General features: G+C 40.4%; 2 pseudogenes; both read right to left on the reverse strand.

Moving 5' to 3' along the window:
• Positions 1-24,132: 24,132 nt before the first annotated feature.
• On the reverse strand, positions 24,133-31,991 carry LOC136863496 (uncharacterized; annotated as a pseudogene).
• Positions 31,992-33,797: 1,806 nt separating this feature from the next.
• On the reverse strand, positions 33,798-94,832 carry LOC136863497 (piggyBac transposable element-derived protein 1-like; annotated as a pseudogene).
• Between the last annotated feature and the right edge of the window lie 49,347 nt (positions 94,833-144,179).

Genomic DNA, 144,179 nt, shown 5'->3' on the forward strand with positions numbered 1-144,179 from the left:
GCTCGTATATTACGGCAATTATATCCGATATCATGAGGCGAGTACATGTTTCCTCCTGACAAAGTTTTTGCGTGTGTTAATTTATTGTATATTAAGTTGGCTTCAAATGCTTAAATCAGACGTTTTTAGTACAGTAGACGTCAGAAACATAACTGTAGTTGAGAGTAAGCTAATTTTGGGCCATGATAGCCTTAAGATATGAAAACAGGAGGGTGCGGCGTCTCTCCCTGATATTTGGCCTTCGGGCTGAGCAGCGGTCGCTGTGCAGGCCAGAGCCATTTCAAGGGTGTTAAGTGCCGTGGGGTTTTATATAACACAGTGAAGAATCCATTGCACATGCACATTTATAGTAAATCGAAATTAAAATATGATTTTAATGTTGTAAATTATCAGATAGATTTTTTCCATTGAATGATTATATTATGTGGATATAATTGTCTTGTAGTACGTTCTAGTGTTCGGTTATATTAAAGTTGAAGAAATTGGCTTAAATTTGATTTTGTCATTAATTATTTTACTCGCGGCATCTCTCCCGAGCAAAGTCGGCATCTATACCGGGATCCAGGGAGAGACGCCGCAGATGCAACAATTCTTTTGTTCACTCCTTTCTCCCATTTACTTTCAATTGCCAATATTTTGTTCATCCCTGATCAAATGTACATGTTTTCAAATTATGCTCGATGAATTTGCAACAATTTTTAAAGTAAATATACCGAGATATAACAAAAGACATAAAAAGTGCGGCAACTCTCCCGGAATTACCCTAACCTATTTGGCATCGATCGTACCAAGGTTTCCGTAGTTTTCTGTGATATGTTATTCCATTCGGTGAGTAAGGCTTCTTTCAGGTCAGCTTTGTTTGATATTGCATGCTTTCTCATGTTTTGCTTCAAATAGTACCACAAATTCTCGATGGGGATGATGTCGGGGAATTGTGGTGGAGTTTCCATCCAACGCGGTGTATTATATAACAGCCTTGGCTTCGTGTTCAGGGCTGTGTGTTTGGGGTCGTTATCTTGCGTAAACGTATACTTTGCTGAGAGTCCCATTTTTTGTACACTTGATGGAAGATGTGCCTTGAGGATGTTAATGTAGGCCTATGCTTTGTGATCCATAGTCCCTTCAATAAAGGCTATATCACCTACACTATTCGCACTCAAACAACCCCACACCATCAGTGAACCACCTCCATGTTTCACAGTAGCTGTCAGGTTCTTCTCTTCAAGTTCAGAATTCGCCTTCCTCCACACAGTCACTCGTCTGTCTGATCTGAAGAGGGTAAATTTACTCTCGTCAGTAAAAACGACTGTCTTACAATCCTCATAGCTGTCATTTCTGTGCTCTTTAGCGTACGCAAGTCTCTTCTTTATGTTAGCCTTACTGATGTACGGCTTTCTAAGGGCTCTTCTGCCCGCATATCCTCTTTCGCGTAGCACATTTCGGATGATTTCAGATGACACTTGCACTCCTACATCTTGTTGTAACGCAGTTGCTATCTTCGGCGCACTTAGCTGAGGATTTTGGGCCACTTTACGCACAAGTTGCCGTTTGTCTTGTACTGATAACTTTGAGGGACGGCCACTTCTTTGTATATTTTCTATTGTCTTTGTTCGTTTGTACCTGTACACAATATTTTTAACAGTTGTAACAGCTCTTCCCATAATTTCACTTATGCCCTTGAAAGATTTACCTTCCTGAAATAGTCGCACTACAATCCTCCTTTCTTCCACGGTTGTTTCTTTCATTTTCCTTCTTTTGCTAGCTGAACACGGAAACAGTGCTGGATATTACCTTCCGTCGTGTCAGCACGGTCACAATGAGCCAGATGCAGCAGACAGCACGATATCACGATGATATTGTGTACTAGACCAATACTTGTCTATGACGCACGTCGTTGTATTACTGGTCCTTTTGCAAACAGTGTGAATCTCCTTGGCTCTATATTCAACCTACTGATGTATTTCACTGTCTTACATATCTGCGTACGTGTAATTCCATTATATGCACCATTATTTGTACCATACAATTCCGTTCATACCACGGCTGTGGGCAGACCAATAATTTTTGAGCCACTGTATTTGAGTACCTTCAAGTGTCACCGGACTGACCCAAGCTCGACGAACCTGCCACCTTCGACTCAGAAAGCTAGGGTCTAAACCGGCGTTGATAATATTTTTTCTACTATACCCCAAAATCTCGCCAACGTTTTCAGGCTTAAAAACTCGCTCATTCGCTTCGTACGAGAGAGGACATTTTCGGGCGTTGGGCAGAATTATACCAAAGTGCTGGTCATTTACACCCAAAATAGCGAAATATACGTGCCCTCCTTTTAAACGTACAGTATGTTGTTAGAAGACTTAATATGAACAGTAAATTGATTTTGTATTACTTAACTGCACCTGAACACCGTCCTCTTTTATCACGCATTTAGTCCTGTATTTATGCTTTTTGGGCTTCCTTTTTTATTGGAGAAAAGCATCGCACTTATACTGTAGTATCTGAGAATGTTTGCACGTAAGAATTTTAAACCTTATCTAAATCTTATCTATATCCACGTAGTTTTAAAAGTCCCTTATTTACATTGATGAGTACAGCGGAGGGAGCTTTTTGCCAAACAGCTGCGATTTCAACATGCTACTCTCGCTACGGTGATTCTATAGTAGACGGTGTATCACTTACTAAATCTATGTTCATTGCGCCTCGAAAGGTACTGTTATATGACAATGTTGAGGGGAGAAATACTGACCCGCAGCACATGTATTACTTAGAATGAAATTTCGTAATAATTAATCATGTTTTCGATTTTTACGTCCCGCTAACTACGTTTACGGCTTTCGGAGACACCGAGGTACTCGAATTTCGTCCCGCAGAAAATTGTTACGTGCCAGTAAATTTACCAACACTGGGCTGACGTATTTGAAAATCCCCAAAGGCCACCGGACTGAGCCAGGATAGAACCTGTCAAGTTGGGCTCAGAAGGCCAGTGCTCTACCGTCTGTGCTACTCGGCCCGACGAAGGATAAATCGTTGATATAGTTCATGCAATACTAAAAAATTAAACGACAGAACCTTTCTGGTCAGAGTTGTAAGCTGAAATATTATAACATAGTGGTTTTTATAGGTGCAACGACGATACATTGAATGGCGGTTCCTTTGAACTGTAGGAAAGTTATTAAAAAATTATCTTAACATATCACGAGGTACACCGACTTGGTTAACTGATCTGGCATTACATTCATGAACATGATAATGAACACCACTTCTGAGTTTCATGTTTTTGGTTTGCTCATGTGTTTTTTTTTTTAGAATTGCATTTTAAATATTATATTATGTATGTATGTAAATAACCACAACAGTCATAAACGACAAATTATTAGAAGGAGCCAGGATGAGTGGCTCAGGCGGTTGAGGCGCTGGCCTTCTGACCCCAACTTGGCAGGTTCGATCCTGGCTCAGTCCGGTGGTATTTGAAGGTGCTTAAATACGCCAGCCTCGTGTCGGTACATTTACTGGCACGTAAAAGAATTCCTGCGGGACTAAATTCCAGCACCTCGGCTTCTCCGAAAACCGTAAAAGTAGTTATTCGGACGTTAAGCCAATAACATTATTATTATTATCAATCAATCAATCAATCAATCAATCAATCAATCAATCAATCAATCAATCAATCAATCAATCAATCAATCAATCAATCAATCAATCAATCAACACTGATTTCAATATAGGGCAATCACTCAGGTAGCAGATTCCCTATTACTTGTTTACCTAAACTTTTCTTAAATAATTTCAAAGGATCTTGAAATTTATCGAAACCTCACTTGGTAAATTATTCCAATCTCAAACTCCTTCTCCTGTAAACGAATATTTGACCGATTTGTCCTCTTGAATTCAAACTTTATCTTCATATTGTGATCTTTCCAGATTTCAAAAACACCAGTCAGATTTATTTGTCTACTAATGTCATTCCACGCCACCTCTCCACTGACGGCACCGAACATACCGCTTAGTCGAGCAACTCGTACCCACGTATTCCCTTTTTGGTGATGCTGCTCTCTTGTCGGAAATCACACAGAATACATCGAACTGCTTTTATTTGAATTATTTCCAGTTAGTTCATTGAAATCTTCGACCATACTGGTCTCAATGAAACGCAATCTTCTTCTTCTCCTTATCCTTTTCTGGCCATTCTCCCAATTACCTGAAGAAAAAGAAAATGACTTGAATGCGTAAAGTGTGTGAAAACTGTGGGTCCAGGAACGTATTTCAAAATTTGAATGCCGCCCTCCCCTCACCTCATTTTAACTAATTTATTTACAAATTCGAGGTTTTATTGTAAAATCCATCAACAGTTTCGATGCCATGGAAACTTGGTCATGTTTTCATGGTGACTGGTAGTTGTAGTCGTGGTAATCTGTGTCAGACTAAGCGAGTTGGTCATGAGGTTGGGGTCGTGCAGTATAAGCTTCTATTTGGGTGATAGTGGGTTTGAACTTTACGATCGGCAGCCCTGAAGATGGCTTTCCGTGGTATCCCATTTTCAAATCAGGTAAATTCTGGGGCTGTACCTTAATTACGGACTATACACCCCTAGCCCTTTCCTCTCCCATCGTTGCCACGAGACGGTCGGTGCGATGTAAAGCAAATAAAAAATTCTTGGTCGGGTGTATAGCCACGTGATTATCTGCCCCATTTAAACAGGAATTATTGAAGAAGGCTACCAGATTGAGAAAAAAAACTTCAAGAGGAATCGCACAGGAAGTTCGCGGGGGCGAAGGCAGGTTGTAGACTCCCTAGGCCCCGGATTCCCTAATATCACCAAGACGGAATAAAACAAAATATGACTGCCTACAATATCGAAAGTCCCTACAATTGATCAAAAAAAACTGCTTGTTCTTACTTGAGGTGTGCATTGTCTCTAGATGGTATTCCTGCTGTAATAGTACAGAAACTAACCCCCAACGATTGGTACAACAGTTAGTTCAACCAAAAGGAAGGAAAAGGGGAACCCATGAACATATAACAGACGAGGACTATATAACAGATAATAATAATGAACATGGTTTTACGTTCCGCTACTTCTACAGTTTTCGGAGACGCCGGACGTATTTGAGCACCTTCAAATACCACCGGGATGAACAGGGATCGGACCTGCCAACGTGAGCTCAGGAGGCCACTCTTCTACCACCTGAGCTACACATACTAGTCTTTATTTTTAACTTTTGTATGGGACATACTTGTAACGAAGAGCAAAAGAGCGAACTGAATCAAAGGCAACATTCATTGAAATGGCGGATGACTTTTAATGCCGGGAGTGTCCAAGGACAGGTTCGGCTCGCCAGATGCAGGTCTTTTTATCTGACTCGCGTAGGCGGCCTACGCGTCGTGATGATGATGAAATGATGATGAAGACGACACATACACCCAGCCCCCGTGCCAGCGAAATTAACAAATTAAGGTTAAAATTTCCGACCCTGCCGGGAATCGAGCCCGGTACCCCTGTGACCAAAGGCCAGCAGACTAACCATTTAGCCATGGGGCCGGACGCAACAATCATTTATGACGCCTTAATCAGTATTGTGTAATTAATTGCAACATTCAATAGATGACGAATATTAGCAATACTATATTACAGTTAGCCTGCGGACGGTACAAAATTTATCTTCCATTCAAAACCCAGTCTCCTTTGTGTGCGTGACAGTATGGAAGAGCTTAAGTATGGGTGTAGCCAAGTAATGACTAGGGACAAGAATTGAATGAACATACATATGTCTTCTCCACAGTCAGAAAGTATGCTCACATGGTAAGTGAGTTAATTACTAAATTTCCAACCATTTATACAAGATTTTATGTTGCATTTAATGCATATTTCGCCTGTTATTTTAATAAATATAATATTGCAATACTGTGTAAAATTGTGCTGCATTTTTGGTAGTTTTACGTGTGTACTTTATAGATATATTTTATGTTCAAATTTGAATTACAGTACGATATTTCCGATTAATATGTTCCGTCTGGTTAATCCTAAAACTTGGTGACACTGATTAGCTCACGAAATATTGGTGAGTCACCGACTAATCTGGTCGTAGCTGTTTCCTCACGGTATGAAGGTCGCTGTTAAGTAGTTCTCGGACTTGAGTTCAAGTGTGATGGTTATTATAAGTTTACGTAATATTACGTTTCGTTTTTGGTATATTTTAAGATGTATAAACAATGTAACCTACTAATTTACTGAAAGGAAAACATTTCAAAATATTCAAATGTTAATCGATTTAGAAATTCAGTTCCTAAAATATCTCTGCAGATGTACAATTTTTCTCGAGTTGACAGTTGTATATGGTGAAGGCATTGTATATATGACTCATGACAACAGCAACAATGAGCAACAGAGCTAAGTTATAGTGGTATCAACGCGAGTTCGAAGCAGATTTGTTAACTACAGACGGTACAGTTTTGTATTGCGGAGTACGTGAGGAAACAGCTAGTTGTGACAAGCGCTTTCCAGTGCTTCAACAGTTGAATACTAATGAAAACAAACATAAGCAACAAAGATCAAGGTAAATCGTCGAAAGTGTCCCTGTATAAAAATTGTTCGGTGTATTTTCAAAAAGTAACTTTCACAGTTTTGCTTTGGATTGTGGAACCCCACCTTTCCGAAATTTCATTGAGTTGTATACAAAGTGTACAGTGCCGGTCCAATCCACTCTTCATAAAAAATTATGTCAGGCAGTGTTACGATGTTAAAATTGAAACTATTAAAGAAGAGATCGGAAATCATTTTGTGTGGGGTGTCAATCGACGAAGCACAAGATAAGGAAGGACGGTTTATTGCGAATTTTGTAATTGGATCTCTCCGTAAAAATGAGCCAACCACCCCATTTCTCCTTGCTAAAGAACAACTTGAGTTACAAGTGGCTCTTCGGAATCCAAGTTTTGTTTTTTTGCAGAAACTTGTTATGGCCAGACGGTATTCAGTACGAACGTGTATTAGTCTTTGTGACCGACGTTGCGAACTTCAAGCTGGCAATTCTCTTAAAGTTATATTTCCAAATATGACAAATTTGATTTTCCTTGCCCATGGGTTATATCGGGTTTCAGAAACAATTCGTGCAAATTTCCTGCTTGTAGATAAGCTGATATCTTGTGCAAAGGAAGTATTTGTCAAGGCGCCCTATAGAAAACAAGTGTTTAAAGCAGCAGCGGCAACGAATAATACACTTCTTCCAGAACCAGTTTTAACGCACTGGGGAAACAAGTGTTTAAAGCAGCAGCGGCCACGAATAATTCACTTCTTCCAGAACCAGTTTTAACGCACTAGGGAAACAAGTGTTTAAAGCAGCAGCGGCAACGAATAATACACTTCTTCCAGAACCAGTTTTAACGCACTGGGGAAACAAGTGTTTAAAGCAGCAGCGGCAACGAGTAATACACTTCTTCCAGAACCAGTTTTAACGCACTGGGGAAACAAGTGTTTAAAGCAGCAGCGGCAACGAATAATACACGTCTTCCAGAACCAGTTTTAACGCACTGGGGAACATGCTTATGTGTAGCTCTATATTACATCGAACATTTGGAAACAGTTACGAATGTAGTGATTACATTTAATCCAAATTATTCATACATATCTACACATTTCACTTATCTTCCTTCCACTATTACTTCATTGGAAACCAAACGCATTGCATTGTGCAGTCATTAACGAACTGCGAAATTACTGTCTCTAAATTAAATTCGATACCTGGAAATGTTGGCAATGTAGCGAAGGAAAATGCGCATAGTGTTCTTGCAGAAAACACAGGATATAATGAAATGTATGAGATTGAAGAAATCTTAGCCGGGGCACGTTCAGAGCTACCTAGTGAATTACTACTAAAAGCAGTTCAATTTGCTGTTTTGTTTACTTTTGAGGCAGAGAAAAGTTTTCCCGCTCTAAGGATATCTTAACAAGCGATAGGAGGCGCTAACTATGGAGAACTTAAAGCATTTTGTGGTCGGAAATAGCAACGGAAAAGTTGTTGAGAATATGGAGTACAAAAAAATATGAGTAGCATTATTTATTGGGATTTTTCATTTTTTAAGGATATATCCTAATTCATCAATATTGAAGAAATTGTGACAAGTTAAATAATTAATATCGTTTCCAAAATATGTTTATTCACGGAGAGATTACATAAAATTGCCTTAAATTGTTATTTTATGTCAATATGATGCTTGTGTGTAAAGGTAAATGAACCCTTAATATATTATACTCGTCGCCATAAGACCAATCTGTGTCGGTGCGACGTAAAGCCCCTAGCAAAAAAAAAAAAAATACATTATACTGTACGAGTGCGTAAATACGTCACACAAACGTATATTCCTACAGTGCGGTAAGGTATATTTTCGTTTACATATGAGCATTGGGAAATGAACACGACAAAAATTGTTCTGTTGGATGGGATATCCATATGTCGCTGGGAGGCATGACCAGTCTTACGGAAAATGATGGCCAGGAAGTGCATTGTCATATACGCAGTATTGCTCGCACAGTGACGATATGGATGTTTTGAAAGGTGCTACTCCTAGGGCTGGACGCTGCAATAGAATTTTTCTGGCCCAGTGAGGAGAGCAATGGCTCTCTTCAAATTGCCTTAAGCGCTTCATTTTGATCCCACCACAACATTTGGTGCTGTTAATGTTGACGTATGGCCTCCGGAGAGGTTTGGTACAGGTTTTTCGGTTTGACGCCTATAGGTGACCTGTACGTCTGTTAGGATGGGGCCCTACCCTTGATGAATTCTAATGTTGCTGAGACACACACACCCAGTCCCCGAACCGAAGAAATTAACTAATTAAAATTAAAAACCCCGACCCGGCCGGGAATCAACCAATGAAATTAAAAAGCACCAACTCAGCCGGGAATAGAGACTGGGGCTCCTTGTACCAAAGGTACTACCTAGCTATTTAGCCATGGAGACGGGCAAACTCGTGTCCTTGTTCTGAGGTCGTGCAGCTCTTTTGAGTAACACCCCCATTGGAGGCTACATGCACCATTCTAACCGCATGCCAGGCCTACTGTCATTCTTAAATTACTAGCAGTACCACGAATCGAAAGCCTTCGAGGACGGCAGTTAATTGCGGCGACGGACATATTTGATGGTACATATTGAGGATGCAACCAGCCTCCAGGATGAAGACTTAACAGACAGTCTTACAGTTGAACTGTCCAAGGTAAACTTTCTACGTTACCTATGAAGACCTATGTGTGCAAAATATACCGAAATAAGTTCAATTCTTATCCCGGCAGAGAAATAGCTGATATTCTTAATAACAAATATCCGCTGATGTCCTAAAATTGGAATTTATTTTCTAAGAGAGAAGTAGCATTCATTTTCTAATAGCTTCTATTTGCGATTAGGCGAGAAATAAATAAGTGTCAGATTCAGTTGATAAGAAAAGAAACACTGATGATTAGGAGGTCTGTAACTCTATTCGAGACGCGGGTGTTATAAGATTAAACCGAAATAAATGATTCATTCTCTCAGATCATTGTGTTGACCATTTGTAGATAATAATCTTAACACTAAAATAATATATGAAGCATATGTGTGAGTCTCCGGGACACAAAGTTTAAATTTTCAACTATGTACATGTCTACTTCAATTATGCTGAATCCGTCCGGCGCCATGGCTAAATGGCTAGCGTGCTGGCCTTTGGTCACAGGGGCCCCGGGTTCGATTCCCGGCAGGGACGGAAATTTGAACCTAAATTGGTTAATTTCGCTGGCACGGGGGCTGGGTGTATGTGTCGTCTTCATCATGATTTCATCATCATCATCATCATCATCATCACCACGCGCAGGTCGCCTACGGGAGTCAAATCAAAAGACCTGCATCTGGCGAGCCGAACATGTCCTCGGACACTCCCGGCACTAAAAGCCATACGCCATTTCATTTCATGCCGAATCCAATCATATATACGGTACTCGGCTTTTTTATATCGCGGATTAACTTTTGAAAAATAGGAACGAATGAAATACGATTTCTCATTCTTGATCCTCTCTGACAAAATAATGCCCTTTTATTAAAGGTATATTAATACGGTACTTCTCAAAAAATTTAATTTATAGAAGAAAAACGAAGAAATGGAATTATCTCGTATTCTTAATTACAAAATAATGTCAACTGATGTCCTAAAATTGAAATTTATTATCTAAGAGTGAAGTAGCATTAATTTTGCAATAACTGCTGTTTACTATTACGCCAGAAATAAACTGATGGAGTCAACGAATCCTTCCAAACTTAAAATGAAGAAATGTGTGTGCGGAGGTTCGTGACAATGGCGCTTATTTAAAGAGAAGTATCTCATATTTTACAGCCTCTGTACCTGTTGGTCAATTGCTCGTGAATGTCTGTAGCACCGCTGAATAGAGTTTAACGTCCCTCACTTCCACGCGAGCGTCTCTGGTTCGAGACAATAATAATAATAATAATAATAATAATAATAATAATAATAATAATAATAATAATAATAATAATAATAATAATGTTATTGCTTCTTAAGTCTCGCTCACTAATTTTTGACGGTTTTCTGGAGACCCCGAGGTGCCTAAATTTTGTCCCGTGCCAAAAATCTACTGGCACGAGACTAATCGATGACTTTCTTTTAAAACCTCGTATTTCGAAATGTTCTTCGTACCCGTTATATTCCTTAAGACTGGTCACACCTCCCGGTCATATATTTGTATGCAGTCCGTCAGAATAATTTTCGCTGTGTTCATTTTCCTTTGCCAATGTCTAAAGGAAAATGGACCTTACCGTACCGTATTGTAGGGATGTTGATTGCACGGAGAATTTACACACTCCTACAGTATAATGTATTTAAGGTTCATTTTCCTTTACAGATTGGCAGAGGAAAATGACCATAACGAAAATTATTCTTTTGGACTGCATATAAATATGGGACTGGGAGGCGTGACCAGACTTAAGGAATATAATGGATAGGAAGACTATTCGGGCTTACGAGGTTTTTAAAGAAAGCCATCGTAATGTATTTGAGCACCTTCAAATTTTACCGGATTGAGCCAAGATCGAACCTGTCAAGTTGGGGACTGACGACTAGCGCCTCATACGTCTGAGCCACTCAGCCCGGCTCGAGGCACGACAGCGCATCTTTTTTTTATTTTTCCTCTTCTTATCCGTTTCTCTTTTTATTTTATCATATATCTGTCTTTTCTTTATACATGCGGCCGTATTGTTAGGAAAAGCTCAGATAGAATACGAACTGTGTAATAACAAACGCGTTTACTATCGCCCTAGCCAGATTGTGGTTCTGAAACATAAACAGTTTCTCTCTCTCTCTCTCTCTCTCTCTCTCTCTCCACTTGTTATCGCAACTGCGGCAGTGGATATAAAACAACAGAAAAGGCAAAGATTTTACAAGCCACGTGTAGCATGGCAGTAAAGAGACTTAGGCCTATGATACAGTTTGTATTTAATCTGCACATTTCCTTGTCCACATCCCGAAAGGGAATAGTAGATAAACGATAATAGAAGAAAGGGAAAAGGGAAAGGTAGATTGGGGCACTGACGTTCCTCGAACCTACTGCACCCACGATCAAGTCACATATTATGTTGACCATTTGATCAGCAGTATTATAATAACTCATACCCAAATTGCCAAGAAATATACAGGTTCTTGAATTTAAGGGGTAATTTTCCCTTTAAATAAATTCCAGCGGCACAAACCCTTGGATTGTATATGTATATCGACGGCCTACTTTAAAAACCTTATATGTCCCAACGCTCTTCCTACCCATTGTACTCCTTAAGACTGGTCACGCCTACCAACCACACATTTATATGCAGGCCATCAGAATAATTTTCGTAGTGTTCATTTTCCTGTGCTAATGTGTAAAGGAAGCTAGACCTTACCATACCGTATTGTGGAGATTTTGTATGCAAGCAAATTTGATCCCTCCTACAGTATAATATATTTAAGGTTCATTTTCCTTTACACGCAACCATAGGAAAATGAACACAAGGAACATTGTTCTGATGGGCTGTATATCCATATGTGGCTGGGAGGCGTGACAAGTCTTAAGGAATATAATTGTTAGGAAGAGCATTGGGACACACGAGGTTTTAGAAGTAAGCCATCGATATGAACAATCCAGGAGTAGTAAATGGAGAGAATGCAAGCCCCACATACGCGGAAGTGCCCCTGTCCCCACGATAATTATAAACTTTCACCGAATTCTGGAGTTCCTTTACGTTAAAATATGTCCTGTGCAAGTTATTACAGTTATTAATTAATGACAAGATTAAAAAACCTAAATGCAATACTCAGTCGAAGAGTTCGCCTCAGTTGTATACTATGCTGAAAACATAAAATCTAATACCTTAGATCTTGAAAAGGGGGCGGGGTGAGTATGATATGAAAATTAGCCTTTTCAGGACTAATAATAATTTCGTATGGCTATTTCTAGCCGAGTGCAGCCCTTGTAAGGCAGACCCTCCGATGAGGGTGGGCGGCATCTGCCATTTGTAGGTAACTGCGTGTTATTGTGGTGGAGAATAGTGTTATGTGTGGTGTGTGAGTTGCAGGGATGTTGGGGACGGCACAAACACCCAGCCCCCGGGCCACTGGAATTAACCAATTAAGGTTAAAATCCCCGACCCGGCCGGGAATCGAACCCGGGACCCTCTGAACCGAAGGCCAGTACGCTGACCATTCAGCCAACGAGACGGACTTTTCAGGACTAAAAGGATACAACCTAAGAGTACCAATGTGAGGTGTGAAATCGAATTAAGGTGTGGTCAAGCTAATAGCATAAGCTCACTGATGCTATCAACGATCTTCTGTGAGGAAGAAGTGATCTCTCGGGCAACAGTATCTTTGTATTGCTCAGACTCACATTGTTGTACGAGAGTGAAAGCTTGGTCGGCTCAGTTTATTCCGTTCGTCAGTTGGAGGTAAGAGATATGAAAGTAGCGGAAATTATATCTGGTACAATCAGATGGGAACACTTGCGGGAAGGGTATCTGGAAAGAGGAAGTAAAGGATAATTTAGAAATGAACTCTTAGATGATGTTGTGCATATGAAACGTCTTCGTTGGTGGGATCATGTGAGGCGAATGGTGGGAGATATTGTGTTTAGTAGAACAAAGGATTCGGCCTTGGAGTGTAACGGAAACGGAGGGAGACCATAGTGACAATGATTTAATTACAAGATATATGGGACGAAGTGTGTTGGCAGTGCAACGGGTGAGTACAGAATGGTTCACATCAGCCCGCAGACCACGACGAGATGGGTCTAGGCGCACTACCCAGACACCCCCCCCCCCCCCCCCCCCCCGCCGAGAAGATTGACACTTCATCCGAATGGCATTGCAGGGCAGATCTGCGTCTTCCTCGGCTCTGGCGCAACAGTGGAACAGTGTAACGCATCGTACACATCACGAGTGACAGTCCGTCGCCGTTTATTACAATCTGGGTTACCAGCTCGTCGTCCAATTCTCCGCCTACTTTTGACTAACGTGCATAAACATTTTAGTCTACAATTGTGTATGGAACAACGTCACTGGGGACAGGAATGACAGCAGATAGTGTTTTCGGACGAATCCACGTTCCGTTTGTTTGAAAATGATGGTCGAATTTTTTCGCCGCAGACAGGGGGAGAAGCAACATTTTGAATGCATTCACACAAGACATACAGCGCCAACTCCCGGACTGATGGTGTGGGGTGCTATTGGGTACAACCACAAATCACAGTTGTTGCATTTCCAGGGCACTGTGACTAGTTTGACGTACGTAAATGGCATCCTGCGTCCCGTAGACGTACCCTTTCTGCACGACACGGCAGACGCCTTATTTCAGCAGGACAATGCGCAACCACATGTCCCTACACGTGCCTTCTTGTTTTCACAGGATGTTACACTGTTGCCCTGGCCCGCCTGATCACAGGACTTGTCTCCAATCGAAAGTGTGTGGGATATGGTGAAACAACGGATGTAGCGCTGTGACCAATGCCAACCACCAAAGATGAACTGTGGAACCAGGTGAATGCAGCATGGCTTGCTATACCCCATGACGCCATTCGCGCCTTATACGCGTCTATCGCATCACGCATGGAACAATTTATGAGTGCCCATGGAGGACCCAGTGCCTACTACGCAACAGAACACATGCTGAACCTAGGTGACTGAAATGCTAATCGCTTCTGCAGAATATGCTGATTACCATGTCCTGTGAATATGAACTTCCTATCTCTAGTCTTTCAAGGTGTTCTGTTTTTTATGAACGTGAGTGTGTTTATTTTAGTATTTGATTCAAAAGTTTATGTTATGGGTAAAGGAATGCGTGGAAATTCTATTGCGTTGAAGTGTAATTTAAAGGATGGATTAAAATGATGACGTGTCATGGTCGAAATTTTGTTAACGCCAATGTGGACTTAATTATATGATTTGTTTGTTATGAACCTACCATAAACAAATGATTAATTATACCTATGGTTGGCAGTCACGCCGTGTGAGGTGAGGAGTATGGTCACCTAGGGTTGCTGTTGAACTAGTTTGGATTAATAGATGTCAGAAATAGTGAAGCTAGACTTGCATGCCAACTCATAAATTGTAATAATCCGGACTATAATAATCATGATAATTTTTTAAATTAGAAATAATTATTTCCTAAATAAAAAACGCGGAACCCTAATGGTAACTTCGGTAGTGTAGCCAGTAATGTTCGGGTTTTCTCTTTAAGGTCAACTAGGTTTTTGTATGTATCGTTTTAAGGGTTTTTATTTATGGGAAATTGTTTTATATATCTTATGATAGTGATTTTGTTATGTTAGATCAACGTTGATATGTAAGTGTAAGTAATCCAACCGCGATGGTCATAGTGTGTTAGATTTTTGATAGGTTAGCGACAAGATGACAACAAGCTTAGTTATTCAAATCTAGCCAACGGTCAAACCAGCAGCGCTATAACAACATGCTTTGTTACTGGTCAACTATTCCGTTTCGTTGTTTGAGTATGTTTAAGTGATTTGAGATTTCAGTTGTTCGATTTTGTTAAAGAGTAATGTTTAATTAACAGTAAATAATGGATTAATGAATTAAAATGATGTTGAAATTCTGTTCAGTTGCCCATGAGAACAACTTCATTAGTAGTGTTCAAGCAAGGCAAGTGGCCTTAGAACTTTGTGGTGTTCTGTGAATAATAATTGTCGTAATTAATAAATGAATTTGCTAACAAGGGTTGAGGTAAAATCCTAAACATTACAATCATGATAAAGAATTAATTGGGATGGTCATGTTATAAAGATGGTTAGATTAAATGAATTTTGATTAAGGATTTTTGAATTAATCCAAGAAATGAAAATAATATGAGAATTCAGTTGAAGAGGTCCTATGCTTAGTATAAATGTTAATGTGATGATTGTAAAGGATGTCAATGGTTTACGAACAAGTTTTGGTTAACAATATAATAAAATTTGTTGTAACCTGTTGTGTGCTTCGGAAGTTTATATCTTTATGTTTTGTAATTTGATCTAAATCAATATAATTAAAGATTTGTTCAATTTCACCTAATTTGCTTTAATTCAATTTTCATGATATTTTCCCACTTTTATACTAGTTTTATTCCATTAAGCTCAATTATTACAGTTTTGTTCTAGTGATAAATAAATGTTCGATTAAATAGTCTCAGTCTCTTTTATTCTCTAGAGTAGTCCTTAGATAGAATCCTTATGTACTCGATCAAGGTGTGGCGAACGATGCACCCTTCTGGAGGAAGAGAATTTAGGTGAGTTTTCCAGCGAAGCCGGGAACCTCAAGAGATCATCACCCATGCTGATTATGGTAAGAATGGTATAGTACCACTTATCAGTACTTCAGCACAAGTGTCGCAGCAGGCACCCAAGAATAGCCTGTGTTCTCTCTTCGAAAATTTGCGCCGCCTTTGTTGCGCAATGCTCTTCAGTTCGGACATGTGTAACTTATCTTTTGTATACCTCTCACATATATATATATGCATATATATATATATATATATATATATATATATATATATATATATATATATACATTTATGTATGTACTAGCTGTTACCAGCGTCATCGCTCGCGAAGATTTCGTAATTTGATAAAAATTAATTGTTCCTTGATACTGCACTAAGACATTAGCTGAAAATCCCTAAAGTACGTATAAAATCTCACCGAAAAATTGCATTCTATTTCTCCCAGAACCTCTTTGTAAACGTCGTTTGTGGTATTGCCCTTTGGGGCTAAGATGACCAGCTACTTATAGAGCAAACTCTGGAACATGCGATATGGAACTCTACGTGTGAGAAACAGTCCTACCGGGCGGGTTGGCCGTGCGCGTAGAGGCGCTCGGCTGTGAGCTTGCATCCGGAAGACAGTAGGTTCGAATCCCACTATCGGCAGCCCTGAAGATGGTTTTCCGTGTTTTCCCATTTTCACACCAGGCAAATGCTGGGGCTGTACCTTAATTAAGGACACGGCCGCTTCCTTCTAACTCCTAGGCCTTTCCTATCCCATCGTCGCAATAAGACCTATCTGTGTCGGTGCGACCTAAAGCCCGTAGAAGAAAAAGAAACAGTCCTCTCTCAAGTCGAAAAAGAGGTATAACTTTATTTTCAAAGGAAACTTCAAATACCAGTTTTCACGTCTGTAACGTCGCCAGTTTTTGAGATATAAGTATTCTCATAAAAATAATTCAACTACTTCTTCGGTCCTTTCCGCCCCCTACACCCGTATGTGGACTTCCCAAAAACAAAAAGTACGTGTTTCATTATTTTGAAGGGGATTCCAAACACCAGTTTTCACGTTTCAAATTATTCAGTTCGATTATCGGTCCTTCCTTCCCCCTATTTACAGTAAGTGAATTTTCCGAGAATTTTCCGATAAACGAAAAAAATACGTGTTTCTTTATTTATAAAGGAGATTCCAAATACCATTTTTACGCCTTTAAACTATTCAGGTTTTAAGATATAGGCCTAGATATACCCATTTTAAAATTTCGCACCCGCTCTTCACCCCGTTAGAGAGGGCATATAAAAAATCCTCTTTAGAGAACACCTACGCTGTAATATAAATGTATCCCCAAAATTTCTTTTCTTTATAATCAGTAGTTTAGGCTTCGCGATGATGAATCAATCAGTCAATCTGTCGGTCTTAAGGGAATCACCGAACCAGTTTGTAAACCAGTTTATAAATGTCTTCATTCAATCTGGCGGTTCTAGAAAGGTAATTGAATTTCAGTACTCTTGAAAAGTTCACTTTTCTAATTATTCACCAATAAGCTAAATAAATGATTGGAGTATTCTTAATTACTGGCGCTACTGCCTTACTACATATATTTATTAACGTATTATGACATTCTGATTTTTCCTAACATCTATACCTTGTGATTATTTCAAGAATAACATTGATCCAAAGTATTTATAATAAGCACGTGCTTGGGTAACTTTTATTGGTTAGTCAGGGTATGTTACTTTATATACATTATATAAAGATGTATACTGAAGACTATTGTACAAAGACTCGTACTTACAGAAAATTCCATGTTATTTCAATTGTATCCTAACTAACAACGATTTTCACCGGCTGAAGGCTATGACGGCATGAAGAAGAACAGATGTGCTTGGCTGAATGAACATAGAGAGCCGTACCCTAAACGCCTCATTTATACATTCAATCATATATTCAACGTGGACAGTAGTCTGATGGTTCAAATGTAGTAAATTGGAGACGAGACCGGAAGTCAGATGGAGTGACAAGTAGGAGAGGGACTTGCCGGTAATTTTCCACCAGCAGCTTGATGTTACAATTTCTTAAGCAAGCGAGTACCAGTACGCACGTGTAAGGGAGTATCACACCACCAATTGAATCTAGCCAATGAGAAGCTGCAGGCGTGCCAGATTTGAAGGTAGGAATGCCCGTAACAAAGACTCCAGGATGACCAACCTCGTTGTCACAGTGCTGTGGTCGCCAAAATTTGGGAGTTATATCCGTTATTAGCAGCTATCCTACAGATCAGGGTGAGATAGAAATCTGAGATAAAATAAAATTATGGAATACAATTGGATATTTGGACTGAGTATGAGAGCGCTTTTGTTTATTAAATAATTCATACACAGAGCCGTTGATCAGGGCTAGGCCACTGATAAGTTACCTTTTCATACACGAGGGGATTCCCCTGAGCTAACGGACCTGGTGTTGGATATACTGTATAAGCTCGCCGCAAGGTGAAGCATTCTCCTCTTTCTTGTGCAGTATTCCGTGTGCGTGGTGAGAGTTGTACGTGACACGCGAGTCAGTTACCACGTGGACAGATAGACTTTGTTTAGTCAGGCAGGCCAGAAACAGAGTACTTTTGCAAAAGTGAAACCGTGTCTTATTTAAAATTAACTGCATTCCTTTGCCAAGTGCAGGATGGCATTATTTACGTTCATTAACTGTGTAAACGAGTAACTATACATTTGCAACTTGATAATAAAAGCCCGGGGGACGCTTAAGATTATTATCATCGATCGGGTCGCGGATGCGAGGAAAACTGTACGAGTGCGTTCCGTATAATATTGTGCCGCTACCAAGGATGAGCGTGGAACCTTAGGATATTTTATATCTTAAAATGTACGATGTGCTAATATTATTAATTCATACTACGGTTACGTTCCATATATAACCTGTGTTGGTTCGATAGTGTGCACCAAGCACGCTTAGTGGTGGAGAGGAATTAACTTACTACATATTTTGCAGATCTACTGCGTGTGCTACAAGTGTTGATGATGGAGTAAGGAGACAGGACGCAGCGGAGATGTGAACCGCTCGTTGGCGTCGTGTGAGCTGCTGAAGTTAAGTGCTATGCTGTCATTTTAAATGCATGATTCATGATATGCGTTAAATGCTAGTGAGGAATAGGTTATTGATTGTAAATGTAATTTTCAGCCAGTTGGCATTTGCTCATTTTTTATTTAATTTAATTTAAATATGGACAGGGTTGGACTGCATGCTTTGCTTTGATTTTTTTGTACATAGTTAGATGGTTGGGATCCAAGAGAACTGTGGGTTCATTTTTGTATACTTTTCTGTGTGTTTGTGTGTATTGCTATGTATTTATTCCTGTGTTCTACATGTGAACATCAAATAAGTTGGGAGCAATACGCTTGCTGCGTTGACATTAATTTCTTTTCATAATTACAGTAGATATATTCAGTCAAAATGTTTTATCTGCATGAGTGTTTTCAGTGTCTACAAAATGGCATGTGTTGCATGCACGCCGTTGATTTAAGGCAGAGTCATTGAAAGAGATTGGAGGCTTGTTCGGGGAAATGTTGCGCAGGGAGTCGAACCGCGGATATTTATTGAAATGCTCGTGCGGAGTGCACGATTGAAAATGTTGACATTTATATGAGAGGCCAGAGTGAGCCCAGTATTTGAAAAGGGATTGATATTTGTTGGAATGCGAAAGGAAACCTTGAATGATATATTAGGTAGTGAGAATATTATGTGTACTTGAGAAAGATGTTATTCTCCCCGTAGTGTGTGTTTATATGAGCCCAGGAGAGGCTAATAAATGGTGAGCTACCTAACGATCAGTGCAATCAGCGTAGATAAATATTAGCCCTGTGCGATGTGAAAGGTCGCTTCCGTAGTAAGACTAGCCCCCAAACAGCAAACTAAGTCTAGTGAGTTGATTTGTGAGTTGACATTTACAGCTGTTAACCAAGCATCAGGCGTGAGAAGGAGAGGCGACACTGGGCGATGTGTTAGGCTCATTTGCAGCTGGATGATACGGGAATGTAGCCCGTTGCATTCTTATTGTGTATTGTGATATTATACCATTGTTTTATTTTCAGGAGTGTTTATTTATGTTGGGTGTTGTAATTTTCTTTGTCTTGGTGCTTACATTGGGGATACAGTCCGTATGCTGTTTGACGATTGTTGGTTTTTCTAGTTCTGCCTAGATCTTGGTCGTGAGCCGGGACTCACATGTAGAATCAATGTTTTTGGATGGGATATACTTTGACAACCATGTACCAATTTATAGTATTTGATTTTCATAACCGTATTCACGGATGTACATATAAAATAGTTGGATTTTACTAGTATTTGGTCGCACAAGAACCTCGTTTATTCGGATTAAGTAGGACCGGAACTGATTCGGATTATCGAAAATCCGGATAACCCAAAAAACACTTAAAACAAATACAGTACATGTTATATAATCTATTAACATAAGTTGTTCAGTAATACCATTTTTCAGTTGTATAAAAAATATCAGAACACTTTTTGTACATTTATGACTATTTTGTGCAATGAAATAAAGTGTGAGTTTTGTTTTACATTTAAAGAGCGTTGAGCGCAGCGCGATCAAGAAGACGTTTTACCAACGTCAGTTTCAGTCATGGATTCAAAATAGGCCATCACTTTGTCCAGCTGCATTGTTGCCTCTCCATGTGCCATTGTTTCTTCTGATGGATCGCTGGTTTCATTTTCGAATTCACCATCATTGAATTAATAGTGCGTTGCATTCAGGACAGCGTGGGTTCGAATCCCACCTCGGCCGTCCTGGGAATGGTTTTCCATGGTTTCCCAATCTCAATTCCAGGCGAACGCAGGGACGGTAACATTTATAGACCGTGTCCGAGTTTCTTCCAATTCCTGTCGTTAACTATCCTTGACGGTAAAGACATTCAAGAAGAGTCGATGCCGTAAAAGAAATACTGTACAAGTAAAAACAAATCTTTATTATTTTCGATCCGGATAAACCGGAGATCCGGATTAATGAGGGCCGGATAAACGATTTTCTTGTGTATATCATAAATTCATATTACGTATATTCAAACGGGATAGGCCACTCGACATCACACTTAAGTGATGCAGGTACACACTCGCATAAATTCGTAAACTTAGTGTCGTGTCTCCATGTAAACCGAGAACTTTGATTTTGTATATTTTGATTTCGGACGATACCCTAATTTATATTTAACTATGTAATTTATTTTGGAACTGTATCCGAGTTTGTATTTGAGTCAGTAATTTATGTTTCGTTTGATTATTTTTATTATGTGCGATCATATTTTGGAGCCAATTTGAGGCCAATTCAATTTGATTTATTTCTTTATGTTAGTATGGATCGGTTATTTTTCTGGGTATGAATCCATCATACCCATTAAATGTATTTTTCATTTGATAAACCTCCACAAATCCTGTCATTATACTCAGTTTTAAGTGAAAACTTCTAGCTAGTTGCTTTACGTCGCACCGACACAGACAGGTCTTATGGCGACGATGGGGCAGGGTAGGGCTAGGAGTGAGAAGGAAGCGGCCGTGGCCTTAATTAAGGTACAGCCCCAGCATTTGCCTGGTGTGAAAATGGGAAACCACGGAAAACCATTTTCAGGGCTGCCGACAGTGGGGTTCGAACCCATTATCTCCCGAATACTTGATATTGGCCGCACTTAAGCGACTGCAGCTATCGAGCTCGGTTGTGAGAACTTCAGCTTTACTTCTACCCTCGGCAGCCTAACCCACTCTCTACCCACTTGAGCCTAGTCGAAAGTTTCAGACAGGAAATGGAGTGATCGTCCTAGGTGGTCCTTACGCCTATGGTGCGGTACAGTAACTTTTGGCGCCGCAACTAAGGGCTCGATAACACTTTGGTGTGCATTCGTATCCCGTTGGATGTATTTCTGATGTTGCCAAACGTGTTTGGGGTGTTTTCTTCTCTGGGTAGCCCAAGGTTGGAATTTACAATAGTGAATGTGGTTTGGCAAGCCATTCCGAAGGCTAGCTTGTTAGGGTTGATGTTAGGATGTTGGTTCGAAGGCTAAGAGAGACTACAGTTGGTACCCAGACGTTATCCACTTTTATTTAAGGATAGATAGGTCATTTCGAACCATGGCGCACTTAAGAATCTGGTAACCGGACGTTTAGACAACTTCAGTCTAATAGTCCTATATTCGTTACTACAGGTGACAGTAGGCGGACATGAAAGGGCAAGGTTTCGTCGGAAATCGTGTATTTAGTAAGCTCAGTAAAATCTAAATACATAACGTTGGGAATATCGGCATCAATGATGTAAGATTTTAAACATGATTAGGATGAATGAAAAAATACATAGCCGATAAGCAAGGCCCTCTCCAGATGTAGGATAATTCGTTAAGTCAAAGAGGCCGTAGTTATCCAAGTGGACACGATGGAAGAACTTATAGGTAAAAGTATATAAAGTATAATTGACCCAGGAGACCATATTACAGATGGGATGAGAAGGCGAGAGGGGGCGAAGAGAGAGAGGAAACTACCGTCATATTTATGACCAACGCAACGATGAGTAACACAAATATATTGAGGGGCTAAGAGATAAAAGACAGGAGGAAGACAGATAGAAGGAGGCAATTCAAGGAGATAATGTAGAATAATGTCATGGAGAAGGAAGTGGAGCATATAGAGAATATCGTCTGAGACAACAAGACTTAGGATTGAACTCCAATGCAGCTAATTACGACGGCGCAAGGGCGAACAAAAAAATGTAATGAACATCGGAAGGAGATTTGATCCAGGAGGAGCATAATGACGGATGGATTGTAGTGACAGTTGACAGTTGGATTATACGACCGGAAGACTTGACAGAAGACGATGTACCGCAGAATTCCAAACCCATTAAACGTTTACCGGTTATTTATACCAGGATTGGCAATTTACGCATCAAAACATTGGTTGATACAGGCGCTACGGTCAGTGTGGTGTCGCAAGTTTCAATTAATGAATTAAAGTCACAAGCTCAGATACGCATTATTCCAATTTCAAGACTAAAAGTAAGAGGAATCGTGCTAGACGTAACAGCTGTATGTAAAGAGCAGGATTTACTGGATGTGAAGATTGAGAAATTAGTAATGACGCATCCTTGCATAATTCTTCAGAGGATGGAATTTAATTTGATACTTGGAGAAGGCTTTCTGGGGGAATACAAATCCAAAATTCAAAGGAGCAACTAATATTGGGCCAAACTGAAGAAAAATTTGGAGATGAGAGAATATAGACAGCTATAGCAATGGTAGGGAGGGAAGAATTTCCCGATTTTCCAACCAATTCCACTTTTCTCTACATGATTAAACTGCTCTCCATTAAGGTAACACCACGCACCAACAAGCAAATCGTCAGGCGCTATTAATATCTTCAAAGCAATCACAGTTCTATTGCGATTCGTGTCATGATTTTTCAAGCGCTAATATTCCTTGGAACACCGTAGGAAATTCTACAATGAAAGCATTCTCAGAGAAATAGTGTGTTCATCGTATACCTTCATAATATACCATTACGTAAGATATATCTTGATCCAGTACCAATGAGCCCTTCAGAAATCACCTGGCTTGTATTATTTATAATGGGGCCTGGGACTCAAAAATTATTTCGTATTTTCGTTTAATTCTTTTTTCATGATGTATGTCCTCTAATCGTTCCATCGTTGGTCGTCGGGATTTTCTTGATAAATTTACGCTCATTTTTCCGACAATCAAGTTCACTATATATATCCGCCAAGTGAATCTGTAGTTTCATCAACTAAATTCCAAGTATTAGAGTCACTAACAGGTTATCATCGCGAATTCAACTTGAGGCTTTCCTCTCCTTTTTGGTGTTTCTGGTAACAGAAGCACTTCCTTTATACATTTGGTTGGAGTTTTACTTGTACCTTCTGTGTCGCCTCTTCCTGATGAACTTCGACTAGCTTCTTCACTCACAGCATGTTGTGAGTTTGAAATGTTCAGGTTTTCATCAGAAAGGACGCTTTGGGATCTGGTGTGATTTTAGTAACTTCCTGTTCCCCTTTCTGTTTTTCATTTTGATAACATTCCCATAGTCGATATAGAAGAAAGAAATATTCTCCATGAGCATTTTTGTCACATTCCGTATAGTCTCATATTTATTCTCTCTACTCCGACTACTCGAGCAAATGTGTTGTATGGAAGAGGCTGGATTTCTAACTTTCTGCTATTGCCGCTGTTGCTGCTAATGATATTGCGGTTAGAAACATTCCTGTACAAGCACTTTGAGAAATCATTAATATTGGGGTTGCAGGGGTACAAACCGTTAACTCTGAAACCATGTTTAATAGTGTTTTCAAGGTCCATTTATTCAGGCATTTCGTTCAAGATTGGTACAAAGTCCTCTTTAGATATAGCCTTTCCACCGTTGTTTGTTTGCCAAGTGAATGCAGTATTCTTCCATTCACTTTTGAGAGGTCTGAAGGCAGCAACATCAGCAAGCTGTAATATTCGTGTAGAATTGGGATACAAAGATGTCAATGCAATTTTTAGTTCCTTTTACAGCTCGCTCAAGTAGTACGTTAAATGAGTTTTATGCCCATCAACAAGTCCAATTACTGGCCATTGGATGCTATTTTCTTGGAGGTATGGATGAAAAACGTTAGCTATGAATTCAAAGAAAACGTCAGATTTCATCCATCCATTGTCGCTTATCCCGATGCCCCATTTTTCAGGAACTTTGCTGATGACTTTGGTAAGAATTCTCTGATAAAGGTAAATTATCAATGGAGGTCACACCTTTCCACCTTTTGACAATGTGCACTTACCAGTGAGAGTAGCCTTGGCCGGACATTTCTCTACTTCGTAGACATTTTTACAGCCCGTGGGTGCAAGTACAATATCTTTCCTAGGGCATGGAACAAAATTAGTTTCATCGCAGTTAAAAACACGACTCGGATATGACAGTACATCAAATACATTTTCCTCCTTAATGAGGTCTTCTTTGGATGTGAGACTTTCCTAACTCGCTAACTTTTGAAACATATATATATAAAACTGCATTTAACTTGAAAAATCTGAATATCTGCATTTAAAATGGAAATTATGAAAATTAGCATTCATTAAATAAAATACACACTCGTCGGACCTTGTACTCACACTTACTTGTTACCTGCTTACTTACACATACGTTATTTGAAGGGCGCCAGCTGCCACTCAGTGCAGCAATAATAGAATGAGACTCTTGACTATATCTAGGGTGTGGGGTAATAAGCTTACTTTTGACAACATACCATATAAGTTCTCGGAAAAGGAGATTGGCGTTCGGTTTCCCCATTAATTTTGAGGTTAAGATATTTTACTGTAAATGAAATAAAACTATGAATTCGTTTGATAGAACAATATATATTCTTTAAATAATATATCAAAAAATAGTGAGTCTTGTTGCGATAAAACAGATGAGAATATGAAATTATGACATTGCAACTGAAAGAAACTAGGCATGAATTTGAATTCTTCTTGACCGGACATTTAACAATTTAAACGAAATATTTCCCTCACTGATTCACTTGACTGTACCTTCAACACTTTTAGTGTAATTACGACGTATTCCTTTGATCTGGTGTTTACTGTAGATGTGTCACGCCTAACTTGGCGATACATCCTTGTGACTGCTTCTTCTCCATATCATCTGACTTCTTTGTAAGTCAATATGGTATTACCTCTTGGTAGGTCCAGGGTTGCCCTCTCTGACTTCATGGTAAGCCCTTGCGTCCGTGTCTTCCACTAAGTGACGGACCAACCATTTGGCCTCACTCTCTCAATGACCAATAATTAATGGCTCACTAAGTCTTCACCATCTCTCGTTCACACTCGTTGACTGACCAACTAAGGCCTCTTGATCTAGTAGACTTCTTCACTGTACTGCATCCGTATAACTAATGACTGACGCTACAATATGCACCCACCTTTTATAGACGTTGGTTGACACAGCTACGTAATCTCCAGAAATAACAATGACATACTCCCACCTACGCGAAAGATATTACAGACAGTGGTGAAATAGCCCGGGGCGGCCGACTCCGTGAGCGCATTGCTAAATAAATACGATGACGTAGCCATGGAGTGGCGATGACTTGTCAGAATCGCCAACAATATTGCACAATGCACCAACGTCACATCCACTCTCCGATATATACAACAATTCTCACTGTACAGGTATTGAGTGTTATTCTACACATACGTATATATGCATACATCTAAGAACAATCTTGCAAGCAACAGGCATTGCAAAATTGAATTAAATAAGACTGATAATTACAATAATAGTAACAATATCACAGATAACATAATAATAATACTTACATAATAATAATAATGATGATAATAATAACAATAATAATAATAAAATACAGATAAAATCATACAATAATAAAAATACAGATATCATCTTGTAACGGGATTTGAACCGTTACAATTCGCCTCCCTCATAAATAAATCGAAGAACAAAGAATCGATTGATTTATGAACAAAATTATATATATAACACTGACACATATAAACACTTTAAATGAGTATACAACAATAATTTTCTTTTTCAACATCCATACATTTTATAAAATATCAAAGGTATGAGAATTTTTCTTGCACATTGTCATCGCAGATAACTGTCCATTGTCCCATTCTCATACAATACACAAGAGCATAGCCCTTAATTTAACACACAAAGATAATTTTCAATCAATATACAGCATTCTTCTCCTTTTTTCAACATATCAAAATATTTTGTGAAAATTCACTTATATGAGAACTTTTCTCGCATATTGTTATCGCAGTAACTGTCCAATGTCCTGTTCTCAGTTTTGTCACAGAGAACATGAAAATGTAGCACTTATTCTTCCAATACACCAATACGACACTTGGTTCACACACAAATTCATACATGTTAGTTTTATTTTGCCAGTTTCTCACAAAATTAATCATATTATTACCTCAACAAATCTCACGTGAAGTACTTATTTAAATTCCTAATGTTATATGTACCGACAATATTCCCTTACTGATCTTTTAAAGAATATGCACTTTTCCCGATACGGTTCACAATAGTGAAATATCCCTGATACAAAAGAATAGAACTTCAACATATTTCCCGCCTCTGCAGATGATGAAATGGAACTCTGAGTAGCACTCTGTCACTCAAACTGAATCAATATTTCCCTCATTGACTTACATATCTCAATAAATCACATCCTTCTTGGTAACAACAATTGAAGTATCAATACCGTGGCTGCAGGATGGTTCAATTATTCCGTAATCCAGCATAATGTTTATTTGTTCTTAGACTTCACTAGCATTTTTAAGTTGAATGGGGTACTTACCTCCCACAAATGATGAATGGTCATCTACTACAAATTTATGTTCATATACGTGTTCTTCCTCACTTAACCACTAAATACATCTCGATGCTTACCTAACATCGAACACAATTACTCCTCCTGTAATTCACTCAAATTACCTCACGTCACTGCCTCATACCGACTATCCCTCGGATACTGGTCGTACAGGCACGTAACACACCCAACAAAACATTTCCTCTCACTAGGAACAGCTTCACTTACCTCTCATATATTTCAAAGAACACACGTCACCAACACACTTACCTCAGACCATCATAATTAACACGTACTTCTTTGGTAGTTTTTTCATAGAACAAACACACACTACCTAAATTAAAGTCTATTCTACTTCCATGATTTGTAACCAAGTTAGCTCCTAAAACAACTGAATACACAAGCTTTGGTACAACAAGGCATGCTGAAACTTACAATTATCTTCTATTGACTGGTACCGCTATCTTATTTACTCACTGTGATTTACCCAACGGCTGTTATAAAATAGTACCTTCTTCACATCACAATTTCCATCGTCGGAGTTATCACCCCATTACTTACATCACATTCCCAGTATTACAAGTAATTACATCACTTTAACAGATCACTTCTTACATCTACCTTACTTCTACCATTAATTACTTCATTACCTACGACTACGGCACTACTTAAATATCTCACTTAACATTACTTAGGTCACAATCACACTATACTTAAATCTACTTTCACTATATAACTACTTATACTAAATACCTGTTCATCTACTACCTTCAGCCTGTCCACTTAACTTACCCGATTCCCTGTGAATCTGAAATACTCGGGCTCGACAACGACACCTGGATAACATTCATATTAAGACTATCATAGTCTCTCTGATAACTCAAATCCGTACGCCTCCCATCTTCCGTTTCTCTCTGATTACTCCTCTGACCTTCTCTCTCATAACTCAAATACATACGCCTCCCATCTTCCGATTCTCTCTGATTACTCTTCTGACCTTCTCTCTCATAACTCAAATACATACGCCTCCCATCTTCCGATTCTCTCCGATTACTCTTCTGACCTTCTCTCTCATAACGCAAATACATACGCCTCCCATCTTCCAATTCTCTCTGGTTACTCCTCTGACCCCTCTCACCATTGACACAACGATTAATCCTCTGCTCATCATGATCACCCCGTCTCCTCTGATACACGGCTAACATTTTTCCCTCTCTCTCTACTATACTACTTTCCCCAGCTATCATGCGCTCTCTCTCTCGCGCGCGCCCTTCCACACATTCCTTCCAAAGCCTGTCAATGAAATTTTCTCTAAATTCTCCCAAATTAGACATATTATCCCAGTACACTCGAAACCATATTTTACTTCCACCGATAAAAACATTAGACAAAATCTCCAACACATATTCCCATTCAATAACATTATTCCTCAACTTACTTGCAAATCTTTTCTCGACTACTTTTACAAATTCTGTAGTACTGAACTGTTTTCCAGAAAACTTGGTTAAATCACGATCCCTACTGAACAAACCACTCGCTACTATCATTTCTCCCGCCGTCTCACCTCTACCTTCCTGCCGTATCACTTCCTGGCAGTTTACAACTTCCTCTTCTTCTTCTTTTTCTTTTTCTGCTTCTTCCGCTGCTCTCTCAGAATTCTCTTCCACTATTCTCACTTCTTCCTTCAATTCTTCCTCTCTTTCTCTTACCTGCTGTGATAGCGTTTCCTGTTCGTTCCGTAGTTCAGTGACCTCCACAAGTTTGCTTTCGACTTGCTCATTTCTACTAATATGTTCCCCCATCTCTTCCCCAACTGCATTGCAAATCCTGTCCAATCTCTTCTCGACTACCTCATGAATTCCTTCCCGATTACTAGAACTTTTATCACTTAATTCTACGATATTCTCTGTACATATTTCTTTGACTTGCTCGGTCTGAATATGAATATTGCTCCGATTCAACTTCATTTCACCTTCTCTAAGGTCAACACACTCTTTGTTTAACTTATTTTCTAACTTGCATATTTGACTAGTTACCTCTACTATCTTAGTATCTATTTTAGAATTTAGTGATTCTCTTAACCCATCTATTTTATCATTAATCGCAATGTTACCATTAATCAATTCTTCGATTTTACTACTTAAAGAGTTAATCTGTGTATTACAATTTTCATTATTAGTACTAATTAATTTTTTCATCTCTCCCTTACTATTTTCGTTACTACTAATTATTTGTTGCACTCGTTTATTACTATTTTCGCTACTAATATCAATCTTTTCCTCCATTCTTTTCTGACTATTTTCACTACTAGTATCAATCTTTTCATCCATTCTACTACTTATCTGTTTGCTTAGATTTTCGCTAAACTCGGTCATTTTGGCCATCCACAAATTCAAAAGCTCTTGGTTCATTCCCCCCGCGATTTCCTTTTGAGTTTCAGTGTGCTTCTCTATTTCTGCACTTTCCTGAATTAACTCAGAAGCGTCCATCGTATTCACCTGTTCCCTACTCTGAATTTCACCTTGGATGTCCGCAGAAACAATGACCTCGTCGTCACATGACTTGTTATTGTCTTCCTTGTCCATCTTTGGTTCACTATTGATACTACGCGATCTCAAATTAATTTCCCTCTTCAAATCCCTTGACATATCCCCAAAATACAAATATATATCATAAACTTACACTCCTGACATTTACCGATAATGATTCCGTTGGCTTAAATTGTGCATACTCCTCCCAGAATGAACCTATGATATGCTGTCATTCAGAACAAATTCTGAATTTCTTCGTGCACCACGTTGCGGAGCCAAACTGAGACTTTCCTAACTCGCTGACTAACTTGTGAAACATATATATAAAACTGCATTTAACTTGAAAAATCTGAATATCTGCATTTAAAATGGAAATTATGAAAATTAGCATTCATTAAATAAAATACACACTCGTCGGACCTTGTACTCACACTTACTTGTTACCTGCTTACTTACACATACGTTATTTGAAGGGCGCCAGCTGCCACTCAGTGCAGCAATAATAGAATGAGACTCTTGACTATCTCTAGGGTGTGGGGTAATAAGCTTACTTTTGACAACATACCATATACGTTCTGGGAAAAGGAGATTGGCGTTCGGTTTCCCCATTAATTTTTAGGTTAAGATATTTTACTTTCATTGAAATAAAACTATGAATTCGTTTGATAGAACAATATATATTCTTTAAATAATATATCAAAAAATAGTGAGTCTTGTTGCGATAAAACAGATGAGAATATGAAATTATGTCATTGCAACTGAAAGAAACTAGGCACGAATTTGAATTCTTCTTGACCGGACATTTAACAATTTATACGAAATATTTCCCTCACTGATTCACTTGACTGTACCTTCAACACTTTTAGTGTAATTACGACGTATTCCTTTGATCTGGTGTTTACTGTAGATGTGTCACGCCTAACTTGGTGATACATCCTTGTGACTGCTTCTTCTCCATATCATCTGACTTCTTTGTAAGTCAATATGGTATTACCTCTTGGTAGGTCCAGGGTTGCCCTCGCTGACTTCATGGTAAGCCCTTGCGTCCGTGTCTTCCACTTAGTGACGGACCAACCATTTGGCCTCACTCTCTCAATGACCAATAATTAATGGCTCACTAAGTCTTCACCATCTCTCGTTCACACTCGTTGACTGACCAACTAAGGCCTCTTGATCTAGTAGACTTCTTCACTGTACTGCATCCGTATAACTAATGACTGACGCTACAATATGCACCCACCTTTTATAGACGTTGGTTGACACAGCTACGTAATCTCCAGAAATAACAATGACATACTCCCACCTACGCGAAAGATATTACAGACAGTGGTGAAATAGCCCGGGGCGGCCGACTCCGTGAGCGCATTGCTAAATAAATACGATGACGTAGCCATGGAGTGGCGATGACTTGGCAGAATCGCCAACAATATTGCACAATGCACCAACGTCACATCCAATCTCCGATATATACAACAATTCTCACTGTACAGGTATTGAGTGTTATTCTACACATACGTATATATGCATACATCTAAGTACAATCTTGCAAGCAACAGGCATTGCAAAATTGAATTAAATAAGACTGATAATTACAATAATAGTAACAATATCATAGATAACATAATAATAATACTTACATAATAATAATAATGATGATAATAATAACAATGATAATAATAACAATAATAATAATAATAAAATACAGATAAAATCATACAATAATAAAAATACAGATATCATCTTGTAACGGGATTTGAACCGTTACAGATGTAAACCACCCTCTCAGGTCGTGTTCACTTACACAAGTACTTGCAGCAGTTACACCCTCGGGTGTTCTTTCAGAAACTTGCGGTTGCCTCTTTAGAATGGCAGAATACCATTTGTTACCAGGCGTGTCATCTTTAAAAGGATTAGGACGTTTATTCTTATGAAGGAGTTCTCGCGCGCTTGCTTCAATATCTTGTTTTCGCCGTGGGAATCCCTTACGCGCACATTCAAAGATCCAACTGAAAAGATAATTAAGAATATTGTCAGAAATAATTAATTGGCTTGTAAATTGTCAACGAGTCAAGCTATGGGGGTACCAGTATTCACCGAATAAGGGTGCTTTCCTCCTCTTTGCTCAATATAGGCGCTTACCCATGGGATGTTTTGGTATATTCATTACTCTACCGAAATTGCAATGTTGATCTGGGATCCCGTACATTCGGGACGCTTCTTTGAATGAGATGCCTTTCGTAACTTCTTGGAGTGGTTTCTGAAGGCTTTCTTCATTGTATGAATCTTTTCGCCTAGGACCCACATTTCGTTCAGTTTACTTCTATAATGAAGAAAGAGATGCAGAAAAATATAAAAATGAATGCCAATTATTGGTTAATAATTTTCCAGTTATCATCTGAAAATGCTGTTTTACAGATAGATTTATTTCCCATTCTTATCAAGATTAAAATGAATTTCACTTCGAAAGTGAATCAATGCAAAATGCCAGTTGTTGGCACCTGGTGCCAATTATTAGAATTACAGGTTTTGCAAAATCCAGTTATTGGCACAGATTAAAGTTCTACACTTTTGAGGATAAAATGTTTGAATTTATTCCACTGTATTTCATAACCATGGTACCATAATTTTGAAATAGGTAATGTCCACACAATTAAAACACTTAATATATGGCAGTATTTCTTAACTTATCTCTTAGAAAATCATTTCTTGTACAGGGAACACAACAATTAACTTGATATCAGCTTCCTGCCAAACCAGTTCCAGAAGGTGTTGAAACAAATAAAGCGTTGCAGCGAAAACCAATCTCTTCATTTGTTTTTAAAATAGCAGTAACCAACTTAACAATTTCCTTACTACACAATGTTTCTTAGGAGGGTGCCATTTACTGGAGGAATGCCAATAATAGGGTCGTTTACCCTCTATTCATTTTATAACCAACGTTGGAGCCCTTTCATTAACCATTCCGCTAATTATCTCATAATTATATAGTCATATGCATTCCTTTGCATTCTACTGGTGTGTATACTGTATATCGAGGCTCACAAATCCCACGATTACTGACCTTACCAGCTATAATTTCTGTGATATATATATATATGTACTGTATTTCTCGACGAAGACTACCTTCATAAAAGTGAGAATTGTACAACAACACGTGGGTGTCCTTTCTTGTGAGACCTGAAATCGACCAAGATCGTCTTTATGAAGGCCTGTCCCTGCTTGCACGAGGTAAGCGAATCCCTAGTGTCCACCCCATCCTGCCATAAAACTGTCTGTTTTATTTGCTGCTGCTAGGTCAGACTTTAAAGCTGTTCTTCCTCACACCTGTTCGACATTCATTTATCCTTGCTAACACGAGTTTATTTCCTCAGCTGAACGTGGAGAAATACTTAAGAATTCTTCCTACACAAACTGATACACTTTGTAATGTCACATGATTAAACAATCTCCAGACGTTAGAGATTGGGTAACACGGCTTTTGTTCAACGAGGATTCTGAACCAAACGAACCGAATGAATATCGCCAGCCGATTTTAAAAATGAACGAAATATATGTTGAATTCTTAACTCATAAACTGTTCATAGAGAAGACTTACCTGATGCTTTCTTTATCTCCGCGATTTTCCGGCACGGACAAATCACATCCCAGCGCCACGAACAAATTCAAATGAGTAGACGATGACTTCCTATTAATTAGGACTGACCAATTTATAAGAGACTTATAACCGCAACGGTTATTTGTGCAGTGTAAATAATAATTTATAAATATTTCTTTCCTGGTCAGCGCGGATTTTGCACGTGTCCTTTAAGGGTTTATCGTATGTGTGTTTTGCTTTTTATATTTTGACAACAGTGATTTTCGTTGTTGTGCCACAAGCGACCAAGTCTAAAGAGAGCCGGCTCAGCGGTTACTGTCATTGGCCGCTACGTCGCTGGTGATCTCGAACGTTGTGGAAAGTACATTAAATTTTGAACCGAGACCCTTCTGTCTCCAAAGGCTCCCCCGGGCTTCTGTTTCCCGACGTATCACGAAGAGTCGCCCATGTACCCACATAAGGCAGGCGAGACTGACGGTGCGGTATAGTTGAGCTCATTCAGTGAGTTGAGTGCAGTCAGTCTGAGTGCGGGTGTGTGTCGCTGTGGGCAGTCACAACCTGAAGTTCAGGAGGCAGTCTGTAGAGTGCTCTGTCCGTGGAACTGAGTGTTCTTGCCTTCTGTGTCTCTGTCGCTGTGTTATGTCTCTTTAGCTGGCTGCAGTGAGCGAGCGTCGTGTCTCTTGAGCAGCGTGGAGGAGAATTCTGCTTCTCGGCATGGGAGAGTGAACGAAGTTCTCCTGGAGTACGGACGACGTACGTCTTACCGAATTGTGAGACAGTCGTGTGTGGGCTGTGAGCTGAAGAATGTGATAGCGGCAACAAGAGTAGCTGTGTGACTGAGTGATACTGTAACTGTTAGTGAACAAAGACCTAAGTGTGAATGAACACTTAGGACACAGAGAGAGCGCGAACTGCGTTATTTGTGAATTCTGTATTGTATCGTGTAAGTTGTGGTGCTGGTATGCCTGTGTGTTAGTTTGTAATATTAAGTAGTTAGATAATACATTTTAGAAGTTAAGTGCAACAAGTAGTGTATTCATTAATGTACCCCGCCAACAAGTAACAATATTTTTATTTGACTCTTGCTTATAGCGATGGCAGCAGAAATTCGTGCTTCAACATAAACAAGTTTCCTGGACATGGGGAGTTTTGGAAATGAAGCTCACAACAATAATTTATCAGGTGGGAATCTCTGCAGTCGCTCTGCGTGGTCTGAGTTTACAATTTTTGTCACATTCAAATGACGATGGGAGTGAAGTAGTACTGTATTCGTGCAAATATTCGACCAATAGCTTTTGACAGATCTTGGATATTCACGAATCCTTGATACCAAAGGAGTAACGTTTGCAATTAAACTGCGATTTAAGACGTAGTCGGTCCTCCTTTCGAAGCATTTCAAGGGATACTTCGGCCACAGACCTCTTCTAAAATGACATAATATTAGTAATAATGTTATTGGCTTAACGTCCCACTAACTACCTATTTACGTTTTTAGGTGACGCCGGGGTGCCGGAATTTATTCCCACTGCAATTCTTTTACGTACCAGTAAATCTACCGACACGAGGCTGACCTATTTGAGGACATTCAAATACCACCGGACTGAGCCAGGATGGAATCTGCCAAGTTGGGTTCAGAAGGCTAGCGCCTCAACCGTCTGAGCCACTCAGCCCAGCACATAACTTTAGTTGTCCCAGTGTTCTCCAGATGAAAATTACCCGCTAGAGGGTAGGTCATTATACTAATTCCAATTGTCTTGATAAACTTTATCACGGCCTGAGTTTTTTATATGCCTGTGCAAAAATAATAATGACTGCGTGTTTGTAGTGGAGACACAATGGATTTGTCGAAATGCTATTTCATGTACGATAGTTTACTTGTGCGTCCAACTGGGCTGGTTAGCTTAGGGTGTTGCAGCACGGTCAGTTATGGTCGCTATTTCGGTACTCGGGAGACAGGTGGTTTCGAATACCCCGTCGTGGTCGGCCATCCTCGGAATTGTTTTCCGTCTTTCCCGTTTCAACTCCTGCTAAATGACGGATGGTACTTTTCTCAAGGCCACGTCCATTTTCTTCCCATTCCTAGCCCGTAATCACTTCTGTACCTATAGAAAACAGCGGTTCATGCTGTTCACCCTCAGAGGTGTAGCAGGAAAAGCAGCTACAGAACTGGCGAGGCGAAGATATCCTCGGACACTGCCGGTAATAAAGTCACACATCAAAAAATTTAAAGTTAAGTAGGCCTACCTGTGGACCGCCACCCTCACTTAGTTTTACGACAAGATGCCCTTCCCGGCGCCAATTGCACAAAATGGCGGCTATACACAGCTTCTTATGAGACGGCCTAGAGGCGCTTGCGCGAAATGGCGGCTGCTCTTTTGAGACGGCCTAGGGGCGCTTGCGCAAGATGGCGGCAGCTCTTATGAGCGGCCTAGGGGCGATAGCGCAAGATGGCGGCTACACACGGCCTCTTATGGAGAAAGATGCCGGCCATGGGCGCTTGATGGCGGCTGCTTTTATGAGAAGGCCTAGGGGCGATTGCTCAAGATGGCGGCTATACATAAGCCCTTATAGAAAAGGATTCCGGCCACGGCGATTGCACAATATGGCGGCTATACATAGGTTCTTATGGAGAAAGTTGACGGCCATGGGGCGATTGCGCAAGAAGGCGGCTATGCACGGCTTCTTATAGAGAAAGATGCCGGGCATGGGCGATTGCACAAGATGGCGGCTACACATATGCTCTTATGGAGAAAGATGACGGCCGTGGGCGCTTGCGCAAGGTGGTGGCTGTACATAGACTCTTAAGGAGAAGGATGTCGGCCATGGGCGACTGCATAAGATGGCGGCTATACATGGGCTCTTATGGAGATAATTGACGGCCATGGGCGCTTGCGCAAGATGGCGGCTATACATAGGCTCTTATCAAGAGGCTTAGGGGCGCTGACGTAAGATAGCGGCTGCTCTTATGAGGCAGCCTAGGGGTGCTTGCGCAAGATGACATCTATACATGAGCTTTTATAGAGAAAGATGCCGACTATGGGCGATTTCGCATGATGGTGGCTATACATAGGCTCTTATAGAGAAAGATGATGGCTATGGACGATTGCACGAGATGGAGGCTCTACATGGGCTCTTATGAGAACGCCTTGTGCTACAAGAAATACATTGGTTACATTTAAGCTGCTTGCAGTCGAACAAATTATCGGATAAACATGTAACTTGAAATTTCGTGTCAGAAATATACTATTTGAATCTGTTGACGTGGCTTATAAGCATGTAGCTCACGCGGAAAGTGAAATTAAACAGAACGCCTAGTGCTATAAGAAATACATTGGTTACATTTAAGCACCTAGCAGTCGAACAAATTATCGGATACACATGTAACTTGAAATTTCGGTTCAGATGTATACTTTTTGAATCTGTTGGCATGGGTTATAAGCATGTAGCTCATGCGGAAAGTGAAATGAAACATTTCGCGTTGCGCTATAAGAAATACATTGCTTATATTTAAGCCCCTAACAGTCGAACAAAGTATCGTATAAACATGTAAAATGGAATATCGGTTCGGAAACATATTATTTCAATCTGTTGGTATAGGTTATAAGCTTGTACCTCATACTGGAGCGAAATTAAACAGAACAGATCCTAGCAGTCGAACAAAGTATCGGGTAAACATGTAACTTGACATTTCGGTTCGGAAGTATACTATTTGAATCTGTTGGCATGGGTTATAAGCGTGTAGCTCTTGCAGGAAGTGAAATAAACAGCTTGCGCAGCACTATAAGAAATACATTGCTTACATTTAAGACACAGCCGCCCTCTTCTTCCTCCTCTTTATTCGTACAGCAAAAGGGTAAAAGGGCACGGGACACAACCGCTCTCCTCCTCATCCGTATAGCAAAAGGCAACTCTCGGCTGTACATAGACTCTTATAGACTCCTCCTCCTCCGACGGGACGTAAGAGAGCAGAGAAAACATGTTGACTATTGAACAGAAAACTTATAACACAATAGTTACTGTGCTATATGTTTTTATTTGACAAGACAAGTTACAATTAGCACACACTAGAATTGATTGTAGAACAAGACGAAACATGTTTACGATTAGTGATTACAACAGAAAAACCTAATAACGCAAAAGATTATGAGATTTGAAATCTGCATTATAAGGTTAATCTCTCTGTTGATACAAACGCACTTCTATGCAATCAGCGCGCACACATAGAATTGCAAATATTATATATCTCTATCCGTCGTACTTTTTCTTAATCACTGCAGATAAAATGATTTTACTACTTAGCAGGGGATACTATGGAAAATCTTTGGCCTAAGGAGGTGGATTTTTGCGGGATTCGAACACATGCAACAGAAAAAATAATGAATAGATTTCGAACTCTGATTTTGTTACAATAGAAAAGCATGTATTCAAACCCTGTTCTATTATCGCACACACCATATAGAAAGAAGATATTATAGGATTCGAACTTAGATCCCAGGTGGGAGAGGAATTGATATACTTCCTCTTAAATCAATGATCACTACTACTATGCAGAAAAAATAACGCAAGACAATACTAGTTTCTGCAACTATATCTTCTGTCGATATTCATATTAGAATTTTAAAACATCTAAACAGCCTATACTTACTATCTTATTGTAATCCCGGGAATCGAACACGTGATTACTTAATTGTGCAACGATAACGCTGAAATCATTGACAGAAGGGCAACTCCAAGTAAGCGGAACGATAGAAATAGAGGATAGATGTACTTCCTTATAAAAGCTATAAGCTACTAGGAATCGAAACCCCAGCCACATAGTAGGACGGTATCTACATTTACAACAGATGTTTAGAACACACAATGTTTAAAATAGATCTACGAAATACAGAATTAAACGTTATATTTCTCTTAAAACAATAATCATTAATACCATGATTAACATTACAGTTTGAACCGACTATCTGACGATATGGAGGCTAACACGTCACCAACCTTACAGTCCAAAGTTGATTACAGCTAAGATACAACTATTATTTGCCTGGTGTGAAAATGAGAAACTACGGAAACGCAACTTCAGAGTGCGGTTCGAACCTGCCAGCTCCAAGCTGATAGCTGCATGCAGTAGCATGTGAATAAACGGTAAAACAATAATCACTGCATACTATTACTCTGCATCGTAAAACTACACACGCATACACAAGATGCATCCGGTTATCCAAGGCGTTGACGTGTAAATTATTAACTCTGCACGGTAGAAACGGACACACTTATCTGAGATTAACAATACCTACATACTGAAAGGGAAAAGAACAGATCTGCATTTAGTACACAGTACATTCAAGGTAAATATATGCATGCAGCGAGCTGACCGGCTCGCGAATGGAAATAAGCGTTAAATTACTAATGACACAGCAATGTGTGTCGACTGCATGTCGTGGCTTACAGAGGAGTATTGTACCGAGTTAAGATTACGTAGATTCTAAAGTGCCCGCCAGCAGATACATAATGGGGCAACAGTGAATTTAACCCCCGTCAAAATGGCAGCAGTGAGGTTAGCGGTATTGTGTTGTTAAAAATTCTACGCCCACGTGGTTAAAGATGACAGCTGTCATCTTGACAGGTGTCAAAAAAGCAGGTGGATTTTAAACTCGGCGCCACTACGTGCATATGGTGGCAGCAATGATGTTTAGGGCCGTGAAGATGTCGGCAGTGAGGTTAGTGATGCTCTATTGTCCTTAAAAGTGAGGTAGTCCGTTAAGTTGACAGCTGACAAAAAAGCACGTGGCTCTGTTTACAAACAAGAGGACGTGGCCGTGACGTCACGGTCACGTGGCATACTGCGTCAGCACACGAAATTCAAAATCCATGCCCATGCCGTTAGAACTTGTCAAAAAGCATGCAGATTTTAAATTTCGTGCACAGAAAAATGAACACTACGAAAATTATTTTGATGGACTGCATATTAATGTGTGGTTGGTAGGCGTGACCATTCTTAACGAATATAATGGGTAGGAAGAGCGTTGGGACATACGAGGTCTTAGAAGTAAGTCGTCGAAGTGTAGGCTATACAATATAAATGTAGCCTACATAGTGTCCATGATACTTAAGTCTATATGGTTTGACACCGTGGTTAGGTGGTTCGAGTCCCTTTGGTCGGAAAATGTCACCATCATAATGTTGGCTGGGAGCGTAGGAGAGGTGGTGGTAGACAATTTCTAACCACTAGATTGCGAGCCAAAGGCCTGGATTCAATTCCAAACCTCTCCGCGGTGTTCAGATGGAGTGAGGACATACGACGCTGTTGATAGTGATTCGTCCGTCTGATGGTGACATTAAGTCTTGAGCAGACCCCTTGATGATATTCGACAGGAGTAGCGCATGGGCCGGCACCTGGTTTCATCCTCTCCCTTCCTGCTATCAGATATCAAATTATCAGTTTCATACCATTAACTCCTCTGTTGAAGTTGACGTCAGGAAGAGCATCCGGTCGTAAAACTCTCAACGAAGGTACATCTCAGATCATACCAGATCCCGCAGAGGAATGGGGCAACGATTGGATACACAAATATATATATATCATTACATATAATAATCTTAAGTGATTTAGTACTTGCTAGTTAAATTCATATAGAAAAGCTTGGAATTAATCGCGGATTCATAAAGTTAACATAACCTACATATAATTCACCTCATAATTAAATAGAAATGCAAATGGAATTGTTTTGTATTTTGTTTTACAAATGTGTAACAATGTACATGTTACAATATAACAGATGAATGAGTGAAAAATAAATATAAAATGTGTATAAGTTTATTATAGTCATGTCCCGAGTAGTTGGCTCAGGACTGTAGTCAGATTTTCAATATACTGCTGGTTATAATATCAAATACTGCGAAAAATCTACCTTTAAATGGATCGTATTTTATGGAGCCATGTCGTGTTACCGGATATCTTGGTATCCTCCAGGTTACATTTCACTCACATATTTGGAATTTGTTATTATTCTGAAAACTAACAACACAGGTTAAAGCCATATTTTTGTGGACTGCGGGTCATTATAACCCGACAGAAGAGAAACAAATCACTGAAGGAGTTGAGTATTTCATTTGTTTGCTGTGACATAAATTTGTAGACTATGATTATCATTGTTCCGTTTAACATGCCAATGGTAGCATGTTTTGAATGTTCGCTCCAATCTACTCTATAACAAATTATTGAATTTCGAAAACATTTATTTCGTATTAATCATTCCATATGACAAACGGCGCGCATGTTTCAATGCGGAATGTTTCATACATGTTGCACCAAACAAAAAATGAATGTTTTTAAAGCTTGCTTATGGACGAAAGCAGTTGATACGTAAATCAGTTTTGGCTCGTATACTATAGGCTAGTTAAGAACTATACAAATGTATTTATAATATTTTCCCCCTTTTGTTGTTGTTTTGGTAATTACTCAATAGACTGGTTTGATGCAGCTCTCCATGCCAGCCTATCATTTGCTAACCTTTCCATTTGTACGTAACTACTATATCCTATATCTACTCCAATATGTTTATTATGTTTATACCTTGGTCTACCCTTAACGCCTACACTTCCCTCAGAAACTAAGTAAACAAATCCTGGCAGTCCTAAGATGTATCCTATCATCCGAGCTCCTCCTGTGAAATTTCGCCAAATCCCTCTCCTCTAACCAATTCACTTCACTATCTCGTCATTCGTGATTCGATCTCAGACACACAGGTTGCCCGTGGGTTTCAAATAGAAAGACCGGCACCAGGCGAACTGAGTAGGTCCTCTAACACTCTTGGCACTAAAACCCATACGACAAATAACCTTCCGCATTCTTCCGTAAAACTACATTTTAAAAGATTCTATTCTCTTTCTTTCTGAGCTATTTATCCAGGTTTCAGTTCCATACAATGCTACGCTCCAGATGAATTTCTTCAAGAAACCCTTTCTAATTCCTATAACTTTTACTTTAAATTGTCCAGATTCCATCTTCTTGCATTCCTCTATTCAATTTCTTCATATTAAGTCGGCATTTAATGGCCACCAAGTTGTGGTCAGACCAACGTCTGCTTATGCAATTTAACACCTGATTTCTGAATCTGTGACCAATCGTAATGCAATCTATTTGATACTTTCCAGTATCTCCAAGTCGAGTCTACGTATGCAGCCGTCCCTTGTGGTATTTGAAACAAGTATTATCAAGGACTAAGTTAACTGGTGCAGAATTTTTTCACCCGACTTCCTCTTTATTCCCTTTGTCCCTGCCCAAATTCCTGCTACATTACCTCCTCCTTGGCCTACCACTGTATTCCAGTCGCTCATCGCAGTTAGATTTTAATCTCCTTTTATATATTGTGTTAAATCTTACATATTTTCATATTTTCTTCCGATTTCTTAATCATCTGCTGGACTAATAGGCATGCAGACCAACAATAGTGTGGTGGGTATTAACTTGGTGTCCATCTGGACAACAATAATCCGTTCACTATGCTTCATACATTTTCTTATTCATCAATCAAACAACTCCCGACTTTCTCTGTTTGAATTTGTATTGATAATTCTGTCGTCGCCTGACCAAAAATCCTGCTCTTACTGGCATCGTACTTCACTTATACCAACTATATCTAATTTTAGTCTATCCATTTCCTTTTTCAGATTCTCTAACCTTCCACAACGATTAAAAATTCTAACATTCTACGCTCCCACTCTCAGAATATCAGAACTAATCTTCCTGACGATTGCTACCTCTCGTGTAGTCCACACCCAGAGATCTGAATGTGGAACTATTACACCTCCGGTGTATTTTACCCGGGAGGAAGCAATCATCAGAACATCATTCATTCATACAGAGAGAGAGCTGCATGTCCTCGCGAGTTAGTTACGGCTGTAGTTTTCCATTGCTTTCAGCTGTGTAGTAATGTCAACATCACTAACTTGTAAGTCGAATCAGTCAATCATCCGGACGGTTTCCCTTGCAGCTTCCGAATTTCAGCTACCTCCCTTTCGCTGAACCAATCATCTCTAGTCTGACACCCATCCGATACGTTGCACCATCGTCCTGGCTATTTGTTTTACTGGGACGCACAAGCTTCCTCACCGCAGTGGGATAATTCGATTCACATGGGAGATTTCTTCCCGTACAAACTACAATTTCTCCAAGTAACGCGTAACATTACCATTGAATAGGAAATTCAAAGACCTTGTTTTCCAAATACGTGCAGATAGCTGTAGAGTGTTTGATATCCAAAACTAACGAAGAATAATTATTACCTATTGTAAGCCTCCGTAGTGTAGCGATTAGCGCTGTTAGCTGCTGGTCCTGGTACTGCCAGAGATTTAAGAATGGCTGGAGTGCTGGTATCTGGTTTAAATGGTACATGTTGCTCACATCCATTGCATATTAATAAATAATAATGCCATTGTTTTTATGTGCACACTAACTACAGTACTTTTACGGTTTTCGGAGACACCGAGGTATCGCAATTTTGTCCCGCAGTAAATCTAATGACAAGAGGCTGACGTATTTGAGTAGCTTCAAATACCAACGGACTGAATCAGGATCAAACCTGCCAAGTTGAGTTCAGAAGGCCAGCGCCTAAACCGTCTGAGCCACTCAGCCCGGCATCTCTATTAGAGGTGTGCTCGAGAAGAGGAGTGTCACCTCGGGACGAGTGCACGAGTTTATTTTATTTTGCTGTTATGTACTGAATTTTGATGTGTGATTGGGAATTATTTGTAATATTTTATGCATGCTCTCTAACCGTATTATAATATTCCGTCAGTAAGGGGCCGATGACCTTAGATATTAGGCCCGTTTAAACAACGAGCATAATCGTCATCATCATCCATATTCCGTCATACTCTTGTCTCTTCCCCATATTTATGGGTAGTGACAAATTTTCTTACCATTTGTAGTTCTTCAATTATTGCAATCAGAATTTTTGAGTGAAGCCAGCCTGTTTTAACTCTCTCTCTCTCTCTCTCTCTCTCTCTCTCTCTCTCTCTCTCTCACACACACACACACACACACACACACACACACACACACACACACACAAACACAAACAGACACAGACACAGACACACACACCCTCCGCGTATTAAAAGACCGATGCAATATGAGGTTTCAACTAGAGACCGCTTGGGAATTTAAACTACCAGAATGAGGCGATAATCTCTATTCACATTCAATATACTAAATAATAGGTTTCCTCTATATGCCTCTAATATTTAAAACCGAATACCTTCGCTTCTTTTAGTGCGAATGAGTGAAGTATAAGGGGGCAATGTTATGCATCGAGTCACGAAGTGCCATTTATGAGTTTTTTCTATTCTAATGCCTCCTTCTAGCCTAAACTTTGAATTATCACATACAATTAATTAATCCTTTTACAGTTAGTCCTATGTCTCAAATAGCGCTTCGGACCAAACGCTAATTTTGGTATTATAGGACCTAAGTACCATACAGCATCAAGTGGCTATGGACAACGTTCCTGTTTCATAATTTGTATCAACCGATCAAGCCAAATTAACATGTTTCATAGTCACTTGATGCGTACTGTTGATGTGCGAGTTCAGATTTCGCTCCTCGTATTGTATATTGCTTTTTATTGTTATTTGGTTATTGTAGACCAAATTTAAATCGTTGTTATTCTGGTGTGTATCAACAGCGTACCTCAGTGGAAAGTGCTGCAAATGTACAAAAACTGTTTTTACTAGGAAATACACTGTTTGTGTAAAACAAATATTCTTGCACATCTTTTAGCGAAACTTTATTATCTGAAGAAGTAAAATCCATTTATCTTATAAACGTCCAAATATCTACAAGGTATCTAAGATAATGGAGGAATTGAAGAAGGGAGGAACGCGATGCCAGTTCAAGAAATTGAAGATGTTGTGCAGCACATCAAGAATTTTCAGAAATGTAAATCTCACTGCAGGAGAGAGAGAGAGAGGAAAAATCGCAAAAATCTGGCACCTGATACTGCATATTTTTCCATGTATGAATTATGCAAAGAGGAATATTCATATTCTGTTTCACTTGCGACTTGTAAAAAAATAATCTTAACCAAATTTATTTAAAAAGTAAAGTATGAACAAAGATACGAGCAATACGTGCGGCACTCTGGGGATTCGTATCAAGAATTCCAAAAGCGACAGTGAAGAACAGATTTATGTAAAGTAGAATAATGTTAATCTCTCAGAATCAGAATGTTTTCGGGTTCTTATAACTGCTGACATACAAGCAGCCAAAGATGATGATAATGAATTACAAGTGCTTACTTTTGGTCTGTATAAAAGTAGTTTACTACCACGAATTACAATAAATGTAGTTCTGTACAAGTTACAGCTGTGGCTCTATAACTTAGGAATCGTAACGGCAAAATGGTGAAGGATATTGCTACTTGTCTCTTGAAGGTGAGGCATTTAGAGAAGTCCAAGAAGAGGGGTGCTGCTTATACAAGCATCTGATGAGTAATGTACATCTATTGACAGAAATTATCCTGTGGTCTGAATCCAGTGTAGGGCAGAACCGTAACATTAATTTGTTCCTATTATTGGAAACAGTTCTGGAACAGCATCCTTCGATTGTACGGATTACTCAGCAATTCCTAATACCAAGTCACAGCTTCCTTCCAAAAGACAGTGATTTTAGTGATATTTGGTGTTTGCTGAAATTTTATCGGCACATGTATACTTCTGATGACTACATTCCACACATAGTACGCTGTAGGAAAAAGAATCCTCTCAAGGTTAAGAGAATGTACGGTGTAATGAATTCCAGGAAAAATGATCAGCAACAGGAACATAAATGCAATGAATGTGAAAGTAAGTTGGCTTCAGGTGACATAATTTGAGGTGAAAATATGTCAAACCCAACAGTACATTCTTCAGAACGGGCTTTGATACAAACAGCATAGACTTGAACATCTGGAAACCTAGACCCGGTCGTCATTCGTAAATTAAAAATGCTTCCATGCTTCCTATTTGGTCACACGGTAAGCCTGCAGAACAAGTTGTAACGCCTCCAGTCGCTCATGAAGGTTAGACCAAATGACGTGAAACATTTTTGGAAGAATCGCAAGTGTCCATCAGGAGACGGGTTTGACTGTGTGGCTATTGACTTTCATAGTGTAAACTGAAAAGATTTATCAGACCACTACGAATTCTTGTCAGTCAAACTTCATACATATGCTTTTGGTTTGCATTTGCAATAGGATATGTCTTTTCCATTTGCTCAAATCCTTAAAACTAGAGGGCTGAGCGGCAGGCTTAATTTAATAAGAAGTGAGTGACTTAAAACCGTGCAGAAGTATTTTAGTTGTTCTTCTTGGTATAACAATGAAAACTCACTAAATCGATATTAATGAATACATAAAACTAAATCATGTTCGAAGAAACAATTAAGTATTATGAAAACATTTGCGATTTTGAATGTATTTTCTTTTCTTTGCAGATCGCTTTACATCGCACCGACACAGATAAGTCTTATAGTGACGATGGGATAGAAAAAGGCTAGGAGCGGGAAGGAAAACCAACTTGAGGGTTGCCCATATTGGGGTTCGAAATTGTAACCCCCTTTTACAGAGGAGCGCACATAATATAAGGTACATATAAAACAAGTAATGAAGTAATAATCAAAAAATAACAAACCTGAAGGAACAACGTCAGCGCATGATACACCAAGAAAAACATTTAAAAATTTCAACAACATACACATGGCTACGCAGGGTTACCAACATGACAACTAGAGAAAGAATGTATGGGAAGCAGCCCGGGAAACCCTACAGACGACGAGATCTTACGTGACGTTGTAGGGAAAGAAACGTGAGAGCATTAACCCTTTAGTCTGGTTTACTCACAATAAAGAATTATAACAAGGTATAAAACACCAATTAAATAGATAATATTATCAATTAAGAACGAGGTTAAATTGAATCACGTAGTACCAATCAGTGGTTCTTCAGAAAACCAAATGGCAACACAATATTACGACTACATTTAAGAAGGTGAGTATAACTTCGATAATGAAATTTACAAGGAAAATTTAACAAGAAATATGACATAATTACAACCATCATATAAGGCAAATAGAAAAGAGTTAACAAGCAAAGTATCAACGGAAATCTGAATTTAGCGCAGAGGCCTTTAGAGGTGCAATACACATAAGCGAGGAACACATAGCTCAACAGGTGTACACACAATTGACGCTGCATTACTGGAGGCAACCCGAATGGAAAAATTAAAATTTACATTTACACAAAAGGTTAATAAAAGGAGTTGCCTCCAAAACAAAGGATATACCTATCTGACGAACTAATGCATTACAAAACCAGAACGGTGAAAACCAGGGTCTAAGGTAAACTCCGAACAAATGAATTTACATATTAATTTAACATTTGACAAAAGAAGACATGCTTACCCCTGGATGACTGGAGCCGCTGAGCGGACCACCTTACAAGGTGCGTCCGATCGTTAAGATGTACGAAAACCAAAGACGCGGAACAGAGCCCCGCTACTACCGAGTAGCCAAAGGCCGGAAATTGAGAAACACTCAAACAGGCAATCAGGGAAGCTACCTATGATTCGACCCGAAGTTTTACCAATACAAATTAATGTTATTTTCGCCAATACCATTACAGCACCATATATGGTAATGTGGGAAACATATTCTAGAGGATTTCGATTGCGAAACTCAGTGATATCGTGATCGAAGCCTCCACGTGGCAACTACAGGTTGATACAAAAATGGGTTACAACATGTACACTACTGGAGATCTCCAATATCAAAATCAATGTGTCTTTTTCTTTTAACACTCCTTTGTTAAATAGATAAATACAATTGTCTCTTCTGTGGGTCCTGAAAATTCTTTAAATCCACAAAATTTCACAACAAATAAAACACATAAAAAATACATAAATGAACAGCAACAAATAAACCCAAATATTTATTGAATTCTTCAAAAATGTTTTAGAGTTCCCTAGTTTCCTTCCACGTTATTGATTTCTCATCACCGGCGACATCCTCCACCGCCGAATTTCGAGCTCTGCTTGATAATAAATTTTTAAAACACTTTACATTAAATGGCGGTTTTAACTTGAGGTCTGAATTTTGTGAGAAAACACTTATACCAACACATATCACCCACATCTTGATGCGACTTTTAGTAAGAGCATCTTGGAAGCAGAATTTCCTAAGCTCGACCACAGATATTGCTGTCCATAGGATTTCTGACATCGGCCGCCTGCCAACACGGTTTCCCTTTTCAGTCCCACCAGGGTCTCCAATAAAGCTTCATTTTGCTCACTTGAATAGTGAACTTACAGTGAACATGTTGTAAAACATGGCGCAGTACTGGGCAACTGCCACCACCAGGAATTCTGCGACACTGCACTACTAGGTTGGATGAAAACAGGTCAGGAATTCATAGTGCCCCTTCAAACCGGCACGACATGTTCCCTGTCTTGATAAGGTTATCGTGATCACTGGAACAGAGATCAATCCGCAGCAGAAAAGGAAGCAATGCAGGAAAAGCCATAGCCTCGGCTATGCAGAAGAGTCTTTTGAGAAACGTAGACTGAAGGGTGCTTTTTTGTTTTTTTTTACGACTATTACTACATAACAGGAACTGTTAATATTCCGTGCGAGGAGGATAACCTCGCTCCAAATATTTTTGGGAACTCCAAGCCCCCCAGGGCAAGCATGTATAAAAATTTACCAAACATAACAGACTAAACGAAATTAGGAAATTTTATCGGAGTTTACCTTAATAACGGAAATTTTACAAGGGATTCCTGGTTATGACATGAATGAAAATCTTAACCTAATTGACATACCAAAATATACCTAACATGATCTCAAACGACCATTCTTATTACAACTAAAATCTTAAATAACCTCCAACTTGCCTACTTGCATTTCCTTTCTTATTTCTTTATGATTAATTATTCATTTAACAACTTCAATTTTTAAGTACTTTTAATTTTTATTTTATTAATTTAGACACAACACACTAAATTTAGTCCCACTTTAAATTAATAGGTATTTCTAGGCACAGTTGATTATATTCCTGCACCCCGCTACTTCAATTAGCGTTAAATTCCTCCTAGCCTTTTGTGTTTATCTGTACATTTTTTAAACTCTCATCGTTCCAAGTTGACAAGAGTTACAAATGACAAAACAAATTCCTCTGACGTCACTAGTCAATTTCAACAGCTACCTTATGTCGCCTCAGACCAGCTACCCTTTCCCATCCTTCCACTGTCCCCAGTCCCCTCACCCTCTAGCGCAAACCTTGACCAAAGTACCGCTAGTATCCTCAAGAATTTCGTCTCGTAACATCCCAAAGCACTACACGTCTGTCATATAAACGCGCAAAGTATATTAGCAGCAACCGAATGGACGACAAAGGGCTAGGAGGAATTTAACGTTAATTGAAGTAGCGGGGTGCAGGAATATAATCAACTGTGCCTAGAAAAGCGCAAAGTATATTAGCAGCAACCGAATGGACGAGATAGTAGAAATATTCACTCCACCTGTTTTCCATGTCCTGCTAGTGTCTGAGTCACGGTTAACAGAAAATAGCCAGTCTTCATTGTGTCATCTTGAAGGCTACTCGCTTCTGAGAAATGACCGCACTCACAAACGGGGTGGAGGAATATGTGGCTATTTCCTAACCAGCCTCAAACCTACGTTGTTAGGTCATTCACCAGGCAGGCATGAGAGGAAACCAGAATACATGTTGGTAGAAATAACAACGAACGGGATTAAAGCCCTTCTAGTAGTAGTTTACAAACCTCCGAATACAAGAAAATTAGAAGATTTTGAATCTGTCTTAACTAAACTACTGCCAGACTACCTTCACACAATAATTATGGGAGACTTCAGTACGGACTTAACTGATGCAACTTCTTCCGAATCCACATGACTCAAAACATTATTTCAAGCCTATAATATGGCAATCTTACCTCTCTCTCCAACTCACCATACATCTCATTCGCACACACTATTAGATCTTATAGTTACCAGCAACACAGACAGAGTTATCAATGTACGTCAAACCTCTGTACCTGGTATATCTGCACACGATGCAATATACATCTCGTATAACCTCCGTCCACCGAAACCCTCCCAGAAATGTATCACCTATCAACAATTGAAATGTATAAATAAAGATAGACTCTTAGAGGACGCAGGCAAAATACCCTGGCATGACACAACGAACTATAACAATCTGGACGACAAAGTTGACTTTTTTAATAGCAAAGTAACGGAACTATTTGACAAGCATGCCCCAAAGCGGCGAGCGACAATATCGAAAGGACCCTCCCCGTGGTTGAACGACGAATTAGACAACTAATTAAACAAGGAGACTGCGCTCACAGACAGTACCTCTACCGTACAAAACTTTGACGAATATAGGAAGTTACGAAATAAGACAACACAACAAATACGAAATGCTAAACTGCGAAACGCTTACAGTTTAATAACGCCTGACGGTAGAACAGCGAAGGCATTTTGGAAATCTATTAATAAGCTTGGACTTACGAAGAACAAGAACAGAGCAGAAATTATAGTACCTCTCTAGACTCTTAACGAGTACTTTCTGCTAATTGCTCCGCAGTACGACCTGACGACAAACAGAGACTTATGAATTATTACGGTACACAACCTACCCCTGACAGAGAGAAATTCTATTTCAGTCACGTGACGCCCCTCCAAGTGAGAAAAGCAGTCCTCATAATGAGCACGAAAGCAAAAGGAATTGATGACATTTGGACTGACATGGTCAAACTAATTCTTGATTGTATATTACCAACCCTAACTCATATAATCAATTTCTCTCTTCTATACTACATATATCCAACTCTCTGGAAGAAGGCTATTGTACTACCTCTTCCGATAAGTCAAACGCCTTCGAACGAGGGAGACTATCGTCCAATCTGTATTTTTCAGCTTTATCTAAAATCTTAGACTATGTAGTCCATACCCAAATGTCTGAGTACCTTCGAACGCACAATCACCTTAATCCTCTCCAGTCAGGTTGCCGACAAGCACATAGTACAACTACAGCCTTAATTAAAGTGAGTGAAGATGTTAGACAAGCAATAGACAGAGGACGATTCACAGTTCTGGTACTACTAGATTACAGTAAAGCTTTCGACAGCGTAGATATTGACATTTTACTCGTAAAACTGAAAGCTCTACATTTTCTTCAGAGTACGATTGCTTGGATGCATTCTTATCTTCACGGACGTCAACAATGCGTGAAAGGTAATAATGAAATCGTTTCCTCGTGGCGCCACGTGAACAGAGGAGTTCCTCAAGGCTCTGTACTTGGTCCTGTTCTTTTCGCACTCTTTGTGAATGATATATCATCGAATTTAAGACACTGCAAATACCATATGTACGGATGTCTGCGAAACATTTTCGCACATTTGGGAAACAACCGAAGTGTTTGACACAGATGGCACTTGGGCTCGGGGATAACTTTGCATAATTGGAAGAGGTACAGCTTGAGTTACAACAGAAGGTTGAGATAAAGATACAGTTGAATTGACAGTTCGCATAGGAATGATAGAATTACCAACTTGTGTAAAAGAACCATCACTGGCATTATTCACGGGCAGGGAAGCACTTGTAAATATAACAGGGGAAGTTTGTAGGGGAAAATTATCACAAGTTACCACATTACTAATTTGCGAAGCAGTAGATACCGAGATAGTGTCACTGCCACAAGTTTCAGATGGAGCAGACACATTAACTACAGAACTGGAGCCAGACGACGCGTTGCCTTCTAGCAAGCCTACTATTTTATCGAAAATACCGGAAAACTTTGATAACAACAGCTCACATTCCTGTCGCTCGTTTATAGATAAATTAAGAGTTAACAGGTCGCGAATCCTGTCCACATAATGCTGCACTTGGGCTTTCACACGTATTAACTGAGCATTAGACGGTTTAGAGGAACAACAGGACAAAAGGATAGCTTCGAATTCAGTAAATTTATCTTTAACAAGGGTCAAAGATGCACACACATCGTCTGTTGATAGGTTGGGTACGGCTATTGTAACGTTAAGCGATTGCTTAAACAAGCTCGCGTCAGCCCTAACCCTTCCTGTCGAATTCAATTTACGAATACGAAGTTCGTAAACTAATTCCTCCTTCCTCAAATGGAACGGAACAGGGACCACACGAGACATGTTAACAAGAAATTACGTTACGAGATAATGCCAGGTTATTTTTTTTTGGTTGGACAAGGATTATTGCTCTCGCATCTTTCTTCTACAACCACGCCTCAGCTAACAGATGTCACCCCCTTTTACAGAAGATCGCACATAATATAAGTTACATATAAAACAAGTAATGAAGTAATGATCCAAAAAATAACAAACCTGAAGGAACAACGTCAGCCGGTGGTACACCAGGATTTTTTTAAAAATTTCAACAACATACACATGGCTATGTAAGGTTACCAACATGACAACTAGAGAAAGGATGTATAGGAAGCAGGCCGGGAAACCCTACAGACGACGAGATCTTTCGTGACGTTTTAGGGAAAGAAACGTGAGAGCATTAACCCTTTAGTCTGGTTTACTCACAATAAAGAATTTTAACAAGGTATAAAACACCAATTAAAAGGATAATATTATCAATAAAGAACAAGGTTAAATCGAACCACGAGGTGACTATCAGTGGTTCTTCAGAAAACCAAATGGCAACACAATATTGCGATTACATTTAAGAAGGTGAGCATAACTTCGATAATGAAATTTACAAGAAAAATTTAACAGGAAATATGACATAATTACAACCATCATATAAGGCAAATAGAAAATAGTTAACAAGGAAAGTAAGAACGGAAATCTGAATTTAGCCCAGAGGCCTTTAGAGGTGCAATACACATCAGCGAGGAACACATAGCTCAACAGGTGTACACTCAATTGACGCTGCATTACTGGAGGCAACCCGAATGGAAAAATTAAAATTTACATTTACACAAAAGATTAATAAAAGGAGTTGCCTCCAAAACAACGGATATACATGTCTGACGAACTAATGCATTACAAAACCAGAACCGTGAAAACCAGGGTCTAAGGTAAACTCCGAACAAACGAATTTACATTTAAATTTAAAATTTGACAAAAGAAAGCATGCTTACCCCTGGATGACTGGAGCCGCTGAGCGGACCACCTTACAAGGTGCGTCCGATCGTTAAGATGTACGAAAACCAAAGACGCGGAACAGAGCCCCGCTACTACCGAGTAAATATAATTGTGTCTTCTGTGAGTCCTGAAAATTCTTTAAATCCACAAAATTTCACAACAAATAAAACACATAAAAATTTACAGCAACCAAAATAAGATATATATTTATTGAATTCTTCAAAATGTTATAAAGTTCCTTAGTTTCCATCCACGTTATTGATTTCTCACCACCGGCGACAGAAATCGATATCTCCAGAATGCAAGCTTACAGCTACGTGACCCAAACTCCGCAGCCACTCGCTCGGTGAATATGTCTCAAAATTAATTATTTCCATTTAGTTATTTCGTGCATAGCACGGTCCAAAGTCCATCCTCACATCATTAGCACATGTTCAGTCACTGATAGTAAATGCTGCTCACCAGTAAATTTGATTATTTTACGCTGTGTAAAGTACAATTCTTGACTATCTCCTGTATGATCTCAAAAGCTATTCTTCCTCCTTTCCAACTGCCCAAGGTATAAGCCAAAATACTGAATATTAAAATATATGTATATATTCTGTTCCTCTGCACAATGGCTACCACCGAAGAGTTCAATTTTGAAGTAACCAGGTTGGGATACTCAAACGCTGGAGCTTTGAACCCAGGTCGGCGAGTTAAATCCTTCATCATTACGTTGGTACTTCAGGGTGCTTAGGTACATCAACCTCGTGTCGGTAGATATACTGAAACCGGAACGTAAATATAACTCCTGATGTATGACGTTCCGAACTCAGCTTCAAGGAAAACTCTAAAAGTAGTTATTGTGACGGGGAAACAATAACATTATTATTATTATTATTATTATTATTATTATTATTATTATTATTATTATTATTATTATTATTATTATTATTATTATTTGTTACCATAATGTCTTTGTCCTAAGCATGCCAACAATTGCGGTCTTTTCTTTCTTGTCATTTAACGTCGCACTACAACATCAAAGGCATTCGGCCACGTAAGGATGGGATTGTATGATGGTAAACGGGATGAGACGTCAGGTTTTGAGTTTCACAGGAAGGAGAAGTCTTCTCGGTTTTAATTTCGGCGTTGAGAGGGGAGTTCAAAATGGGGATCATTGTTAGTATAGGCTATAGGTGTTAATGTAAGGAAAAATCTTAATCGGGACAATCACATAAACGGGATTGTAAATAAGGGGTGCAGATCTCCTCATATGGTTATGAGGGTATTTAGAGGTTGTGGTAATGATGTAAAGGAGAGAGCATATAAATCAACGGTAAGACCACATTTAGAGTATGGTTCCAGGATTGCTTGATTTAGAGTCCTGGAAAAATCCAAAGGTGTCGGAAAGGTCTAGGAGTAGGAAGGAATAGACTGTGGCCTTAATTAAGGTCCAGTCCCAGCACTTTCTTGGTGTGAAATGGGAAGCCACGGACTGTAGGGTTCGAACTCACTACCTCCCGAATGGAAACAAACTACGTGACCCAAACCATGCAGTCACTTGCTCGATAATGGCTGAAGTCAGGTGGATAGAAAATGTGCATTACTCCAAGGAAAGAATGCCATTCTTCAAAAAAATGTTGCTCTCTTCGAATATACATGCATATCCGGAAGATGATTCTTGAACAATTTTGTGTGGAGCATGGAGTACTCTGGAAGTCAAATATGTTCAATAATTGAAGCAAAACAAAGAGAAGTCTTTGAAACGTGGTGTTATGAGAGAGTGCTGTACATGGAATAAGGAGATGTCACCTGAAATTAAGAGATACAAATTAAATTTATCGAGGGGTGCGAATCATTTAACAAATATTTGTCCAGAAGAAGTAATTTCTTCTTCGTCTACTTCTTATGATGCATATCCATGAAAGAATGTTAGACGACTACATGCTGCACTTCTGTTCGATTGTTTACTGTGTTTATCAGAGTGTCGACATTGCTTTATGTTGTGTAAGCACTATATTCATGTTCTTCCTCTTCCTTCTCTTCCTTGGGCATTCCATTCTGCAATTAATTGTTGAAGATAATATTTGAAATTCCACGTTATTTGTTCAGGGTGCGCAGTCTTACCTCTTTTTACCTGTAACTGGCAAGTCCCGATCTCTATTCATAGGTTTGTCTCCGAAAACCGTAAAGAGAATTTAGTGAGACGTATACAACAGTAATATTATTACTCATACGTTTCAGAGCTTCCTCATTAGTTACTTTTGCTGCTCAAGGAATTTAAGCATCTTGCGGTAAGTCGACATTGAGAGGCTTCGATCTTCGTTCCCATCCCTTAACACCATACAGGAGCAGAAACAAATACTTAGATTACAGTACTTATGTCGAAGTTAAAAACATTGCACAGGGTGGGGTGACATGGAATGCTGCATGTAAATAGTCTATGGACCTATGACTGAAAGAACATAATTAATTACTGTGCTATACTCTACTGAATAGTAACCTCTATATAAGTTACTTTCCAGTAAACTCACGATCTTTGCTGCTGCCTGCATTAATATGCATATTTTCCTAAATAGTTTTGCTGAAGATCGGAAACAGTGTCAAGTTTTCATCTAATCAACCTGAGCATCGTGAGGTTTTGGCTGCGATTATATTCTAGTGGTTTTGAGATGGCGCCAGGGTAATGTCTTATGTGTCTTGTCCTTGAGACGAAGATTGAATCTCTTGTAATCCGAGTTAGGCACCCTTCGTTCTCCGTAGTCGAACACTTACAAGTATACTAGTTTTCTCTGGCATGATTTGAATGTCTTATTAATAATGTAACACAAAACCGTTCTTTTAATCAGTTTTGGTTCCGAGACTCTGTGGCAATAAACTTGGTGAGTGGAAAATAACATGTAGTCTTTTTGTGTTCATTATGAGAGACATTCTCTTTGACACACTTCAAGATTCATTCTTCTCATAAATATTTATAGCGGACTGTGCATTATGAAATAATAATTTCCATAGCTGAGGCTTAGAGGATCTTCATAATTCACGATTGGATTCAGTGCATGGCCTTATTCTTGGAATCACTTATTTAACTTTGGATAGTTTATTATGTGCAGGTTATTTTGCTTCATGTAATTGTTCTCTATTATTAACCACATGGAATGGAGGCCAAATTAATTACCGGTATACTTTAGAATGATATACTCTTTTATACGGACTTCACATTGATACAAACCGGTCCAGGATTGCAGGGTTTTACTTAGTAATTCTATTAGAGATTCTCTTTCTGTTTTTACATAAATAATGAATGCTGTGGAATGGGAAGACGAACAAATCTTGCACTAGAGTGACTGGTATTTATTACTGTCAACAAAAGCATTGACGACATTTATAATGCTGGTGTCGAGTCTTGCATCGTACTATCTAACAGGTGCGTTAATTGCTCTGTGTAGATTATTTCATTAACAATGAATAGGCTATCATTCTATGTTTGATTCTCTACTAGGGTGATTATGAACACTACTGCACTGTTGAAACAATCCCCATCATTCAGTGGAACTCTCTCAGCTTCTCTTACCTTCAATGTTCAAGTCCATTACTCTATCCTCAATTCGCCCCACGGGGCTCCTCTAACCAAGCTGTTGCGAATACACAACTATGGCGTTTTCCCTAACTTAACCTTTATCTCTTCATTCCGAGTACGCTACTGCCATAATTCCACGGAATACATTACTATGTACAATCAGAAATTTGACAAAAACCATTCGGGATGAAATCATTGTTACAATCACTACTGATCTGCATTTAGGGCAGTCGCCCAAGTGGCAGATACCCTATCTGTTGTTTTCTTAGCCTTTTTTTAAATGATTGCAAAGAAATTGGAAATTTATTGAACATCTCCCTTGGTAAGTTATTCCATTCCCTAACTCCCCTTCCTATAAACTAATATTTGCTCCAATTTGTCCTCTTGAATTCCAACTTTATCTTCATATTGTGATCTCTCCTACTTTTAAAGACACCGTCCAAACTTATTCGTCTACTGTTGTCCTCCCACGCCATCTCTCCACTGACAGCTCGGAACATACCACTTAGTCGAGCAGCTCGTCTCCTTTCTCCCAAGTTTTCCCAACCCAAACTTTGCAACATTTACAGACCTGACTTTTTCCACATCATGGAAATCATTTTGAATGTAATTTAGCTCCATTAGGTGATAACAATTTAACACACATCTTACTGGTTATTCACACGTATTAATAAGGAATATGCAGTACAGGTACAGGACGCAATAAATGATTTCATTGCCTATTTTAACCAGTTTGAGCTATGAGATGTGCTGCAAATAAATTGTATATAAGATGAATATATCCTTTATAAAAGTAAGTAACATAGGTTGCGATGAAATCTAAGAAGACAGAATGTAATGTAGGATATGATAAATTGGAACAGGTGGATCATTTTAACCAATTAGGCTGTGTATTTTAGCTGAATAGTAATATAGTCAGTGAAATCGAAATAAGATATTGAACCATATCGTAATATGATTCAATTTATTTATAAGAACACTGCGGCATATTTTATTTAGCGCGTCATAGAGTCGCAGGGAGTGAAGGAAGGGCCTCTGGATGGCCGTGCTATAGGCTGTGAGAACCCCGTATTGCTCCGGAAGGAACGAATTCCCCGAGCTGGAATTGAGCCGTAAGCCGTGATTTTATTCATGCAGACCCCTACTATACCACCAAGCCCAAGCGTAGCAACCTGGACGGGCGGAATTTGAACGAGGGGATCTACAGAACAATTGTCACAGGTTGAAAAACCTCTCTTTCCCAAGGCTGGAATCATCTGAATTTAAATCAATAAATCAGCCACTAAGCCAAGTTCCAGAGATCTGACACCACACATAATTAGGAACAGAATGCCAGGAGTCGATAATATAATATACTTGTGCTGAATAGAGGGAAGTGCGCATTTGCAGGAGTGGCCGTTGATATCTAGTAGGCAGTCACAAAGGTAAACAGTTCGTTTGGCGGGGAATGAACTAGAGCCCAGAGTCCTCTTAAGGTTATAAAAGTTTGTTTCATGGGAGGAAGCACTCTCATTCGTATTACAGCACTCTCATTGATTCTCAGTCGTCAGTGATAGTCAATTCTCAGTGATTGCGTTCTCACTTGATACTCATTCACTGTTCTGAAACGCCAAGTGCGGCGTGGCATAATTCGCGAACTTATTAGATACATTCATTTATGAAGCTGTTGTCAGAGTAATATACAATCGCCGTGAGTTAGCTCACGATAGGTAATAACGATATTAAGTTGCATAAACATTTATAATGCATACGCGGACCGTGGTAGTATCGTGTGCGAGCCGTGTAAAGTATAACCACTCTCAAGGACTGTTTTCAACCGGGCTAGATTCCGTAATTAGTGCCGTACAGATTGGGACTGATACTTGCGCGGAGGCTATAGTCAATAGTAGTTAAAAACTAAGGTTGAAATCGTGTGTACGATCATGCTAAGCGGTGAAGTAGATGTTCAGAAGTAACTCCAAATTCCAGACAAAGTCAGGATCAAGGAGACGACCATCAAGATGTATCAAGGACTCAAGGTGAGGACCTTCATCCCTGGTGCTGAGTGCCGTCATCATTGGCTAGGCACGCATGACATAGCGGTCATGGGATTCGTGGCTGATGGAGAGTTGGCTGCTAAGTTAAGTCTTTTTGTTCTATAAGCATGGGAAGTAATGTTTGATGGATTGGTTCATTCTGAAATAACTTAATAATTAATGGTTAAATGTAAGCCAGTGCCGCAGTTGATTTGCTCAGTTTAAGTAAAATTATATACGTTCAGGGCTGTATGCATATTTGGGCCCCGAGCTGAGTGTTATATGTAAATTATATGGGAACAAGGGGACAGAATAGTTTAGATATAGGTGTGTGCATTAGTTAATAGTATTTTATTCCTTATGAGTTGATTTTTGATAGAGATGCTGGGCAGATTCTTCCTAATACCAAATGGGCTGAGCGCCAACGGCGTCGCGATATTATGCGGAGTAGACTAGAGGTAGCATAATATCAGGCTGTCTTCTATGCATGAAGCATGAATTTTTCAGCTGGAAGGAGTTGCAAGGTGGAGTTATATTCACCGTTTGAATACAGAACAGGGTCTTCAACTAGGGTGGCAGGCAAATTCATGAATTTAACGGGCATCGAACCAAGGATCTTTTATGTGTGAGGCTAGAATTGTCGTGAGATGCTGACGGGGCTGAAATGAAAAGAGAAAGGCTATGAAGCCATGGTGATTTACTGGGAGCCATGATTTGTATGTGTATTGATAAGCCAGCCTGTTATTATGCGCGTGAATATGTGGGCTGTGTGTTATTTTCGTCAGAGAAAATTTTGTGCCATTGTGCAGAAACAAGGAAGTCGATGAAGCCCCGACCAGTTATTTGTCTCTTAGGTAAAGAAAGCACGAGTCAGCTGTAGGCTCTTTGCCGAGCTTAGAATGAGTGAAAGTATTTACAATACGTACCGTTATTTCCATGAACTGCCGACCACAAGCCCCAGTTATTTAAGGATACGTCTGAACTTAGTTTAAAATTTTTGCAGTGTATTATCATAGGTATCTTATTATAAATGAGTGAGTTTATTGTATTACTGTGAAATATTTGTGTAGTATAGTATCTGTAGTATCTATAGCATCAGTGGTATCTGTATTAACTCTGTTACTAGAATACCGTTGCAGTAATTAGGGTAGGCTTAACAGCAGTTTAGAATTGTGTAGGCCAAATTCTTGTGTATTACATTCGGTTTTCAGTACTTAACAGCAATTTTCATTCTGTTAGGTTGTCGTAGAAAAAATCGTACAACTAAGTAGTATTGTAGTGTAGTAGCTTATATTAATTACCTTGTTGTTGTGTGATCTTTGTCAACTATCCTAGACAATATTCCTTTCCTTTCATTTTTATAGACAACATTTCTTTGCTTTCACTTTTATTTTGCACAGAATAAGTTATTTTATAGTTTATTTTCTTCTGATTATTCCGTAATAATGGATAAGGAGTGCAAGTGTAGGAACTGTGGGTGTGGCCAAGCATTAAGAAGTTTGAGGGGGAAGTTGGAGGGTTTGATGTGAGAAAATTAGGATTCTCTCAGAGGACAGGGAGGAAAGTATGCATCTCTCAAAAAATGTACAGGATACAGTAGGTGTAAAAGAGGGATGGGAAGGAAAGGGGCGAATTGTAGAAGATAGATGTCTAATGTTTTGAGGGGAAGTAGACTGCAGGCTAAGGGCTCTATCCTGGATCAGAATTCAGGACAGGTGTCTGTGAGCATCGGTAGAGTCACTGCAGGCAGAACAACCGAGGCAAGATGAGAAACAGGGAACTGTTACTGAGATGTGTGGAAGTTGGAGTAAGGGAAAAGGTAGGAAATGGAAATGTAGAGCAGTGGATAGGAAAAGACAGGTGGAACAGGGTCATGGGATGGAGAAAGGGGAGGAGGAAGTACCTTCTGCAGCAGCGAGAGAAGATAGGACTGACCAGGAGGGGAGAGGTTCAAATGAGGTGGGTAGGGATGAGGCTCTGGTCATGGGGGATTCCATGGTTAGACATGTAGGGAAAGTGTGTGGAGGAAAGGAACCAGAGTAGAGTGTTATCAAGGAATTAGGTTGAGGCAGATGTTGAGGAAAGTAGAAGAGAAGGAAGAGGGAATGAAGAAGGTGATAGTGTTTCACGTTAGTACTAACAACGTAAGACAACCAGGTATAAGTACCAACATAGTTGGGGATGTGTGGGATCTGGTAAATGCAGCAAGGGTGAAGTATAAGGAAGCGGAGATTGTTATCAGTGGAATAATGTGTAGGAGGAATATTGAGTGGAAGGTGATTGGGATTTAAATGAGACTATGTAGTGGGTATGTGGGAAACTGGGAGTGAGATTTCTAGATCCTAATGGGTGGGTAGGAGACGGGTATCTACGCTCAGATGTCATTCACTTAAACCACAGTGGTACTTATAAGTTAGGAAATTTGTTTAGAAGAGTTATAGACAGGTACATTGAGGGAAACGGGGTGACCTAAGTAGCGGTGATAAGGGTACAACGGAAATGGAAATCAAGTAGGTATGACATAAAAATGATAGTGCTTAACTGTAGAAGTATTGTAAAGAAAGGAATCTAATTAAGTAATTTAATAGATATATGCTTACCGGATATTGTAATAGGAGTTGAATCATGACTGAGAAATGATATAATGGATGCAGAAATATTCTCACGGAACTGGAGTGTGTATCGCAGAGATTGGATAGGAATAGTAGGAGGAGAGTATTAATCCTGTTGAAACAAGAATTTAGAAGATACGAAAAAGTTAAAGATGACAAAAATGAAATTCTAGGTGTGAGGCTCATCTCTAAAGATAATAGGCAACTTGATGTCCTTGGAGTGTACATACCGGGAAATGGTAGCATTGATGCTGCTTCACATATATTTGATAAGATAATCAGCTATGTTGGAAACGATATGGAAAGGAATGTTGTTGTAACGGGGTATCTCAATTTACCAAATGTCAAATGGGAAGGTAATGTGAACGACAGGAAGCATGACCAACAAATGTCAAATAAGCTAATATGGGAAGGAGAGTTGATACAGAAAGTGATGGAACCAACTAGAGGGAAAAATATCTTGGATGTGGTGCTTGTAGAACCGGATGAGCTCTATAGAGAAACCGAATTAATAGATGGCATTAGTGATCACGGAGCAGTTTTTGCCTTAGTTAAAAATAAACGTGAAAGAAAGGAAGGTATTAAACTTTGGACTATTAATCAGTACTATATGGCTGATAAAACATGCATGACTAAGTTTTTAAAAAGTAACTATAATCGGTATAATAATAATAATAATAATAATAATAATAATAATAATAATAATAATAATAATAATAATAATATTAATAATTTCGTGTGGCTATTTCTAGCCTAGTGCAGCCGTTGTAAAGCAGACCCTTCGATGAGGGTGGGCGTCATCTGCCATGTGTGGGTAACTGCGTGTTATTGTGGTGGAGGATAGTGTTATGTGTGGTGTGTGAGTTGCAGGGATGTCGGGGACAGCACAAACACCCAGCCCCCGGGCCATTGGAATTAACCAATGAAGGTTAAAATCCCCTACCCGGCCGGGAATCGAAACCGGGACCTCTGAAACGAATTATGGGTTTAAAACAATTGTTGAGGAATGTGGAAATAGGTTTGTACCTTTAAAGGTGTGAGGAATGGTAAAGATCCACTATATTATAACAGTGAAGAGACTAAGAAGAAGGTGCAGGTTGGAAAGAAATAGAGTTAGAAAGGGCTATGGAAGTAAGGAGAAATTGAAGGGACTTAATAGGAAATTGAATCTAGCAAAGAAGTCAGCTAAGGATAACATGATGTCAAGCATAATTGGTGGTCATACAAATTTTAGTGAAAAGTGGAAGGGTATGTATAAGTACTTTAAGGCAGAAGCTGGTTCCAAGAAGGACATTCCAGGAATCAATAATGAACAAGGGGGTATGTATGCGAGGATCTTCAAAAGGCAGAAGTATTCAGTCAGCAGTATGTAAAGATTGTTGGTTACAAGCATAATATCGAGATGGAGGAGGCGACTGATACTAAAGAGGTATTAAAATTTACCTATAATAACAACGACATTTACAGTACGATACAAACGTTGCAAACTAGAAAAGCGGCTGGATTTGATAAGATTCCTGGGGATATACTAAAGGCAATGGGTTGGGATATACTACCATATCTGAAGTACTTATTTGATTATTGTTTGCATGAAGGAGCTATACCAAATGAATGGAGAGTTCCTATAGTAGCCCCTGTGTATAAATGAAAGGGTGATAGACAAAACGTTGAAAATGACAGGCTAGTTAGTTTGACATGCATTGCATGTAAGCTTTGGGAAAGCATTATTTCTGATTATATTAGACATGTTTGCGAAATTAATAACTGGTTTGATAGAAGGCAGTTTGGGTTCAGGAAAGTTTATTCCACCGAAGCTAAACTTGTAGGATTCCAGCAAGGTATATCAGATATCCTCGATTCAGGAGGTCAAATGGACTGTAGTGCGATTGACCTATCTAAGGCATTTGATGGGGTAGATTATGGGAGACTACTGGTAAAAATGAGTGCTATTGGACTAGTAAAAAGAGTAACTGAATGGGTGGCTATACTTCTAGAAAATAGAACTCAGAGAATTAGAATAATAGTAATAAGTATAAATAAGTAATAATTAAGTAATAATTAATAATTAAGAGTGGAATTCCTCAATTCAGTACTATTGGACCTTTATATTTTCTTATATATATCAATGATATGTGTAAAGAAGTGGAATCAGAGTTAAGGGTATTTGAGATGATATTATTCTGTAATAACTAATAAACAAGTTACAAGATTGTGAGCAATTGAAAAATGACCTCGAAAATGTTGTGAGATGGACAGTAGGCTATGGTATGAAGATAAACGGGGTTAAAAGTCAGGTTGTGAATTTCACAAATAGGAATAGTCCTCTCAGCTTTCATTACAAGTACTGCGTTTATGGGGTGAAATTTCCTTTTGGGGATCATTACAAGTACCTAGGTGTTAATATAAGGAAAGATCTTTATTGGGGTGATCACATAGATATGATTGTTAATAGAGGGTGCAGGTCCCTGCACATGATTATGAGGATATTTACGGGTTGTAGTAAGGATGTAAAGGAGGGGGCATATAAGTCTCTGGTAAGACACCAACTGGAGTATGGTTCAAGTGTATGGGACCATCACCAGGATTACTTGATTCAAGAACTGGAAAAAACCAAAGATAACAAGCTCGATTTGTTCTGGGTGATTTCGGACAAAAGAGTAGCGTTACAAAAATGTTGCAAAAGTTGGGCTGGGAAGACTTTCGAGAAAGGAGACGAGCTGCTCGACTAAGTGGTATGTTCGAAGCTGTCAGTGGAGAGATGGCATGGAATGACATCAGTAGACGAATATATTTGAGTGATGTCTTTAAAAGTAGGAAAGATCACAATATGAAGATAAAGCTCGAATTCAAGAGGACAAATTGGCACAAATATTCTTTTATAGGAAGGGGAGTTAGGAACTGGAATAACTTACCAAGGGAGATGTTCAATAAATTTCCATAGTATTAGCGATCATTTCATAAAAACTCTAGGAAAACAACAGATAGCGAATCTGCCTCTTGGGAGACTACCCTAAATGCAGATCAGTAGTGATTCATTGATTTAAATATTTGTTGCTGACCAGCTGATGTCCCTCGTCGGATTGAGTCTGTCTGAAATGGTGTGTCTATGTCAGGCATGCAATCTTCGGAGCCTGAATATGTTGGGATAAAATTCCGGCGTCTCTATCAACTTCAGTGCATATTTGTATGTGTTTTATTTTTCAGGTGTGATTTATGTATATTTATCTTATGTTGTTTATTGTTGTCCAGTGCATTTCTTGTTTTTGTCTTGTGATGTTGTCCTTTGTTGAGCCCGTTGGCTAATTTCAGGGAGACAAATTCCTGCCCTTATCTGGTGCTCAATTGTACGGACTCTTATGATTAGAGTCTGTGTTATTTTGGATGGGTAATTTAGACGCACCCTGAACAAGTGTTTATATATTTGTGTCCGAATTATCGGAATGTACATATATAAAATTAGATCAATTACTAGTGTATCGGATATTACTTTCGCATCCTATGGACGGTTTTAGATCGAACTCACGGGCAAAGAACTAGGTACTTAACGAGGCAGGCCACGTAATGAAGTAACGTAACATATTCACATTCCATGTTAAAGTTTTCATATTACGTGGGTTCTTTACCCATTTCTCATTTATAAATTATTATTAATTATGTCAATTAATCTAAATGTGACCGGGCGAGTTGGCCGTGCGCGTAGAGGCATGCGGCTGTGAGCTTGCATCCGGGAGATAGTAGGTTCGAATCCCACTATCGGCAGCCCTGAAGATGGTTTTCCGTGGTTTCCCATTTTCACACCAGGCAAATGCTGGGGCTGTACCTTAATTAAGGCCACGGCCGCTTCCTTCCAACTCCTAGGCCTTTCCTATCCCATCGTCGCCATAAGACCTATCTGTGTCGGTGCGACGTAAAGCCCCTAGCAAAAAAAAATCTAAATGTGCGTATCATTTTCTTTGACCCATAAAAGGGTCGGTTCTTCGTTTGAGTGGCTCGTTTTTAGTATGATTTCAAACTCATGTTTTAGCTCAATAAATCTATTATGACCGATAACATGCGTTCTCATTCACTGGATTTATATGTACGTATTTTCTGTCCATATACTTTTAGTTTACTTTTGTATGTAGAGATATTATTGCCCCCATCCGGACGTTCCATGCGTTTCTAGCGTGAGCTAGGCCGAATTTAAGACAGTATATCGAGGCGAATGCTGTGAACTTCCAGTTGCGATTAACGATGCACTTTAAGAGAGAATTAATTTCTTGGACTAGGTAGAATTTACCACGCTTGGTGTTAGACCTGCTTTGTGGTATGTGACTGAAAGCCGGATAAAAATGGGATGTCATATTCATAAGCTCTAAATAACAGACAGTAAGTTAATGAGAATGATTGTCGGGTCAAATAGTTGGGAACAATGTCAAGAGCGTACTCGGAATTAAGTTAGGCATAAACTCCATCGATGTGTAAACAAAATTCAGGAAACTCAAAAGCAAACATTGCCAGTGGTTCGTCCCAGTGCGTTATGGACTCTGATTTTCCTACTTTTTATTTTGCTACATCAATCGGAAGCCATATTCCTGGTCCATAATTATGTGCTTGAAATAGCTTGGTTAGAAGATCCAAGTGAGGAGAATGTAGGATAGGATAATGGACTTGTACATTGAGGGTAAGAGAAGCAAGGAGAGACCCAGGGAATGATGCTTAGACTCAGATTTCAATATTTTAAAGTAATTAAACGTGGCCACAAAGTTAGGAGGTTGTGGATGGGCATAGTTAAATGAAAGAAACATGCAGACTGAGCGCTGAAAGGCGTAAGAGTCCATAATAGCTATTTTTACAATTTGCTTTATGTCGCATCGACACAGATAGGTTTCATGACGACGATGGGGCAGGAAAAGGCTAGAAGTGGGAAGAAATCCGCCGTTTCCCTACTTCAGGTACAGCCCCAGCATTTACCTGGTGTGAAAATGGGAAACCCGGGAAACCATCTTCAAGGCTGCAGACAGTGAGGTTCGAACCCATCATCTTCCGAATGCAAGGTCACAGCTGCGTGACCTTAACCACAGGGCTAATTCGCTAGGTCATAATGAATATATATAGATGTAAGTACGTATGTTACATTTATTAATCACAACATAGAAGAGATTGAGACTATGCCATGTGGTGCTTGCTCAGCCATGCATACAGATCGCTGATCATTTAAAATTTCTACTCCGACAAACATCGTATGCATGGTACCGTGTAATCGAAAGCAGGGGTAGAAAATACTATGAATACGTGTAAACCAAGGAAACAGTTATGCACTTCGGTAAAACATTAGAGAAAATTAAAAACCTCTATGTTTATAACAATGGACTCCGGATTTGAATTAAGGGTGCCAATCTGAAAAATGAAATATGTGAAACCATGTAGATCAGATTTATATTACAAACTTGGATCATATTTTCCTCCCAGCGTCGTGTTCTGGTGAGTTCAGAAAGTTCCTAATAATAGAATATCTAGTTAATACTGTATGTGTTATCAGAATCGCACTCGTTAAAAGTGTTTGCCTCTCATATGCCCCGAAACGTTTGTGTCATTAAACACAAATATGAATGTACCATTCTCGCAAGACCTATTCGTCAACAACTAGACAAATGAACAAAGTCCGTTCGTGAACATTGCGTTTGTTTCTAAGATAGCATTCTGAACTTAATTTTTAACCTCAGCTTCACCTTAATATCCAATAGGCCGAGCTGAGTGGCTCAGACAGTTGAGTCGCTGGCCTTCTGACTCCAACTTGACAGGTTCGATCCTGGCTCAGTCCGGTGGTATTTGAAGGTGCTCAAATACCTCAGCCTCGTGTCGGTAGATTAACTGGCACGTAAATGAACTCCCGAGGAACTAATTTCTGGCATCTCGGCTTCTCCGAAAACCGTTCAAGTAGTTAGTGGGAAGTTAAGCAAATAGCATTGATATTATTATTATTATTATTATTATTATTATTATTATTATTATTATTATTATTATTATTATTATTATTATTATTATTATTATCCAGTAGGACGTCCGCAAGATTCTTGCATCCTCTTAGTATACCATCTACAGCCGTCGTGCAATTGTAGATGCAGCTGAATGAATAAATTGAAGGAATACATATTCTTCGTAGGTCTTGTATATTTTATCAAGATTTCCTGAATGGATTGTTTTATCATTCCTGTGCGTAATAAGTGGATTTAATGTCTAGAAGAAAGGGATATAGACATTACAAAGAATGGCACTGACAATACATACTGGATGGTCGAGAGGATTAACATCAATTAAAATGAATTCTCCCCGGATATGCTTTGAAAATGGGTTCTAAGATATTTTTTTTTACAAGTTGCTTACGTCGCACCAACACAGGTAGGTCTTACGGCGACGATGGGACAGGAAAGGGCTAAGAGCAAGAAGGAAGCGGCCGTGACCTTAATTAAGGTACATATTGTCGATTAAAATAGGTGGGAACAATGTCAAGAGCGTAATGGTGTGAAAATTGGAAACCACGGAAAAACATCTGAAGGGCTGCCGACAGTGGGGTTTGAACCAACTATCACCCGAATACTGGGTAATGGCCGCAATTAAGCGAGTGCAGCTACATAGCTCGGTTCTAAGATTTCGCCCCAGTGTAGGTAGACATTGGGATTGTCTTCAGTGACCACAGTGTCTCTTAGAACTGCCATTTCGCATTATCACTGAACTTTCACCGTACACTGGAACTGAAAACATTGTGTATCGCATCTCCCAACCGCATTATGGAAGGTTGTAAGAAGTAGGATGTTAGCGACTATCATCGATAAATGATATAGGAAAATACTGAGCCGTACTTGAAGTAAAATGTCGTGTCGAACTACAGACATCTAAGACTGAGAGCTGGGCCTCACCGTGGCCGTGAAGAGTGAAGAGAGTATCATACAAACGCTTTACACGATTTAGCTTGGTACACGTTCTCTGGCTGTTAAACAACCCGCCTTCAGCATGGTGGGATTAGCCTCGGAGTTATTTCCAGCTACAAATAGGAACGCATCATAGGAGAGTGGCTTATTACCAAGGGGACCGTGGTTTGAATCAAGCCCAATATACGTCGAATTTTTCAAATGAACCAGACTAAAGTCTTCGTATCAATAGTCACTTGAAACTCTAGTGTTGCTTGCTTCCTTACTGTGTAGAATGGTCTCCAAGGGTATGAGAATCCTCGGGGAGCCAAATTCAGGATAAATCCTATCAGTGAGCGTATTCAAACTTCGAAACTCGTTATATTATTGCTTGACAGTCCTGGTGCAGAGAGTGCTTTCATGCATTCGGTTACATGGTGCGAGATTCGCGACCTGTACTCCAGCCGGTATGAGATCAATCGTAGGTAAGAGAATTTATGTCTTTACTTACGATAGTCCACTTTTCATATCTTGAAAGCTACGATAAAAAGTCCATATAAGATGTTGAATGAAAATTGAGTCGATCGGTTGATGACGGTGACAATTTTTATGTAATTTAACCAGAAATTCTGCTTTCCGCATTTCAAACAGTTAATTTAATGACATGTGGCCTCCTGAGTGGCCTTCCGTAAGTCTTCGGATTGACTCCTATAGGCGATCTGCGCATCTTAGACGATAGGGCCCTACCTATGATGAATTTTAATGCTGAAGACGGCACACAGGCCCAGTCCCCGAGCCACAGGAATTAACCAGTTGAGGTTAAAATCCCCAACAGCGCCAGGAGTCGAATCTTCTTTACAGTCTGTTTTACGACGCACCGACAGAGACAGGTCTTATGGCGACGGTGGGATAGGAAAAGCATAGGAGTGAGAAGAAAATGGCCGTGGCCTTAATTAAGGTACAGCCGCAGCATTTGCCTGGTGTGAAAATGGCAAACCATGACAAACCATCTTCAGGGCTGCCGACAGTGGGGCTCCAACCCACTGTCTCCCGGATGCAAGCTTACAGCTGCGTGCCCCTAACCGCACGGCCAACTCGCCCGGTAGGAATCAAATCCAGAACACCTAGAACCAAAGGCCAGCACCCTAACCATTTCGCCATGGAGCCGGACAAACAATTAGGTAATTGCCCTCTAGAAATGTGTTGTTACAAAAAATGAATAATGATGACTGGGCGAGTTGGCCGTGCGGTTAGGAGCACGCAGCTGTGAGCTCGCATCGGGGAGATTGTGGGTTCGAACCCCACTGTCGGCAGCCCTGAAGATGCTTTTTCGTGGTTTCCCATTTCCACACCAGGAAAATGCTGGGGCTGTACCTTAATTAAGGCCACGGCCGCTTCCTTCCCATTCCTGGGCCTTTATTGTCCCTTCGTCACCATAAGACCTATCTGTGTCGGTGCGACGTAAAGTAACTAGCCATAAAAATGAATGATGATTTAAAATATTGAACTTGACATACTCTGGAATGGTATGCTATTCTTCTTTTCGCTGCCATTTATGTCCGACTTGTGACCTTTGTGAAATGGCATGGAGTTCAAGTGCCAAGTACTTTTAGGTTATTTTTTAATCCTAACATTTTCTAGATATTCTTACATTGTCTGTGTGTAAATGTTCTCCTTTACTTTAGTTTTTCGGTTGAAGTTACTGTATATTAAAAGTTAACAGTTAAGGAATGGAAAAAATACGACAGTATTGCAAATATTGAATATGTTTGTGAAGAAGTTATGAATTCTAGCAAAAAATATCTTGCAGTATTAACATCAATGTTTTCGAATGGTATCTGAGTCAGTGCACCGAAAGAACAGACAAAGGCAAGGAAACTTGATATGGAAAGTGTGCATTCACTGTGTTAACGTCTTGCTCCTTGGCTGGATGGTCAGCGTAGTCGTCTTTCGTTCAGAAGGTACCGGGTTCGATTCCCGAATCGGGTCGGAGATTTTATCGTTAAAAGGTTATTTCCCATGAGTCGAGGACTGGGTGTTTGCACTGACCCCAGCATTCCAGCAACTCATACACAGCACTGCAAAATCACACAGTTCCCATACATGGTAGATGCTGCCCACCCTCGATTGAAGATCTGCCTTACAAGGACTGCGAGCCGAACATTGCCTCGGACACTCCCGGCACTAAAAGCCATACGATAAATAAATAAATCTTTTCTGTGTCAATGCATAGGGACTGGATATTGGTGACAATTCCTGTTTTAATAGTCAGAGAAGATGCAGAGTGTCAATTATGCGCATGGAACAATAAATATGCGAGTTATAAGAGATCCTTGTAGGTCATAAAAATACACTTCCTCAAATTTTAAAAAATGAAGTCAATATTTTGATAATTAGATGTAGTTTCAGGCCATTTTCTTCAATTTCTAGATTCTGTAGGCCATTTACATTTGGTCATGGAGTAATAAAATTTGTGACAGTATTTTCGATATGGATTGTTTATGCACTTTCACCCAGCTATCTCAACTTGTGTAGCTATACCTACATCCTCTGGAGAGGAGTTTGGCTTTCTTGGTGCTCTGATTATCAAAGGAAAGAAAAATTGTCACTTGTTGAATTATACTTCGAATTTTTAACAAAGTCACTAAATTACTTAGAACAAAGTAGCATGATCAAATTGATCTTCTTGGAAATTAAAAAGATCATGTGAATGTCAGATCCTTGTTCCGTTTTTCCACGGGTATGGGTTTGAAGTGAGATGAATCATCGTCGCGAATTTCTACGACCGATTGCTCTTCCTGATGTCATCCTCATGAGAGGAGTAAATGAGCAGTGCCGGCACATTGCCTCCTGTTGTCGAATAGCATCAGTGGGTCTGCTCAATGCTTAGCGTCTCCATCCGGCTGACTAATCTCCATCAACAGCGTCATATGCCCTCACTCCATAGGAACATTGCGGAGAAATGCGGAATTGAATCCAGGCTATTTGCACGCAATCTAGTAATTAGAGATTATATACCACCATCTCTCCTTTTCTGCCAGCCTTATTCTGATGGTGAAATTTTTTCTATCATTGGGACTCGAGCCAGCTAACCACAGTGACTTGGTGTCTTCACGATTATGGCCACCACGTGGACTACGATCAAGTACAAAGAGTAAAACATAAGACTGGGGTCACAGGCAGGTACCAAAGAGTACATTGGATTTTTGAAAATAAAGAATTTAATACATTTTGTTATATCGCCCTATATTCTCAAGAGCTGTATCAAAAATGGCTCCAAACATGATCTGATGTAAACGAGGAAATGTATGTTGAGAAAGAAACAAAGTGAAACAAAACATAGTATAGCCCTAGCAGAAATCATGCGAAGAATGTTGGCAATAGCAGGGAAAGGACAAAAGGAAATGAATGGGGAACTGGGTAAATAAATTGAACTAATTGTACATCATAGGGAATCACAGGACGGATAGAAGAAATATGTTTTAAATCTCCTCATTAGAAAAGGAAATATTTGTGTTCAAGTGCCAAGCAATGGTGTTCGTGGGGTGAAGAACAACGAAACCAGTAAAATTACACCTGAAGAAGTGAACATTTTGTTAAATAAATCACAATGTTAAAGAGGCAGAACTTGGTGATACTAGACTATAAATGGTGAAATACATAAAATAGTTATGCATCACCAACCAAATAAACGTTCTAAGGCATTCTGTGCAATGCTGATGTGCTAGTTCAAAAGTAATGCATCTTAGAGTTTATTGACAACCAAAAACAAATCATTTCGACAGTAAGCTAACAAGTATACAACTCACTTTTCTTGGGATAAGTTCATTGTGTAGAAACATCACTCAAAGCAGAGTAACATGTCCCCTTGCATGAATGCATGCATGTGCCCCACGTAGCACACTGCCGACGAGTTCATTTAACACTACTGGTGCAATTTATCGCACACTTCAGTGGAAATCCTGCATAACTGCCGCCGATTTCGTGGTGGGGCAGGATGTGTTCGTACAGCTCTTTCAGATCAATCCCAAGCATGTGCCATAAGTTTTATATTGGGAGAACATGAAGTCCAATCCATTTGGGCAATACCGTCACGATTGATGAAATCATTGACGATGCCTGCACGATGGACGTGGAGTTGTCATCTATAAACTAGAATTCTTCCCAGAAATGCTGTTGAAATGGTTAAACGATGCATTCAAGAATGTTATCCCTGTATTTGGAAGCGCTGAATGTGCCCTGGATGGACAAAAATATCGTCCAACTCCCCAACATGATGTCATCTCCGAATGTCACTGATCCGTCACCTTGCTATACTCAATGGACGGGATGTCTCTGGCGTTCAGCGTTACTAGGTGAGTAGTATAATTGGACAGTTCTGGCGCCACCGCCACCTCCGGCTCCCAGTGGCCGCCTCCACCTCAGCCAGTGGCCTCTTCCAGTACTGCCAACTTAACCTAACTAGCGCGAAATTTGAATTTGTAAACAAAGCCACGTGCTTTTTGACAGCTGTCATCGACAACAACGCATCGCTAACCTCAGTACTGCCATCTTGACGGGCCTAAACCTCAGTAGTGCCAACTTAACCTAACTAGCTCGAGATAAACAAAGCCACGTGCTTTTTGACAGCCACGTGCTTTTTGACAGCTGTCATCGACAACAACGCATCGCAAACCTCAGTACTACCATCTTGACGGGCCTAAACCTTAATAGTACCAACTTAACCTAACTAGCATGAGGTAAACAAAGCCACGTGTTTTTTTGACAGCCACGTGCTTTTCGACAGATTTGTAAACAAAGCCACGTGCTTTTTGACAGACAACAACGCATCGCTAACCCCAGTACTGCCATCTTGACGGGCCTAAACCTCAGTAGTACCAACTTAACCTAACTAGCGCGAGATAAACAAAGCCACGTGCTTTTTGACAGCCACGTGCTTTTTTGACAGCTGTCATCCGCCATCTTTAAACCACAGAGCACTGTGCTGCCCTCTTGCGTCACCTGTCATCGGCAGTGCTGCCATCTTGACGGGCCTAAACCTTAGTGCTACCAACTTAACCTCACTAGCTCGAGATAAACAAATCCACGTGCTTTTTGACAGCCACGTGCTTTTTTGATAGCTGTCATCCACCATCTTTAATCTATAGAGCACAGTGCTGCCCTCTTTAGCTACTTACCTTTGAAATGTGGTGGCGGATAATTTGAAAAATGCTTTTCGACAAGCAGCCATCTTTAATCCAGAGAGAACAGTGCTGCCCTCTATGTGGTGGCGGCAAATTGAAAAATTCCACGTGCTCTTGTTTGAAAACAAACTCACGTGCTTTTTTGACAGCTGTCATCTGCCATCTTTAATCTATAGAGCACAGTGCTGCCCTCTTTAGTTTGAAACGTGGTGGCGGTAAATTCCACGTGCTCTTGTTTGGAAACAAAGCCATGTGCAGCTGTCATCCGCCATCTTTAATCAACAGAGCACCGTGCCGCTATCATGCGGGCAATTTCATCACCTGTCATCCGCCATCTTTAATCCACAGAACACCGTGCTGAGCTGTTTATGGCTACTACCTTAAGCATGTAGTAGCGGGCAATTTGAAAAGTTCTGTTAGCTATCATCCACCATCTTTAATCAAGAGAGCACCGTGCTGCCATCTTTAGTTGAAATGTGGTGGCGGCAAATTCCACGTGCTCTTGTTTGGAAACAAAGCCATGTGCTTTTCTGACAGCTGTCATCCACCATCTTTAATCAACAGAGCACCGTGCTGCGGGCAATTTCATCACCTATCACCCGCCATCTTTAATCTACAGAACACCGTGCTGCCCTCTTTATGGCTACTACCTTAAGCATGTAGTAGCGGGCAATTTGAAAAGTTCTGTTAGCTATCATCTACCATCTTTAATCACCGTGCTGCCATCTTTAGCTAGATACCTTTGAAATGTGGTGGCGGCAAATTGAAAAATTCCACGTGCTCTTGTTTGGAAACAAACTCACGTGCTTTTTTTTGTCAGCTACCATCCACCATCTTTAATCAACAGAGCATAGTGCTGCCCTCTTTAGTTTGAAATGTGGTGGCGGCAAATTCCACATGCTCTTGTTTGGTAAACATAGCTACGTGCTTTTTTGACAGCTATCATCCGCCATCTTTGAGCACCGTGCTGCCCTCTTTATCGCAGTAGATGTAAATTCGTCACCTGTCATACGCAGTGCTGCTATCTTTAGCTAGATACCTTTGAAATGTGGTGGTGGATAATTTAAAAAGAAAAATTCTACAGCAGTCCTCTCTCAACGCTAATTGCATAAGATGGCGGCTATACATGACTCCTTAAGGGTGCTTACGCAAGATGGCTGCTATACACAGGTTCTTATGAGACGCCCTTGGGATGCTTGCGCAAGATGGTGGTTATACATGGCTCCTTATGAGATGCCCTAGTGATGCTTGTGCAAGATGGCGGTTGCTCTTATGAGGCGGCTTAAGGGTCCTTGCACAAGATGACTAGAGACGCCCTAAGGATACTTGCGCAAGATGGCGGACACAAGATGGCGGCTATACACGTCTCCTTATGAGACGCCTTAAGGGTGCTTGCGCAAGATGGCTGCTGCTCTTAGCTTAGAGACTAACGTGTCGTGCTAGTTCGATTCATTAAATTTAGGGCTTAAATGCAAAATGTTAAATATCTCGAAAGCAGTGCATCGTAGAGCAAAACGGACAAAAAATTTTCCGCCCAATACCTCGGTTCGCAGTACGAGGATCAAGTAAAACATAGTCTAATGATGAGATCAACGGTTCGGTTCCTACTTAGGCCCTTTGGCATTCACTCTGTTTTAGCTTGTATTGAAGTAAGTCTTCGTAACATGATCAGGTCTAGCTATGGTAGAGAGTATAACGTGCCGTGCAGGTTCGATTCATTAAATTTGGGGCTTAAATGCAAAATGTTAAATATCTCGAAAACGGATAAAATTTTTCTACCTGATACCTAGGTTTTCAGTATCAGGAACATGAAAAAAACATAGTCTAATGATGAGATCGACGGTTCGATCCTTACTTAGGCCCTTTGGCATTGGCAGCTATCTATTTCTACAAGATGGTGACTATACATAGCTTCTTATGAGACAGCTTAAGAGCGCTTGCACAAGATGGCTGCTACTCTTATGAGACGCCCTAGGGGTGCTTGCGGGAGGTAGCAGCGACAAGACGGTGACTATACACAGCTGCTTATGATACGGCCTAGAGGTGCTCACACAAGATGGTGGCTGCTCTGATGAAGAAAGTTAGCTTTGCATCGTGCAGGTATCTTTACAGCACTAAACCTCATACCTTTGAAATGTGGTAGCAGGTAATTTGAAAAATTCGACGTGCTTTTTCTTCACAGCAGCTATCTTTAAACAATAGCGGCTATACATAAGCTGTTAAGGCCTCCTCTTATGTCAAGGTATAGCTCTATCGAACAAGTTTAAACCTGCATCGGGATAGCTAGAGTAAGCATGTGCTGCAGTGATGACGTCATTATGCATGTTTAGACTTGCAAATCACTAAAGAAACATAACAAGACTAGAATCGAACACCGCACTCTATGCCGTTAACTTTATCATGTGATCGGAACATTAATTGAAGTGTTTAGAACACTAAATAAGTGATCAAGACTATAATAGAACACTGTACTCGATACAACATGTGTTTAGAACATGTCAGGGGATACCTTTGTTCTAAGAAGATTAGATTACCGCACATTCCTTGGCTAAAGGGCTAATGGGCTAAAGGGCTAATGGGCTAAAGGGCTAAAGGGCTAAAGGGCTAAAGGGCTAAAGGGCTAATGGGCTAATGGGCTAAAGGGCTAGGGCGCCTCTCCTCTCTTTATCCGGGCTTGAGACCGGCTCTACAACTAGAGGCGGAGTTAACACCCTAAGGAAGGGAGAATGTTGGGAAATAATCTATACGAATATAGCTACTCGATCGACTATATACTACAGATGGATGACTTAGGTGAGGGTAAGCGCTTACTTAATAATACCAACACGACGTAATTCATGCTCTATTTCAAAAATATCTTCTTTGTACTGTGTGTAACCAGCATCATGATAGGCTCTTAGCAGTTGTAAACGTTTTACCAGTACGTTGGGGTCTTTACAGTAGCTTATATCTACATAGGGTAACAGAGGCTTGTTGTGAACTTTGAGTCTATATGCAGACAGTTGATGTGCAGGGACTTGTTTTGATATAATACGTGCTTCAGCAGTAGCGTTTCTAGGTACAAACATAACTTGTTTCGATAGCGATGAAGCGTTGAAATTTCCTTCTTCTTTACCTTGCATCTCTTCTTGAGATGTTTGCACTTCGACAGAACGTGTAGTAGGCTTAGGAAATGAAGTAAAATCATCAAGCTGTAATGGCAATGAATTTTCTTCTTCTTCTACTTTCCCTTTACTACTGTTTTGATCAACATCATTATCCTTATTATCATAATCATGATCTTGCCTCTCTTTATCTTGAAGTTTGTGCTCAGTAACAGAACTTGCAGCAGGCCTAGACAGCAAGGGAGAATTAAAAATCTCTCGCAGAGGTGTACTTTTTAAACATAAATCAGTGTTCGCTGGAATATGGTTGAGCTCTTTGTATTTTGTTCCCGATGAAGCTACATTACACGCGGCTTCATGACGTTGAGCGTTGTATGCGTTCTTGAACTCTCTTCTACAATGTTTGCATTGAAAAATCATCCTACATGATATCTCATGACGTCTCCTGTGATAGCTTCGGGAAAATGCTTTTCCACACTCTTCGCAAATATACCTAGAAATAGGTTTTTCCATGACGGACTTTTATCTTCTGCTAACAGATTCTTCTTTAAATCTACTCGACATTTGTTACTCTCTACTTCGATGATGCGAACAGCTTAGCGATTAATGGTAAACTAACACAAAAGCGTATAACCAAGGTAGCAACAGTAAGGTTTAAGCCCATCAAGATGGCAAGAGTGAGGTTAGCGACGTTCTGCTGTTGGATTTTAAATTCCGCGCTGTAACATGCATAAGGTGGCAGCCTTGAGGTTTACTGCCGTAAAGATGGCAGCAGTGAGGTTAGCGACGCTCTATTGTCCTTCAAAGTGAGGTTAGGGTTCGTCAAGAAGACAGCTGTCAAAAAAGCACGTGGTTATGTTTACCAAACAAGAGCACGTGGTCGTGACGTCACGGTCACTTCATCAATCCTTAGCTCTACGTCGTTAAGAGCAGCATTAGGATTAGCAATGTTTAAAAATCATAGGAACAGAGCAGCAGTATGAATAGCCATGTTTTAAAGCGTGTAGACATCACCTATCGATTTTACATGCATCGACTCTCGTACTAAACTTCTTCCGCTAGATCGTGCTGCTATCTTAGCATAACCTATACGCATGACCTTAAAGTACAATGAATAGTCATGTTTCAAAGCGTGTACGCATCAACTATCGATTTTGCATGTATCGAATCTCGTACTGAACTTCTTCAGGTAGATTGTGCAGGTATCTTAGCATGAACTTAAAGTACAAAGAATAGCCATGTTTCAAAGCGTGTACACAACACCTATCGATTTCGCATTCATCGAGTCTCGTACTAAACTTCTTGCGCTAGATTGCGCTGCTATCTTAGCATAACCTATACCCATGAACTTAAAGTACAAAGAATAGCCATGTTTCAAAGCGTGTACATATTACTTATCGATTTTGCAAGCATCGACTCTCGTACTAAACTTCTTCCTCTAGATTGTGCTGCTATCTTAGCATAACCTATGTGCATGAACTTAAAGTACAAAGAATAATCATGTTTCAAAGCGTGTACAGATCACCCTGAACTTCTTCCGCTAGATTGTACTCCTATCTTAGCATAGCCTATACGCACGAACTTAAAGCACAAAAATAACGATGTTTAACAGCGTGTACACATCACCTATTGATTTTGCATGCATCGACTATTTTTTACCGCCAGAGTGTACAACGATCGCATATGTGTATTGCTAACGTATGTGTATAAAGTTAAAGCACAAAGAATAGCTATGCTCCAAAGCGTGTACACATCACCTATCAATTTTGCATGCATCAACTATCGTACTAAACTTCTACCGCTAGAGTGTACAACGTTCGCAATTGTGCGCTGCTACCTATGTGCGTGAACTTAAAGCACAAAGAATAGCGTGTACACAACACGAGTCAATTTTGCACGCATTAACTCTTGTACTAAACTTCTGTCACAACAGCGTGCGATCATCGCTTGTGTGTGCTGCAATCTTAACATAACCTATGTGCACGAAGTTAAAGCACAAAAAATACCCAAGTTCAAAGCGTGTACACATCACCTATCGATTTTGCATGCATCGTCTTTCTTACTAAACTTTTCCACTAGAGCGTGCAACACCCTTATAAGTATGCTGCTTACTTAGTATAACTTATACGCATGAACTTAAAGCATAAAGAATAGCGATGTATAAAATTCTTGTGAACATAGCAGCAGCAGTAAGAATAGCAATGTTTTAAAAGCCTGTACGCATTGCCTATCGATTATACATGCATCAACTAGAGTACTAAACTTCTCCCGCTAGAGTGTGCTGCTATCTTAGCATAACCTATGTGCACGGATTTAAAGCACGAAGAATAGTTAAGTTTCAAAGCGTGTACACAACACCTATCGATTTTGCATGCATCAACTATCGTACTAAACACATTCCGCTAGAATGTACAACGTTCGCATGTGTTTGCTCTGCTACTTTAGCATGACCTATGCGAACGAACTTAAAGCACAAAGAATAGTGATCTTTGAAAATCTTGCGAACATAGTAGCAGTAAGAATAGCAAGGTTTAAAAGCGTGTACGTATCACCTTTTGATAATGCATGCATCTTCTGCTAGAGCACGTGACCATCACTTGTACGTGTGCTGCTATCTTAACATAACCTATGTGCACGAACTTAAAGCATAAAAAATAGTTGTGAGTAAAAATTTTGTGAACATAGCAGAGTGTTTACTACGTAGGTGTAGACATTGAAGATTGCATGCTGAAGCAGCATACTACGTGACCGTGACGTCACGACCACGTGCTCTTGTTTGGTAAACATAACCACGTGCTTTTTTGACAGCTGTCTTCTTGACGAACCCTAACCTCACTTTGAAGGACAATAGAGCGTCGCTAACCTCACTGCTGCCATCTTTACGGCAGTAAACCTCAAGGCTGCCACCTTATGCATGTTACAGCGCGGAATTTAAAATCCAACAGCAGAACGTCGCTAACCTCACTCTTGCCATCTTGATGGGCTTAAACCTTACTGTTGCTACCTTGGTTATACGCTTTTGTGTTAGTTTACTATTAATCGCTAAGCTGTTCGCATCATCGAAGTAGAGAGTAACAAATGTCGAGTAGATTTAAAGAAGAATCTGTTAGCAGAAGATAAAAGTCCGTCATGGAAAAACCTATTTCTAGGTATATTTGCGAAGAGTGTGGAAAAGCATTTTCCCGAAGCTATCACAGGAGACGTCATGAGATATCATGTAGGATGATTTTTCAATGCAAACATTGTAGAAGAGAGTTCAAGAACGCATACAACGCTCAACGTCATGAAGCCGCGTATAATGTAGCTTCATCGGGAACAAAATACAAAGAGCTCAACCATATTCCAGCGAACACTGATTTATGTTTAAAAAGTACACCTCTGCGAGAGATTTTTAATTCTCCCTTGCTGTCTAGGCCTGCTGCAAGTTCTGTTACTGAGCACAAACTTCAAGATAAAGAGAGGCAAGATCATGATTATGATAATAAGGATAATGATGTTGATCAAAACAGTAGTAAAGGGAAAGTAGAAGAAGAAGAAAATTCATTGCCATTACAGCTTGATGATTTTACTTCATTTCCTAAGCCTACTACACGTTCTGTCGAAGTGCAAACATCTCAAGAAGAGATGCAAGGTAAAGAAGAAGGAAATTTCAACGCTTCATCGCTATCGAAACAAGTTATGTTTGTACCTAGAAACGCTACTGCTGAAGCACGTATTATATCAAAACAAGTCCCTGCACATCAACTGTCTGCATATAGACTCAAAGTTCACAACAAGCCTCTGTTACCCTATGTAGATATAAGCTACTGTAAAGACCCCAACGTACTGGTAAAACGTTTACAACTGCTAAGAGCCTATCATGATGCTGGTTACACACAGTACAAAGAAGATATTTTTGAAATAGAGCATGAATTACGTCGTGTTGGTATTATTAAGTAAGCGCTTACCCTCACCTAAGTCATCCATCTGTAGTATATAGTCGATCGAGTAGCTATATTCGTATAGATTATTTCCCAACATTCTCCCTTCCTTAGGGTGTTAACTCCGCCTCTAGTTGTAGAGCCGGTCTCAAGCCCGGATAAAGAGAGGAGAGGCGCCCTAGCCCTTTAGCCCATTAGCCCATTAGCCCTTTAGCCCTTTAGCCCTTTAGCCCTTTAGCCCTTTAGCCCATTAGCCCTTTAGCCCATTAGCCCTTTAGCCAAGGAATGTGCGGTAATCTAATCTTCTTAGAACAAAGGTATCCCCTGACATGTTCTGAACACATGTTGTATCGAGTACAGTGTTCTATTATAGTCTTGATCACTTATTTAGTGTTCTAAACACTTCAATCAATGTTCCGATCACATGATAAAGTTAACGGCATAGAGTGCGGTGTTCGATTCTAGTCTTGTTATGTTTCTTTAGTGATTTGCAAGTCTAAACATGCATAATGACGTCATCACTGCAGCACATGCTTACTCTAGCTATCTCGATGCAGGTTTAAACTTGTTCGATAGAGCTATACCTTGACATAAGAGGAGGCCTTAACAGCTTATGTATAGCCGCTATTGTTTAAAGATAGCTGCTGTGAAGAAAAAGCACGTCGAATTTTTCAAATTACCTGCTACCACATTTCAAAGGTATGAGGTTTAGTGCTGTAAAGATACCTGCACGATGCAAAGCTAACTTTCTTCATCAGAGCAGCCACCATCTTGTGTGAGCACCTCTAGGCCGTATCATAAGCAGCTGTGTATAGTCACCGTCTTGTCGCTGCTACCTCCCGCAAGCACCCCTAGGGCGTCTCATAAGAGTAGCAGCCATCTTGTGCAAGCGCTCTTAAGCTGTCTCATAAGAAGCTATGTATAGTCACCATCTTGTAGAAATAGATAGCTGCCAATGCCAAAGGGCCTAAGTAAGGATCGAACCGTCGATCTCATCATTAGACTATGTTTTTTTCATGTTCCTGATACTGCAAACCTAGGTATCAGGTAGAAAAATTTTATCCGTTTTCGAGATATTTAACATTTTGCATTTAAGCCCCAAATTTAATGAATCGAACCTGCACGGCACGTTATACTCTCTACCATAGCTAGACCTGATCATGTTACGAAGACTTACTTCAATACAAGCTAAAACAGAGTGAATGCCAAAGGGCCTAAGTAGGAACCGAACCGTTGATCTCATCATTAGACTATGTTTTACTTGATCCTCGTACTGCGAACCGAGGTATTGGGCGGAAAACTTTTTGTCCGTTTTGCTCTACGATGCACTGCTTTCAAGATATTTAACATTTTGCATTTAAGCCCTAAATTTAATGAATCGAACTAGCACGACACGTTAGTCTCTAAGCTAAGAGCAGCAGCCATCTTGCGCAAGCACCCTTAAGGCGTCCCATAAGGAGACGTGTATAGCCGCCATCTTGTGTCCGCCATCTTGCGCAAGTATCCTTAGGGCGTCTCTAGTCATCTTGTGCAAGGACCCTTAAGCCGCCTCATAAGAGCAACCGCCATCTTGCACAAGCATCACTAGGGCGTCTCATAAGGAGCCTTGTATAACCACCATCTTGCGCAAGCATCCCAAGGGCGTCTCATAAGAACCTGTGTATAGCAGCCATCTTGCGTAAGCACCCTTAAGGAGTCATGTATAGCCGCCATCTTATGCAATTAGCGTTGAGAGAGGACTGCTGTAGAATTTTTCTTTTTAAATTATCCACCACCACATTTCAAAGGTATCTAGCTAAAGATAGCAGCACTGCGTATGACAGGTGACGAATTTACATCTACTGCGATAAAGAGGGCAGCACGTGCTCAAAGATGGCGGATGATAGCTGTCAAAAAAGCACGTAGCTATGTTTACCAAACAAGAGCATGTGGAATTTGCCGCCACCACATTTCAAACTAAAGAGGGCAGCACTATGCTCTGTTGATTAAAGATGGTGGATGGTAGCTGACAAAAAAAAGCACGTGAGTTTGTTTCCAAACAAGAGCACGTGGAATTTTTCAATTTGCCGCCACCACATTTCAAAGGTATCTAGCTAAAGATGGCAGCACGGTGATTAAAGATGGTAGATGATAGCTAACAGAACTTTTCAAATTGCCCGCTACTACATGCTTAAGGTAGTAGCCATAAAGAGGGCAGCACGGTGTTCTGTAGATTAAAGATGGCGGGTGATAGGTGATGAAATTGCCCGCAGCACGGTGCTCTGTTGATTAAAGATGGTGGATGACAGCTGTCAGAAAAGCACATGGCTTTGTTTCCAAACAAGAGCACGTGGAATTTGCCGCCACCACATTTCAACTAAAGATGGCAGCACGGTGCTCTCTTGATTAAAGATGGTGGATGATAGCTAACAGAACTTTTCAAATTGCCCGCTACTACATGCTTAAGCTAGTAGCCATAAAGAGGGCAGCACGGTGTTCTGTGGATTAAAGATGGCGGATGACAGGTGATAAAATTGCCCGCATGATAGCAGCACGGTGCTCTGTTGATTAAAGATGGCGGATGACAGCTGCACATGGCTTTGTTTCCAAACAAGAGCACGTGGAATTTACCGCCACCACGTTTCAAACTAAAGAGGGCAGCACTGTGCTCTATAGATTAAAGATGGCAGATGACAGCTGTCAAAAAAGCACGTGAGTTTGTTTTCAAACAAGAGCACGTGGAATTTTTCAATTTGCCGCCACCACATAGAGGGCAGCACTGTTCTCTCTGGATTAAAGATGGCTGCTTGTCGAAAAGCATTTTTCAAATTATCCGCCACCACATTTCAAAGGTAAGTAGCTAAAGAGGGCAGCACTGTGCTCTATAGATTAAAGATGGTGGATGACAGCTATCAAAAAAGCACGTGGCTGTCAAAAAGCACGTGGATTTGTTTATCTCGAGCTAGTGAGGTTAAGTTGGTAGCACTAAGGTTTAGGCCCGTCAAGATGGCAGCACTGCCGATGACAGGTGACGCAAGAGGGCAGCACAGTGCTCTGTGGTTTAAAGATGGCGGATGACAGCTGTCAAAAAAGCACGTGGCTGTCAAAAAGCACGTGGCTTTGTTTATCTCGCGCTAGTTAGGTTAAGTTGGTACTACTGAGGTTTAGGCCCGTCAAGATGGCAGTACTGGGGTTAGCGATGCGTTGTTGTCTGTCAAAAAGCACGTGGCTTTGTTTACAAATCTGTCGAAAAGCACGTGGCTGTCAAAAAAACACGTGGCTTTGTTTACCTCATGCTAGTTAGGTTAAGTTGGTACTATTAAGGTTTAGGCCCGTCAAGATGGTAGTACTGAGGTTTGCGATGCGTTGTTGTCGATGACAGCTGTCAAAAAGCACGTGGCTGTCAAAAAGCACGTGGCTTTGTTTATCTCGAGCTAGTTAGGTTAAGTTGGCACTACTGAGGTTTAGGCCCGTCAAGATGGCAGTACTGAGGGTAGCGATGCGTTGTTGTCGATGACAGCTGTCAAAAAGCACGTGGCTTTGTTTACAAATTCAAATTTCGCGCTAGTTAGGTTAAGTTGGCAGTACTGGAAGAGGCCACTGGCTGAGGTGGAGGCGGCCACTGGGAGCCGGAGGTGGCGGTGGCGCCAGAACTGTCCAATTATACTACTTAGGTGCCCTCCTCACACGTTGTCGACGGTCATCGGGTATCAGACATATGCGACATTCACCTGTGAAGAGAACATTGCGCCAATGTTCCATAGTCCATTCATGGTGATTTTGTGCCAATCTGTAACGTTCAGCATGGTGCCTTGGTTACGGCTGATGTGCTGTAGAGTTCTGTTTCGTAAAGTGTGGTTGGATACATGAATCCCGTTGACCCCCATAATGTCATTGTCAATCTTGGTGGCATTGTGGTCGGGGTTCCTGCGGCTATAAGTAGCAGAAACTGATCATCTACCGCAGTTGTTGCCATAGGGAGACCATTGTGGGGCAATTCATAGACACTGCCTGTATTTCGGAAACGATTCCTGCTCCATACACATCAGTCTGGCTCACTGCTATTCGCCTCGCAACGTCTCTTGTTGACAGTCCTTGTTGACATATGGCAACAATCTGTGTGTGATCAAACATTGATATCCGTCGTCTTGCCATCGCAGAACGTCCATACACTGATTAAATAAGTCCTCAACTTTGGTCTGAATGGAGGTACAATACACACGTAACAGTCCCACAGACGTTTAACGAAATGTGTAGGCTTGTGGTAGATGCGGGTATACGCAAGTTTCCTTATATGTTTAGACAGTTCAAAGGACGAGGTGTTTCACAACATCTCAACGTAGATCAAGGAGGAATGCGTTTATGGCAGATGCAGGTGATGCATAACTTCTTTTTTAATTTGTGTACGTCGGGAAGGCAAGGAATGAAATGTGTCATAGAATAATACGATTAACATGGAGAGTGAGTATGTTACATTGCTGATGGATCAAAACATTCATTGAACCTACTTACCAGCAAGGGAACAGAAAGGATTTCAACAACTATCGAGTTATAAAAAATTAACTTGTCCGAAGGAAACCATAATTAAGCCAAAGAGAGGCGTTTATACAAGTGGAGGTACGTACCTACCCTAGTGTTCCGTCACTGCATTGGCCTACAAAGGTGATGTCTCAACAGCGCACAAGTCCAGCGTCTTGGACATGTGTAGAAATCCAACTGACGAACCCACTGCCATACTGGGGCGAAACGTGGTTATTTCACAATTTAAAAAAGCCTAAAGAGCTTGAATATTAAGTATCGAGATATTGCATTGGTGGGTATACCAGACAAGGTGTTTGTGGCCATTTTGGAAAGGCAAGTGCGATCAGTAGGCTGGAAGGAAACCAGAATGGTTTCATATCACAGAGGGGAGGTCAGGACCAAGTAATGGAAACATTTCATTATAAGCATGGGCAGTTATGTTTCTATTGCGTAGGCCTAGAGAAGGCATATGATTGGGAGATTATGGGATTAGGAGTAGTTTATTGTAGGCACTCAAAGGCATTTATGTTTATAATCGAGCAGCAGAGAGAATGAGTTATTAGTTCAAAGTAGTTACAGGAATTGGATGAGACTGTAATCCTTCACATTTATTGTTCGTAGTATACATGGATCAATTTCGAAAGTTTTAAATGGCTGGGAGCTTTTCCGTTAGTTGGAAATGTAGTAATAAATTTTTTGACAATGAGAGACTGTGTTGAAAGTCCGCAGTCTAATATTATAGAGCTGAAAAAATAGACGTAGGGAGTAGGGTATGGAAATTCGTATTTCCTAGACAATGTGTATGTATGTATGTGTGTATGTATGTATGTATGTATGTATGTATGTATGTATGTATGTATGTATGTATTGAACCCATGACCTTTGTGCCCTAAGAATATCATGTATTAAATTTTCAATGGGAATAAGGAGTTCGATTTCTTGATAGCGCGGAATTGACACGTGGCTGGGAATGGCTACCTTCTGTCCCACGCTCTGGGATACGTGACGTCATTCGCACGTGTCGACGGCGGAAGAATCTAAGTCATTTTGTGGGCTATTTCAGAAGAGCGCGTGTGTATGGCGTACCCAAGCCAAGTCGACAAAATATAGTGCCTATCAAGTGAGGTCATTTATCCAGCTAATTTAATATGTATAAAATTTAAATGTCCATGTGCACTACCGCCGGAAATGTAGCAAGTGTGTGGTTGCCTTCAAAACTCTTGTAATTACAGTTCAGTTAAGTCAGAAAAGTTACGGAAATTTTCTTGGTGGCAAAGGGAGATGCCCGGAGAGAGGGGGTAGTTTCTATAAATAAGAAGGGACGCCATGATGAAACCCCCTGCATTTTGTATCACGAGGCTGAAGACAGAGAGTTGAGCTGCTCTGTAAAATCGAACGACAAAAGTAGACTAAGTCCAACCAACAGATTTTAGCCGTTGTGGCTGGGGTCTTGACTCCATGAGGAGATAGTTTTTCTTGAGTGGAAATAATTGTACCACAAAGAACGGTCAAGGTACCGAATAAATTTGTATTTGATAAAGAAAGTAATTCGTGTGCGGATAATTACAGTCCGTCGTGTGCGCTCAACAAGAACAAGTGAAGGGCATTTTCTTCTTTTTAATGCTTTATTTCCAGGAAACAGGAAGAATAAAATGATCTGTACAGCCAGAAATGTAAAAATGGCTAAACAAAAATGCCAGGGTCACAGGTGAGCCCTATGATGAACGCTGGCGTGACTTAAGGTATGTGACTTACCATCTTACCGCCTATTATATTTTGTTTCATGATGTCTAAATTATATGTATTTGAAGGGGGTATATACGACGCAGTTGGTAGTCCCTATGTGGTTTTTGTAAATGTCAGAATACGACGAAAAAGGGTCATTTGTTTTATTTTCCACTTGGATAAATTTTCGAAGTCTTGCGAGTGCCGTATGATGTTGTACAAAAAGGTTAGTAAATAGGGTTTCGAAGTGATATCACGTCCAATGTAGATCGTCATTTCCGTGTGTTTATTGCCTATATTTTGTGATGTCAAATTGAGATGTTCATTCGACGTAAAATTTTTCTGGCTGAATCTTTGACGTAAATAATATAAGAAATACATGGTTACCCATTTTCAATCGAGTGGAAGTGCGCTGTCGGGTGAGAGTATAGCGTGATGAATTTGGTCACGGAGTGAAACGTTTTTCTAGACCCATTTAAACTGTGTCCGATTGACAATAAAAAAAGATTTAGTAGGATTTTACAGTCATTTTCGTGAAAATCCAGTTATTAAAATACGATGTTATTTTATGCGAAGTTATTCATTATTAAAGCACTGTGCGTTATTAGACTTCGTGGATTCTAGTAAGGATTTTATTCCAGTTCTTTTGTCAGTGATAGTCGTGAGTTTGGGAAACAGAGGTTAGTTTTGTCGTGTTAGTCGAGATGAGATTTGTGAATCAGGTGTTGGAGACCTGTCAATGAAGCCGGGACTTGTGGAAGCCCGAGGAAGATTTTATAATGTTTGGAATGGAAAGCAGTATACAAGAATCTGCGCCGGTATTAATTTGCGACGTGTACAATTAGTGTGGGCATTTTGAAGTATAATCTATGTGCATTTTGTTGGTTAGAATATCGCATTTGTGTAATTATGTCGGCAGAATTTAAACGTTGCATTCTGAGAGGCCATTCAGGTAGAACGAACAGATGTCTCATATCACTGCCAAGCGAGGGTTGAGGCGGAATGCCGTCAGCTGATAGGGGTTCGCCGCTCGGATAACGGAATATGCAGAGTGTGTTACGCATTGAATTGAGATTGCATTTCTCGGCAGGGGATAACGTTAAATGTTGGATTTAGTTGAAATTTTCATCCGGGAATAACGTGTGTGTTATCAGATACTGTAAATTTGTTTAATTGAGAACGTAATGTGCATTCGAGACCACGAACTTAGAGTATAATGAGCAAGGTTAGCCAAATTCAGGGTTGTCCAAAATATAGAGCGATGGTAATGATGATTGTTTGTCTGTGAGGGGTGCGCAAACTTTATGAAATGTTATGACGAGATGTGATATCGTAATTGGCTTACATTAAACGGTGAATTACTTTAGTTTGTACGTAATTATTAGGGTTATCCAAGTGTTAATAATGGCTAGGGTTAGATTAGATTTAAAGTGTGAGGTCATGAAACAAGATATAAACTGGACATGAATGATGTAATAGTTCTTTTCTAGCTACTGGAATCAACGATAGACATCCGACATGATTAAAATAAATTATGTCAAAACTTGTGTAGGGACATGTGAAAGAAACCATTAGTCCGCGGATATAGAATTTGTTGTTCATTAAGATTTCATTAAATCATTTAATTCTATTTAATTATTAAATTCAGTGAAAACCGTATTTGAAATAACTTTAAAATCAAGCGAATAACTTGAAGGTGCATTCTGGAAATCGTAGTTTATTTTTTGGTGTATATGTAAATGTTAACGTAACGATTAAGGGGACATATCCGAAGGTAATGGATTTTTTTGCCACGAAGTATTGTGAGCATTGTTGTTGCTGCATGATTTGACTTTGTTGATTGAACAGAAATGTGCTGGGGATAGTAACGTGGAAACTTTGGTCATCAACCGATGTAACTTAATTGTGTTTAGCCTTCAGCTTAGAAAATTGGATGGTCAGAGGGTCATCAACCTCAGTGACTTAGAGTAGGGCCATATGCCACCGTAGCATCATTTTCCTTGCGGTCATCATCCACAATGACTTTAAAGTAACTTAGAAGTTTAGATGTCGGTCCATGACATAGTCGCAGGTCACATGGATTAAATTAAGGGTCCATGCCGTATAACCACTGTGTGGCACACACCGATTGGACTGCCTTAATTATACCCAGAGTCCAGAGTTCGTGTTACGAGGTCTGGACCATAAAGAATCACTATGATGGTACATGTAGTCTCACATGGAAGCCGAATTTAAGGATTTCCAGACTTTCCTTCCTTAAATTAATAATTGAGACAATGGTTTCTAGTAAGAATGCCCATTAGGCAGTTACGTCAAAGGCTCATACCAGTGTTCTGACCTTCTATGTAAAAGATGATTGTCCAGTGGACACGATTGAGTTAAATGATACCGTTGATAACTCAGGAATACTTCAGGAATTACTTGAATAGATAGAAACAATTTTTAAAGCAAACCTTTCATTTGAGTAGATAGATTAGAATTACTGAACCCTACCTTTACCTCAGCAAGTGACGAAGAACCCGATACTGCGCCAGAGGCAGATCTCATGATCTTTTGCTGATAGGTAAGAAAGGTAGATATTCTTCAGTATGGACCAAAGGGTTCAGTATGTATTCATAGATATCAGGCCGGTCTACATGGGCTTGCCCTTCTTACTTCGGTCCTATAAAATCAGACGGAGTCTATATTGCCGAGGGTGTTACCTCATGCCTTGTTAAGTCGCAGTGATCTTCTTCCAATCCGGTACAACTTGTCTATCATATATTCCTTTTCAAATAATTTAAACGCGCAATATGCTAAACTAATGGTGAGGTAGTTTTTACAGTTGTCAGTCTCAACTTCCTTAAGGATATGTAATATAGCAAATCTCAAAATTGGTTTGCATTAGCGTTAGAAATATTGAAAATATAGTAAACAATTTGGCCTATGCTGATGACTTGTTGATAAAAGAAGACTGCTGAAAGGGTAATATTTCCGAGCCTGAAGAATCCGGAGTCAGTATTGCTGCGGGTGTTCCCACAAGTCTTGGGAAGTGACAGTGATCTCCTCCCAAGCCGACTACAACTAGTCTATCTACTCGTGTTTAAATCACTTATGAAAATCCACAGCCTGTTTTCAGTCATTCGACCGGATCGGGAATGGAATGAATGAAGACTCCCTTTAGAGGCGAGGATACTAATTGTGCCGGCTGCAGAAGCCTGTCGTACTCCTCTGGGGCAATGATTAATGACTGACAGATGAACTTAAATTATACTGGAGTGTGTTGATGGAATGAAAAAATGACAGGGAAACCCGGAGTACTCGGAGGACAATCTGTCCCGCCTCCGCTTTATCCAGCACAAATCTCACAGGGAGTGACCGGGATTTGAACCACGGAACCCAGTGGTGAGCGACCTACGCGCTGCTGCCTGAGCCATGGAGGCTTACATTTAAACCACTTAATCGCGCCAAATGGTGTGGTAGTTTTAACACCTGCTTCCTTAAGGATGCAAAGCAACACTTTTCTTAAAACTGGATGGCATTAGTGTTGTTTTGTACAACTTGCACAATTTAATTCATTTTAAAAGCAAATAGACTATAGCACATTTCATCATGTTATCTATAAGCATTGCCTCAAATCAGACGCCACATGTCCTGGCGTCCTTGCTAATAATAAGGTAACGATAAGGTTACAATATTCTCATAACGGAAAAATAAGATTAGTGACCAAAGGAAAAATGAATTTATTTAATATCCCTAATCAGCGGGTGTGTGTCGGATCACCGCTTTGATAAGCTGGCCACCGCGGATAAGCATCACGATGATAATTACAAAAAACGAAATTTTTCCCGACTTCTTAAGTAATATTGTTATGACACATCATTTGGTCGCGGCAGGCTGTTTATACCGCCAATTACAACACGGTGAACGTTACAATTAGCGAACTTAAAACTTATTATAATTTGCATTGCACGTGCCTATCATAGTAACGTCTGTTTAGCATTTCGTCTGAATTATACTCAAATGAGCGAACATAACTATGTCTATTATGAGGAGCATAAAAGCACTTAGCGAAGGCAATAATCGCAAATAACGATGCCAAAAACTGAGTATTGAAGAAAGTGCCGGCCAATTTAGTTTCACACATCCATAATTACGTAAGTATTTGGCATGCGTTCAGAGTGTTTACAGGAGAAGTAGCTGCTCCCGGGAACAAGTTCTGGTAATTGGAATCTGGCGCCTTGCTTCACCAACCAGGAGAACACATCACCGATACATTGCTCATTAGAATACTCCTTGAAGAAGAAGAGATTCACAAACAGAGGCTTATTCCCATATAACATGGCCGAAAATTTTGAGGTTTTACGAGCAACTGCCGTGGCCTATGAGATATGTTAGCTCCCCACAAGCCAGCACAAGTTCGACTTCTGACTCAGTCATAGGGGTTTGTGGCCAGCTTGAAATTAGACCAGTCAAGGTCACGCCGCGTACATACAGTGTTGCAAATGTACAACGATTTCAAAGTATGGTATTGTCCACAATACTAGCTAGAAAATAGTACTTGACTTGCGAAAATGAAGAACTGGTTTTAAAACTGAAATATTCATGTGGCACTCGCGAAAAAGAAAATATTTCCATTAATTCACGAATCGAATAATTACTATTAATTATACCATTTTACCTCAACCAATACAGAAAGTTAGAAGCAAAAATAAAAGTGAACTGAAAGAAATTATGGTATGGGCAGGCATAAGTCATGACATGAAAGTCGATCTCCTGTACATTCCCAATGGACCAATAACTCCTCGACGGTATATTGTCTAGACGAGAACTTGGTGCGCCATGTGAATCCTTGCGAAAGGCAACTTGTACAACACGCAGTATTCATGTACATTAATGCTAGATCGCATGATGTCAACGACATCCGGGAATTCCTGCAAGAGCACCATGTGTAAGGAATGGAGTGGTCATACAGAAGTCTCAACTTGAACCCGATCGAACAAGTCTGAGACAAAATGGAGAAATGCATCTAAGGGAGAAGTCCACAACCTAAAGCCCTTGAAGGCCCTTTTGGAAGAGGGGAACGTCTGCCTTAATTGAAATGCGGAGCCTTGTCAGAAGCATAAAAGGATGTTGTGAAGCTGTTATATATGCAGGGGGTGGTAATACTCCTTACTACCGTGCGAGTTGGCCGTGCGGTTAGGGACGCGCCCTGAATACGGTTTTCCTTGGTTTCTCATTTCACACCAGGCAAATGCATATGCTAGGGCCTGTATCTTAAATGAGGCCCCAGCCGCTTCCTTCCCACTCCTAGCCCTTTCCTATCCCATCGTCGCTATATGATCTATCTGTGTCGGTGTAACGTAAAGCAAGTTGTAATAAAAAATCCCTATTGAGACGCTTAGTAGTCATGAAGCCATTTTGGAGTATCACTAGGGGCCACTTTGTTTATGACACGTTGTGCAGTGACGTGTATTGAGTGTCCAGAGAACGCCTTAAGATGAATTGAGACGAATTTTGTCTACAATGAAGTAGCCAAGAAGAAAAATTGACAGAGGAAGCTTGCGACATGTCCCAGAAGACGGTACAACGTATCAGCTGTACTTTAACTTCGAATAAGGTTCAAGGTGTATATATTGTTTCAAACTCACCAAGCAAGTAGTATAAACGGGAGCACAAATGCACTGAACATTACGATTTTAATAAAAAAAACTAAATCCAAAAACACATCTATTTTATATCCCAAAAAGTGTATTTTAATTTAATATTGCCAGACAAATGACGCATTACATAAATCATAATATTTGAATTAATAATTCAAATAGTGAACCAATACTATGCCATCTTATATCTTGATTCTGCAGGAGTATGCGGTGCATCAGAAAAATATTGTGTTTTATGCAGATCAAGTATAATATTCATACATATAATATATGTGGTTAAAGCATGAGCATTTGGTAACTAGTTTACAGTTCCAATAGCTATTCCATTATTTGCACTCCAAATGTTCATTACACTCCTTGTCTTTTCTCTCCTTCAGCTGGTTGAAAGTACAAAGCAATTTACACCAACATGTAGGAATAACCTACTACATCACAATCGACTAACCACTAGCCATCACTACTTGGTATTCCCCTATGTCTGTCATGATCGGCAGGTGAGTCAATTAATCTTTAGACAATCTATCCTCTTCAGTTCTTGTTGCTTTTTCTCGCCATGTGTGTCGATTCATGCCCAAGAGAGTTCTAGGTATAAGCTTACGATGACAACTTAGCTTTATCTCTCAACTTGATTAACATTATTATATTAATCCCCGATTTTCTTTCTGTCCGTTACCACACACTGTACCAAACATGTTCTATCCACACCTTTCTTTCTTGTATGGCGGAGTCAGGTCAAATATTAACCCTCTCAGTGTCAGCGGATGTTGTAGATCCTCCACCATATCGATGGCTTACTTCTAAAACCTCGTATGTCCCAATGCTCTTCCTATACATTATATTCCTTAAGAATGGTCACGCCTCCCAGCCACATATGGATACGCAGCCCATCAGAACAATGTTCGTTGTGTTCATTTTCCTATGGTTGAACGTAAATGGAAATTAACCTCAACCCTCTATGGACAGAATTATGAATCGATAAAGACAAAAGAATTGTTGTGCTGTATTTGTGTTCCTTAAGGGCCACAATAAACATATTTTGATAAAAAATCATATAATTCGTGTTTATATAATATATTTTGTAGCGTTACATATTTGTCACAGTAGGCATTTAAGGGTACAGAAAAATATTGGTCTGTGAATGGTTACATCATTTTCTTACATATGAAAATATATGAATGGGAATTTTCGACCTGTACAGTACTTATTCTTTGTGAAAGTCCAGAAAACAATTCCTTTCTTTTCCGATGCACAAATGAACATATTTCTCACATATAATTGAGGGACTTCCCTTACAGTTCAGCATTTTGAATCTGCCTAGTTCTTATTCTTTGTGAAAGTCCAGAAAACAGTTCCTTTTCTTTTCGATGCACAAATGAATATTACACTTCTGGCACACAATTGAGGGACTTCCTCTGCAATTTGGCATTTTACATCTGCCTCTCTTCTCAGACACAATTCGCCAATGTCCAACATTGTCCTGCCGAAAAACCTTTTGGGGAATTGGCTTAGATGCATGCCATGTTTTCTTCTTCTTTTCATATTCAAAATCCACACTTAAAGAAGGTCTTCCCTTCTTTCTCCCATATCCGTCCTTGTTCCTTTTGCACAGAGCATCAGCTATTTCAGCCTTTAAGCGACAAATTTGGATCTGCTTAATTTGGGGGACACCAAAGGAGAGACGGTCCTTCCTGTACAAGAGCCAAGCAGTTACGATAACCATACCAAGGAAGTGAAAGAATAACCAATGGTAGTACTTCTTCCATCTGATGTGGATTCTGTACAATGCAATAAGTGAATCTAAAAGATCCACTTCTCCCATAAACTTGTTGTAGAGAAGAATTATTGATGGATAGCCAACATCAATCCTTTCTCTTCTTTTTTAACCCATCATTTCACCTTAATCAGTAGTTCTGCAGCAGAAAATGTAGAGGCAAGAACTACGAATCTGTTGTCAAACCATATGACAACTCGCTCACTTTGACCATCAATATCTGCCTCCCGTTCTTCATAGGAACCTCTCCCCTTTTAAAAAAACATTTATCAGTCACCAACGTACATTCTGGTAATCTCTTGGCGCTAACGGTCCCCAGACAATAAATATTTTCGCCTGCAAGCTTCGAAATGAGTGGAATTGTCGTAAACCAATAGTCAAAGTACAAAAAAATTGGTTCAATTGTTTGGGAATGATCTGACAAAGGCGCAAAACAACATTTGCATTAGCCCCTAAATCTTGAATTCCTGGCAAAGGATCACTTTGCCGCAGTACACTTCAAAATTGTACACAGTTCCTTTTGAATCACATAAGACATATAATTTTTACCCCAATTTGTATGGATTTTTTGGCATGTATTGTTTCAAGGTAGACATACCTATTCATCAACACAAAGCATCCTATCAATAGGTAGCTTGTTGAATTTTCCTATCAGACTGTTTATCAGTGGCCTAAGTTTGAAAAGTTTATCTCTGTTAGCACCTTCTAAATCAGGCATTGCTGTGTTGTTATTGAAGTGGAGATTGGACTTTATATCTTCCCACCTGTCTCAACTTATCATATCTGATACACAAGAAGCACCAAATAAAGTAGACCAATATAATCTAGTACGTGGTACACTAATAAGTGACATATAAAGCACTGTTCCAATAAATTGTTCCAATTCATTGACAGTCATTTGGAGAGCTTTGGCTGGATTCTTCTGAACAGAATACAATTTCGGCTGTTGTGTCATATGTTCTAGAAGATGACTATGAAAGAATTGTGTGAAATACTCGACAGGTTTCTCGATTGCGGTGGAGTCTGGGATTGAACCTCGCCACTCTGGTATATCACGAGCACTGTTGTCTTTACTAACATTTCTCCAAAGTAGTCTTCACCTAGTGGCTTCACGTGATGTTGAAGCAGCTGAAGTGCTGTCTACGTCATGGATACTGGTATCATCTTTATCACTTGGCTCTAAAAGTCACAGAAGCAGTTTACAGATTAGCGTCTTTTGAAATCTACTAATGCAGAAACAGTTCTAAATAACGTTGCAGTGCAAAACCAGAGATAAGAGCTAAAACCTTACCATCTTCAAAACTGCTTGATGTAGAATCCTTATTCGTTGGCACATAATCATCATCTGTATCACTAGAAGAGGCACTCAGGCAACTGTCATCATTCTCCCCTTCTGCCACAAGAGCATTCACACAACTCTTCTTGCCGTAAAGTGTTGCAGGCTTCATTTTCGATATAAAAAAAACAACAGTTTACTTGTAAATGCCTAAGTTGACAAATTTGTAGCATTTAAAAAAAGGGGTCACAAATTCTTGGAATAATGTCTAGCATAATATTTCTTTATCCAGATGTACATCGAAATTACCTCTATCATATACTATTTTGATAAAGTTCATCACTTACATTTTTCAAGATCAGTAATAATAAATAACCGCAGCTGAAATACATGTGTCCATGCCATTCAGGACTCCCGATATTCAACTGTTCAAATGGTTCAACAAATTGTCGCAACGCTGCGCCACTTCCTAGACTTGTAATCTGAAGCGTTGCAAATCTGTTACGCGCGGAAACCGAGTGAAAATGCTTCTCGCTATACAGATAAAGCAATGTATTGGAAACGTTAAAACATTTTTCGCGCTCGGAGTGCGCAAATTCGCTTGAAAACAACATCTCTACAATACGGTATTGTAAGGTCTACACACCAGCACAGGAAAATGAACACCGAGCTCGATAGCTGCAGTCGCTTAAGTGCGGCCAGTATCCAGTATTCGGGAGATAGTAGGTTCGAATCCCACTGTCGGCAGCCCTGAAAATGGTTTTCCGTGGTTTCCCATTTTCACACCAGGCAAATGCTGGGGCTGTACCTTAATTAAGGCCACGGCCGCTTTCTTCCCACTCCTAGCCCTTTGCTGGCCCATCGTCGCCGTAAGACCTATGTGTGTCGGTGCGACGTAAAGCAACTAGCAAAAAAAAAAAAAAGGAAAATGAACACTACGAAAATTATTCTGATGGACTACATATAAATGTGTGGTTAGTAGGCGTGACCAGTCTTAAGGAATATAATGGGTCGGAAGAGCGTTGGGACATACAAGGTCTTAGAAATAAGCCGCCGATATGAAATTAACGAACTATTTCTTCCCAAATGTATACTATCTCGATCTTGTTCAATATCTGACAAATTATTTGGTGTATAGGCCCATTATTTTTATTTTTGATACGAGAGGTTTAAATAAATAAATAAATAAATAAATAAATAAATAAATAAATAAATAAATAAATAAATAAATAAATAAATTTTTAAAATTGCTTTACGTCGCGCCAACACTAACAGGTCTTATGGTGGCGATGGGATGGGAAAGTGTTAGGAGAGGGGAAGGAATCGGCCATGGCATTAATTACTGTAAGGTACAACCTAGTGTGAAAAGTGGAAACCGCGGAAAATTATCTTCAGCGCTACCGACAGTGAGGTTCGAACCCACTATCTCCCGAATGCAAGGTTTCAACTGCACGCACGGCCAACTTGCTTGGTAATATGTAAACAAACTCTGCACAATGTCCCCTAGATTAATTATTAGCATGTCCTTGAGTCCAATACTAGGATAATCCAACCAAATGACGACGCATTCCGACCACAAAATGTACGATAAATACAATGATATCCTCTTATTCTTCCTGAATTTTTCTCCAATTAATTATTTGCGATGGTCATTGCATGTGGATTTGGCCCAGTTTAAGGGCCAGAAGCCCATCCAGATGTCTAACCCTTATGAAGCGATAAATTCACTATTACCTCCCTCTGTATTGGTTGGTCGTATGTGATGTGTGTATATGAAGAGGTATGTATTGAGACGAACACAATCACTCGTCCCTAGAGATAGAGGACTTAACCAGAAGTGAAAAAAATTCCAGAGATAACCGGAAATCGAACCCGGGACCGTTCGAAACGAAGGTTACTGCACTGACCGCTCAGCCACTGTGCCGAACGACAAATATGGATATTAGTATTACTAAGCAATGCTAAGTAACAAACATATATAGCCCCTTCAATTTAACAGCCAGTCGCTTAGTGTGGGGAAGCCTATCTGCCCCAAACCCGGATAACTTTCCTGGATCATCTAGACATTTTCAATGCGGACTGCGGGCTGATAAACGGTTCAGTCAGCTAATTGAGGAACCGTCTTATTTGATAGGCAACGGAACCGTTCAAGAAGGATACGGTACAGGTTGTCGTCAAGATGCCCACGTGACACTTCAATATCTGCAGTCCGCCTAACGGGGCGGCAGTCACTAAAGGTCACCAGAAACTGTATCAAATGATTTATGGACTTGAGCTTTTTAGAAAATGTAACTTGGAAGTATTACGCCATATATAATAAATGGGAAACTTGGCGAGAGAATTATTGAAGAAACACCGTAATTGAAATGGATGTGCTTTGCTCATGCGTTCTTTGGTGAAAGTGACCAGTCTTAAGGAAAATATTAGAAAGGAAGAGCATTGTCAGATACGCGGTATTGGTTCTTGAGGAACCAAATATTTATTTAAGGTAATGACATTTCTTATATCGACGGCTTACTTCTAAGATCACGTATGTCCCAACGCTCTTCCTACCCATTATATTCCTTAAGACTGGTCACGCCTGCCAACCACACATTTATATGCAGTCCATCAGAATAATTCTCGTAGTGTTCATTTTCCTGTGCTAGCGTGTAAAGGAAACTAGACCTTACCATACCGTATTGTAGAGATTTTGTTTCCTACAGTATAATATATTTAAGGTTTATTTTCCTTTACACTTAACCATAGAAAAATTAACACAACGAACTTTGTTCTGATGGGCTGCATATCCATATGTGGCTGGGAGGCGTGACCAGTCTCAAGGAATATAATGGATAGGAAGAGCATAAGGACTTACGAGGTTTTAGAAGTAAGCCATCGATATATTCCTTAATTTTAACTTTTGTATGTATAAATGTTGATTTTTGTAGCATGTTATAGCTATATGTTTATATTAAAATCGAATATGGAACAGATGTAATTATGATTACATGTACCATAATTATAATTATGAAAGTATTTAAATAAAACTTACACATAAGTAGGCATATAGCGCTCTTTAATTTTCATTAAAACACATTAAAGCTGTTTTTAAGGTTTTTAGTGTCTTTCCGATTGACTATTTTTGGACATTTTAGTGCCTAACTTCCACTTTTTAGATATGAGTAATATTGTCGTGTGAATCCAAAACGGAAGGAGATCTACCAGATATATATAGTAATAATAAAGGGCGTAGAGAAATACAGGAATAGAAGTAAAAATAGTTTAAACTTCATTATAAAATGCACATGTAAGTTATGCTGAGTTATACTTACCCCGTACTTATCGAGATATGTATTATGGAACCTAGAGGCTTTCTTTAGATTGTAAATTTAAGACATTATTGAAACGCAGAACTCTGTATTGCTATACAGCTATTTCCTAGGGTAACTTCAGTGCATCTCATATTATACCCGTAGCACTTTCGTATTTATAAAATACCACTGAGGAGATAGGATCATATACGGTCGAAACGAGTCATTGTATCTTTATACGTGCACAATATATTAGCCTCAAATTAGATTAGGAAGTTGTTTGAAATATATGACGGGAGATGTATAATTAACTTCAATAATTTGATATCTTAGGAACATGTTTATTTATTGTGTGGAACAACACCCATGCCTGAGGCTTGCAACTCCAGTCCGAACTTGCCTTGGCCATTATGATGCTGTAATCTTGTGCGACACTCGAAGCCATTACTAATTGAATTTGACCGTCATGGAGCGACAATTACAGCCACTTATGGCTCATAGTAGATGTAAACTTACTGGAAGCCCACGATTTAGGAGCAGCATGTTGAGATTCTATCAGCAAGCTTGTTTCTCTAATGGCTTTGCATCAGCATGTAATCCGTCAACCTTTTATCGTGCTACCACTAATTTTTGTGTTAATATTATACGAGGAAACCATTTACTTATAAGGCAAGTGAGTGATTAAAATGATCACCTGGCAACGACCGGCATGTACGATATTAAAATGAGACACTTCTTATGTTAAAGACGTTATTTGAGCATTTCATTACATGGATGAACTTCCAAATAGGTAGGCCTACTTGAATATCTGTAGGCGTTTGAATACTTGAACATGTTCTGTGTTGTGATAGTAGTCTTAATCTTTCATAAAACATGTTCTTGTCCTTCGAAATTATTTGTAAGGAATTTATTGATGACCGTTGTTGTTAGCTTCAGAGATTGTTAGTTCATAATCATTAACCTTAACGTGTCTCTTAACTCCAGTTATTAGGCAGATGACACTCAAGCAGAAATACTAAGCAGCTATGAGAAAATAGTGGGTAATCGACAATAAATACCATTGAGAACTTTTTAATCCAGATGGAACACATGGTCATAGGCCGTATTCCTTTAACGGCGAAGAGAAATGCACAGTGGTTGTTGTGATATAAATACTGGCCGTTAAGAGGAGTTCTCTGAAAGCCGATGTCCGGTTGCTGATAGGGTGCGACTCCATTAACCCCATTGACCACGTGGTAGTAAAGTGATTTCCAGTGTTCCACCCCTGCGTTCTGAGGGAGCTTGGCAGACTAGGGCTGGCGAATGTACGTTGGGCGGAAGGAAGAAAGGGATAGCCTGAATATAATACATTTACTACGAATTACAGTATATCTATCACACTCGTAATATGTTAAAACGTTGACTGAAGACCTTGTTTAGGTACTTTGCCCGTATACCAAAAGATATAGGGTCGAATCAAGTCGGTCGAACAGTAAGTATGTATGAGGTACCGTGTTAGGTGATAAATTAACTCTACCTGTCTAGGCAAAAAATCTGCTATTTAAGAGTCTTTAAGGTCTACAGCACCCAAAAGGAATACGAGACGATTCACCAATAAAAAAACAACAACTAATAATATACACTCATACATCCATGTATACAACCCCATGATATAATGTCATGTCCTTCAGTCTGCACATCCCTGTGAATTAACTGTCACCACAGTCCGCTATTAGCAACTAGCTCCCTGGCCACATTTACTCGTAGTTCCAAAACTCTTACCCTTAAATCGCTAAAAACTCAGTCAAACCATGTTGGCCTTTGTTTCCCTTTGTTTCTCGAACCATGCATGGCCGAGTTCATTATTTTCCTAATCTGATCCATACGCACAGTTTCATTTATTGTCTTCATTCATAACTTACCTCCTAAGTTATGAGTGTTTTTCAGTCATTGTTTCCACAGGTGTATACCAGCGTCGGGATGAGTGGTTCAGTGAGTAGCAGAGCTGGCTTTCATGGCCCAAGTTGGTGGGTTCGTTCCCGGCACAGACCAATTATATTTGAATATGCTCAAATACACCAGCCTCGTGTTTGTTGATCTACCATAACTTACATGAACGCCAGCGGGACATCATTGCGGAACATATTAGTCTCTGACAACTGTAAAAATGGATGGTGGGACGTAAAATTATTATTATTATTATTATTTTTGTTATTATTGTTATTCTACCTGCAATAACTTCCGCTACTTGTATGTCGAATGAATGAATGCTAGTTGTTTTTCGTCGCACCGACACAGATAGGTCTTACGGCGACGATGGGACAGGAAAGGGCTAGGAGTTGGAAGGAAACGGCCGTGGCCTTAATTAAGGTACAGCCCCAGCATTTGCCTGGTGTGAAAGTGGGAAACCACGGTAAACCATTTACAGGGCTGCCGACAGTGGGGTTCGAACCTACTATCTCCCGAATACTGGATACTAGCCGCACTTAAGCGACTGCAGCTATCGAGCTCGGTGCTTGTATGTCTGAAAATCCCAGCGTTTGATAAATATATCCTGAGTTCACCCAGTTTTCACTTCTGTATAACAGAGTCGGTGACGTAAATTTAGTTTCACCCGAGGGGTAACATGTTTTTTTACAGAGTACCATTGATTCCAAGCGAGCATTCACTTCATTCTCATTCCTGCAACGTGATTCGATTTCAGCAACCCCTGTGAGAATACATATCCTAGTTACTTGAAATTACCCACCTGTTCCAATTTCGCTTTTCGCTTTCCCTAAGTGACATTCGTTCCTCCAAAGTTTCCTCCCATCCGACATACCTTCGATCTTGGAAATGCACATCATCATGTCATACTCCCAAAATAAATATAATACTACTACTACTAATAATAATAATAATAATAATAATAATAATAATAATAATAATAATAATAATAATAATAATAATAATAATGTTATTTGTTTAATGCCTCTTCAAAATGTTATTGTTTTTAAGAGGCGCTCTTCTTCTCTTCTTCTATCTTAATCTGTTTACCCTCCAGGGTTGGCTTTTCCCTCGGACTCAGCTTGGGATCCCACCTCTACCGCCTCAAGGCAGTGTCCTGGAGCTTCAGACTTTGGGTCGGGGGATACAACTGGGGGTCGGGAATCGAATCCACGTCTACTCAGTTGACCTCCCGAGGCTGAGTGGACCCCGTTCCAGCCCTCGTACCACTTTTCAAATTTCGTGGCAGAGTCGGGAACCGAACCCGGACCTCCGGGGATGGCAGCTAATAACGCTAACCACTACACCACAGAGGCGGACAAGAGGTTCTCTGATGATGGAATTTTGTAGGCACATCAGAAGAGTTCCTTTGACAGAAAATATGGAGTTGTCACAGTTAATCGCCCTGAAATGGTACCCCCCTCGGCCAGAATCAAACCTCCAACGACTAACGCATCACCGAGATCAGATTATTATTATTATTATTATTATTATTATTATTATTATTATTATTATTATTATTATTATTATTATTATTATTATTATTATTATTATTATTATTATTATTATTGTTACGGAGTTATCCGTGGAATGCAGAGGTGAAAGAAGGTGCGGGCTGGAATGGGTCTAACTACAAGGTCGAAAGATTAATGAAAATTTAAATAAAGGTTATATTTTCGATAGACAACAATATTTAACAAATTTTCACTAGGTGAAATAACAATGAAAAATCAGGTACAATTATAACATTACAAACGAAAGCACATGTTAAGGGGTCTTTACAAATTCTGGGCTTCGAGCCCCAATTTCACAATCCTTGAGCAACTAGCCCAACTTTACCAAGGCACACATTTTATCCAAAGGGCAGAAAACCCCTTCATTCAAGGAGCCTTTGCTCCAAAAACCATATCAGGACTCCTAAAGGCACTTTTACCATATATGAAAGAGCTGACCCGCTCTCAAATTTACAAGCCTATTAAAGGCCATACCAGACTTTTACAATAAATTGCCATCAAGGTACCGCTTACATCAAATGAAACGGGGGTATTTCGTACCCAACCTACTGGGCCTCAGTGCAAAAGAAGAGATTAATTAAATGGACCAAAATACCAAGATGAATGGAGGCGTTGCTTGCACTCCTACATGCAACCTTTTAAAACCTAAGGGGCACTAGGCCGATGACGCAGGGGATATTCCCAAACTAGGGAGGTGACTGGTATAAAAAAAATTAATACATTAAAAGAAGAAAATCGGTTATTGAAACGTAGTCACCTCAACTCAAAATGAAGGGGAGCTCGAGAGGGTAAAGCACTCTCTATCCCCGATTTACAGTTAAAGTAATAAGAAATGTTTACGTAAGCCGGCACTAAGTTACATTTTTAGAGAGGTAGGTTACATTGAAAAGGTTTCGGACCTTCCCCGAGGGCTAAACTGCTGAGCTAGCAAGAAATAAAGATGTTAAAATGCCATTACCTTTGTTGAAGAGCTGCTGCCCGAACGAAGAGGCGCTACCCGGCCCCTGCTATACTTCCATACACTAAGCTAGATGTTGTTGAAATGGCCGAGAGCCAGGAAAATCAGCCGCTTTTATACTCTCGGGGAAGATTCGAGACCTTTAATGAATAATTAAGACACACCCACAGTCGTTTATTGGGTAGCTTACAGTTACACATCAAAATTGGAGAAGAAAGACACCATTGGCTGAAAATTAATGACAGAAATTATCGATTGGCTAACTTCAAAACTGGCGGAAAGAAAAGATTTATATTGCCAACGCACAAATGAAAGAACGAAATCTAGTAAAGAACAAACTTATGAATACAAAATTTCTTCAAATAAAGTTCTACCACTCCGCACCAGGGTGCATGGTCAAAGTTTTTGTAGAGACATCTATCAGAGAATGTCCACACTTCTTGATAATTAGTAAACAAAAGCAGTTCGAAATTAACATAGTGACATCTTCTGAGAAACTGTTGAGATAATTCAGTTTTTAAAGTTCCGAGTTTCTGCTGTAGGGGAGTACTTTAAGGCGGAAAATTGAAAAGTGCGGCGTAGAGGTGTACCAACCGGTACAATTATTATTATTATTATTATTATTATTATTATTATTATTATTATTATTATTATTATTATTATTATTATTAGGGAACCCTTACACAGTGGCCTAGCCAAACATCTCTCACAACTCCGGAGCACGGTTTCAGATCCTGGTGATTAGAGGTGAGATTTCATGTAGGACAAACTTATTGTGCAGACAGATAGGTCATTCAGACTTAAACCCCCAACATACATCGAAATTGAATCTGTATGCCTCATCAACTTCACATAAAACAAGGGAAGATAACGTTGAGAGAAAAGGAAAAGTAATCTCTTTCAATGGTCAGTAAAATCCGCTTACCATCATGGTGTAGGAACGCAGCCGGCAGAGACTTCAGTTAATACGTAAGAGCCAGTCAACTGGAAAGAACATTGTGCAGCGAGCAATAGAGACGTATTACTGCAAACACGCACGAACCCTGTGGTGCCCGGTGCAGCAGTCCAAGGGAACTATTTAAGCCTTCATGTATTTCCGTAACAGTTCAGATATGGTCACTCCTGTGCCAAAACCGCGAATGTGACATTGATCTTCCTAGCCATTATTTCCCTTAAGACTGGTCACGCCTCCCAGCCACATACTGATATGCTGTCCATCAAAACAATTTTCGTTGACTTCCTTCAGCACTATTTTCGTTGGGTTCATTATCCTATGCCAACTTGTAAAGGAAAATGAACCTTAAATGCATTATACTGTACGAGTGCGTAAATTTGTCATGCAAACATAAATTCCTACGTAGGAAAGGTTCAATTGATGATGATGATGCTTGTTGTTTAAAGGGGCCTAACATCTAGGTCACCGGTCCCAAGGTTCAATTTTCTCTACGGGAAACTATAGGTAAATTAACGCTTGGAACGTTGTTCTGGTGGATTACATATGCATATGTGGCCGGAAGGCTTGAGGTGCTGCCTGGTCGAGGCGGTAAAGGCGTGCTCGGCTCGCCCGGGAGGACGTGGGTTCGAATTCCCGTCAGGAAGTCGTAAAATTTAAGAAACGAGATTTACACTTCCGTAGATGCACATGGCCCTGAGGTTCACTCAGCCTACACCAAAAGTAGTACCAGATTAATTTCTGGGGGACCGGGCGAGTTGGCCGTGCTCGTAGAGGCGCGCGGCTGTGAGCTTGCATCCGGGAGATAGTAGGTTCGAATCCCACTATCGGCAGCCCTGAAAATGGTTTTCCGTGGTTTCCCATTTTCACACCAGGCAAATGCTGGGGCTGTAACTTCATTAAGGCCACGGCCGCTTCCTTCCAACTCCTAGGCCTATCCCATCGTCGTCATAAGACCTATCTGTGTCGGTGAGACGTAAAGCCCCTAGCAAAGAAAAAAAAGAAAAAAAAGAAAAACAATTCTGGGGGCAAAGGCGGCCGGGCGTAGAGCTAACCACTCTACCCCATCAAGTGCAGAGGTTACGGATCGTGGAAGCCTTTGCCTTCCACTCCTCCCCTTCATGGTGTGTACGGAGATGACTGCATTTTTTTGGCTGGAAGGCGTGACCAGTCTAGGAAAATAATGGACGGGGAGAGATTTGGGAGATGCGAGGATTTGCTGTAACAACGGCAATATGGACTTCTGAAGTACCATAAATGAGAACTGTAGTTATAGAACAGATTGTCACGGGTAAATATGCTTGGTTCGTCCACAGTATGTCCTGGACGACGGTCCTTTATTTTTGAACCACGACAGGGACTTATGGTAGGCAACAAGTCGGGAATTCCTGTAACTACACGGATACTGTCCTCTTTATGGATCACATGCATTGTTCGATGGACAACAACAACCTGTTTCTCAACCTCACTTACTCTCAGCTGGGGATTATCTGACGGTAGTTGGACTATTACCTCATCAAGGCATAAGGTTTACCTAAATTTCGGTCAGCTTCCATCCACCAACGGCTCTGGTGCAACGTGGCCCATCTCTCTTCTCCATAGAACTCCCTGCTTTCGATATTCATTGGCCAATGTCTGTGTGCTTATCCCATGTTTGTAACAATCTAGCCTTCACTGTCCTACAGTTTGCTTGCAATGTTGTTCTGATTGTGGTTTTTCTATAAGGTGCTTCACGTCGCACAGGTGTTATGACGACGATTGGGCTTGGTTTAGGAGGAAAGCGGCCTTGGCCTTAATTAAGGTACAGCCCCAGCATTTTCTTGGTGTGAAAATAGGAAACCACGAAAAATAATCTTCAGGGCAGCTGACAGTGGGGATCGAACCCACTATCTCCCGAATGCAAGCTCACAGTTGCGGACCACTAACCGCACGGCCAACTCACTCGGTATTGTCGTTGTTGTTTGGGTTATCATTCTAGGGTGGGTCTGGTGCATCGCCTCCTCATGTGGAGGGAAGTATTAATTATTGGGGGTTTCTATTGCACCCATTGAACATGGTGATTTGTAGCGAGATATGTTGTACATAAATGAAGATGTGTACAAACGTCAAGATATGGCCAAAATCCGCGGCCTGGCCTAGAATCAAATTCAGAACCCTCTGAACCGAAAGCCACTGCGATGACCATTCGGCCATGTAACTGGGAAACGTGAGTAATACAAATAAAGGAGTCAAATTAATCAGTTCTTTCGCACATGATTTGAAAATGTAATCAAATTTCGTTCATAACAAGACGATTCAGTTCATGTCTAAAAGAGTTTCGACGTTACTCAGTCTGTTTTTGAAACTGCCCACAAGAGTTGCTTTTCTGTCTGACAAACGTCTGTACCAAGGGTTTTGTTAATTTTGTTAATCTGCTGTACCGCTGGCATATTTCCGCATTATTAAGTTAGAAAATTCGACAATACTTAATATATTTACGTTGATTGTACTAGATTAGAAGATATTCATCCAGTATCATGTATTAGTGTTTACTGACAGTGGGCCGAAGAAAAAAATACGTAACTTCATCAGTATCAAAATATCCAGTGCTACAACTTGGTGAAACAGATAGCCAGGCCTAGTTCCACGCATATTCTTAAATCGCAGACATTTCGGGTTGACAAAGTACGGTAGCCAATAAATTTGATAGATTCGTAACCAAACGGTATGCTGGATGAGCATGGACTGAAAACATTAAATATTGGACCAGTTAGAACATCTCAGAAAATAATCTGACCGGACAATGGAAGACTGAAACTCGTTTGAGGACATAAATCAGTATTGGGAATTGGTAATGCGTACAGAGAAGCAATAAATTTAAATTTAGTTGCTGTGCAAAGAGATGAAGTTGAGTGATACCAGAACACCTGCGGGAGTCAGTCACAACAAAAAGGACATTAAAAGCCACATGACTGAACACAGAGGGACTCGTTGATCGTATGAGACAGAGATTATTGTGGTCTTGTGTCCCACTAACTTCAGAGATGAATAGAGACATGACCATTTTAATTCCATATTTAATCTCATAACATCTAAGGATGTATTTCAGTTGTCAAAGCACGTTCTGTATTTTGTATAGACGGTTTCACCTGATGTAGATTCCTATTCTCCGCTATCAGTAATGAATTGAGTGATTTAGAGTTATTTTATACTGTTGTATTATATTCTGTGTTACCACTCATGCGTGGAGATACTCTACTTCTCTATACGAAATCTTGCAGTTAACTTTTAACTCGCATGTTGTCAGCATTTTCTGTGAATGGCAGAGATTTGAACTATACTCAGTGTTCAAATTACCGTACCGTGAAGTCTTTACTGGTACATTTCAGGGTGTAATTGATTAATAAGTAATGTTCATTTAGGATTCTTAGGCTATCAGGTTAGTAAAATAGAGGCATGCACGAATAATATATTTAGTAAAGAAGGATTCATGAAGTATACACTAAGATAAACGAATCGCCATTATTTCTGTGTACATTGAGGCACTCTTATATTTGGGAATGTTTGGTAATTGTTATAAGTTGGCAGTTAATGGTGGCTTTTAGTCAGGTCTGCTATATTTGTTATTTAGAGACAAAGTTTACATAAATTCATATACAGATTCAGTGACCTGTAAGGTTAATAGTAGGGCTGTTAATTTCATCTCCAATCACTCGTGATAGATATTAACTTTGGAGTTTCCTCGTATTCCTTCTACTTAACCTTAACAATCACAGAAAGGTTATTGGTATTAACGTGAAATGTCTCGTGTACCTCACTTCTCCATAGAGTTCGAAATAGTGTCACGTAATTGATGACTGGCATTAACACTGAATATTGCCTACGGTGGCCGTGGTACAAATCGTTATGAATGCAGGTACGATTTCTGAAATGAAAAGCCACGTCCTAGTGGTTTCGATTCCATCTGAAATATAAAGATGATCACATTATCAACAGTCACGTAATACTACACACTTGCTTGAATTATAGGCAAGAATAGAAACATTCATCTGGAGCTCTTCATACACTCACATATCGTCGGCTTACTTCTAAAAGCCCTTAAGTCTGTTTCTTAAAATGTTACTGGAGAAATAAAAAAATATTCCAACTAACTAAACCCATGGCTCTACAGCCCTTGAAGGGCCTTGGCCTACAAAGCGACCGCTGCTCAGAGCGAAGGCCTGCAGATAACGAGGTGTCCTGTGGTCAGCACTACGTACCTATCCTCTCGGTCGTTATTCTTGACTTTCTTGACCGGGGCCGCTATCTCACCGTCAGATAGTTCCTCAACACTAATCACGTAGGCTGAATAGATCTCGAGCCAGCCCTCAGATCCAAGTAAAAATCCCTAACCTGGCCGGGTAGTCAACCCGGGGCCACCTGGTAAGAGGCAAGCACGCTGCCCCTATACCACGGGGACAGCAAAAATATTATACCCAACAAAAATATATTATTCTGTGCGAAACGTAAGTGTATTGCGTCATTGGGCCTCAAAAAAGTGCTACGTGACAATTTTGACGGGAGATACACTGACCCGCAGGTGATGTGTCACTTAGAACAAAAATTATTTGATAAAGTTCAGGCAATACTGAAACTTAGATGACAATACGTTTCTGGTCAGAGTTCTAAGCTGAAATATTAACGCATAGCGATGGCCTAGAATGAAAACCTCGTATCTCACAAAGTTCTTCCTATCCATTACTTACCTTAAGACCGGCTACGCCTCCCAGCCACGCATGAATACGCAGTCCCTCAGAACAATGTTCGTTGTGTTCTTTATTCCTATGCCGTGGTGTGAAGGAAAATGAAACTTACCGTACCGTACTATAGGAAACTATGTCTGCGCGACGTATTTACTGACTCCTACAATATAATTTTATAAGGTTCATTTTCCTTTACGCATCAGCAGAGGAAAATAAACCCAATGAACATTGTTCTGATGGACTGCATATTCATGTGTTGCTGGGAGGCGTGACGAGTCTTAAGGGAAATAATGGATAGGAAGAACTTTTTGAGATACGAGGTATTCAATCTAGGCCATCGATAGCGGCTTTTCTAGGCGCAACAATTTGTTTATTGAAAATAATGTACATTATTTAAATAGAACATTGCAACTATTTAGGTTGATTTTAAGGAATTTACCACATTTTACAGTTTGACTTTGTGAACGGTAGTAAGACTTACGTCATGCTATTTATTGTATTTCGTTTGCGTTCTACAGCTAAATCCAATGTTATTTAGTAATGACTTTCAAGAATGAATTAAAAGTAAATATGAAACCTACAGTTTTCACACAGATAACCCGGGAACCATCTAACGGAAGCTTGAACAAAAATAAATCTTATATATATACACTACAACTGATAAATATGTAATGAAAACATGCATTGCTACGGTATGGTTCAGTAAGGTTCATTTTCATTTGCACACGCGCATAAGAAAGTGAACTCAACGAAAATTGTTCCGATGGACTGCATATCAATATGTGGCTGGGAGGCGTGACCAGTATTAAGGAAAATAATGGCTAGGAAGACCATTGGCACAGCAGTGACGCTATTTGAGAGGCTTACTTAACTGGAGCTTCTTCTAATAGTTTCCTTTTTGCAACAAAAACCAACAACCCAATGATATGGATTCACAAAACGACAGATTACTAATCTCCAGTCGTTGGATAGTATCGCGGTTTAAGGAAGAATATCACGTATCTGACAATGTCCTTCTTATTCATTATTTCCCTTAAGACCGGTCAAACCTCCCAGGCACGTATGGTTATGAAGACCATCAGAACAATATTCGTTGTATTTGTTTTCCTATGCTAATGTGTAAGGAAAAACGAATTTTAGCGTACCGTACTGTAGAATTGTATGTTTGCATGATGCATTTATGCACTCCTACAGTATAACATACTTAAGGTTCATTTTCCTTTACACACAAGCATATCCTGGACTGCATACCCATACCTGGCAGGGAGGCGTGACCAGTCTAAGAGAAGATAATGGATAGGCAAAGCATTGTCAGATTCTTCATATCGATGACTTTCTTTTAAAACCTCGTATGTCCGAATTTCCTTCCTAGTCATTATATTCCTTAAGACTGGTCACGCCTCCTAGCCACGTATTTATTCCATCAGAATAATTTTCGTTGTGTTCATTTTCCTATGCTAAAGTGTAAAGGAAAATAGACCTTACCTTACCGTATAGTAGGGATGTTGTTTTCAAGGCTAAGTTACTCACTCCTACAGTACAATGTGTTTAAGGTTCATTTTCCCTTACACAACGGCATTGAAAAATGAACGCAACGAAAATTGTTCTGATGGACTGCATGTAAATATATGGCTGAGGGGCGTGACCGTTCTTAAGGAATATAATGGGTAGAAAGAGCATTGAGACATACGAGGTTTTAATAGAAAGCCATCGATATTGTTTCTTAACCCACGATATACCAAGTCCCCTTTCAGGACATTTTTTTCTTGAGACACACATTGTACTTCTTTGACTGATAGGGAATTCTTCACCGAAATTCGCTCACAATTTGTTGCGAATTCTTGGATTAATATTTTACTGCCCTCAACCACGTCATTCACCTCGTAACTACAGGCTCAGGGGACAGAAGATTGTGCATACACAATTCTTGAAGGGGACTTAAGGAAAACGGTCTTAATAGATGACATTAACCTATTCACTGTTGGAAACAATTTTCTTACTTCCTTCGCAACTCCAAGGAGGCCATGGAAAAGACAAGTTTTTCAGATTGGGGTAAAATGGCTTCAGAAGTTGAGATGCTGCAATCATATTTTCCGCGGCTTCTGTTAACATTAACAGCACTTGTTGATCTTCATCCCTATTTGGATATAATATTTTACATTCTGAATTAAAAAAGTAGTGCAACAACATCGACTTACCTTTATTTAACTCCAAAATTCCAACTTCGATGACTGTGTTCCTCACTCGTACAGTATTGGTCTCAATCCTGTCTTCACTCAGACTGTTCCCTGCTCTCCGGCTCTATTCACCCGGCTACGTCACCATACTTGTAGACTTTTCTACTGTACATTTCTCGTGCGTTGTCTCCGAGTGCTTCGTCTAATTGGGGTATGAATACCCCTCCGTTAGATGTACTTACCAGAGGACGAGTTTGGCAGTCACAGCAAGCAGACGTACGTGCTTCCCGCTGAGTCACTCTCCTCGCCAGGCGATCAGTACTTTCTAAGTACTAAAACAGATCAGATGTAAGGCTTTTCAGGCGTTTGCTCTATTAACCAGCGTTTCGTCTTAGGTCTGACACTAGACTCATCAGAGTGGGATGTGTCAGACTCTACTCACTGACGCTGGGGTGTATGCAGGTGAAATTATCAGGAGCCCCTTATAAGGGGCACAGTCTGATAACTGCATACGGGAGATAAATCTCCACAATGGAATTATTGCCCGCCTAGCTATTCCGAATGGAAAATTCTAAGTTCCCATGGAGGGAATTAGATATTTTTCACCCATAGAGCATAGAAACATATCTAATTCCCTCTATGGGAACTAAGAATTTTCCATTCCAAGTACTAGTCAGGCAGCTGTACTTGTTGGTACACTTTCGAAAGACCTTTGTCTGATCTCTAGCACTTCTCAGTGCTGGCTTTCTCTTTCAGGAGTTTTATTACAGGAGGACCAGGATGACTACGGCGGACAACGGCCTGGTCAGCCAGATGGAGAAGGAATGTGCAATGGAGTGCGGGCGCCTATTCCGAAACCTCTTCATGGGAACCACACCAGCAACGGAAGGCGGCACGGGACCGGAGACACCACCACCAGTGCCGGAGCAGGAGCAGGAGGCGCCGGAGATCGAGGTGGAGACGGAGCCATACAGGGAATGGTGTGACCCCACTAACGGCTTTTTCTTCTCCGAGGGCTGCACTGAGGCGGAGTACGAGGCGCCGCTCATCTACTACAGGCCGGGGCGCCCTGTACCTTCTGAACGGGACCTAGTCATGGACCGAATGCGGCGTCCTCTTCACGGAGGCAAGAGGATCTCGACGACCATGTCCGTGGAGAGCTTCCTACCAGGAGGTCTCATCATCAGGCATCACGACCAGGAGCAGATGCGCGACGTGGAGAAAGAGCTCCTTACTCTGCTTCAGGTCATCCGACTACCAGGGAGGAATGGCGTGCCCTCAGGAGGAGGGCCGAGACGGAGACCAGCTCTGCTGCCACCCAGACGGCCAGGAAGGACCGATGGACGAGGAATAAGGCGGTTAATAGCGACTTAGTCCTCCCGTCCACGCAGGAGACCAGCGACGCCACCATGGTGGTGGAGCATGCCGCCCCCTGGCGCCGTGATTCTGTGACCCAGGCCGAGCGGCTCGCCACTGCGAAGTGCACGCAGACCGCTCCTCCATGGACCAACTCTGTGAAGTGGATGCAGACCAAGGTCTACCTGGAAGGGCCTACAACCCGGGCGCAATCCAGGAAAGCGCCCCAGACGGCGGACGGCAGCACAGCAGTGGAGGAGGACGCCCGCTGGCGTTCGGAGGCTGCTATCCACGCCCGGCCTGCCAGCGTGTCTGTCGAGGTGCAGACATCGATGTGCGCCCCACAGGGCAGGGAACGCAGTCGGGTACCATCACCGATCGACGACGCCGCGGCCGCCAGCCATGAAGAGGTTGACGCCGGAGCTGCAGCGGAACCACCCGCTACCCCAGGGTCACCAGGCCGGGAGGAGGGCCACATGGAAAAGGCCCCTTCCCCAGCCGAGAAGAGACCACCCCAGCCAGGAAGCATGCACCGCCCCCGCACCAGGAAGAAGAAGAAGAATTCGCCGCTGGCTCACCAGGAGAGGGCCACCCAGCCGCAACCCAGAACTGTTCCCAGTACAGCAGTCGACCGAGGAGCCAATCAGGAGAGGACCTCAGCGGGTAGCGGCAATCAGGTGAGATTGAAACGTCCACCTCAGCAGCTCTTGCAGTGTTTCCGCTGTTTCAGGTGGGGCCACCGACAGAAGAGTTGTGGGCTCTTAGTGAGGTGCAACCGTTGTGGGGGTGATCACCACTACACGGCCTGCGCAGCACTTAAAGGGGCGCCGGTGTGCGCCAACTGCGCGGGGGTTCTCCTGGCCTCTCATCGCAGTTGAACTGTTTACCGGGCCATGGTGTGGGCAGAGAGGAAGGAGGCCCGGCGTCATGGCCCACCCCTATCCAGGAGGCCCCCGCCCCGCGAGCTTGGCCTCATTCCCCGAGATCGGAGACTTAGCACTAGGGACGCCAAGGAGGTGGCGCTGTGCTGCGGGCCCTAGTGGTACTTGACGCATGGCTCCGCAACCGACAAGGCTCGCGCTAATTACGGCAGTGCCCAGACGGCCTGATCCCCCGACAACTGGAATGGTGATTATGGCTAATGAATGGTGCATGATACCTCTTCTCAACTAATACAACCTCTGGACTTTTGCAGCTCACATCCTTGCGTGTGCTATCAAAGTTTGTCAGGTTTTACATGTAGGCACTTTCTCTTTTCTGCCTATGTAGTTTTCCCCTGACCCTCAATACCACGCCTTAACACCACCTTACAAACACAAACGTTGCCTGGTAACGCGTCTAACGTGCAAACAGGCATTTACTCCTGTAGTACCTTTCCCATTCTTCCCTGCTACTTCTTTTCTTCTTAGAAATTAATAGCATGTCGGAGGCAATGTAGATTGTAGCGATTGCCAAGCGGGGGGAGCGGGTTTCGGGGGCTCCCCGGAAGAAAAAAAGCACTCACCAGACCGTGTTGATACGTACATCGGTGGTGGCTGGAGAGCGGGACTAACTGGTATTCCCTACCTTACAGGATCTTCACTGGAGCACCTGTAACATCTTTTTATCCGTGTGGTGTGGTAAGGCTATGCTAAGATTGATTTACGTTCAGACCAGCTCTGGGCTTGAAACTTCGTTTCTTTGAATTGCTTTCATTGCGCACCCTGAAGCGGTGAGGCGGGCCACCCAGAGGGCAGAAACTACCTCTCCTAGCCCGCACCTGTACATCTGAAGAGTCGCTTGGATCTTGTGAGTGTTGGGCACTTAAATACTTATTCACGTTTCACTTTCGTACTATGAGCGATGGATTTGGACGAAGCATATTATGTTCATCCAGATATTATGCAGTTTATGAATATATTGTCTTATTATGAACTTCTTACATTGTTATTTTTGTTTCAGCAATCCAAATGTACTAACAGATCTAGGAGCACAATGCTGCACAGCACAACACCAAAACCTTCAGAAACAACTTCTGAAAAGTACGAAAATAATAGAACGCACACAAATACTATGCAATTTTCTAATGTGCTCAAGAATTTTTTTGTAACTTCTCTATTTTTCCTACCTACGTGCAAATTAATTTTTTTAAATTTTTTTCGAATGTTGAACAGAGTTTCTGATATAATATTCTTTCAAGCAGTTTGCAACTTTGCTTCCAAGTGTATTCATTAGCTGATTCTGTAAGGTATTTTCAGATTTTCACCCTTCCTCGCATATTTCTTAATACATGTTTCGCTTTGTACGTCTAACCTTATTTATTTGTTGCAAGTAACCTGTTTTATTATATTGTACCATCCACGAATCCCTCTCCTTGTCATTAATCAGCCTGTTCATATAGAAATTCAACACCAGCGCGCTCTTGCATCAAGGGAAAAATGTATAATTTAACATCTCACTTACAATTTCTACTCAACTAGTAAACTACAGCGTGGTTATATGAATTAGTTCTATTATTATTATTCCAGTCTAGAGAGACAAGAATAACGGCCGTGAGGATTCGTCGTGCTGACCACACGACACCTCATAACCTGCAGGCCTTCCGGCTGAGCAGCGGTCGCTTGGTAGGATTGGTAGGCTTGGTAGGCCATGGTCCTTAGGGCTGTTGTGCCATGGGGTTTGGATTTTGGTATTATTATTATTAAGGAAATTTCGTGGATCACAGAGGCATAAGAAGGGTGAGGGTTGAATGGGTGGACAAGAAATTAACACAACAAATTTTGAAATGTTATTTCTTTCCTTTCTTTTTTCTACTTTAAAATTGATAAGCAGAAAATTTTAATGAATAACAGCAAAATTAATGAGCTCGTCGCCTCTAGCAATAACAATGACTTAAAATCCGAATATCAGGTACAAAACTTGAGAGAATTACAAATGCTAATTTACACAGAAAAGCGCTGGATTGCTCTTGGCAGGTACAAAATTTACGAGAGCACGATTTGCTGAAATCCTTTACACTACAGGGGAGTCTGTGCTCAAATTTAATCATAGTCCAGCCTCGTAGAGGCATCATTTTTCTATGGTGCACTTACAATCTATCGGTTGTCTTTAATTAAAGTATTTACACACCGTTGTGCTGGTGTCGGTTTATGTATGGCTTAACAGTTTGTAACACACTGTTTCTAAAGAGATCTAACTCCAGAAAAAAATTACACACATCAATAAATTTACAGGGGCATAATTGCCCGTACTAATTGGCCTTAATGTAAAAGGAAAAGGTTGAACATGACTGGCCAGAAACAAAAAGCTAGGAGGCGAAACTCTTGCCCTCCTTATAGAAATAGATAAAACCCTAAGTGGGCTTATGGCCCAATGATAGAGAGGCTAAGCCTATTCTACACGTAATGTCACTCCCATGCCAAGTTGAATGGGAGTCAAAAGAGGGTAATCACTCTTTGTTCTTTTACATTATATATTTCCCGGCAGGGAATAGAACAGATTCCTCAGACTTGCCAAAAATTCTAGATTTGAACCACCAACTTTAGAAATTTACATGAAATAAAAGAGGTTGGAACCTTCCCCTCAAGCTATCCGCGGGAGTTACCACATGTTTATGAAAATTCTGCCATTACCTTAAGTTCCTGGGCCTTCCAAATGCCGCCCTCACCCTCTGCCTCCCTTAGGACACGCCGCACTCAAATAAAGCAATGAAGACAATACGGCCCTAAAGACTCCAGCTTTTATAGTATTTTGAGGGGAAGTTTCCAGAACTCTCTACTGATAGGCTGGATTCCTGTTCACACCCCCAATTTTGGCTAGCCAAAATATTTGCAGAATGCTAACAGGTTGATACTATTGAAAAAAAGGAACCAGAAAAAGTGTTGACGAATTTGATACATGGACAATACAATACAATACAATACAATGGATTTATTTTCTCTGGCAAGATTAAGGAAATTAGGCCCTCTCTTCCCTCTAACCAGAAAATACAGTATCTACATGTGCAAATTAAAATAAATAGACTTAGGCCTACAATTGAAACATCTTGCAACTACTAAACAATGCAATATTATGATGAAAAGCAAAAAATTAAAAATAGGAAAAATAGGAAAATGATGATGATGATGATTATTATTATTTACACAATTATGGCATGATTACCTAATTTCTATTAACCTTGATAATAACAGTGAGATTATATAAAGTCTATAGTTTGAGGAAGGCTAAATCTACAAAATTTCCATAACATACAAATAACAATATAGGACTTCATCTATTACTTACTAGGTACCGGTGACAAAGTTGCCTACAACTAGCAGGTGAGGCTCCTCGAACAGAGACGGGTAGTGTATTCCACTGTCGTGCCGAAGAAATAACAAATGAGTTTGTGTATCGTATGGTGCGGTGAGGTGGAATAGATAAGAGTGTATCAGATTTTGACCGTGTTCCGAAACTGTGATTGGATGAGAGGTGGTGAAATTTACTGTACAAGTAGGGAGGTGAGCGTAAGGAGAGTATTCGATGAAGAAGGCATAAAGCATGATGATTACGGCGCTGTATGAGTTTTAGCCAACCGAGTTCATCGTAGGCAGGTGTAAAATGGTCATAGTAACGTAGGTCACATATGTAGCGAATACAGGCGTTTTGCGCGCGTTGTAGTTTGTCGTTAAGAGTAGCAGTCAGGTCGTTGTACACGGTGTCACAGTAGTCGAAATGAGGTCATACAAGAGTGCAAATGAGGCGTTCTTTTAATACTCGAGAAAATATGTTGCGGAATCTTCTAAGTGAGTTAAGTGTCGCAAATAATTTCCTGGAGATGCTGGTAACCTGCTGCTTCAAGGAAAGATGTTCGTCAATTAACCTTGATAATAACAGTGAGATTATATAAAGTCTATAGTTTGAGGAAGGCTAAATCTACAAAACCTAATGTTTGCCAACTGTAAAAATAAACTTTCCTTTAAGGCTTAATTATAGTTGACCCCGCCAGAGGGGGCACTTAAACCGATGATAGAGACATCTAACAGATGAAAACCAACGCATCTATTAATACATTAGTTCAAGTCAGATTACATGGATGGCCTTATAGTAGACGCGCAGTTTAACTGACCGGGGAACGTGTACCCCCGGTACAATTATCATCATTATTATTATTATTATTATTATTATTATTATTATTATTATTATTATTATTATTATTGTCAAACAAAACCGCTATTCGTAACAGATATGTCACGCATAATACGCAATACTTTAGGAATTCGATTTTTGAACTTCTTTGAGCACAGACGATGGGCTTTTCTTGATAAATTCTCGCTCATTTTTCCGACAATCAAGTTCACTCTATATCGACCAAGTGAATCTATAGTTTCATCAACTAAATTCCAAGTATCAATAGGTTATCATCACGAATTTCTGAAGTGCTAATTGGTACTGGATCAAGGTATATCTTACGTAATGTAGATTATGAAGGTATACGATGAACATAATATTTCTTAAGAATGCTTTCATTGTCAAATTTCCTACGGTGTTCCAAGAAATATTAGCGCTTCTAAAAGCATGACACGTATCGTAACAGAATTGTGATTGCTTTGCAAATATTAATAGCGTCTGACGATTTGCTTGTTGGTGCGTGGTGTTACCTTAATGGAGAGCAGTTTGATCGTGCTCAGAAAAGTGGAATTTCTTTTCTGCAGAAATCTACCCGAAGAAAATAAAAATAAAGGTACGCCTTTAAAGATGCCGTATTGAAATAAATCAAAACCACGCACTTGTAGATCTCAGTTCTTTTTTGCGATTAAACGGAAAATACAACAACAGAGAATACGTCGCGAATAATAAAAATCAAAATTGTAAAGGACTTTAAAAGGATATCAATAATGAAATATCCTTAATCATTACTGATTATTTTGTTTCATCAGGAAGTCTACAATTAAATTAATAAAATCAAAAGAATACCATCAAAACAATAGGATGGAAAAAGGGCACCATTAAAAAAAACGTTTTATGGAAAGGGCCTTTAAAAAAGTCGGCATTAGACTATTATTTTTGCATAAGGAAACACAACATTTCGTGATTATTAACTATGTTAAATATTGTAGGATGTTCCAATGATTAACATTAAATCAAGTTTACTTTGAAATTGTGTCCCTCAAGCTCTTTTATAATAAAACCAATAAAATTCACGATGAACTCAAATTTCGGATGTAGAAAATAATGTTTCCGTATCATATTAAGTTAAATTAGGTAATATTATAAAAGGAACTTAATGAATAATTCAACATCTTTGGCATTTAAAGATTTTAGAAAAGGAAAAGTTAGGCCTCTTCCAAACGCTTTCTCACATTTAATAGTCTATCAATATTATTATAAACAAAATATTTTGTATTCCTTCTTTTCATTGCATTATACCAGTCAACATTATTTCTCACTCCTGTGACGCTGCCAGAATTACTGTAGCAACGACATTCCTCAGAAATATATCAAACACAATGGATGACAAATAAACATTTTAGGGCAAGAAGCCTTGAGTGTCCAACAGTAAAGTTAATTAGTAAATGAGTTATTAACTAAAAACAGGAATATGCTTATTCAGAAACTTACCCGTTTGTTGCAATACTGGCATATTGCAATACTTCCATCAGTAGTGAATTCTGCTGCCCATTGACGATGTAAAGGAGCTTTAAATGGCATGTTTCATCACAAAGATAATTGAATATTGTGTGAAACTAGGATGTTCCTGCAGGTCAACATGGACGTGGAAGATAACGGTGCCATGTAGCGAACTGTATAAAACTGGGATGTTCACACTGGTCAACATGTACAGTACAGGGATTAATGTCAGGTAGCGAGACCGAAACAGATTCCATTGCAACAGGATGTCCCAAATCTGTGAATACCAGAAAAACTGGCAATTCCTAGTTTCGAACTCACAATTTTTTCAATATTCTTAGGAGAATACTCAAATATTTTTAGAAAACAAGAAGTACGTATGAAAACAACAGTAGGAGAAAAGTAGGCAATATAAAACATCACCAGAAGGCCTTATTTTTCACTATTTGGACGCATCTACTACCAGTCTTTAAATATGTACATTGAAACAAAATATGCATTTCCTTAAACATCCGATGCCTAATTAAATAAAACCTCAACTTACACCAATTCCTTCACTGTTGTGGCCAGCCCGTGCTGCAATAGGTCAGAGGGATATTAAACCGCCTACACTTTAAACAAGTATGCTCAAAATATCTCCATGGGATCAGCTCTTAGAACGACAGTAATGCTTCTTCAGCTCCCTCTTCTTTTCTTCCTCTTTCTTCTTCTAATAATTATCAGAATGTTATCATCGTTATTTTGTTAAAGTAAGTGGTAGAATAGTAGTAGTACTCACCTGTTTAAGTAATCCATATCGCAAACACTATGTTCGAAATATTTTTCGCCCACGGTTGTAACAAAGTTTCTAAAGTCTTCCTTAATGTGAAAAAATTCTATTATCCAACAATAAATTGTAAATAATAGTACGGTTATCTAGGTTATCATTATTATTTACATTAATTTCTTCGAAGTTATTATTGCATTTAGGAAGTAAATTGTCCATATATTTTGTATCTTCTTTGGCATATTAGATATTTTAAGCACAATAAGATAACACAGTAGTATAGTCTATTGTTTCAATTTTTCATATTACATATCGTTGCTTAAGAAACAATACACTTTATATTCATTATTTTTCTTAAGTCTGGTCAATACCCCATCTACATAAATTATGGATATCGTGCCTTAAGATATCGTCGTTGCCGGGACAAAACCTCCTATGTGATAATATTTTTGGAGATATAGCGAGCCACAGCGCATACATTATGAAGAGCGAGAATGCCTTGATAATATTCACACAATATTGCACCTTAGATGATAGATCCTTACCGGCCAAAGTTCTAAGCTAAAATATTTCACATAGGAGGTTTTGTCCCGGCAGCGACTATATAATACCGTATATGTGACAATGCTCTTCCTACCCTTTATTTACCTTAAGCGTGGTCACGCCTCCCTGCTATATATGGATATACAGTCAGTCAGAACAATTTTTTGTTGTGTTAATTTCCCAATGCTAAAGTGTAAAGGAATATGAACTGTAAATTCTTTATACTGTAAGAATGGGTAAATCCTTAACCTACAAATATTCCTTCACTGTTGTAGCCTGACCTGAATGGAACCTCCTTCTGAAACAGGTCATAGGGATATTAAACCACCTCAAATTTAAACGAGTATGCAAAAATCTCCATGGGTTGCAGGTTCCAGTACATTATGTATGTATTTTACATCTGTATTTTCCATAAAATGCTAAGTACTGACCTTCTGTGCTCAATGAAGCGTGGTGGAATGAATATTTATTCAATCGGTGGGCATTTAGGGGGTCATTAATGCAAGATAACCGAGCGAGTCAAGATTGCATTCGGGATATAGTGGATTCGAACCCCACTGTCAACATACCTGAAGATAGTTTGCGTGGCTTCCTATTTTCACACTAGGCAAATACAGGGGGTATACCTTGAACACGGCCATGGCTGCCTCATTCTTAATGGTAGATCTGCCCAATCCCATCGTCGCCATAAGACTTATCTCTGTTGGAATAATGCAGAACAAATAGCGAAGCATTTACATTAACACTGAGATTACTATATCCTATATCTTCAAATAAAAAAACTATTACTGAAATTTCTGCAGTCTATATTCATTGTCGTCGCTAACTTGTTATTGCCTTGATGCTGTGGTCTGTGAATTACATTTGTCAGCTGTACAGGGTCCTTCAATATTTCTAAGAACTTAAAATTTAATCCACTTCGGTTGTGATCGTACCATTCCAGTTGAACTCAGGTATCTTGGCTGATCCTCTTCTCTTCCTCTCTTTGTCGATTTCACTCATTTGCACACAAGCACACACTTACTGGCTTGTAGAAGCCTCTCACTTGCTCTATACTGCCACAGTCCATGATTTCTTTATTTTATGTTCGCAATATGAAACTAATTATTCATGATAAATGTACTGTTATGATATTGAAAAAGCTCAATTGCACACAGCTCCCTATATTGACATAATGAGTTATTACACTATCATAGTTTCAGTAATACGAGTACAGGACCATCAGTTTATTAAAGTCCGGCTCCATGGCTAAATGGTTAGCGTCCTGGCCTTTGGTCACAGGGGTCACGGGTACGATTCCCGGCAGGGTCGGGAATTTTAACCATAATTGGTTAATTTCGTTGGCACGGGGGTTGGGTGTATGTGTCGTCTTCATCATCATTTCATCCTCATCACGACACGCAGGTCGCCTACGGGTGTCACATCAAAAGACCTGCACTTGGCGAACCGAACATGTCCTCGGACAATTCCGGCACTAAAATCTACACGCCATTTCATTTAATTTCAGTTCATTAAATACAAAGATTATAGGGAATAACTATGCTACAATTCCTGGTCATGACAAAAGTGCGTTTCACAATAAAACTGCGACTGTGAACGTTGTTTGGTTCCTTTCGAGGTGTTTGCCCGCAGACTCCGTTTATAACGCCATCGCGTTAATTGCCTCATTTCAAACTGCATTAAAACTGGGCGCTGTAGCGTTGGTTCTATCGTCAATTTAATTGTGCTGATCTCCTTTATCGCCGCTAGTGACTACTGAACGGCTTTTTTCCTACAAACTGTGTACTGAAGAAATTTCTCACTAGTGTTTCGAATAGATTGTAACTACATTACGAAAAAAATCATTTTGACAAATAATTGAATCCGTATCGAGGTAATTCTGGATAATTATGTTTTTCAGAAGAGCTGAGAATTAATAGAAATAATAATTTTATTGGTTTTTACGCCCCACTAAGTACTTTTACGGTTTTCGGAGTCGCTGAGGTGCCGTAATTTTATTCCCCAAGAGTCCTTTACGTGCCAGTAAATCTACCGGCACGAGGCTGACGTATTTGAGCACCTTCAAATATCATTGGACTGAGCCGGATCGAGCTGGAAATTGTTCCTGAAGAAGCAAGTAGTATGTTGAACGCAGTTTCTACTACTGAGGCACGTACGTGTTTAATTGAATATCCACAGGAATATCAATTCATAACAGAAGTTGATCTTAGAGAACTCACCATTTTGTCTATCTGATTGTATGCGACGCGAATTCGGTTACAAGCAGTTAAACATTTCTTGGTACCCTGTTGATAATATAAAAGAAAATTCAAGCAATGAAAACGTAAAGAAAAGAATGTTATTAGACACTCCTTATTAAGTCATCTTGAACATTTAAGGAAGTACTGGACATATGGGTTTTTACGAAATGTTAACTTGTCGCAGTGCTGAAAAAAGCGAGCAATGTATTTGATCGCTGAACGTTGATAGGACTCCTTGAACCAGTTTTGAATCCCTCGTCTCAGAATCCGGATCAGGATCAACAGTGATAGTTAAACATCAACCTTTTATTTAACACATAGAGTTTAACAAACCAGGGAAGAACAAACACTACGTCAGAAAATATTATCTTACCGTTAGATTTATTTTATGTCATTCTTCCTCACTATTCATTCTTGAAAGTTGTTAGTTCAACTTCTGGTTGGATAATGTATTCATGCGTATCAATTTAAATACCTTTCCACAAAATGGTATGCCTATAAATAAGTTATGTTTACAATGCAGCTGAGGCTCGAGATAAGTGTGTTGGGTGGATCAGAGCCTGTCACGCTGCTCCGGATAACATAAGTCAGTAAAAGGGTGTGTTCCTCGCCTCGCGATTAAGTTGTCTTCATCCTCCACGCTTGTGTGGTCCTCAGCTCACGTTTTGTTTACAGCTCGTTTCCAGTCATGTTCTGTCGCATCGCACCTTTCTCCAACAAGAATAAATTGTGATACCTATCGTTTATAATATTTTACAAACATACGCATTTCCATTCTGCATTGAAGAGATTATGCTAATTTTATAGCGATTGTACTATGCTTATTGATTCACCAGCCGCGTCATGTATGACTCCCCTGGTTTGACACCCGGCTCATCCAAATACTTTTGCCCTGATCTAATGGCCGACCGCATTCCACTTTAACGTCTTCTGGGCAGTTTTCTACTTGGCAGTGGTGTGTATGGAAGACAGGCTTAGTTTTCTAGGGTTATTAATATATTGCAGAGGCTTGATAATTTCGCCTACCGAGAGAGTTGGCCGAGGGGTTAGGGGCGCTCAGCTGTGAGCTTGCATTCGGGAGATAGTGGGTTCGAACTCCATTTTCGGCAGCCCTGAAGATGGCTTTCCGTGGTTTCCCATTTTAACACCAAGTAAATGCTGGGGCTGCACATTAATTAAAGCCATGGCCGCTTCCTTCCCACTCCTAGCCCTTTCCTATTCCATCGTCGCCATAAGACCCATTAGTGTTGGTGCTACGTAAAGAAAAGTGTATAAGCATTTCATCTGCAGGCAACTGCCATTCATCTCCACGTGGAGTTCTGGGCTTAGGCCCAATGATCGGATTTTCCTGCTTACCGAACTCAAAGTTCGCTATCTACAAGACTATTCAAGAAACGTAACTTGCAGCACCACCACGATTGAACAGTAGCTTGCTCTACGACCCAGGAAGCGTTCCAGCACTCTCCAACATATATACTTTCAAAATATGATAGTTCTAATATCGTATTTTTACTTCTATAATAATAATATATTATTAATAATATTAACATTATTATTACAATCCAAATTAACATTGTGTTGTATAGGAATATCAAGGGACCACGAGAAACATCCGAATTATTTACGAATTCTAATTTTAAAAATCCGAAATTCTATTGTATTGAAGTATTCGCTTCTGTTTCCTTTCTGCTAACAATTGAATGTTGCACAATGACAGGTTTTCTGGCCACAAGCGGACAAGACAATGATTATACAGGGAAGTTGGCAGCCATGACTATAATCAGGAAACTGTCCAAATATTTGCCTGTCGTGAAAATAGAAAAGCACCAAGAACTTTCTTCAGGGTCTCTGACATTGAAGTACTCTTAAAACAAATTGACTGCCTCGGCATTCTGTTGAGAAACCTTGAGTGCAAGGGGATCTCCTAAGCTGAGGAACGTAGCAGGTATGAAATGAAAATCCACAGCCTGTTTCCAGTCATTCGACCGGGTCAGGAATGGAATGAATGAAGCCCCTATCTAGTGGCGAGGATAGGAATCGTGCCGGCTGCCGAAGCCTGTCGCACTCCTCTGGGGCAATGATTAATGAATGACAGATGAAATGAAATGATATTGGAGAGTGTTGCTGGAATGAAATATCGATGGCCTAGATTGAATACCTCGTATCTCAAAAAGTTCTTCCTACCCATTATATCCCTTAAGACTGGTCACGCCTCTCAACCACACATTCATATGCAGTCCATCAGAATAAGTTTCGTAGTGTTCATTTTCCTGTGCTAGCGTATAAAGAAACTAGACCTTACCACGCCGTATTGTAGAGATTTTGTTTGCAAGTGAATTTGCGGACTCCTGCAGTATAATGTATTTAAGGTTCATTATCCTTTACACGTAACCATAGGAAAATGAACACAACGAACATTTTTCTGATGGGCTGCATATCCATACGTGGCTGGGAGGCGTGACCATTCTTAAGGAATATAATGGATAGGAAGAGCATTGGGACTTACGAGGTTTTAGAAATAAGCCATCGAAATATTTTGCATGCCAACCTCAACAACTGTGATTCATACTATCTTTTCCTATGCTGTGAAATTTACCTTTTATCATGTTTGGTGTACCACTCACCATCTCCTTTTGATGTTACTGCTTCGATTTATCTCACTGTTCAATGAAAAAATGAAATTGCGTATGGCTTTTAGTGCCGGAAGTGTCTGAGGACACGCTCGACTCGCCAGATGCAGGTCTTTTGATTTGACTCCCGTAGGCGACCTGCGCGTAGTGATGAGAATGAAATGATGATGAAGACTGCACATACACCCAGCCCCCGTGCCAGCGAAATTGACCAATTAAGGTTAAAATTCCCGACCCTACCGGGAATCAAACCCGGGACCCCTGTGTTCAAAGGTCAGCACGCTAACCATTTAGCTATGGAGACTGTTCAACTATGATTTTGTATACGTCTCTCAGATTACATGATCCATCATGTTGCGAAACACTGCTTATTGAGATGGGTCTGTAACTACCTTACTAAGAATTAAACAAGATAGGCACAGTTTCACAAAATAAAGAAAGGTGCGGACAAAATTGAAGAGGCCGAAGGTCTACGTGTTTGTTAAGTGAAAGTAATTCTAACGCAGAAAGCAAAATAAAGCTTGAATTAATGTTTGATAAAACTGTGAAAAATGTAAAACGTACAAGGGAAGGAAAATGATACCTTGTGAATTGATATTTAAAAAAATCCAAAGCAAACCCCACGGTGCAATAAACCCGGAGGTCAAGGCCTACAAAGTGACCGCTGCTCAGACCGAAAGCCTGCAGATTACGAGGTTTCGTGTTGTCGGCACGACGAATCCTCTCGGCCTTTATATCTGGCTTTCTATATCGGGCTTACGAAGTGTTAAGTAACGAAACATTTAAGAAATTGTACTCTGATAATTAGTTGAATGTGAAATCTATAATAATATGGATAAAATAAATCAATTTTAAAGTTGTTTGCAACCACAAATAAACAATAAATCTTACATGACAGTTAAATGATCAAACTCGAGAACACATCTCGACCGGCTCCGTCTAACTCCCAACGATAGGAATCGCTAATATTAACTTCCCATCGACACAAATCCGTAGCACCAATTCAAATATCAGATAACGATAACAATTTAACTAAATCAGACGAACACTAAAGAAAAAAAGAAAAAAATAGAATGTCATGTTATAAAGTAAGTAACTTTATAATGACCTGAAATATATAAAAAGCGCGGCTGTGAGCTTGCATCCGGGAGATAGTGGGTTCGAATCCCACTATCGGCAGCCCTGAAGATGGTTTTCCGCGGTTTCCCATTTTCACACCAGGCAAATGCTGGGGCTGTACCTTAATTAAGGCCACGGCCGCTTTCTTCCAACTCCTAGGCCTTTCCTATCCCATCGTCGCCATAAGACCTATCTGCGTCGGTACGACGTAAAGCCCCTAGCAACAATATATATATATAAAGGAATAACCTTAAACAACGTACCTATAAACTGCACTAATGTTTACGAAAATTGCAACACGTCCTCCTCTGTGGTGTAGTGGTTTGTGTGATTAGCTGTCACCCCCGGCTCTGCCACGAAATTTGAAAAGTGGTACTAGGGCTGGAACGAGGTCCACTCAGCCTCGGGAGGTCAACTGAGTAGAGGTGGGTTTGATTCCCACCTCAGCCATCCTGGAAGTGGTTTTCCGTGGTTTCCCACTTATCCTCCAGGCAAATGCCGGGATGGTACCTAACTTAAGGCCACGGCCGCTTCCTTCCCTTTTCCTTGTCTATTCCTCCCAATATTCCCATCCCCCTGAAAGGCCCCTGTACATCATAGCAGGTGAGGCCGCCTGGGGGAGGTACTGGTAATCCTCCCTAGTTGTATCCCCCGACCCAGATTCTGAAGCTTCAGGACACTGCCCTTGAGGCGGTAGAGGAGGGATCCCCCGCTGAGTCCGAGGGGAAAGCCAACCCTGGAGGGTAAGCAGATTATGAATGAATGAATGAAATGACCACACCAAGAAGGAAACATGTGATTGAAATGAACTTTATACCACAGATTAAGTACATCACAGTATACAAATGATTAAGTTTACAGATCTTTTCATGAGTTTTGATATTGGGTATTGAATGCTTTGTGTAGCCTCAACGAGCTGCAATTAGATCGTCTAAACGTTGGGGAATGGAATGAAAAAGGTTGTGGATGTGTTCCTGGGCGATCTCCCTCCACGCACTTTGTAAGTGAGTCTACAAATCCTGGACACTGGTTGCTGGAGGACCGTGACGAACAAATTGTTGACCAACTGACGTGTACGACGGGCGACATGTCAGGCGAACGTGTAGGTCAGTGAAGCAATGGTACTCGTCATTCTTCGAAGAAGGCTTGCACATACCTCGCCACATATGGCCGGGCTTTGTCCTGCTGAAATCTGGCAAGTCGAGTTGCCTAAAAGAGAGGGAGTACCACGGGATCTAAAACCGTCCTTATATACCAGTTGCTGTTTAGACTGCCCTTAATGCGTAGGAGGCGAAGGCGTGATCGGTCCTTTTTTCGCAATGGTGCCCCAAACCATCACACTTGTTGTATGTGCGCTACTCCGCTCAACAATGCAGGCTCCCAGAGTGCACTCACCATGATAACGACAAACACATATCGCCCCTTAAATATTAATACCGCGTATCTGACAATGCTCTTCCTATCCATTATGTTCCTTAAGATTGGTCACGCCTACCAGCCACATACGGATATATAGTCCATAACAAAAATTTCTTTATGTTCATTTTCCTATACCGCCCTTTAAAGGAAAATAAACCTTACCGCACCATACCGTACCGTATATTGGCATGCAGTAATTGCCCACTCCTTTAGTAAAATGTATTTAAGGTTCATTTTCCTTTACACGACCGCATAGGAAAACGAGCACAACGAAAATTGCTCTGTTGGACTGCATATCCATATGTGGCTGAGAGGTGCGACCAGTCTAAAGGAACATAATGGATACGAAGAGCATTGTCAGATACGCGGTATTGTTCCTTTAAGGGGCGATATGCGGACAGGTTGAAGAGGGACTCGCCTGAAAACATTACATTTTGTCTCTCATAATGCCACTGATGGCGTTCATTTCTGAGGGTTTTGTGATTTCTGGACAATGGAAGCCGACGCAATGACATGTGTGCAACCAGTCCAATCCGCAGCTGACGGCGTCGAACCGTCGGTCCAAAACAGGTTCACACCTGTTGCAGTGCTCCAGTGTCAAGCCAACACTGTTGACGACACTGTACGGTCCATTATGGCTATCGGGACAATATTACGTTCATATGGTACTCTGCTCGTATTGCGTGGTCCACTACTCGCTCGTCACTGAGTACGACACTCTTCTATGCACTGCTTCCACACACGCATTACTGTGGTAGCAGCATGGCCTGTACGAGCCGAAATGTCATGGTATGAAGAACCTGCTTCCCAGAGACCGAACATCCTGCCCCGTTCGAACTCACTCACATGCTGATAAAGCGTCCTTTGATGTCGATGAGGCATACTGGTGCTTACATTCACATTTCCACCTCTTTTGACTTCTCTTCACTGACTATTCCGGCTCCATGGCTAAATGGTTAGCGTGCTGGCCTTTGATCACAGGGGTCTCGGGTTCGATTCCTGCCAGGGTTGGGAATTTTAACCATCATTGGTTAATTTCGCTGGCACGGGGGTGGGGTGAATGTGTCTTCATCATCATTTCATCCTCATTACGACGCACAGGTCACCTACGGGCGTCAAATTGAAGGACCTGCACACGGCACTAAAAGGTTTTTTTTTTTTTGCTAATTGCTTACGTCGCACCGACACAGATAGGTCTTATGGCGACGATGGGACAGGGAAGGGCTAGGAGTGGGAAGAAAGCGGCCGTGGCCTTAATTAAGGTACAGCCCCAGCATTTGCCTGGTGAGAAAATGGGAAACCACGGAAAACCATCTTCAGGGCTGCCGACAGTGGGATTCGAACCTACTATCTCCCGAATACTGGATACTGGCCGCACTTAAGCAACTGCAGCTATCGAGCTCGGTGGCACTAAAAGGCTTGTCGGCTTGAGCTTGTCGGTCACACGAGGCAGGGCCCTGCTGGGCCTATGTACAGTATACCCCATCCCTCTGCAATCCTAAGCAATTATTGCTGGCACGCTGTTATACTCATACACCGAGTTTGGATTGATTCGGGCCATTCTTTCAGCGTGTTGTTATTTTTACAAACGTTAGTTCAGTTACTTAAACTAAAATCCTTAAATTGATTAATGAAGTACGAAGCTTCAGAGATTCCAACCTAAGCCTAAAAATGGTAAAAACGAAATATAATAAAAGGAAGCTTAATGCTGATGCAGAATTACCAGAAAAGACAAATCAAACTAGCAAGGGAAAGAAATCTTGTCTCTAATATAAATAACCGAAATGGTAGATCATTATGACCTATGATTTAAATGAGAGATGTGAGAGAATTTAGAAACTTGAAACACTTTACATAATTAAATTGTATAGTACCTTGATAAGAAAATGGGTTAGCACCCACATATACACAGTTGCCCGCCACTGCATGAATTCCCTTTGAAAGGGAATGAGCGGAGGTTCCATAACACACGTCTTCCTATATCGTTGATCGGCTCGCAATAATCATGATAGACAGTCGGTGACTTTCGCGCCTCAGCACAGCAGTGAGTCCCCAGGAAACCAATTACGCTCAAGATTTTTCAGATAATATTACGATATATGTTGCTGCTGCCACATTTCATAATAAATGCAACATTGTTTTGTAATACGGAACGGAACGTGCCACGTGATTCCGATATGTTAGAAGTGAGTGAAGAGTGTCATCTTGCAATCTGTTACCCGTACATGAACTGCCAATACACGAGCACTCACAAGGGTAGCATTGAGCAAATTTGAAAAGAATTGCTGTTCATTAGCATGTTGAACAAGTTTTAAAAATAATAAATTGAGAAATGTTCAAGTACAAAAGAGAGTTTAGGATGTAATTTACAGGTGAATTATTCATTTACCGTTTATTGAAATATGGAATTAGGTTTGGTTGAGGAATATTATCTCTTGAAATTAGATGTTCAATGGGACTCAGGTGTTGGGAGCAAGAGGGACTAGGCTACGTTAGTTAGATAATTGCGGCATTCAGAAGAAATACGTTGACGATCTCTTCATGACGGACGCCAAGTTATAGTCCATCAGGGCGATTTCACTTCCGAACTGATGGTGATATTGTTCCACGGTCAGTTGGTGGATGTGTCCGGCACTGAAGCGCCTTCGAGTTATTTTAAATAATCAGGAGAAACAGAAGATAACATTGTGTATTACCATTCCCAAAATACACGGCCGCAGAACATCACCAAAGCAGAGCAGTCCATCCTGAAAGATTTCATGACCATGTGAGAAGTAAGCAATGTAACGTGCCGCGTGGTATCGAAGTGTTAGAAGTGACTTAAGATTGTCATCTTACAAACTGATTCCAAAAGATTATTCTGAAACACGGAGTTCTGTAGCTGTCAATAAACGAGTAATCGAAAGGGAAGAATTGAGCACCTATTGCCTCGGAGGCAAAACTCACAGAGAGTGAAGTAAAACACCACACTGCTAATCTAAGAAGGCCTCCAGTTAACGTCCGGAAGGGTTATAAATGTCAATGCGACCTGTTTAATTACTCATTCAGATGAAATGACGACCTTTATTTTTTCGCAATGGACGACGAATCACGGCCATAATTTTATAATAGTTATCTGTAGGCATTGTCTCAACCGATATATTTTCAGTTAATAAATGGTTCGAACTTGTGATGTGCATGTGTATTCCATTAAAGAACACGTTGTTGGACATGAAGAAAGAAAGTGATATCTGTCACTTCACATTTTCTTGCAGGACATTAGTGGGCCCGAATGAAATTTTAAGTTGTTTACCTCGAACTTTGAAAACCAAGGCGAGAATTCATTTTGTCTGAGAATTAGGCATATGGCGCCAGAGAAGTCCTTGGATGCAGGATAAGTGAGTAGAAGGCATCTCAGGAGTATAACTACGAAACATAATGAGATTCGTGATGTGGTTGCTACCAGCGATGAGAATCAAACTTCGTATGTCTATTGTGATGCAGGTCCGCTTTCTTATCATGAAGCTGGTTTGAACGCACTCAGTATTAGGACGAGGAAATAAGGAGCTAGCTATTGATATTACATACAATTTGATTGTATTTATAAACTTTCGTATAAAATGTTATGTGACCGTTTATCTCGTGATTTTTAGTGGCGGAATGTACTGTTCTACTACTAGCCCAGAACATGAGAATACGACTTTCCATTATTTTCGAAAATGTCACATATATTGACCTTGATTCGATGTGAGAAAAGATTCTTTATCTAAATTCTGACACACAATACGTCATATCGGAATAGATTATTTCCAGATCTGACTTTGATCGAGTTAACGCTTTTATATAGCTATCAACAACATTTCCCTACAAATCAGAACTGGGTCAGAAGTTCGTAGAGTTTGTTTAGTACGGATTAAAGTGAACCCTAACTTATAAAGGTGACGTTCGGTAAGGCGAGGAAACAGACCATAACCTACAATAGGTGCCACTTCCTTTGTGACGGTATCGAGGGGTTTCTAGATAGGAAATGAAACCTTTAATTACTTGCCTTATGTAGACATAACATTCTCTGTATATCTGACATGACCGTAAATAAACTACCTCAAAAAATAATACGTCCTCTGTATATCAGATATGACCTCAATACTATACTACCGTATATCGTCACTCAAGAAACAAAACCTCGTACCCCACAAATCTCTTCCTATGCATTATTATCCTTATGAATGGTCACGCCTCCCAGACACACACACACACACACACATATATATTTATATGAAGTTCATCAGAACAACGTTCGTTGTGTTCATTTTCCTATGCGGTCGTGTAAAGGATTTTTTTTTTTTTGCTAGTTGTTTTGCGTCGCACCGACACAGATAGGTCTTACGGCGACGATGGGACAGGAAAGGGCTAGGAGTGGGAAGGAAGCGGCCGTGGCCTTAATTAAGGTACAGCCCCAGCATTTACCTGGTGTGAAAATGGGAAACCACGGAAAACCATTTTCAGGGGTGCCGACAGTGGGGTTCGAACCTACTATCTCCCGAATACTGGATACTGGCCGCAATTAAGCGACTGCAGCTATCGAGCTCGGTAAAAGGAAAATTAACCTTAAATACAGTATACTGTAGTAGTGAGTAAATACGTCTTCCAAATACACATTCCTACAGTACACATGACGCTGGCCGTCTAGCTTCAAAAGGTGCGGTATCCAACTAACGAGCCCATGCCGCTCTGGGGCAAAACACTGGTAATTTTTTGCGATTGAGATTCCTGAATTTTATTTAGCAATCTCAGTCGGAAGCCAGATATTTTTGGACAACGGAAATTGCTCTGATGGAATGCATATCCATACGTGGCTGCGAGGCGTGACAAGTTTTAAGGAGGAAAACGGATAGGAAGGGCATTATGGCATACGAGAATTTGTTTCTTCAACGCCGATATGTATTTCGTTTTGATACTTTTCCTATGCTAGTGTGTGTGTGTACGAAGGAGAACAAACCTTACCGTACCGTACTGTAGGAATGTATATTATTACGAAGTATTACGCACTCTTACAGTATAATGTATTTAACGTTAATTTTCCTTTACACACACAGATAGGAAAATATTCACAGCGAAAATACTTCTGACGGACTGCATATCAATATGTGGCTGGAAGGCGTGACCAGTCTTAAGGAAATAAAGGATAGGAATAGCATTTTTTCATACGATGTTTTGTTTCTTCAACGACCACTTACGAAATAATTTACAACTGGTTAATATTCACTATTACGTAAGTACAATGAAAAAAATGAACTCGGTGTTTCAAACGGGTGAACTTCGTTGAATTAAAAAACTATGCTCGTGACGGTAATGCAGATTGAGGAGGAGAAGATATTTTGATACTACTTCAAACATTAGATATCTGTTTTCAAGAAAAACCCCACAAATTGATGTTGGCTGCTTAAAAGCTCTCGTACAGGGTATGAAGTCATGAAGGTATGGAAGCTTCCAATTTCCGTAACCTAGATATCAAATAAGATGGGAAGGTTAACCTTACGCCCGGCCACCTTTGCCCCCAAGAATTGACATAGTACCCATTTCTTCTGATGAGTGAATGAACCCCGGGTCCTATTGCATCATCAGACTTTGAAGTCTCATTCCCATATTTCTCAACCGGGTGATCGAACTCATACATTTTCGAGTGATCCGAGAACGTCTTTACTACCTCAAGAAAACAGCCCCATTTCAGTTAATGTAGGACCTTCTTACCCTCTTCAAACACAACATTAGTTTTACGGAAAGGGTTAGTGCTTTATAACAAATTTCGACCCTTTTATTCTGGGGAAAGAAGTGAGGTTTCGTCTGGCATAAGACTATTAGAAAGTGTAAAATTGCTTGAATTGCTATGGATGAAGAAATCAAGGGAATGTAATCATTCTTTTCAGTTGTTAAATTATAATGGTAGAAAGAAACACCATTTCTGTTGAAGTCTGATCCTATTAATAATAATAATAATAATAATAATAATAATAATAATAATAATAATAATAATAATAATAATAATAATACCCGTGTGGGGATTTACCGGTTACCTCCATTGGGCGCGTCCCATTGGAACTGGGGAAGCTCGCTGGCGCTACCGCCAGCAGAGTCAGAGGGTAGTAGGGAAATAAAATACCACCGTGAAAAGAAAACTGGTCCCTTGCCAGGGTTACGGCGAAGACTAGTAAATGACCAGAAGCCAGAAAACATCTTGAGGCAACCTCTAGGGCTAACAACCCTAGTTGTAAAAGGATGGGTACCCGTCCAAAGCAAAGTCAAGTCAAAACGCATGATGGCACAACATTTCAAGAAACATACCCCAGGGGTAAATCTTCGGATAAATCCCTCGTCGTGAACGCCACGGCGCACGAGTCTTGTTAGGATTCTGGGGGAGACTCGATCATGCAAGAGACGAGTCGGAGCGTCTCGGTGTACCCCGAAAAGTCAAAAACTCAGGCCAAAATCTAAAACCTTTCTAGCAACTTTCAACATAAATTCACTTACACAAACTGGCAAGCTGAAAACTCTCACCAAAGCTCTTCACGAAAATCAGATATCCATAATGGCCCTACAGGAAACAAGGTACCCAGATGAAGAGATTTTTGAATCCGAAGGCTACCGATTTTTCAAGAGCAAAGCGCAAAGAGTAATCCTCAATGGAGCTGTGATGCTTGGAACCGCGTTTGCTGTTAGAACCAAGATCCTTAAATCGCTTGCAAATTTCGAACCTGTGAATGACAGATTGTCTATACTCACAATTAGATGCGCGAACAAAACCTACGCCCTAGTTAACGCACATGCTCCTACAAACGATAAGAACAAGTCTGATCCGGACGAAGTTGATAATTTCTGGGACCTACTGGATGAAAAATTAAACAAAATCCCCTAACACCATGTCAAGCTTCTTTTGGGTGACTTCAATGCCCAACTAGGTCTTGAACAGAAGTACAAGAAAGTTATAGGAAATTACCCTGCTCACAAAAGAACCAATCCCAACGGCAAAAGACTGGTGTCCATTAGCGAAAATCACAACCTGCAGGTCATATCGACCCACTTTCGCCATCTAACCAGAAAGCAAATGACTTGGCGTTCTCCCGTCCAAGCTCTCGGAGAGTTCCAAATTGATCATGTTGCAATCTCCAGGAGAAACAGCCCTGAGATTATGAATATCAAGGTAAAGAAAGGCATCAATGTGGCCTCAGATCATTATATGTCTCTTATCAAATACAAACCAATTCCCGCAAACACAAGGAAGACAACCAAACAGATCACACGCTTCGACAATGATAAACTTCGGCGAAGGGTCGAGGAGTTCCAGGAGAAGGCTAGACCAAATGACTGTGTCTTTAACAACGCCAAAAGTCTCCTTGTTAAGGCCGCCAAAGACGTTGCAGAAATCAAGAGAAGCAAAAAGCATGCCTGGTGGAATAGTACCTGCGAATCAGTCCTCCAAGAAAGACTCAATGCGTGGAAACAGTACTACTCTACGAAATCAGAAAATGATTGGGAAACCTAAAAACCCAACGTGTTCAGAACTGAGAAACGTAAATACGAAAAATCTCTCATTGAAAAGATAGAACAAAACTTTAGAAAGAATGAAAGCAGAGAGTACTACAGAGCCTTCAAACGCAAACTCACTGGTTATAAACCACCACCTCTATGCTTTGAGAGAAAGGACGGCGCACTGGCAACGTCAAATGAAGAAAATTGCAGCATTCTGGCAGATTACTTCAAGAATTTACTTAATTGCTCTAAACCGCAAAGCGCCATTGAGACCAAGGAACCCTTACTCAGGTACCCAGATTCCAGACCACCGAACAGAGATGAAATCAAGCGCCACATCGCCCGTCTCAAAAATAACAAAGCGCTGGGGGAAGACTCAGTAGTAGCAGAACTATGGAAATATGCCCCAGAGGAATCACTTGATATCTTGCAAAGGCAAATAGAAGAAATTTGGAACAAGGAGACCCTACCCGAAGATTGGAAAATAGCTTTGATCCATCCATTACACAAAAAAGGCAGCATGAAGAACATCAACAACTACAGAGGAATATCTTTGCTACCCGTGACTTACAAAATTATATCACTTGCCATCCTGGAGCGTTTGGAAGCACAAGTCGAACATCAAATAGGTGAATACCAAGGAGGGTTCAGAAAAGGTCGCTCAACAGCTGAACAGATCCAAAATCTCAAAACGATCATCAGATATTGTACACTAAGGTCCAAGCAGGATGTGTCTGTCTTTGTGGACTTTAAGAAAGCGTAGACTCCATTGACCGGGAAGTCCTGCTAAACATCTTAAATGATTTTGGAGTTGATTTGAAACTGCTGGCATTAATTAGAGCCACCCTGACCGATACAAAATCCAAGGTGAAGTTCCACGGATGTCTCTCGCATTCCTTTGACATCAAAACGGGAGTCCGACAAGGTGATGGGCTATCCCCGATACTCTTCAACTGTGTTCTTGAAAAGATCATCAGAACCTGGCGGGTGAGATTACAGGAATCCAACTACAGTCAATTTAAAATAGGAACCAAATCCAAACGGATCGCAACAGACTGCTTAGCATTTGCCGATGATATTGCTGTTCTCTCAAACGACATAGAAACCGCTAGAGCTCAAGTTGAAATTTTAAAGGAAATTGCCGAAAAAACTGGTTTGCAGATATCGTTAAAAAAACAGAAATAATGACTAACATCAAAGAGGCTCCACCAAAACTCCATACAAAATACGGGGACATCACACGAGTAGACAAATTCAAATACCTGGGTGAGATCATCATGAAAAATGGACTGGACAAAGAAGCACTTGAGGAGCGAGTACGCAAACTGGAAATAGCCTACCAAACATCCCGCACAATCTACAACAAAGAATGCCTTTCCCAAAACACCAAGATACGTCAATATGAAACAGATCTGAAGCCAGTATTTCTATATGCAGCTGAAACCCTGTTTCTAAATGCCAACAAAGGACTCCTTGAGGAACTGGAGAAAAGAGAACGCAAAATTGTGAGAGGAATCTCGGGATAAAAGTACAGAAATGGAATCCATCAAAAGAGATCCAACAAGGAAGTCTACAGCAAAGTAGAGAAAATTACCGACACAATAAGAAAAAGACGGGCACGATTTTACGGTCATCTGAAAAGAATGGACGGAAGAAAGTTAACTAAAGAAATCTTTCACTTTTTTTATTCAAACCCCAATACCACAATTCCCTGGTTTAGAAATACCAAAGAAGACCTGGAAATGCTACATATCTCAGCTGAAGACGCCCTTAACAGAGATCTCTTTCGCAAGAAAATATTGACGAACGGGCTAAACCGAGACGAGCAACCGAAGAAAACACACGGTGCCCCATGGACAGAGAAGCGTAAGCAGGCCCACTCACAAAGAATGAGGGAAATTTGGGCTCTAAAGAAGACCAAGTTCAGTGTCAAATGCCACAAGACTTAACGTGGTCCTTGATGGCCCCAGCGAATTATATATATGTTATAATAAAATCTACTCCAGGTCACTTATAAAAGTCTCTAAAAGCCTCTTGAATCGACTAGGACAACAGATGAACCATATGAATGGTGAGTGCAAGGGAATCTATATACACTGACCGACAGAGCAAATGCAACACCAAGAAGGAGTGGTCAGAACTTTATGCCAATTTCAACGTAGACTGACGTCACTGAGGTATGCTCATGATGTGAAATGCGCCGCTGTGTTGCGCACGTAGCGAACGATAAATGGGACACGGCGTTGGCGAATGGCCCACTTCGTACCGTGATTTCTCAGCCGACAGTCATTGTAGAACGTGTTGTCTTGTGCCACAGGACACGTGTATAGCTAAGAATGCCAGGCTGCCGTCAACGGAGGCATTTCCAGCAGACAGACGACTTTACGAGTGGTATGGTGATCGGGCTGAGAAGGGCAGGTTGGTCGCTTCGTCAAATCGCAGCCGATACCCATAGGGATGTGTCCACGGTGCAGCGCCTGTGGCGAAGATGGTTGGCGCAGAGACATGTGGCACGTGCGAGGGGTCCAGGCGCAGCCCGAGTGAAGTCAGCACGCGAGGAACGGCGCATCCGCCGCCAAGCGGTGGCAGCCCCGCACGCCACGTCAACCGCCATTCTTCAGCATGTGCAAGACACCCTGGCTGTTCCAATATCGACCAGAACAATTTCCCGTCGATTGGTTGAAGGAGGCCTGCACTCCCGGCCGGCGTCCGCTCAGAAGACTACCATTGACTCCACAGCATAGACGTGCACGCCTGGCATGGTGCCGGGCTAGAGCGACTTGGATGACGGAATGGCGGAACGTCGTGTTCTCCGATGAGTCACGCTTCTGTTCTGTCAGTGATAGTCACCGCAGACGAGTGTGGCGTCGGCGTGGAGAAAGGTCAAATCCGGCAGTAACTGTGGAGCGCCCTACCGCTAGACAACGCGGCATCATGGTTTGGGGCGCTATTGCGTATGATTCCACGTCACCTCTAGTGCGTATTCAAGGCACGTTAAATGCCCACCGCTACGTGCAGCATGTGCTGCGGCCTGTGGCACTCCCGTACCTTCAGGGGCTGCCCAATGCTCTGTTTCAGCAGGATAATGCCCGCCCACACACTGCTCGCATCTCCCAACCGACTCTACGGGGTGTACAGATGCTTCCGTGGCCAGCGTACTCTCCGGATCTCTCACCAATCGAACACGTGTGGGATCTCATTGGACGCCGTTTGCAAACTCTGTTCCAGCCTCGTACGGACGACCAACTGTGGCAAATGGTTAACAGAGAATGGAGAACCATCCCTCAGGACACCATCCGCACTCTTATTGACTCTGTACCTCGACGTGTTTCTGCGTGCATCGCCGCTCGCGGTGGTCTTACATCCTACTGAGTCGATGCCGTACGCATTGTGTAACCTGCATATCGGTTTTAAATAAACATCAATTATTCGTCCGTGCCGTCTCTGTATTTTCCCCAACTTTCATCCCTTTCGAACCACTCCTTCTTGGTGTTACATTTGCTCTGTCAGTCAGTGTATATAAAATAACTTGTCCTGACTGACGGACTGACTCAACATCCCCGAGCCAAAACTACTGGACATAAAGAAATTAAATTTTTGGGGATTCATTCATATTAACATGTAGGTGCTCGCTAAGGGAGAGTTTATGGATATCCCGTCGGTAAGGGGATGAAAAGGGGGGTAAATATTTAAAATGGGGATATCTATATCTCAAAAACTTAAAAGTTTACAGTCGTAAACATTGGTATTTGGAATCTCCTTTAAAAATGAAAAACGCGTTTTTTTGTTTCCCGGAAAATCCCATTAAGAGGGGTGAAAAAAGGGGGAAAGGAGTTGAACACCTTTTATGAGGAGATTTTTATCTCAAAAACTGAAGATGTTACAGATATGAAAATTGATATTTTGGATTCTCCTTTGAAAATAAATAAATAGGTATTTTTGTGTTTTTGGATAATCCGATGTATAGGGGGTGAACAGAAGTGACAAACTGGGTGAAATTTTAAAGGAAACTATATCTGCGAATTATCTCAGACACGTAATATATTACTGATTTAAAAACTTGCATTTGGAATTTCCTATAAAGTAGAGAAATATAAATATGTTTTTTTTCGGGTAATCCACTTAAAGGGGAAGTGAAAAAGGCGGTGAATTTTTAAAATGATCGTATCTAGAGTATACCTCAAAAACTTCACATGTTGCAGACGTGAACATTGGTAACTGGAATCTCCTTTAAAAATAAGGAAACGCGTATTCTTTGGTTTTCCGTAAAAACGCATAACAGGGGGAGGGAGTATTAGAATTGAATAATTAGTTGAATTATTTGTATGAGATTATATATTGTACCGGGAACGCCGCTACGAGAGAAGTCCGTAGTATGTTTGTTGAACTTCGCACGAGGTGGAAGGTAGGCAGCCCGCCGAACGCAGTGACGTACCCAGCGAGTGACGTGGCCGCCGTAAGCCAGCTATCCGCTACCATATATGGTAATGTTCCAGCTCATCCTCAAAAGTACAATTTGAGCTACTTTATCGCTATTTTTACTCTGCCATCTTAAAAGCCTTTACAATGGACATCATCTGTTAAGATTTCAAGAAAATCCACCGACTATTATAGAAGTTATAAGGGTAGATAGTACCCGAGTTCTAGACACTTCCATGCGAACGTGTATAAAAGGAGGACCACCCGACCTACGAATTCAGTGTCTGTCACTCCGCCGTCTCTGTGACACGGGTGACAGGAGAAGTATTGTGTGTGTCGAACTTCTAGTTGACAGTCTGCGAAATCCAAGTATTTCGGTATTTTCTACAAGTGTTGTATCGGGACTTTGTTTTTTTCTTGAAGTGCCTGAATGGGACTTTATTTTCTGCGAGCATCGTATTGGAACTTTGTCATATTGACACCTAGGAACTTTGTTATTTTTCGTGTGTCGTGATTAGACTTTGATATTTTCTTAAGGGCCATATAAGAACTTTGTTTTTTTCTGAAGCGTCTCATTGGAACTTAGTTATTTCGCCAAGTGTCGCGATAAGACTTTATTATTTTCTTAAGGTGACATACTGGAACATTGTCATCGGAACTTTAATCTCTTCGAGTGTCGTGTTGGGACTTTAATATTTTGGCACATTGGAACTTTGTTATTTCTACACATTGGAACTTTGTTTTTTTAGAAGTGCCACATAGGGACTTACTTATTCGACGGCGATTGAAAAGACTTTGAATTTTTCACGAGTGTTGTGTACCGCATTAAACTTACGTTTCGAACTTATTCGAACTTGTATTTTTTTGAATCAATTTCTGCAACATTGAAACTTTCCGAGCGTGTAGGATGAACTTGTGCCCTACCAACATAAACTTTCGTGTGAACGATATGACTTGTTTTCTCGAGTGCCTCATTGAATTTACGCCTTGTAAAGACTATGAAACTTCGGGAGATAGTAGGTTCGAACCCCACTGTCGGCAGCCCTGAAAATGGTTTTCCGTGGTTTCCCATTTTCACACCAGGCAAATGCTGGGGCTGTACCTTAATTAAGGCCACGGCCGCTTCCTTCCCACTCCTAGCCCTTCCCTGTCCCACCGTCGCCATAAGACCTATCTGAGTCGGTGCGACGTAAAGCAACTAGCAAAAAAAAAAAGACTATGAAACTTAAGGGACGTTCAACATTACGTCTAATTGTGAAATATGCTTCCAAGTGCTGCACAGGGACTTATGTTTTGATTCTTAAGCACTGTGACAATTCAGAATACGCATATCGCGTTCCCAGAAAGCCTAGAACTTTCCAGTATTTTGAGTGATCTGTAATTTATGAAGTCAGACTTTTTCTTTCAAATATTATTTTCTATAATGGCTCTTCACTTCGCCTGTTGACGGAACAGGACAGTTTCCGATTGCTACTTATTCAGTTCATTGCCAATATGTTTTAAATCTTCAGAACTATGCGTTTAGGACTGCAGTGACAGTAATCCTCTAGAATATTCTGACTTACAGTGAGCTTGTATTATGAACTTGCATTTCTACCAGTACTTGTTCTTCGAGTGATTACTCCAGAACGTTTTGATTTAATATCTAGAGTGCAGTAACCATAATTAAAAGGTCATATCTGTTCAGACAGTGCCCTGAATGTGTGGAGTGCATGCAGGAAATTTAAGTGTGAATTACGTCTCGAATCGAACCCAGGAACGTGTGCCAATCTTCGAGACATTCCAGAACGTCGGGACATTCCAGAACATCGAGACTTCCAGAACGTCGAGACATTTCCAGAACCTCCAGACATTCCAGAACTCCTCATCCGAGCAGGTGTGGTGCCTGCCCAGTCGATGTCCAGCACCATCCCAGGACTTGGAGGTACCAACCAGCCACGACACTTCCACGCTGCTGTACGAAGGTGATATGAACTTGCTTTTGATGATCAATAAACTCAATTTATCAAAAGAATCTCTCAACTTGATAACTATACCTCTCTCTGTACCAGCTCCAATGATAAAGCCACTCCCTAGGTTGAGAATTATGCTCCTTAATTTTATATCAAGCGCCTTAAAGATATGAACACATTTTTACGGGTACAATATATACAGGGTGTTAGGTGTATACCTGCAGATATTTCTTCTAGCAATAGAGAACGATGTGACGAACCACTATATATCAAACTTTTAGTAATTCTCGGAAGTTATTTTCGAGAGCATAGAGATACGATGTTTTTAGAATAGGTAGTATGCCTTGTTCTTTTGAATGAATAGCTTCCCTTTGAGAACAGGCGAGTCACGCGCCATGTGTGCCAAACTGGTTTCTGTTTATGTTTACGTACAACAGCTGAACCATACCTATGCAATACACGAGATGTTACGTAACATACTTGTCAAACTGGTTTTATGTTTAAGAGCAACTGAGCTACGATAACAGCTGAAGGTGGCTACTACAGTAGCGTATGCCTTGTTACGTTACATTCTCGCCAGACTGGTTTCGTAGTTGCCAGTATTCAGTTTCTGTCTTAGGGGCTTCAGACAACCCTGGTCATCGGTTTCGGACCCTGGATGTACCGAATTCTCAGTGTTAATACTGGTTCATTTGCTGTTATGTCCTTTAAGGGATTGGGATACGTGTGGTCATCAGCCCCGTGGTCTAGTGAGTATGGAAATGACCCGAAAACATGAATCGGTGAGGGACCTGTACGAGCGTGTGATATAATTATTGGTTGGTATAGGCGCGCCGGGACGTGAAATACGGTACGATCCCCGTTGTGCATTGCGGAAAGGTACAAGAAAGATGGCAGGTCCTTACGCCAACGAAAGCAGTTATGGGATGCCCAAATGAGTAGGATCGGAATTGAATTATCGAAACACATCGAACGTTTAGTTTCAAAGGAATATTGGACATGTTATACAACTAAATAAATTAAACGTACCTACATTTCGTGCCTCCTTCCGGGCTGAGTTGCTCAGACGGTTGAGGTGCAGGCCTTTTGATTCCAACTTTACAGGTTCGGACCTGGCCCAGTCCGGTGGTATTTGAAGGTGCTCAAATACTGTACGTCAGCCTCGTGTCAGCAGATTTTCTGGTACATAAAAAGAACTCGTGCGGGACTAAATTCGGGCACCTCAGCGTCTCAGAAAACCGTAGAAGTAGTTAGTGGGACGTAAAGCACTTAACGTTATTAGTATTATTATTATTATTATTATTATTATTATTATTATTATTATTATTATTATTATTATTATTATTATGTCATTAAAAGCTGAAATACGTGGAAGAAAATAGTAAAATATGCGTGGTTTAAGAGGAAACAAGATGAAATGTATGTCACGTGAGTTAGCATCGTTCGCAGTAGTTACCTACAGATTACTATGCGTAAAACGAGAACCAGGTCAAGCTCGTGGGGATGAGTCAGCTGTAATCTCGTATTGTGTATAAACATCAAACATACACATCAACAAATATAAGAAACGTAAACAAGGTTACACGTTAGAGACATGTAGCTATTAACCTGAACGCCAGGCCGACGGTCGCTTTCATGAGTACAGATGAGTTATCAAATTATACACAATCCACAGATGTCGAACTTATCTAAGAAGATTCCGCCACAACTATATTACATTTTACTGTGATGGTGCTAATAACAAATCGCAGCAGCTATTGGCTTTACGTCGCACCTACACACCTTATGGCGACGATGGGACTGGAACGGGCTAGGACAGAGAAGGAAGCGGCCGTGGCCTTAATTAAGGTACAGCACCAGCATTTGCCTGATGTGAAAATGGGAAACCACGGAAAAACTTCTTCTGGGCTGCCGAGAGTGGGGTTCGAACCCACTATCTCCCGAATAATGGATACTGGCCACACTGAAATGAAATGTCGTATGGCTTTTAGTGCCGGGAGTGTCCGAAGATAAGTTCGGCTCGCCAGATGCAGGTCTTTTGATTTGACTCCCGTAGGCGAACTGCGCGTCATGATGAGGATGAAATGATGATGAAGATGGCACATACACCCAGTTCCCGTGCCAGCAAATTTAACCAATTAAGGTTAAATTTCCGACCCTCCCGGGAATCGAACACGGTACCCCTGTGACCAAAGGCCAGCACGCTAACCATTTAGCCATGGAGCCGGACTTAAGCGACTACAGCTATCGAGCTCGGTAAATCGCAGCAGATTACGCTACTGCGTGTTGAGATGATGTCGGTAGAATACAGTATACCTGTTAAGACATAAGGCTGCAGTAGAAGAAGAGGAAGGAGAAGGTAACGAGAGCCACATAGTCAAGCAGCACACAGCTGAACAAAGTGCACATTAGTGACACAGACATAAGAGTGGCGTGGTCGCGGGAACTACAGTCGCACTCGTAACACTCTGTTGTAGAAAAATAATGAACTAACATACAGTACGAGCTCCGTAATTCCAGGTGGACGGTAACAAGACTATCTCGAATAGAAAAGTACGGATTTACGAACGTACACGAAAACGCCTGTGAACAACATAAGATACCAATGTTAAACATTACAGTACAACAGTTTAAAAAACGAAAACATACAGATTGCATTAAAAGAAATGTTAAACTTTCTTTTGTAAATTAACAAAACACTCTAAGCAATCTTCTTAAGTTAAAAGTTAACTTATAGTTCCTATTTCAGTAATGATGAATATAAAACGATTATTTTATTGAATATTTATACGTGACGACGACGACGACGATGATGATGATGATGATGATGATTGCTGCCTTAATGTCATCGGCCCTTAAAACGCAAAGTGTCCTCTGTTTTAACTCGTAGGGAATAAGAAACATAATATAAATTGCTGGAAGCCTTTCCCGATAGATTCATGAAGGGCGACCCGTGTTCTGTTCTGCCACACGATACACTAGCAGCATATAATGGTATTCGTGGTATTCATACACTGGCATTATTCAAATACTACTACTGATGCTACTTCTACGAAGTAACTCGCGTACTAGAACGGACGATAATTCGCATCTCTGACAGCTGTTATTCAGGTCAAGGTCAGACAGACCGGTTTCATGTAGGGGTGGGGAACCCGTCCAGCGACATCCCCGTCGCTAAGAACAGCAGACAACCGGCATGTGACAGGTCTAGTGCTTTTGTCGAACTGCTTACGTGGAATATTCTCCCACAGTGCGATTTCATATCATGGTCTTTTGGGAGTCCAACTCGCCGTATGCAGAAACAACACGTGTTGACGTGTACGTAAATAAAGTTTATTACGTCAACGAAAGAATGCATGGGATAGAATTTCAAAGTGAGTAGTATCGGAATTGAAATGTCA

This window comes from Anabrus simplex, chromosome 2 (genome assembly GCF_040414725.1).
Source record: "Anabrus simplex isolate iqAnaSimp1 chromosome 2, ASM4041472v1, whole genome shotgun sequence".
Taxonomy (NCBI): Eukaryota; Metazoa; Arthropoda; class Insecta; order Orthoptera; family Tettigoniidae; genus Anabrus; species Anabrus simplex.